Here is a 108,681-nt window from a genome sequence, read left to right on the forward strand (position 1 = left end):
TTCCACCCATTTCCCAGTTTCTGAACTAAATATAAAGAAATTATGGGTGGATCAAGACTTTTGCACAACACTTGTATTTTCAACAAATTAAATGTTGTATAAAATAATGATGTGAAAAATAAAGTTCCAGAGCTCTTGTTGAAGTTATTACTCAATTTTGTAACAAATTTCAAGTATTCCATTTCACTTTAAGACAAATAGGTGAACGAGTTCATGCAGCTCTGTAGGACTCATCCTCTGTGAACCATGAATATCTATTTAAGTCAATCAATCTATTAAAGAGTTGCTGAGATTTCACATTCTGAATGAACAGAAACTCAAAGGTTCTTGCAGGTTAAGTGATCAGCTACAGCAGCATCTCAACTCCTGGAAGTACCTTGTAAAATGAAAGGCAATAAAGAAGACCAATGAATCTCTGGACACAGGTGTAGTAAAAATGATTCTTTAATATGGAACAAAATCAGAGCTCAGCTCCAAGGCTCCATCCACCCAACACACTTTATAACACTGATGGGTGGAGGAGAACGAGAAAATCAACCAGTAAGATCACAGTCCGCTCGGCCAAAAAACAGGAGAGGCTAAAAAAACATGGAACGCAAAACCAAAGTGCTACTGGGCTTGACCTCGAGACGCCCTGGCTTCCTTCCCTCCTGACCCAGGATGTGACCACGTGCACACGCCTTTCTGCTGCCTCCCAGGGCTCTCCCACCTTCTCCTCTACTCCACCCTCAGGAGGTCAGAGGCTCCTCACAAACACAGACGACCCATTGACCTCTAAAAACTGGGTGAGGTCAGCATTGAGGTGGATTAGGAGGAGCAAAGGGGCGTGTGAAGGTCGTTTACGCTGAGTGTGCTGCAAGCTGTGGGTGTGTAGTTCTCAGAGGGACGTGAAGCAAGGCGTCTTGGTTATTATCATGGCTCGCCGTGGAAACGTCTGTGGTTCAGTCCTCCTGCTGTTTTACTCCGAGTATATGTGGAATCTAATCAGCTTTAAATTGTTGTTCACTACAGATTCAGATGGAATGTTTTGAAGTTTCTGAGAAAATGAGACGAGGGCAGGAGAGAGAGGACGTCTGCGGAGGCCGCCCAGTAAGAACCCATTACTATACTAACACAGGGACATCAACAGAAGTACTACACAGATATGTACAGAGCAACCAAGCAACACATTGGAATACTGAGTAATAAATCTGGTGTGGGAAAGGGTTGGTAATAATAGTCCACTACGAATGCACATATCCCACTACTTTTTCGTGCAGTTGGTCCAATCTTTAAGGCTATTCTCCTGCTCTTGCTACAAACGGGCAGCAGTGAAGCCACCAAAACATAGATTTAAGTCTGTGCTTGACTTTGAATATGGCTGCTTTGTGATTCTGCATGCTGAGCTGACAGCTACCCATCTCCTCACACTTTGCATCAGGAGGGTAAAGAAAAAGAAGTATGATTGGGGGTAAGAGATTTGGGGGGAGTTATAAGCATGCCCTCTTTTTTGTGCTAAATCATTCTCTGGTCCACAGAGCTCTGTAGAAAAACAAGGTGTTCTTCAGAAATGTGGAAGGTGATGAATGAGAGATGCTAATGGTCAAAGGATCACAGATAGATCGGGAAGCACGGATTACTGTGAAATTAGACTCCGGTGGTGTGCACATTACCAGCTGAATGGGAGAGCAAATGAACAATTGAGCAGCGAGAATGGAAATCTATACTTGGCAGACGACTGAAACGTGCGGTGGGAAAAAAACAACAAGAGTGGACATGAGGAGGAGACACACATTGGTGGAGGGGGTGGGGGTGGAAGAGACGGGGCAGCTGCCAGCTTCAGAAAACACAGTCATCCTGCACCTTAATGCACACTGCATCACATGACAAACTACATCAGAGAGAGGAGGGAGGAGGGAGGCACTGCACAGAGAGCACTAGCACTACCATGGACGGACACACACCTAACATACACGCACACACATACACACTACTGCACAGGGTCCCAGTCTGCGTTCCACCGCACTCTCCTGGCTGCCAGAACCTCGCTGTGTCTTTGTCAAGAAAAGAAATGAAACAGCAAAATAACCGATTAACAAACAAACGGAAAGAAGAACACACACTTTGGATCCGACTGGCTAGAATAAAAAAATAAACCAGAAACGAAACTTAGAATATAAAAAGAGCCAGTGGCACTGGGTTTTACAGAAAGCATTTTTCTCAATAACTGGCTTTTGAACAGCTCTACGCTTTTTCTTTTAGTCTACCAAGTATATACTATTAACCTTACCAGGCAGCTAAAATCTATACAGTACTGTCATTTTTCATATATTTATAGATATTTATACACTTTACAAAGTTGGCAAAAATACATAAATAAATACATTAAATTAGATTGTACACATCACAACTGTGTGTTTTAAGTTAGAGCACTCTTTGTTGAAGAGTTGGGCCACGGCGAGTCGAGAAAAGGAGGTGAAGAAACAGGAGTGTTACCCTCGACATCCCTCAACGCAAAGAAGTCACCATCACACTTTGTCAGTAACATTTCGGAGTATGGCATTAGATCGGTTAAGTGTATTGCTTATTACCTACCTGATTAAAAATGTCCACATTATGGCAGGAGTTAGAGGCTGCTCTAACTGCATCAAGTCTATTTACAACCAGCGAGGAAAGTAAGAGACGCGCGCTCTGACGGATCTGGGTTTAGGGGAATTTTATTTTTAGTGTGTCTGTGGACTTTCTGACCCTGTGGGACTCCCTCTACAGGATGGTGTTACAAATGAAGGCAAGACTGTATCCACTGTCCTTCCTGCAGAAGGCTGCTGGGAGTATCTGCTGTACCATATCATGTCTGTTGGCAGAGACGGTCCTAAAAGTGAAACTGATAAGCTCCATCTCAGCACTGTCGACAGGCCCAGCCAGATACATAAGGCAATGACATATGAAAAATAGGGAAGTGGGTGTACTGACACCTGCAGTGAAAATAACTGGACTAGAGCCCTGTGCAGTTATTTATGTATATATTTGATAAAGCAGTGGGCTGAATATGTCTGTCAAGAAGGCACAGGGCACATTTTGGACATTTGGAAACAAGTCTGTCCTATTTTTAAAAAAAATTTTTTTAATGATTAAAAATAATTATTGCCATATGGCAAACATTTATAGCCTATATAGGTTATTTCTTATTTCTTCCTCAAGACTGTGAATTCTTTAAAAAAAAAAAAAAAAAGAAAGAAAGAAAGAAAAGGAAAAGCACAAGATGGGCCTATAATGTGGCAAGTTCATGTCAGTCACTTGTGCTTAACCATGAGTCTAACCCTCGAATAAGAGGCTGACTCACCAGCATGAAAATTGTCTTTACGGGGTCAGATGGATGGTTTATGTCCTTCTACTAGGAATACACTCTGTCCTCATACATGCCCATCCCCATGCATGGCCTCCAACAGAGAAAATAATGACTGCAAATTCAATGAAGACGGCATCATCGGTGTCAGAACAGGGCCAATCCTGCCTAACACAATGGCATTACAGTAAATCCCCAAGCCTGTGAGCAGACAGGGTGAGATGCGATGCCAAGCAAACCAGGACAGAGTGGCTCCACGGGGAGGCATGCAGCTCGCTTGAAAAGCAGGGCGCTGCTGGTTTTGGTGTTTGCAACACAAACGCAACCAAAGCTTTATGGCATGAGAAACACAGGCTACGATTAGCGCCACATATCGCACAATTTCCTGGAGGTGTGGGGGGAGGGTAAAGGGTATGTGGCAGTGTTGCTACGGCGGATCCGGGATGTGTTGGGTATCACTCCTTCCCTTTGTTTCTCTTGCCCTGACCACACGACACCTCCAACAAAAATACAGCAGACATCAAAAGCCCTTGTTCAAGAAGGGCAGGTATAATCAGCTTCAGTATCGTCAACATCACCACTGTTATTCATGAATATCATTGTTTTCGTCATCATTTCGAGTGACAAATGAAAACTCAGCGTACAACAAATGTTAATTTTTCACCAACAATATTTACATGAAGTTTTTCAAAAACAGAAAGCTTTTTCTTCTCACGGTTTCGGAAAGAAATAAACCCCAACACAAGAACACCAAGCACACACATACATACACACTGACCAACAGTCAAATGTGAACAGAAAGAAATAAAAGATATTATTACTCATTATTGTTTTTCATATCCATTTGTTACTATTCAAATAATGCTTACTTAAACCCTGATTGGGAGAAGTCACATTGGTTCTCACCAGATGCTTAAAACAATCGAAAGGGCGAGTTAGGGGAGGTGAGGTCTGTCTGTACAGGGCGACGCACACAGAAAATGACTGGACAAATGACAAAGGTGACCTGGAGGGGTTCAGGGCTTACTGAGCTGTCAGAACATGAGTCAGAAAAATAAAACGTCAACCGCAGATTCCCTAGAATGAGATTATGACGACGACTGCCTGATTTTAATCCGTGCATACACATTTAAAGTCCTCTAAGACGTAAAATAACTCTACCCTTAATCTAATATCGTAAAAACTACTGCAAAGCAGGCACCTTTCCAATAGAGTGACTCAATGATGCTCATCTGAAGAAAGCCATATCCATCAAGGAAAACTGCTTAAGAATAAGAAATGGTGCAGGAGAGTATGACAAGGACAAACAATATCATCAGGCTCAGAAGAATATCTTACTAATCCTTTGGCAAACAGATGTGACCCTTTCAGCCAATAAAGTTATTTAGAAAGTAAACAGAGGAGGGAAGGCTGCTGGTGACAATGATAAATTTGGGGATGCACAACCAAGAATAAACATCTCAAAGATAGGAGTCCAGGAATGACTCATATGCTTCACAACGCCAAGCTGATAACAGAACTCGTGGCAGTGTTCTAGTTTCCGCATCAGCAAGTGCGAGAGGGTCTGAGAGAGTCATTAAATGGGGGACGTGAGGCTAAATGTGGGTGTCCACAGGCCTGCCAAAGTTTGTTGTGAACGAATGGATGTGACTGAGCCGTGCAGCAACCTCTGGACCTGAATGAGTCTATGATTGGTACAAAAATGCTTTTGGTTGCTAAAGCTAACTTTCCCCTTCATAACTACTGCACTGGGGGTCTTTTTTTTAAAAAAACTCACCTATTTGGAGTTTATTAAGGCTTAAGATGATGGGCATGGCTGTTGTGGTTAACAGGTGTCCCTGCAGCTGGGAGCTCATCTCAACTAATTTGAGTCTCTGAACTCCACCTCAGGAGCATTTCTGTGGAATTATCAGAGAAATAATATGGCTTGTTGTTCAAGGTGTTTCCGTTTCGGTTTTGGTCAGTGAGTGTATGCATCCTGCTAACCAGGCATGATAGCCTCAGCTCAGATCTTTGCATTTCATGCTGTCTTCCACGTACGATCACTTCTGTCTACAAAAACCAACATGGCCCAAAATGCTAATGTTCCTGTAGCAAAATGTGGACTCCACAACAATTAGGTGAGGACACAGTAGATAGATATATAAAGTCTAGGATGGGCACAGGCACCAAACTAAAAGGGAACCACGAAGAGATGGAAACCAGTCATCCATGATGTCCTCAGTTGTTCATGTCTATGTTTGCGAGCAAGTATAATCCTGACTCTACAGCCAAATTTAGAATCTGCAGTAGTCAGCACCATGAGGATCCCTAATGAGGATCCCGGTCTGTTCTCTAAAACCTAAAAGATATGGTGCAAAGTCTTAAGCCACCAGTCATTTCTTTATATTGTGTTCAAAAAATCTATCTAGAGATTCAATCTACTGAAACATGCAAACATACAGAAATATAATATATAAGGCAAAAACAGGTATTACAGTTATGACCACCTTTATTCTTCAACACAGTCTGGATCCTACTAAGCAAGCTTTCCTATAATTTCTTTAAGTACTCTTCAGGAATAGTTCTCCAGGCTTCTTGAAGGACATTCAAAGCTCTTCTTTGGATGTTGGCTGCCTTTTGTTTGAATCTCTGTCAAGATGATCCCACCCTGCTTCAAAAACGTTGAGCTCCATAACCAAAAATGACCCATTGTGTGTTTTTGTATCCAGCTTTGCTATTATTGCATTGACAGTGTGTTTGGGATCATTGTCATGGTGAAAGACGAAGCCGTTGCCAATCAGATCTTTTCCAGATGGTGGATCAAAATCTTACAGTATTTTTCTGTGTTCATAATTCCATCAGTTTTGAAAAGATCCCCAACACCACTGGCTGGAATGCAGCCCCAAACCATGACAGAGCCTCCACTGTGTTTTACAGAATATTTGTAGAGACTCACTCTTGTACCTCTCTCCTGACCACTTCTGATGATAACCTTTCAAATTTGAATTCAGCAATCCATAAGACCTTTTGTCACTGATTTTCAGTCCAGTTCTTTTGTTATTTTTCATTCTTCAGCAGTTTTTTCAGTTTTCCTTCCTTCAGATTGGTTTCGTCGTCAGACTATTTCTGATGAGGCTTCAGTGAGCAGTAGATGGAGATACAGATCCTGCTGCAGATAGTTTTTTAGGCCTGCCACTTCTTGTGGCACCTTGACACTTTGTAAGAACACACAGCACACCATTCTGAGATACTAAGTTTATGTCTTATAGCTCTTTGGGAATCACCTTGTTGATACAAGAATGATATTTTATTCCTGTCAAACTGTGTCCTCTTTCCCACTTTTAAATTCAACTAAAGAAATTGTAAATTGATGTGTTTTTGCAAGTAACAAACTGCCTAAAGATGCAATTAAAAATTGATTCTTTGCTAAGTTGTCTGTGTAGACACAACACTGATTCATCCTTTGAGTTAGGTGCCTTGTTATGTTTGAATGACTCATAGGTCAGTGATGAGTGAATTAACAAATAAACAAACAAAAAAAACATTCCTTTCAAAAGGGTTATGAACTGGACTGAAAATGGTTGAAAATGTAGTCAATGTCAAGAGAAAATCATAGTAAGACCTTCAGAAAGCCTGGAGAACTATTACTCAAGACCACTTTATGAAAACCTGCAAGCTGACAGTAAGCAAAATATAAAGAAATGAGGGGCGGCTCAAGACTTTTCCTACGTACTCTACCTTGACAATAAAGGCTGGCATCAGCATGCCAGCATAATGATGTGATACAGGCATGGCAAAATTTAAATTTACTGCTTACTCTTAAGTGAGCCACTGAATATCTGTTAAATGGGAGTTTAGTAATGAGTAATGAGCAGTTTAGTTATCATGCCAGAATTTACCAATTAATATTAAATAAGCATAATCACAGCTGGTGTTCGGTTTTGTAGGTATTCGGGCATAAACCAAAGCACTAAAAAGGTTTTGACTGAATCATAATACCACAGAAAAAAGAGAAGAACCTAAAAAGGTTCCAGTTCATCCTGAGGGCAACATGAACGCCTGCACAAAAATCCAAGAACATCTTTCCAACAGTTAATGAGACTTTAACTAAAACGGAGAGAAAGAAAAACATCAGAGGGAAAGAAAAATTTACTAACTACAAAAATCCCCTCGAAGAGTCTTTATTCTCTGGGAAACTTGGAGTCAGCGATGGTTGTGTCAGTTATCTTGAATTGAAGCTTTGTAATCAAACACTAATTATCTACACCTGCACCTACCCGCCAGCTCCGCCAGGGAATGAAGAGATGATGAAAGACGAAGCCGAGCCTGAACACAAGGAGAGCGAGAACAGAGAGAGAAGTTGGTCCAAAAAAAAGAAAGGAAAGAATCTCGACTGGGAGCATCTGCACCGCTGCCATGCTGCATTCATGAGCTTAGGATTGTTGAAGGTCATTGCCGACGGTGTTGGTGCCAACAAAAAGCAATAAGTTTAGAGATGTGAGACAGGTGGCAATATAATAAAACTAGGATTTGGAAATTGCTTTCTCCTTTATACTGTTTGGCTCTGAGCGCAGCATCCATTTTAATAGTGCTGCTGTTTGACTGCTGGCAAAGACAACATAATATTCAGGACTCCTGGTTATTTTAATGGAGTGAGCAACTTCCTGGATAGTTGGGATACTGCTGTGCACACCCAATATTACAGTCACACCTGGATTTTGTTTTCCTTGTCACATGTAGAAACAATGGTTAACTTTATGGACTTTTTCTTTTTCTGACTACCAGCATATGTACTCTGTTTTAACCGAAACAAATGAAGATAATTGATGTCTAATTCTTTGCATATTTAACATTTGCAAGTATCAAGCTCTTGGTTTAAACAGAATGCTCTGCTTGGGAGCTGAGACCCTCTTCAGCAGCTAAACAAATACGCTTAACGGTGTTTTATCAGCTCGGTACGTTGTGACTTGTTCCAACTTTATGAGAATGGCTTGTAAACATGATTTTGAACTGATGACAGGCTCTTGAAGCTGTTTTTAATGTTTTTCCTCTTACTAACTTAAAACCTCACTCAAATTAACTCACTGTGAGACATAACACATTGTGAGTTTCTCATTTATGCAGAACTCATCTAACACATCAAAATGAAAGATTTTGTACTGAAACATTTCTTTCTTTTAACAGCTTTGCGATATGATGAAAGCTCACTTTGTTACCACTTAAAAGCAAAAGCAGAGATTTAAATGGGGAAAATTGTTGTTTTGCGGTTCTTTTAATTTTCGCCGATGTACCAGTGTGGTCTGTGGGAGTACAAACAAACGAGAAAGTAACGCCAAAATGACTAAACTGCATGTTGAGCTTTTCACGTCTCCGGTTCGCTCACTAAAACGTGCTCAAAGAAAGTATTAAAGTGTCTCTGGCTAATTATCTGCTGGCCCACCAATTGAGGAAAAGAGAAAATGTCACACGCTGAATTTCCATGTAAGAAATAATCTGTATTCAAAAGCTGTAAGTTTTAAAAGCTTGACCCTGTATCCTTTCAGCTTCCAGTCCTACCTGTCAGGATCAGAGGCATTACACGGTGCCTCATGTTTCTATAAATAAAGCCGTATCCCCAGGTTTACAGGGTCACTGATGACTAAGCTTTGTAAGCCCCTGTAGCATAGCAATTTATCACTTTTCGAGCAACGAGGAATCTTGGCAAAAGGAAATAGCAGAGGTACTGTGTTGACTCATCGCCTGCACGTGTGCTTTTCACAGCTTTAGCAGCGAACACCCACTGATTTCCATTTTTTCGCCGACGAGCTCTATCCCTGTCCATCACAAACATGGTAACTAATGAGAGTCTGCCACGTTTTCTTTTATTCTTAGCAAGTGATACCTCTGCAAATCGTGAGTCCCCCAGGTCCAAGGAGGCAGATATTTCTCCTTTCTGACCACCTAATGGGAGTGTAATGTGCTGTGACACTGCAGGCAGTGGCTGTCAAAACAGTGGGCCCTGTTCCACGGCTGGCCAATTGTTCTGAAGGTTGCTGGACTGGATCAGCGCATCGCGGCAGCCTGGCTCACACAAACCACACTACCCAGAACACACTGAGCACATGCCCAAGACCAGCTTAGAGAGCTACTGGACAAGGAGCAACGCACGCTTACACAACTGCAAATTCATACTGTCTGTCAAGTGTTGAACTGGTTGGCATAACTGAAAATAAACACCGAAATGCAAGATACTGTCAAATTGTTGCATGATGCGAGGAAATAAAATCCACTGCAGGGGCCACAGCTTTTTTTGATGAGGCCGAGTTAGTTCAAAACTACTCACGCTGCATTACGAAAATGGTTACGTTTCAGCGAAGAAACAAACTGATTATATTTACTTGGTAAGTCTGTTTAACTTGAGAGTTTCCTGAAATGAGGATTTTCATTTAGAAAATTAAGCCGCTGGAAGAAAAGAAAGGAACAGGTGACGTGATTCGCTTGTCAAGACTTCATGAATGCAAAAAAAAACCCCCACACAGGCAGGCTGTAGTAAAGAGCACACTAAGAAAGCAGATTTTTTTTTAAGTAGCTCTTAATAGTTGACAGCTTTTCCAGTTGCTGCTGCTTTATGACAGTTTTATCTACGTTACAGAAATATCGAGCTGTGTTGAATGTGCCGGGCAAAGAGGGCAACGGTACACTCTATGGTACTCTCTAGCACTCAGTGAAGAGATAATGTCTAATCTGCTTCTACGGTATCTCACGGTGGCAGATCAGGCCATTGTCTAATATCACACCTATTGTCTGTGATACACGCTTGCTCATTTTTCCTTTGAAGTGCAACAAAAACCCAAAGAATGTTTTATTGTTTTATTACTTTTCTTCCAGTGTGGAAACTGGAAAAATGCACATCGAAATGACTGTTTTAGATGCCTAACAATTGTTCAGCATTTTGAGGCGAGGAATACAGGACAGACTGTTGTTTAGAGCTCTGATCACGCTCTTGTTGTTGATCGACGCTTTGTGAAATAGCACTGCTGTGCTGGCCGGCTTCCACGTGACAAGAAGACAAGCCTGATATCTCCATCCCGGCCTGACATTTCAGACACCAGCAGTCTGCCACCAGGAGTGTGGTAGCTGACACACACACATGCACGTGTGCATGCACGTACATCGAGAAAAAAGAATAAAAAGAGGAGGATGAGAGCCCTGCATCCTCTATGACCTACATCTTCAAGCCCTGAAATCACAGAGAAGACGTCACCTCTCCCCAACTTCTGCTCGCCCTTTCAGACACTCCTCCCTTAATTTTTCACCATCACTATAATCATCATCATCATTATTATTGTTATTACATTTCCAAAAAGTGCAGATAGAACTTCCCCGTGCCCTCGTTCAGAAGGCAGGGCAGTAGAAGATGGGGAAACAATGGCAGTAAGAAGAGCAAGAAGAGCGCAACATGAGAAAGAGAAAAGAGAAGATTTCTACAGAACGGCTCCTGTGAAAACAAACGCACACCAACAGGCACACATCACCGCAGCACAGCGCACAGTCAAAACGGACGGAGATCGTCACCCCCGTCAGCGTAAAACATGAGCACGGGGCAGCACAAAGAATTCATAGCATCATTAAACAGACGGAAGTGTGCACATGCAAACCCACGTGCACGTGCGTAAACTGCACAAACGTGGCCTCTTGCCTCTGCTCTCATCTTAACGTTGGAAGAAGATTTTAAACTCGTTTCCTCAGTTGGTGATGCTGTGAAAAATGACATCATAGTATCTTGAGGGGGAGGAAGGATCTGTTTGCTTGTTTGTGTTTTCATCTTCTTTTTTCTCTCTCTCCGTGTCGGGGCTTTTTTGTCTGGAAAACATCAGGAGCGCTCCGTTTCACAAGTTCATCGTGTCCCTGCTTTCCCAGCTTCGGAAAGTTCAGTTTATTTTTTAAATTTTTAATCTCTATTTTTGTCGGAGCTACAGCACAGCACCCACAGCACACAGACGACGAGGAGGAAGAGGGGGAGGGACGTCCAGAAAGGGGGAGTGGGGGAGGAATTCGCTAACATTGTGCCAGGGGAAGAGAAATTGGGAACAATAAAGGGGGAAAAGAAGAGAGAAAAAAGGGACATAGGGAAGAAAAAAGAGGAGAGAAGAGACAGCGGTATCAACAATTCCATCTTGAGCTCAGCTGGTTTCATTACACACCATATATTGATTGCTTTCAACAACTTCAGCTGAACATTAAACCACTTTTGAGTAAAAAGGAGGAAGGACTGAAAAGTAGGGGGAATATAGTACTCTTGAGACAGATGACAAGGACGAGGCGGCAAATGAAGAGACGGAAGAGATGGGAAACAGCAGGCGACCTATGAGTAATATACTGTATACTAGTCGTGTGTATAGGGGAGTTCTGCCAATCTATACACCTAATATATTCATATGTATATGTACATACAGTACATACTGTATAGTATTGTATACCTGGAATATTCATACAACAGGATTATATGAGATTAGATCATTACTGACGATTCTCTGTGATCCCACGGGACTGGCACCTTATATGGGTCAGGGGCTGCAGTGCAGTTCAAAACTAAGGGATCGGCAAAGGAATTGATTATCAGACCTCCACAGGCAAAGTGCATAAGGACGGACAGACGGACATACAGACAGTCAGAAACAGGGGAACCATTGGCAAAGGGGTGAGACACGGAAACTGAGATGGGGCTGTATGAGAGGAGGGAACACAAGAGACGGGTCGGGGAGAAAAAATTTGAGATCCTTGAAAGAAAAGAGAAAAGGACTTTAAAGGTTTAAGAGAGCAGATGGCTAATTGTACCCGTGTTTCGCAGCCTGGCAGCAAGTCAGTCTTGTGCATAAGGACAGGAGTGGGAGGAGGGGAGAGATAGAGAGGAGAGAGAGAGAAGGAGGAGGAGGAGGGAGGGATAGGAGACGGGAAGGGGCCATGAAGGAAGCTGGGTAGTGCGATCAGGCCTTGAGAGCGTGCCACTGGGCGACATTAGTGCGCGGCCGAGCGAGCATGTCTTTCCAGTGCTTCACTTCCGCTGGTCCACTCTTCCACGATAGGTAGATCTGAGAGAGGGGAAGAAAAAAGGCAGAGGCTTGATGAGGGAATAAATGTTAAAGTAATGGCTTTTTGTCATTCTCACGTGCATTTTGGGTTCAAGTTTCTCATGGCTTCACTCAGTCATGACAACACCTTTGCAAAGAGAGCCGTTCTGTGCATGCAACGTCTGACATGCACCACATGCGAGGAGAGCCTGGAAAGCTGCAATGAGTTGGAAACTAATGAAATGAAGAAAGAACAGTGTCTCAGCTTTCACACAGGCTGCATAACTGATGAAGGTAAAATGCATTTTGCTGTTGCCTAAATTAGCAAATTTTCCTTTTTTTTTGCCTGGAACCTGTTACTTTCTCAGCTCCGCCATGAAATTAGTCTGGCACATAAATCCACATCAAAATGGCACGTAGTTTTCAGTCTGTGTGCTAAACTAAACTAAACCATCTGGTGGCTATATTTTCAAAGGACAGACATGAGAGTGGTAACAGTCTTCTCATCTGTTTACCCAGAGAGTGAATTATTAGCTAACAAACCCAGCTCTTCCGTTAAGAGGAAAACGGCCAGCAGGGTGACACGATCCTCACCAGATAATCAAAGCCTGAAGCTCATTATGCTCCTGGATGATTTCTCCTTATTGATTGTTTTGCTCGCTGCTGGTGAATAATGTATGAGTGTATAATTCATTAATTAATTACTGTATTATCTTCCTTGGTGTGCTCTCTGTCATTGCCGTGGTCACAGAGTAAACTGCAATGACAAGCTGACCTACCTCGGTAGCGACTGCTTGTTCCCTGAAAGTACTTTTAATCAGTTGCAGTTTCAGACTTTGTAACAAGGAGGCTTGCACGTCCTGAACAGACGGCACCTGTGAAACCTTACCTTGCCAATAACATCGTTGCGGCTGAGTCTGTCCTTATCCATGACGGTGATGATGATGGTAGTCTCCCTCAGCACATGGGCGGGCACGTCAAAGGGGAAGGACTCATTGAAGACGGGGTTGAGACAGCGCTTCATCACCACCGTCTTCTTCTTCTCTACACGCTTGTCCTTGTGCATCAGCCACACCTTCACATAGGGATCTGCAGCGTGGAAGCAGAGTGCGGTGGTTTACATGAGCGAGACGATGAAGATGCACATGGTGATTTTTTTTTCTTATTCTTTTTTTTTAGGGTCAGGTTTGCAATTACCCTCCTAATTGTTAAAAGTCAGAAAAGGCAGCAGGGAAGCAGATACCTCGTTTGAGCTCAAGGTCAACTTATCCCCCGAGCGAGGAAACATACAAATGAGGAAGTATTTATGGAAATAGGGCCTGGGATCTGTACTACTAGTTCTGGAGCATTGTGAGATTCTGTCATACTACCAGCCACCAGTCCTACTACTGCGGGAAGCTGTAATTGTACTAGAAATATGCCACAGAGAGCATTTCACAGCGAGACAGGACACTTTAAAAACTAGCAGCAACCAGACTGAGCTGACACAGATTTGGCTAGGAGGTTGAAGATCCTCATAGATATACAGAAAGAGAGGACAGGAAAGAGGGAGGTCAATGGAGAGACGCTTGAAGTAATGTCACCTTGCTGCTGTAGCTATCGACGGTGGCCAGCAACCGTCCTGTTAGCAGACGAGTCATTGAGTGTTTGAACACAGAGACAGAGCCTTGTGTGAAGCACAGAGCTTCCAAAGTCAGGAAGGACTTCCAGCTGCTGAGAAATGCTTAGAGAAAGAGAGCCTAAACAAACAAAGGGGAGTGTATACCTGAGGTGCCCCCGATATCCATGGCTTTGAGATTGCGTGCTTTGATGATGTTCACAGTGATGGTGTTGGCGGTGGGATTATAGCAGAGAGACACCAGCAGGTCTCCTCGTCTCCCCTGAGGAACACACACACACACACACACACGCAAACAAACACAGCGGAGTATGAATCACCCAGCCTAATATCAGATTTCATCAGGGAATATCAAACTCCAGGCTACTCACTAGCTTGTTGTGTAATCTTATATCACTGCCCTTTCTGCTCTAACCTCCTTGTGCCAAACACAGACCATCCAGCACCCAGGCAGGCATGGGCGAGCACGTGGCTCACCCGCCAAAAATAAAAATATGTCAATCCAGCTCACATGCTGAAAACTGTCAACAAATTTGTCACACGTGTTTTAATAAAACCGCACGTCGCGGCTCGACCCCGCGGTCACCCCTCCCTTCCTTACACTGCCATCACTGCAGGGCTTCAGCTCCTTCCAGAAGGTCTTTAACTGGCCCAGTTCCACCTTATTAAGGGGGACTGACACCTCTCCAATGGGGTCATTCCTGCTGAAACGGTCATAGTCCAACACCTGAAGGTAGAGAGTGCGCTCTCTCACCTTCTCATAAGGGAAGCCTAAAACAGAGACAGAAACAGAAAACACTGAAGGGTGAGGGCTAAACCACAGAGAGGGAAGAAGGCCAGTGTAATCTGCAGCAGTGCAAAGAGGGATGGTTTTGGCTGAGAAGTAATATTAGGCTCCAGTAAAAAAACAGCCAACTCATTCATTTTTCCTAGAGCACAGGCCATTGTTCTGATTTTGTAAAAGGTTCTGAACATTACTTTTGGCTGTTTTACCATTTCACAAGCAATTCAAATCATACAGGAATGAGACACTTCACTGCCATCTGCGCGACTGCTACGAAACCTCTGCAGTGTTCAAGAGCATTCGTTATTATTCGACTCAGAATGATTTCCGCAGTTTCTTAAACTGGAGCTTTTATCAATGCAAAAAAATGTTGTTGCAGTTTCACACGTTATGTGTTTTCACACATCTCCCACAATGCTCTTTTTGTGTTGAGAGACAGCTCTTTGTAACAGCTCGGTAATCGCACTGCGCAATCTGAATCCTTTGCCGTGACTATTTAAAAAAGACACATATTCTTGAAGCAATAGTTTTACATTTTAAAATGGAGCTTTTGAATTTATCTCTTCGTGCCTGTTTTCAGTCTTTATGCAAAGCGAAGCAGCTCCTGGCTGCGTGAGTATTAAGTGGTCTCAATCTTCTAGCATTATTCTCAGCAAGAAAGCAAATGACCAAATCTCCCTAAATGTTCAGTTATTGATTTAAATTGGTTTACAGCTATCCAAAGCCCTAATTATAGAATTCATCCCCCGCAAATGTCATGGTCCCAGGTTGTTGTGATGTTTTTGAGCATTGGTTTGTTGTGTTGATTAGGTTTAATTTCTGTTTGGATTTTATCTTTTCCTCCCAAAGTTCATAGCAACCTCAATGTTTCGCCATCTTGCCTTGCAAATCTTTCTATGTTTTAGTGCCTTTGTCCCCCTTTTTACATCTCATTTAGCTTTTTGCATCTTTTGAATATTTCCTGTTTTAATTTGAAAGCTAGTTATACTTTACCATTTTTCCAGCTGTGGTCAGTCCCCAGTCGTGTCCTATTGAGGAGTCAATCCCAGTGTGTATACAGACTCGTACTTCATGTTCCAACTTGTTTGCTCTGGTTTGTTTTATCCATTTTTTGGGGGTGTTATTCTCAAGGGGACAGATTAAATGAACAAGAACCTAAGAACTAGACATATAAATGACTAGACTAGGAAGAGCAATGAAAACTGAATCATAAATAAAACTAAATCAAAGAATATTAATTAAACCAAAAACACATAAACACTGGGTCACAGACCCAGGACCATGACGGTTATATTTGATTAGCTTTTGTTTGTTATCTGACTCAGCTTCTTACAAATGTGCAACATGATTTTACATAAACACGCAATTAAAAGTGTTACTACTTTTGGTTATTGTACATGACAGATTTATAGTTTTTTCTGTTGTTTCAGGCTATCAAACTGAAAGCAATGATGTCCCAATCAAACCACAGATGGCAGCATATTTGGAAAAGGTGATGGAAAATATTTAGTGAGAACATTCCAGTATGTAAACACAGACCCTCAAACAGGAAGGTTTCGTTCCAGTGGGGGTTGAGGTTCTTCCTCTTGACCTTGGTCTCCAGCTTGTGCTTTTTGTCAGGCAGTAGGTAGATTTTAACAAAGGGGTCGGAGGTGCCAGAGAAGTCCTTGGCCGGGAGGTCCTGGCCCCTGAGAACTTTGACCGTGAGGGTCGTGTTCTGGAAACTGTAGCCTATGCTGAACTGGATCCGACCCAGCTTTTCACTGATGGGCCCTTCATCATCCTCCGAACCTGGGGACAGCTGCAGGGCAACAAAAGCAGACAAATAATTATAATGCTCAGATATTCAGCAGCAGCAGCAGCAGCCACTCACATGAAACTCTCAATCCAAGGGCACAGATCTGGTGTCACACACACACAGACCTTGACAGAGAGAAGCTGTGAGGGGAGGAGATTTTAGGGCTGCGTTTCTATCACGGTGTGCTAAAGCAGCTGCTCAAAGGCAGGGATTGTTCTGACATTAAGAAGACTGAGAGAGCTTAATTTCCTTACTAATGTTCTTAAGAGGCAGGAGGTGCTCAGATTGGAGATAGGGGAGCTTTAGACCACCCATTCTCTCTCACAGCCACTCTGACTGCTTTATCATTGCTGTGCACTAAAAGGCCACTATCTGATGGAAGCAACGGCCGGAGAGAGGGGAGCAGAGAGCGGGAGACAAACAGAAAGAGGAGGAAAGAGGGAGCATTGTGTGAGAGGCTTGGAGAGAACAGGCAGGAAAGCAAAGCTCAAGGTTGGCATTCTGCACTTGCAGCTGTCTTTACAATCATTTCTTTTCTCCCTGCAGCTCCACCTTCTGCCTCTGTCCTTTATTTTTTCCTCTCCCGTTCCCACTCGCTTTCTAACAATAACATAAATTGGAACAAAGAATTCTGAGAACTCTGAGTGGCGATAAACAACCACCAGTTTATTAAAGCCACTATGTGCAGCCGTTACCTCTAACAAAAAGTAAAGCTGTGTTATGCAGGCAAAGTCTCACTGAGCATTATTTGAAACTGTTGATTTTGCTCCCCGAGGCCAGGGCTACAATTTCAAAGTGACAAAGACTCGCTCAGCAATATGTCAATATGGCATTATGGACTATCAAGCAGAGAAAGTGTGAAATTCTCCAAGTCTAATTTATCAAACAGCGTGAGTCACCTTGCATGCCTGTTTCGTTTGATTGTCACTGTAGGAACTGCCTGTATGTTGTTCTATTACAGCTCCCTTACTGCCAGCTTTAGATTAACCTGTGTATGGATTTACCATAGCACTGCAACACGTGCCCTACCTGGTGACTGAGAATTACCTTCTGGGTATGTGGCCAAAAGTACTTGGACACCCTAATATTAAAGAATTTGGATTTTTCATTTCAAAACAACAGACACCATGAAGACTCCTTTAATCTTCAAGGACATCTTTATTAACGATGTCAGACACTCACTTGAACCGATAAGGTAGAACTCATATCAGCTTTCTGATTCATCATTAAAACTCTTGCAGGTGACAGCTCTAATGAGGCTCTTCAATACAAAACAAGAATTGGGATGCCAAGATCAGGTTGCTCATAATGTGGCTGAACCAAACTTGTAACATAACTGCTCTCTTTACTTTGGATAAGTGGATGGATTTGGTTTCAGAGCATGTTTTTACTCCTTACTTTGCACAATATCAGTCAGAATATAATATAACCATCTCAGCAACACAATTCTGACTGCGAGCGCAGCAGCCTCATCCATATGCTGTTCATATCTTCGGTTTGCATCAGACAGCCAATTGAAAAAGCTTAAAGGGAGGTTGGCCTTAAAGGGGGAGGAGCTGAAACCGCTTCTTTTAGGCATTAGATAATATGAGGATCTGTGCTAAGTCTAATATAAGATAAATATGGATTGAATGGATTGGACAGTGAACTGATCAAAGATATTTTACAGAATAAAATTATGAAAGTAGAACAGGGGATAATGCATCCCTTTCTCAAATGGTGCTTGCAGATTACAACTTTTATAGAAAGCCTGTAACATGAACTGAAAACTGTCTACTACCAGTCCTTAAAGCAAAGCAAAAACCAAAGGATCCACCTTTAAAATTCCATCCAATCTAGGTCTTTACTTAAAAGCCCCAAACTAACAGCGAAAAACCTACTTATTAGTGTATGGACTGATATAGCTTACTTTTACACCAGTATTGTTTTTCTGACACTGTTAAATGGGCTACTTTTTTGCACTGCCCAACATAGTTTTTCTATAGTATGATTTTCAGGCACTCAGTCCCATATAAATTGAGCTTGTACAATAATTATTATTAATAATAATATTGCCAGCTGTTTCAGCTTCTATGGGAGTTCTTTACATCTTCAGTAGAAACCAGCTAACTTGCCCTGGTGGAAAAAATAATCTACTTCCTTTCACTGAAAATTAGCAGCCTAAACAGTAAAAGTCAGGTTATAGACCAATCATATCATAGACAGCAAGATGGATTTGAAGTGGGACATTGTCTTACCATCACCATGTCTCCAGTGAGAGAGTTGGCCAGGTCGGTTACAGAGGAGTGGCCATCAGCATCAGGAGGTTGGCCCTTGGGGCTGTTGGCTGGCTTGTTGCCTCTGCAAAGAAAAGCTCAGGTTGAAAGCAAGAAAAGACAGCGAGGACATGTGAAGCTAATTCATCTACAGAAAGAGAGAATGTCTGAGCACCCAGGGAGTCCAACCTCCACCTGTTTAACGCTTGAAACCTGCCTATCTGGAACAATCGATGGTGGTCCAAGTTAACTTTGGATAGATGTCACTTCAAGCTGCTTTTTCTGTAGCTTTCATGAGCAAAGCCAAGTAAAATGTGCCAAAGATTCCACAGATTAATGGCGGGCGCTAGAACTGAGGACAGTTGATGCGGCAAGTGGTGTTTGAGGAAAACTGGAGTCTGAGATGACTATATATAGAGAGCTCCACCCTGGCAAACATCCACATCTTTACAAGAAAGTTACCTCCACTAAAAAAAAACCCAAAACAAAGACATTTTCAGACAAAACATAAAACAGAATCACTAAATTTATTGACACAATCCGATTAATCATCCTGGTAGAAATTATGCTCAGTCTTTTGACAACTAACAAATGACAACTTTAACAGGACACACATGTATAATGACATATATAGCAACATGACGTTACTTTAAAAACAGTAGACAGACATATATAGCAACATGAAGATGACCAGATGTTTAACAGGACAGACATTACACGGCTTTGTAAAGTATTTTGCGTGTTTAAATTTCCCTCAGTTGCACCAACATCACAAGTTTTATAAAAACAAAGGTGAGTGCAGAAATCTGCCATGGAACAGCTGGTTCTTAGGTACAGATGTTAATAGATGTGAAGTTTAGTTCCTTGTCATGAGTATTGTTTAAAAAACAACATGTGGGATAAACATTCTGGGAGAAAAATCACTATGTTCATACATCGAGAAAACAAGAATCACAAAGTGGACAAAAAAAAGGAAATTAGCAGAAGAAGACAAAAAAAATTAAAGAGAATAAATATTTTAAGATTAAAGGAAGTGTGAACAGATATCACAAGAAAAGAGAGTCAGATGCAAAAGTCCTGCATAACATGACGCATTGGACAAACAGCACTGGATAAATGACTAGTCAAGGCACATGGAGAGGCTGAACACTGAAACACCAACAGACAAACAAACAGTGAATCGAGAAGGAGAACAAGAACAGAAACACTGAGAAAGAGAAAAGCAATGAGCAGACACAGAGAGGACACACACACTAACACTGGATGGAAATCATAAGGACTGCAGATAAGACAGAAGGTTCAAAAGGGAACGTGAGAAATAGAAAAAGCAAGCTGAAAATTATTTATCTGTATTAGAAGAGATAGCAAGTATTAATAGTATGAACAGTAAGAGAAAAAAATAACAAACACCAGCACATTAAAGAGAAATAGAGAGCTGCAAGAAAAGATAGGGAATGAAGGAAGGAAAGCCTGGAAACACAAGAGAGGCTTAGTTTGGTCAGTCTGATAAGTATCAAAGAATAAGAGACAAAAAAAGAAGGCTATGCACACGTAATATCTTTAACAGGAGACAAAGGGGCATACATGCTAAAAAAGAGGAGAGAGAACACAGAGAGTAAAAGAAAAAGACAATAAATACAATTGATCTTCAGGAAAAAGAGAGCAAGAAGCACTATTCTCTGCATGGAGAGCTCAAAATAATCGATAGAAGAACCAAAAAATATAGAGAGAGGGGAAATAAGGAGTCGATATACCACACGAAATGATAATACCACCAAAAACACAAAAAGGAACAAGTAGTAGGAAAAGCACATTTAGAGTGTTACAAAAGAGGGTGTTGATAGAAATTAAGTTGAGAACTACAAATGATAAAAGTTGATTTTAAGACGAACCTGAATTTTCAACCATTTAGCAACACTCTAAAAGTGTGGACCAGGGACACAGGGGCCAAAGCACAAACTGGCATTGGCTACATGTGCATATATGTTATATGCAAGTAGTTGTCACTCGGAGAGTGAAGGCAATGCCTTGAACAGGCAGTAGACAAGGAGCCCATAGAAAGTCTGTCTGTCCGGCCAGCATTCTCTGTCGAGCTTTTCACCAAGTTTGTTTCGAGGGATGTTTTTTGGTTTGTTTGTTTTTCTGGACCCACTAAGCTTCGAATTTGGATGACAATTGATGTTGAATGCAATAATGTGTACATTTTTGCAGAACACACGGACAAAACTAGAGGAAAATATACTGACAAATAGACAGACAGAAAAGGCGAGCAAACAAGACAAGCAAACAATCACTTCAACCAGCAAAGGAACCGGAGTGAGACGGGGGGGAAGGAGGGATGTTAACCATTTCAGGAAGGGAAGGGGATGCTTATGAATTGCTGTTAGTTGTATTAGTCGCCAAGGGAGGTATTTGCATTTCCATATTGCCTGATTATTATTGCTTTTATTGTTATTATTCTGCACTGGCTCTAAACTGCAGGCAATGAGTTTGAGAGAATCAAAAAGCTGCGCAAAACACTACACCTAAAACATGAGCATCTACTCAAGAAGTCTAAAGCAAAGGGAGACTCTTAGGGCTTGAAGTAAAGCAAGGCACCTCCCTCCTCCTCCACCTCCCAACTATCGATGGGGGAGTGAACGTCTTCAATTATTCATTCTCCTTCATGCTTCATTCAGGGGTTCAGTGCATTCTCAGGTAAGAGCTACTGCTGTCAGGGGAATGGCCGCTCTATAAGGCTTGCTCTACAGCACCTGAGGTGGTCCTCTGCTCCCTGCAACCAGGCTGCTTTAAAGAAACGTCTGGGCCTGCGGATCAGTTAGCGCTTCCAGATCGTACATCTCATTGTGTATTGAAAGTGATTGGTTTCAGTTTATTCAATTTCTAGCAAGGCAATATTAAATGTGGCAGATGGCATTACTACAACTGATACATTTTGGTGCCAATGCTTTTTCCCTCTGACCCCATGGGGGTTGATGTGGTTGACATGATTTAAGCCTGCAGTTGTCTACAGTATCCAGTGGGGGGCAGAGTAGACTCAGATCAGATTCTCCCACAGCTAAGACACAGAAAGTGGGCTGTTGGCATAGCAACGACTCTAGAAACACAGACCATACATATGAGGGTTTGGGATGTGTGTGACAAGAGGATGTTAGGAGTGGCCGCAAGGGAAGGGTGTGTTTAGAGGAGTGCAACAAACAGGCAAACACACTGAGAACAAAGAAGTTAAGGTATAGGATATATGACAGGTACAGGTGAGAGCCTCGCAGACACACACATTCACATACAGACGTATGGAGGCAGGCGGGGCCACTTTGGGTTTCACCGTCCTGTGATACTATCCTGTTTTGTTACCTGACCGAGGGCCAGCAGCTCGTAGAGGGGGGAAGGGGGAGAAAGACACTCCACTTCTAGGCTGGAGAGAGACGCGAAAAAGAGAGCCCAGCCCAGCCCCTCTTTTTTTAAAAAAAAAACACATTCAGACTCCCCACCCCTCTGCAAACATGTCACACTCAAGCAAACACGCTCACCTGAAACCATGAAGTGATGTATTTCAATGTATATGCTCAATTTCATAGCCGCCATCTGTCATTCTTTACAGGTAGGGCATACTTTCCAGGCTCAGTCACAGTCAAAACCACAACAGTGCATTGCTTACATAACTCATTATCCACATGAAACACAGGTACATTCACACTAGACTCAGCCACTCGTCCCCTATGTGAAAAAGAAAATGTTGTAAAAACTATATGCCGCATACTATCATTTACTCATGAAAGTGGCTGCTTTCTCATTTTTCCTGCACAGCATACTGTTTGTTTATAACTGTGTTGCATAAAAAAATGCAAAAGGGTGTGGAGGACCAGAACTGCCAAAATAAAAAATTATATAGATATTTTAAAAAAAATCCAGTAAATGCACTAAAATATATAACATATAATTAGAATTCATATAAATATATTTATTTTCATTTTCATAAAATATTTTATTAACATTTCTGTTGGTGCTGGTCAACCACTAGGGACAGATTTGGCACACTTTGAGCCTCCATATTTGCATGCTGAAGCATGGCATAGAGAAAGAAATCAAGAAATGAAAATACTGAAATAAAAAAGTTTGAATTAATAATGAATAAAGTAATGAATTAAAAATAATAAATTAAATTAAATGAATAAGTAAAATGAAAGAGAAATAACTATTAATAGATGAATAAATATACAGAAGGAAATTTAAAAAAATAATATTTAATTTATTCTGCATTTTATAAATTAGTTTTTCTTTTAAGCAGCTTTGGTCTTCCATAAACTGGAACTCTTTCATCAGTAAATCATGGTATGAGACATTTATTTCTCATAAGACATAAAATACACGTGAAACTAAAACATTTAGTGTAAGTTTGTTCTGTTGTTTCTATTCCATATGGGCCCTGCTTCTTCCCTCAAGCTACAACCAAAAAGTCTCATAAATATGGATGCTTTCACTGACGACTAATTACTTCCTGCATGTTGAAACTAGAAATTAGCCTAAAATAGCATCATTTACTGAAATCCCATTTCAGGAATGAGCAACAAGTGAGGTGCTAAATACTAAATACTGCCTTCTGCTTCTTTCACTGAATTCCAAATGGAAATAGAAAAAAAAACCCCAAAGGCACTCAGTCACTGCCAAATGTTTATTTTTATTAAGTAAGTACTGTTTTATATATATTTTATTTTGACTTTTTAACATGCTACTTCCCCGAGCTTCAGTTTCTCTCTTTTTAATGTTCAATAAAGTGCTGAAGGTACTAAAAAACTGGCAAGCATGATTACTTTCAAATCGAAAGATGAGCCTAGTCTCTACCTAACCTATAACAGTCCACGGTTCCCTTTATGGCATCCCAAAACTCTCAGCAATTTTAGTATTCATGCCTCAGAGCTTAATTAAAACAACTAATCTATCAATCCAGGGAATATCAGCAACACAAAATAATAAAACCGCTTTAACGGTCCATTATAACTTCAAACACGAATCTACCAAATGTTTAAAATTTCGATTAGCTTCGCAGATTGGCTTCTGAGGTGGAGGCTGCCGCATATGTGCCACCTGTTCTGAGGCAGAACACAAGAGTCCCAGGTTAATGCTCCTAATAGCTCGTCTCCCCAAACGCCATCCATCTATCTGGATGAATGAGATGAGCATGTGTAGCAGCCTGTACCTGCTGGCGAGAGTGCTGCCTTCAGCCCTGCCTTCAGTACAATAAGTACTCCCTCCTGCTACTCTCATTGAAGGAAGATGGATTTTCACTTTGAATTTTCTCTCATCCTCCCTTGACCTGTGGATGGATGGATGGATGGATAGATGAAAGCACTCCTCCTCATCTCTTTGTGACCGAGTTTTTTTGTGTGTGTGGTTTTTTTGGGGGTTTCTTTGGGAGGGTTTTGCCTTAATGCGATCGACTCCCCCCCCCCCCAGCATGTAACTGAATGCATCTCTACATTCCCCCTGTAATGCATGAATGAGCACAGTGGCCGCAGGGAGCCAAAGCTTCGGGGACAGTCTTAGCCAGAGCCCCCGAAGACTGTGCTGATTAGTCGGGTCTGCAAAGCCCTTGTCACAGGAGGAGCACTGTGTCAGACTAGCAGAGCGCAGCATAATCAATTTACATGTTGATGTACAAACACACGTGCAAATTATATCATCTTGAATTATAGTAATATCTCCTTTTTTTTTCTAAGAAAACGAGGCCTGAAATAACGACCATTAAAATGATAAACTGTGACCTCAGGATGCCCTGTCGTTACATTAGCCTAAACACACACAATCCTCCACCACATAAAGATTTAACTCCTCCCACTCTGGCTAATGTGGTTAGAGGACAAACACACACTCACAGCGTCAAACAAACGCACACTTATATTGATTTGGGTAAATGGTCTTAACCGCCATCCACTGCGTTTGTCTTTTATGTCAATTTAAGCAACGTAATAAGCTCATAAATTATGAAGTTATATGTACATATATATATAGCCCACTTGGCAATTAACAGAGACTCAGAATCTCACTGAGTGCATCGTGTCTTTAAGGCAGAGAAATACACATCTATATCTATTAATATCAGAGAGATGTTTTCAGGGAAAAAAAGACAACTCCACTGGCTTACACAAAATGATGTAACATGCATGGATGAATAATTGAAGGACCACAGGCAAGTGGATTGAATGTTAATGTGGCACACGCGTAAAGCCCGCCCCCTTTATCCTGAGCCTCCATCCTCATTGGGCTGTGCAGTTGCTGCTCAGAGAGAGATCTAGATTCGAGACTCTCTGGGATTGTGCCTTCTCTTTATAGCAACACTGGAGGAGAACCTACAGTATATGTTCACTGAGTCGCAAATGAATTGTGAGTGCAGACCAATGAGGCATAAACAAGCCACTCTAACATCCTAATTAAGCCTTCTTAGAAGTCCAACCTATGGATGGCTGGACCGCAAACATCTCAGCATGTGCGACCTCCTCTCGCCCCAAAATTAAAGCAACACTCAATCTTAAAACCTGTAGTTGCTCTCTCTGATAGTCTATCGTGTAACCTTTACTTCCTCTTTCCCCGCCTTGTTCTGTAACCTTGGTTTGAAAGTCCACATGACTAACACCAGCTGTGGTGCAGTTCAGTCTGCTCCTGCCACACTTCATAAACAAATGGCCACGGAGAGCACTTTCATCCAGCCATCGCACACACAAGGTCAGTGAGGAAGCATTAAGAATCTCACACACTTCAACACCTTCTCATGGCCAGTGGGATGTTTGGATTGCCTTCAAGCAGCAATGGACCGTTAACATACTGCTGATGGCTTAAAGAAAAGCCTCAGTAATGTTTGTGTCTTAAGTACTTTAGATACATTTTACCATTAATAAGATTGCTTGGCTAATTGCATTGCAGGACCAGGAGCACTGCTGTTTAAAGTGGTGAACAAAGCACTTGGATCTTTTAATTAATTAAATATAGTATGGGAGCAATTTAAAAAACTTCACCATAAAAGGAAGTAGCACTTAAATCAAACTTTTGAAATACACCACAAATGTGTTAACCTTTCACATTATTATTTGATAGTGAAGCACAAACATTTTCATTCGGTTGTAGCTGGCTAATTTGAAATATTTTGTGTAAGGTTTCTAAACCTTAGTTTTAAAGACTGGGTCACTTAAAAGAAAAATGGTAAAATTAAAGGCTTGTGATTAAATACATCAATTATACCCATTTCCAACCCCCTATTTTTATTCATTTACGGCAGTGGGATAGCTTTATTCTACAGTTTATTGATTGATTCACATGATTCATAGCCTATTCACAGTGAGAAAAATGCACATTTGACTGCCTTTCACATCCCATTCAAGTCAATTTTCTTCTAATTGGATGTCCCTTGCAAACAGAAGGTTTGAACAGTGGGACGTGGGGCTTCCTTTAGTCACAGCCAGATCTGTGTGCCTCATATAAGTGTATTAGGGATATCTACTCTTACTGAGATAATACAAAACTAAGAACACCAAATTTAGAATCTGAAGCCTGAGCCTTTGGCTCAAAGTGACCACTTGTACATACACCTTCCATTACTGGCATCCATTATTTTACAAAAAAGTTAAATTTCAAATGAATCTCTGCAATCCTGTGAAAAACTAAGTACACCATTCCTGCTTCCACAGGAATGAATAGGGTTCTGTAAATAGCAGACAGGTGCTGCTAATTAAAGCACTTGATTAATTGATCATCAGCAACTGTGAGGAGTACTATGAAAGCAGAAGTTTTAACTGTTGCCTGGTCTGGAGCATTCAGGTGTGTGTTAACACACAGTCTTCCAAGGAGTGAACGCCCCAGATAAAATTCAACCCAAGGTCAGACGGTGCAGTTCTCAGAGAAAAACAAGAGACCTAAGATCTACATCTCAGACTCTGCAGGCCTCAGCTAGCATGTTAAATGTTCAATTTCATGACAAGACAAAACAAGTGTGGCTTGTTCGGAAGGGTTGCCAGAAGAAATCCTTTTTAGTCGTATTCTTAGCCATAACGGTGGAAATCAAGCACCTCATATCAGATGTGAAGCAAGGTGGTGGAGGGGTAATAATTTGGGATTTTTTTTTTTTTTTTTGCAACCACAGGGCCTGGGCACCTTTCAGTCACTGAGTCCACCATGAGCTCCTCTGTACACCAAAGTATTCTAGAGTCACACGTGAGCACGTGAGGCCATCTGTCTGACAGCTAAAACTTAGCTAAACAATGATCCCAAGCATAGCAGTTAATCTACAACAGAATGAAAAGAAAAGAATCAAGGTTCAATGAAAGACCTCAACCTGACTGAGAGGCTCAGATGGGACTTTAAGAGAACTGTGCATACATGAATGCCCAAAAACCTCAATGAAGGGATGTAACGTTGTACAGAGTGGGCCAAAGTTCTTCCACAATGCCATTAAAGACTGATAGTCATACAGAAAACCATTGCTTCAATATTGCTTTTTAAGTTGGCGCTACAAATTACTGAATCATTGGGTGTACTTAGTTTTCCAGAAGACTGCATAGAATCTTTTATTGTCATTCCAATACATGAGGCAGGCGAAAAGGGAACAAAACGTAATGAGGTCCCAGTTAAACAGCATTAGAACAAGCAAAACAACTAAATCAGTATTACAATTAAATAAATTAAACCTCTTAATAAAAAAGACATTGTTTGTTTGTTTGTTTGTTTAAATAAATTGAGCTAAATTTTATATCTAAAAATATTTATTCATTTTCCCCATTTTAATTTCAAACAGTTATTCAAATAAAACTTTATAGTTTTATAGAAAAACTTTATAGATGTATTGCAATTTTGATGGAAGTAGTAACAACTCACATGCGTCTGTGGCCAAGCAGGCCTTAAAAAAAAAGAAAACCTTTTATAGGGCCGTGTATCTACTGTACGTTAAAAGCAGCATAAAATAAGATTACTCAAACAAACAAGAGTCTACAAAATTAAAGCTCTAGCTGGTTCGATCCCAGAAGGAGACACAAATCCCTGTGGGGTTGTGTCAGGAAGGGCATCCGGCGTAAAAATCTGCCAAATCAGACATGCGGCGCTACCCGCTGTGGTGACCCCTTGAGAACAAGGGAGCAGTCGAAAGTAGCTCTCTACTCGGGTACATTTATTTACAGTAGTTGCTCTGAAAAACTGACTGGTTCATTAATGTAGGGCATGAAATATCAGTTGTGCAGACGGCAGCTCTTCTCTGTTCGTGGGGAGCACAAAGAATTCCCTTTGATGTTAACACTGACTCCGTTACCATTTGACGGATATATAAAATATTCACATTAACTTCAGAGGCTCGATGTTTGGCTGAAGCCATTTGCCAGTGACATGTTTTTCAGATCTTAGGTAAATAAATTCATGCGGGGTAGCATGAGTAATGCAGGTGAAGATGAATGATGGGCACGAGCACATGTTTAAATGCACAGACTGTGATGAAACACCGAGTGTGAAGGGTAAGAGAGACGAATGAAAGCGTGCCTTTGTCTTTGGCTTGAGAACCCCTTTCAGAGTGAGCAATATGCCAGGAGTGTAATTGATTCAATCACGTTTACTGTGAAGTCAGCACTAACACCACCAGGAACTATACACTGCCAGCAAGCTTACAACTTGCACTTCTAATAGACTGTTGAGGTATGTTGGGGGGTTTTCAAGCTTCTAAATTTAGCAGCCAATTAGAGTGTGGCTAAATCACTCATTAAAATTTGCAATTTGCAATTTTACACGAAATAAACAAAACCATGAGAGTCTCAAGTGGAATTAGATGACATATCAGCAGAAGGCTCACTAAAAGGTCAACACTTTTAAAGCTTCAATTACAGTGAAAATGGTTTATTTGCTTCCAGTTCTCCAGTGTTCACGGGCTTTAAGTTACCAGTCATTCTTATTTGAGTGAAAGAAATTAAATCCAGGAAACAGCACAATGCAGTCTGCTAATAAAGGCGGATCCTGTTGACCACACGCTGGCCCGAGCGACAAACGCGCTGTTTGGGCTCTTAGTGGATTTCACAACTCATTTAAAGAGGTGTGAACACAAAAAGCTGAAAAGGCAAGACGCAATGCACACAACAAATTACAGAGGAAGTCATTCTCCTCTGCGGCTCGCTGCGTTTCAGGCTATAATTGTGAACAATGCGGAGACTTTTGATATTAGTAAAAAAGAAGCAACATTTCTTCTCAAAGGATACTTTGATGGTTGTTTGTAACTCTGTGGTCGCAGAAAGCTCAGGGCCAAAAAACAAAACCAGTAGACAAAGCAGCTGGTGGCTATAGTAGCTCTAAAAGCAAACTTATGATAAATAAAGGAACTTATTAGTTAAGGGAGGCCTATTTCTATGACCCTGAAGACACAAGAGGTCCTTCAAATGTCAGCAGCTGCATGGTGCACATGTGCATGTCTGCACTGCGGCTGTGCAGCCCAGATAAGAAAACAGTTACCATCTGTGTTGTAATGGAGCTCTAGTTTTAAATCACGTGTCAAATTGATGAAACACTTGTGAATGAGGAATAATTGGTGTGACGAGTACATCAGAATTTGTCCGCCGTCCTCTGCCGTTTTTTTTAAAGGTGTGTGTCATATTATGCATCTGCACACTGTCGCCCATTTGTCACAGAATCAAAGTGAGGTTAAAACTGCCTAATTGGACTGCAGAGGAAATCGAGTGTGTCGCGTCTGCCTAAAGCTGGACCAAATCAAGGATTTCTCTGTGACACTGTTGTGAACAATCGAAAACGGCCGTCCAACGACTGAAAACGCTCTGCTTGTTTCACACTGTACTCATTTGTTAGCCTTAAATTGTTTCACAAAAGTAGGTCCAATTCCTAAACAGAATGCAAACCCAATTATTTCAAGAGACTGGGGGACGGTGAGCAAGGCTGGTGGATCCTTATAGATGAGTGGAAATATTTTGGCTTCTAGTGTCTAAGTTGGCTGGCAAAGAAAGCGGTTATTTTTAGCAGCATGTTTATGTAAGTGACTAACATGTTGTGGAATAATGAGGAGGCTCTCTGGGCCCTCGGTGGAGCTGCAGAGACGAGACTCTCAGAGCGGCAGAGGGTGATTGAAGGCAGCTAATGAGCAGGAGGGAAGAAAGAACACGGGGCAGAAATGACTTGGATAGTGAAGGCATAAAAATACAAAGGAAATAAGACAATTACCAATGGGAGGTCTCTGAAAGGCAGGAGTGAGAAGACAAGCAAACAGAGATGAAAATGGTGCTGAAAAATGTCATTGCAATAAGGCAGATAATTATCGTGGTCAGGGGAAAAAGGAAAGAAAAAGTACACTGGCATGAGAAAGCACTGTTTGATTTGACTGGCTGAAATTTTACCGCTAAAAGCCAAAGATTAAAAAAGAAAAAGAGTAGAGTACCAGTGAGCATCTCACTGCTGTGATTTATGAGCTCATTACTGCTTTCCAGCTAACACCCAAATTGTTTTATCTCCTCACTCATCAAAGCATTACGGCGAAATTTTCTACATTTGGTTGCGTAGTTAGCGCTCATTTTTATTTCTGTAGCAGTATGTTGAGCTCTGGTGCTATTTCAGGCGCAGGTCTATGACACAATAGACTTCAACGCAGTGACTCACCAAAAACACTGACAAACAAAACTACCCTCCTCTACCTAGATTCTGAAATCACCTCTCATTTTTCTTCAATAGCATATCCTTCACATCCTTTCATTTGCAGCCAATTTTCTCTCTCACACACAAGCACACACACACACAGAACAAGCGCTCTAGTACATTGTCTGGTACCTCTTCTCAGGGGGCGGTTCCTGATTGGCTGGTGGCGGTGGTGCTGCCTGCGCTGTTTCCTGCAGGTCAGGGATATTGGCAAAGTCATCTTGCTCTGCCACACCAATGGCCAAAGCCAGGACCACCAGCTTTCCTTCACTGGCTCCCCATAAAAAAATAAAATAAAATAAAATAGATAGAAACAGAGGTAGAGAGACAGAGAGGCAAGGAAAAAGAGAACAGATGCAAAAGGTTCGAGCATAAAGAAAGGCGAGGTGCAGGGAGAGAGAGGAAAAAGGAGAGGTCATTTTAGGTGACAGCGAGGGCTGAAAATTCAGAGGCAGAGAAAACAACAACAGATCATACGAGAGCAAACAGCAGAAGCGGCGACGGAGAAAATGGTCATAAAAGAGGAACTCTGCAACTCCACATAAAACCCCACAAAGTAAGCGCACAGTCCAGGGAAGGATATTAAGAGGACACCTTAAAGTGAAAGGCCAAACTGATAAAAATCGAATGATTTCAACGGGAGCGGGTACAGGCCGTCGGACAGCAAATACATCAGGAAACTCTGGGTAATGATTGTTAATGGATGTGATATTCAGGAGTTTGCACGTCAGCTTCCACGCATGTATAAGGTGTCTACAGGTGCGCGCACACACACGTCACACAGGCAAAAAACACTACACCCCCAACACACACACTGTCATTTATCTAGTGATTTCACCTGCCTTCTGCTTTTCCTCCACATTCACCTTTCCCACTGAACATGCGAGGCGTCTTTCTCCAGAGTTAAGATTTAATTAAGCCTCATTAAGAAGATCTGGACTAATTGTTTCTATTTGAGCGATACAGTATCTTGAGGTGCACGGTGTGTGTCGTTTTCTGGGTCACGGCTCTCTCACTGCTGCACTCTTCTCATTTCATCATCTCTACTGTGCTACAGATTCTCACCAAATCCCCCCCACCCTTTTTCGCCCTTTTTTTTTTACCCCACCCCCCTCACCCACCATATTCCCCCTCACCCCTATGCACTTAATTCTCTGACTCCTCATCACTGCCTCCTTCCTGTCATCCACACCCACGGTTCTATAGCTTAAGCCTCTCGCTGTGTTACAATATCTCGGCAAAGAAATATATGGGGCTGCCAAGCCGCAGAGAGATATCACCCTAAACTTCACAATTTCATCTTTCTCGCATACCGTCGAAGGCTTTTACTGCAGGACTGTAAAGTCTGTTTAATAATCTCCCTTTTATACACCAGTAGTTTAAAAACTTTTATGTCTAGTAACCCTTTTCAGATTAACATGAGTTCCTGACACCATCTGTCACACGTGTATTCATTTTTCCAGCAACTGTATTCATAGTCCTTTTCATTGCAGTGATTTCAATTCATATATTCATTACTGCTGGCTAAATGTATCAATTCCTTTTTTTTATATTTCTATTTCTATAATAACTATTATTTTGTCTGCTTCAACCTCTCTGCCTTTTTTCTTGCTAGTTTTATATACACTCAGCTTAAACATTTTGCATTCTGGTGTTACAGCTCACTCAATATGAATATATTGAATATATTTGAATCAGTTATTCTAGATTATTCTATTCAGATCCACTGAGGTACCTCGTTATCTGGTGATACTCGCCTCTGATTGTTTTTGTAATTCACGATACACCGTGGTAGCTCAAAGTGTGCCCACATCAGCCAGTGCCTTTGCTATATCTGTCATACTAGCAGATCTAACCTAGAGAACATTATTTAAGTTGCTTTACTTTGCTTACGTTTGCTGCAGAAGTCCAAGCCACTTTGCATCCCACCTCCTCCTAAATCCTCCTTTTTATACTTTGCCTGACTTAATGTCATGCTTGCTCAGTTCTGTATGGGGGTCTTGCTGCTAGTCTCGTACAAGTGGAAGGGCGGGGGCATCCTAGATGGAATTTATCCTCCCAAATAAACACTCACTGACCACCTCATTAGGTACATCTGTTAAACGTCTCATAAACACAAATGTCTAATCAGCCAATCACGTGGCAGCAACCCCATCAGGCGTTTAGATATCATAGAGACCTCCTACTGAAAGCTCAAACCAAGCATCAGAATGGGGAAGAAGGTGACTTTTAATATTTCATAATTGTTGGAGCCAGATGGGCTGGAAACTGCCAATCTACTGGGTTTTCCTACACAACCATCTCTAATGTTTATAGAGAATGATCTGAAAAACAGAAAAATCCAGTTAGTGTCTTAAAATGCCTTGTTGATGTCATGCGTAAAGGAGAATGGCCAGGCTGCTTTGAGCTGATTGGAAATCAAGCACAACTCAAATAACCAATTGTTTTATCTAAGGCATGCAGAGGGCCCATAAAGCAGATGACCTCACAGCAGCAGAAGACCTCACCAGGCGCCACTCCTGTCAGCTAAAAACAGGAAACTCAGGCTGCAATATTCAGCTGGTAGGATCAGAATTTAAACAACATTCAGCATGGATCCATTCTGCCTTGTATCACTAACTCAGGCTGCTGGTGGTGTAAAAGTGTGGGGCATATTTTCTTGGCACACTTTGGGCCCCTTAGTACCAACCAGAGGTGTGGACTCGAGTCACATGACTTGGACTCGAGTCAGACTCGAGTCATTAATTTTATGACTTTAGACTTGACTTGAAAAAATGTTCTAAGACTTGTGACTTGACTTGGACTTTTACACCAATGACTTGGGACTTGAATTGGACTTGAACCGGTTTACTTGAAAAGACTTGATATTTTACCCCAAATATAAAATTTAACATGCATATTATATAGAGATTGAAAATGTGACGTCATTCAGGGGTAGAACCGCAAAGGATTCTGGGAACTCGTGGCAAGCGGTACTAGCGCACGCAGGCTTTCAATTAAAATCAGTTATACAGCGATAAAAAGAAACACAAAAATGTCAAGAAGCTGTTGTATTATTAACTGCAAATAGCCGGTCGCATGACAGCCACGGGAAGCCGACGGGTAAAGAGATCGGTTGTTATCGGATTACGTCATTGAGGAGAAATTGTTCGAGCCATGTTTCCAAAGTAACAAAGACGCGACGGATGGCCTGGATTGCAGCCATTCAAAGATCAAATATAACGTCCCAGAACACTCCAGCTCACAGGTTAGTCTGCTCCAAGCATTTCCACAAAGGTCAGTCTGCTGTTGTAGTTAATGCGTCATTTTTCTTAACATAATTGGTGATATAGGTTACAAGCAAGTCTGGCGCTGAACAGAAATTGTCGCGCTATGCTCCTTTATTTATTGTGCATAAATAGTGAATTGTCCTGACACAATATTGCGTTTCGCTTCTGTTATTATGGTACATTGACAAAAACATATACTTTTATTCACAGGATAAAACAGGTTTTTTGTATCACTAATTGCCCAGTACGATTACAGCATACAGTATTATTGTCACTGCTACATTTCTGTGATGCTACCAGAAATTATTTCCACTGCTAATTAATTACCATTGAGCTCAAAGGTCCTATCCCAGTAAACACCAGTATGTGGGCCCCACATGGGCTATGGGGGTTCCAAGTGGGGATGGGCTTACAATGGGCATCCAATCTGGGACCCACCTGGGTTAGCCAAGTAGGACCCACCTGAGCCAGCCCAGATGGGCTATGTTCTATGGGCACCATATGGGTAACATATGGGAAGTTGCATGAACAGGCAACTGAGTTTAACAATCTTAGTTAAGTATAATTATTAGTCATGTGTAAGTATAAACATGAATTAAGATGAAATAACTGATAATAAATTATGCCAGAGGCAGCATATGTATATTTAATTAATAACAAAATATACATATAAAATATATTAATATAAGTGAAACACAAAGAACAGATGTGACTTAAAATTGTAAGACGCTTAATGAAATAAAATAAATGATTTTACATTTGAGTGGGGAAAAAAAATTCACTCCATGTAGGAGTGCTTTTCGAAATCTCGCGTTATTTCATGAAATATCACGAGGTTTTCTCAAACCCGTCCCCCCCATTCTGGAACATTCTTCATTTCGCGCCCTTGGACAAAGCTGACAGTTAAGCTGGCAATTTTTGGATTAAGTGCATCACTGAGCTACGGACTTATTTTCTGCACTAAGGGTAAGAACTTTTTGACTTAATTTGAATCCCTAAGTATAAATGAAATGTTTACAAAGTTATGATGCTGCAAAGTAATGTATGGCACAAGTGCTGGCGAACTTTTTCCTAGCACTCATGCAAGGCTAAGCTAGTTTAAATTTTTATGTAATGTTGGATTTAGCCAATTTTCACAGTTTGAAAGCATTGTCTGGTGTCCTGTATACTGCTTAACTAGCACCAAAATTAATGACTGCGTGTACTTAACATCAAGTTGTACTTAAACATTATCTTGGTGTTTCTCTATGATTAGTATTAATAAAGGACTGTATTAGACCAATTTAACGAAGTTCTAGTTTTTTAGGAGGAATATGGGAGGGTATTTTCACTATCAGAGCAACCAAAATTGCTTTGGTGTTGTCTTTATTAGCTTCATTCCACACAGCTAAGTGAGGAGGCTAGGCCATGGCCATGAGCAACTAGTCCCCAGCTTTTGCCCCTGTGTCAGGAGCATGCACAGCAGTCAGAGAGGCAGATCAGTGAGCACTCTATTTCTGTAGAAGACATAATCATCATTTTTCTTGCCATTGTTCTCATTTTTCCAGAAAAAGCAAAAAAGAAAATATAGGTGTTCTTGATTTGTTTGGGGGTTTTTTTATACACACTTTAGTATGCAACTTTATATGTGTAGTTGTTTTAGTGAGAACTTCATCAGAAATAGTGTACTGACTCTAGAATCTGCCTCTTACTGTTGTGCAAGCTCTGTACATGAGGGAAACTGATTATTTAAGCAGAACTGATCGGTCTTGTTAGGGCCACAGTGCCAACTCCTTTTACTATGATTGCTGTGGCCCTCCTTTTTTCCTTTTTGTAATGTATATTTGGCTAGAATCTACACATTTATTTATTTATAAAAAAGAAAAGCAATTGCTCTTTGGATGTGGTCCTAAAGATCTGTGATCTTTAAGTGTTTGTCTGATGCCTTATTTGTGCATGCGCACTGTTATTTTAATTTGTTTTATTATGGCTTAAATTTGTTTGAATTTTGTGCATGCTCCTTTATCAGCCTTCCTGCATGGACAGCTTGTGTGGTTATTGGCCAGGAGGGTTTGCAATTATCTCAAAACTTGAGATGTTTGTTGTTTTGATTATGACTATGACTACTTATAAATTGCATAGTCACACTATTACATTAATATGTTATTAATATCTGTATATTGGTTTGATTTTGCTGTTGGACAGTGGAGTGAATAGTAGCAAGGGTTATGTGTGGTTTATTTCTTTCTTTATTTTTACAGACTTTGACATAAGAAGCAGTGTATATTTCAAAATTCATTTCTATTTAAAATTTGATGCATGCCAGAAATATACTAGTAGGAATCTTGTTTTTGAGTTTGTAACAATTAGAATTGTTACTTTATAAAGTGATGTCAGGGTCTTTTATTGTAATACAACAGCTTTTAAGGCTGGTGTAAGCATCACAGCAGATGTCTTTATGCCAAAGTAACTGAGGATAAAACACTAAAAAAAAAGGAGATTTTCCTGGAGTGGCTTTTTAAATCAGATAGCCTTAGAAATATTCTGCAGTTGAACAAAAACTGAAGAAAACCATGAATCAATATATGAACATTACCTGATGCTGCTGAAGTAAAGCAGAGCAAAGTTACAGAGTTTTTTTTTTTTTTAGAGGTTTTATTAGAGAACAAGCTGATTTTTTTGCAATTTGGTATAATTTAGCACAAAAAAACAATTTGGTATAATTTAGCACAAATTTAGCACAAAAAAACAAAAAAACAACTGACAACAGCGCTAAGCACAACCGTACACTGATGTACGGTTGCAATTTCCTAATGTTGTAAACCTCAACATCTGGCAATAAACCCATTCTGATTCTGATTCTGATGTATAATAAGCAAGGGAATAATGTGGAAAACATATTTCAGATGGGGAAACTTTTTGTGAAGTACACTATGAGAGAGCTGTGCAAGAAGTGTGATGTTTGTTTGTTTTTTGGTTTTTTTGGGGGGGGGTTTCAATCGTGGTGGAAACAAGACAGGAAGAGGGAATTAATGACAGTATTTATCAAATGTGAAGCGTAGTTTGGATCTTCTTTTGCTGCTGGTTCAGTTAATTTTGAATTTGATTGGAGAGTGATGAAACCTGGAGCTTCAGAATCTGTGAGCTGTCTTTCAGAAAGCAATGGAGCAATCTCAGAGGACAAAGAGCTCAGAGGAAAATAGCTCAGAAAGTTGTTGAACATTTTAGTCTCGTTTCACAGTAAAATGAGTCAGAGCATCATCAGGACTTAATATTGTACTCTGATTCTTTTGAGAATAAAACACTTGAGGAAGAGCACTATGATTGCAATGAACATGCTAAAGATTATGTTTTCATGAAATTTCTGTTGACTAAAGGACTGATGAAACTTTGTGCTATGGCCAACAAAGAGCACCAGGTTGGGGTGTCACTTTGAACGAGCTGGGTGTGGGATATGGGGGTAATGCGCAAGCTTATTTATCTTTGGTTAAAAGGTCCCCGAAAATGCAGACAGTCTATGCAAATTCTAACTGATTTCAGCATTCATGGTTTCTGTCAGGCAATATTTGCCTTAAAGTTTTGCAAGGAAACCAAGGTCTCTCATTGAAATTAGCACGTGGAAAGCAACTGAATTGAGACAAGTTTTGCTTTACACAAGCCCAGTTCTACTGAATAATATACCAAGCCAAATGTATAGATACTTTATACTGTTATCTGTATCTACAAGAATTCTTCTAAGTCCTGATTTGTATATTGATAACTGACTGTGATTATGCAGAGGATGTTTTGAAGCAGTTTGTGAAAGATTTTGCTTTGATTTATGGTCTTGACTTTGTTGGTTATAATATACATTCTTTAATACACCTAGCTCAAGATGTACGGAAGTTTGGCCCTTTAGACAGCATTTCCTGCTTCCCATTAGAAAACTTCCTTGGTGGAATTTATTTGGATTCTGGAAGCTGATTGGGAAAAGGGAAGCGGAAAAGGAGGTAATTATGTTAAAAACACCTTAAAAGCAAAAATTTATTATTGAGATTATAAGAAAAAAAAACCCCAAACTGACAGTTTCTTTAGCAGACCCTTGCTGCTCATCAGGTTCAGATATGATTTCAAAATAGCGCTTTATAACTTGTTGACTTTTAAAAATCTGTTTTAGACTTTTTTTTGATGCCATTATATACATTAATGTTTTTAGTTTGTAGGACTAACCAGTACCCTAAATTATGTGTTTGGATTATTATTTATTTGTGTGTGTGTGTATTTGTTGTGTTTTGTTTGTTTGTTTGTTTTAAGGCCAGTGATCCCGTCGAGCTCTGATGAGGATTGGGACAACACTGCGGAACAGCCAGAGACCTCACCACCATCAGCAATGGAGAATAGACATTCAAGTGAAACTCACTTCCTGAACATCACTCATCCATTTGTTCAGCCGCTACAACCCTCAACTCCTTCACCTGTGGTTTCTCAACCAGTTCCAAGAGCTTCTATCCCCAAGCCATCCGTGCCCTAAACACACACACCCGCCCGCTCACATCATCTATAATTGACTGAGACAGGACTCTCTTCCAGACACTCTAAACCAAGGCACAATGTACATTTCAATTCCTTTAACTTTAAATATGTTTATATTGTCTATCCTGTAAAATAGTCAGATGTCTATTCATATTAATGTACAGAATTCACCTGCTTGCTGCTACTACTGCACATTCACCCAGTGTATATACTATATGTATGTGTGTGTATATATATATATATATATATATATATATATATATATATATATATATATATATATATATATATATATATATATATATATATATATATATATATATGTTCTTCCTCTACACCCCCCCCCCCCCAATTTTTGCACATGTCGAGGAGCGTGTCAGGCTACATTTCACTGTGTGTTATACTTGTATAACTATGCATGTGACAAATAAAGAACCTTGAACCTTGAAGACAACTTCTACAAGCCACCAATACGAGCATGTTTGTACGTGTTCTAACCCTCCTGGAAGACATTAAGGACACTCAGAGGGTCCACAGTCGAATGCTACAGTCTCTCCTTACACAACGTGATGGACCAGTTGCTGCAGTATTACCCGAGGGTGCTGTATTTCCCATCCGGACAGTAGCAGATGTGGCAGCACTGGAGCAAAAACTGGCAGACCCTGTCTTCCTAAAAGAAGTGGTAAATAATAATGATGTAATAACAATATTCAATGATTAATGCCTCAATCAGTCTGTGTTTCATGCTAGCAGTTATGATCAAGGAAAGTTGCTGTTTGTTCGAACATGGTCAGTGCAATGAAGGAGTGGGAGGAGAGCTGAACAAAAGTTGCTATTTTTGTTAATAAAATAACTTCTCCAAACATTACCTAGTTATAAGTTGTGCCATGCCAAACCCAAAACTTAAGAAATTACTTTTGGTGAATCATTTAGCTCTTTGCATTCACATCAGACAGTGTTTGACTTTGACACCTAACTCTTTCTCAGTCAATTAGCATCAATATTATAGAGCCTAATTACTGTGTAGCTGTGCTTGCTTTCTTTTAGGTGTGACTGATGGTACTACTGTCAGTAAAATTATTGTCCTTGCGTGTCCTAAGGTTGCTGTTGTGGCAGAGATCGGAGGGAGCACTGTTGATGAAGCCACAAGAAGAATGATGGCCTTCATTATGGACAATGCTCTTTCCAGGCAATATAACTTTGTTGGGAGCCATGGAAAGCGGGAATTTCGAGGGCTTAAAGTTTTTGAAGTGCTATATGGTAAGTTCATTAGTTGTAAGATATTTTGTTGATGTTTGAATAACGGATGCTCACTACAGCAGTCATTCAGAATCAACTTTTCTCTCCACCATTGTGAGCGGCTAGCTTCGCAATAACAGAAGTTTGACTTGATTGACGCGGGAATGTTCCCAGTTAGCCTAGCGGTCAGCAAGGAGGCTTCAGCGCTGCATAATGGGATCTGTAGTTTGTATATTATTAGCGCCTCATATCGCCGGGCCATGCATAACAATAATAGTACATCTACAGGGAGTGCAGAATTATTAGGCAAGTTGTATTTTTGAGGAATAATTTTATTATTGAACAACAACCATGTTCTCAATGAACCCAAAAAACTCGTTAAGATAAGATAAGATAAGATAAGATAAGATAGAACTATTAATCCCTCGGGTGGGTTCCTCTGGGAAATTCGATTTCCAAAAAAGCACAGCACCGACAGAAGTTACAGAGTTACAGAATATTATATATATATATATATATATATATACACACACACACATATATATAATACAGAGACAATATAAATAAAATATACGAAGGGGATAAATAGGAATAAAAAATAAAAATACAAGTTAATATCAAAGCTGAATGTTTTTGGAAGTAGTTTTTAGTTTGTTTTTAGTTTTAGCTATTTTAGGGGGATATCTGTGTGTGCAGGTGACTATTACTGTGCATAATTATTAGGCAACTTAACAAAAAACAAATATATACCCATTTCAATTATTTATTTTTACCAGTGAAACCAATATAACATCTCCACATTCACAAATATACATTTCTGACATTCAAAAACAAAACAAAAACAAATCAGCGACCAATATAGCCACCTTTCTTTGCAAGGACACTCAAAAGCCTGCCATCCATGGATTCTGTCAGTGTTTGGATCTGTTCACCATCAACATTGCGTGCAGCAGCAACCACAGCCTCCCAGACACTGTTCAGAGAGGTGTACTGTTTTCCCTCCTTGTAAATCTCACATTTGATGATGGACCACAGGTTCTCAATGGGGTTCAGATCAGGTGAACAAGGAGGCCATGTCATTAGTTTTTCTTCTTTTATACCCTTTCTTGCCAGCCATGCTGTGGAGTACTTGGACGCGTGTGATGGAGCATTGTCCTGCATGAAAATCATGTTTTTCTTGAAGGATGCAGACTTCTTCCTGTACCACTGCTTGAAGAAGGTGTCTTCCAGAAACTGGCAGTAGGACTGGGAGTTGAGCTTGACTCCATCCTCAACCCGAAAGGGCCCCACAAGCTCATCTTTGATGATACCAGCCCAAACCAGTACTCCACTTCCACCTTGCTGGCGTCTGAGTCGGACTGGAGCTCTCTGCCCTTTACCAATCCAGCCACGGGCCCATCCATCTGGCCCATCAAGACTCACTCTCATTTCATCAGTCCATAAAACCTTAGAAAAACCAGTCTTGAGATATTTCTTGGCCCAGTCTTGACGTTTCAGCTTGTGTGTCTTGTTCAGTGGTGGTCGTCTTTCGTCTATTTTGAATGAAATGCTTGATTGTTCGATGATCACGCTTCAGAAGCTTTGCAATTTTGAGACTGCTGCATCCCTCTGCAAGATATCTCACTATTTTTGACTTTTCTGAGCCTGTCAAGTCCTTCTTTTGACCCATTTTGCCAAAGGAAAGGATATAAATGTATGCCGGGCCGGATGTGGCCCGCAGGCCTTGACTTTGACACGTGGTTCAGATAGACTGTACAAATTGTGGAGATGAAACCATCAGCTCATGTTGTTCTGGAGGTTGGTGGCTGCTGGCAGGAATGACCACGTTTCTTTCTGGCTTGTAGCATACTTGAAGAAGTCTCTCACTAAACGGTTTTTTGGTTGCTCACAGAATGTGAATAAGCTCCAGGAACTCCAGAGCCAGCCTCTATTTTTTCCAGTGTAATTAGTAACACACTGATTTATCTGATGGCCCTATTTTTGATTTACATGAAAATCATTGGCGCCCGCCTGGCACACACCTCAAGAAGTGGAATCTGTTTTCTCCTTGGTAGATGTAGCCCTTGTTACATTTTACTATTTTGTTTTGTGTTCATTATGAGGTGCTGTACCATGCAAAAAACTGGTTAACAACTTGCCTGTTCTAAGCTCTGTGCCGATCACTGAGACAGCCCACAACACCAGTTATCATTGTAACTATGTAGACGTCTTTTAAACATTTGTCTTAAATTCAGATGCTTTAAGGTAAAATATTTCACATTAATTTAATTTTTGAGTGGCTACTTGGTAAATCATTTTGTAAATAGCTTTTCTGTTTCCATGAATACTCATGGTCTTCAAAGAGTTCAATGTAGGAGGTCAAACAACTTGAACAGCACAACCTCCAAAACAACTTCAGTACTATCGCAAATCTGATTTTGTTTGTGAAAATGCACTAATTTTTTATTTTATTTTATTTCTTTCAGGACCAATGGATTGGTGAATGAGTGAGAAGCTGTGGTTTGCTGCATTTGTTTTTCCTTTAAACTGTATAACATTTATTTGTTATTGTTTTGTGTATACTGTGGACATTTTTGTCAACATGTTCTCCAAACAAAAAATGTATTATATAAAAAAGCATACCGTTTTAAAATTTCATAGTAATCAGTATTAATAAAAAAGATAAACTGGCTTTGTTGTACAGGTGATTTAAATTATAGCTTACTTTCATTATCCAAAATTCCATCTGGGCAAACACACTTGGGGCCACCATGGAAACTGAGGACAAAAATAGCTAGGTCTCAGGTTGGTAACCCAAGTGGGCCCCAAGTATCAGACCTGCTTCTATCCATCTGGGCCCCATACTCATTTGTTGTCTGGGGCTGATTTGGGACCCATCATTAACCCATCTGGGAAAACACATTTGGGGCCATCATGGAAACTGAGGACAAAAGTAGCTGGGTGCCAGGTGGGTAACCCAAGTGGGCCCCAACCATCAGACCCGCTTCTACCCATCTGGGCCCCATACTCATTTGTTGGCTGGGCCTGATTTGGGGCCCATCCGGGTCCCATCATTAATCCATCTGGGCAAACACATTTGGGGCCACCATGGAAACTGAGGACAAAATTAGCTGGGTCTCAGGTGGGTAACCCAAGTGGGCCCCAAATATCAGATCTGCTTCTACCCATCTGGGCCCCACATATTTTTTTTGACTGGGCCTGATTTGGGGCTTATCTGGGACCCAGCATAAACCCATCTAGGAAAACACATTTGGGGCCACCATGGAAACTGAGGACAAAATTAGCTGGACCCCAGTTGGGTTTCCCAAGTGGGCCCCAAATATTAGCCCTGCTGCTCCCTATTTGGGCCCCACATATGTGTGTTGACTGGGATTAATAAACGGTTAACGAATGTGTATTTATGATGACGATTTGTGAGACTGGTAAACTTATGATACGTACGATGGTCTTTCGTTCTACACGGTGCATTTCAAGGTCCTGTACCCATCCGTCGGTAAACTGTACCTGGGCTTGTTGCAGTGACCTGAAGTTACTAAACTTCATGAGTGTATGCACTCACTCCAAGAACCGTATGCTTATAAATATGCATATAAATATGCTACGATGAGATAGCTGCCTTCATCTAACTAGCAAATGTTTTCCAGGCTACGTTGGTGATGCAGTTTTTTTTTTTAAATGATATTTTTAAAAAAAATATCATTTATTTATGTATGATATTTTTGTCATGCGATTTTAAAGCCGGTCCTACAACCGCATCCAAGAATAACATGCAGCTTATCTCAGAACTGTCAGTGAAAATTATTCTTGGAGCTAGGTTTAATTGAGCTGCATTTTAAAGAGGTGCAATTTCACAATTTGTGTATATTTTCTAAGTTCACTATTTTGTCATGTGTTGAGAAAAACACAGATTTAAAAATTACATGGTCTAATATTTACATTTAGCATATAACTGCAACATGCTTTTTTTCGTTTTTTTTAACGACTCGAAAGGACTTGAAATTCAAAATTTCAGACTTGTGACTTGACTCGGACTTTTACACCAGTGACTTGAGACTCGACTCTGACTTGCCTGACATTACTTGAGACTTGACTTGAGACTTGAGGATAAAGACTTGAGACTTACTTGAGACTTGCAAAACAATGACTTGGTCCCACCTCTGGTACCAACTGAGTATTGTTTAACCACCCCAGGCTGCCTGACTAGTGTTGCTGATCATGTCCATCCCATTATTCTGAGGCTGTTTCCAGCAAGTTGTAGCAAAGCTCAGAACATCTCAAACTGGTTTTTTGAACATGACAATGAGTTCACTGTACTCCACAGTCACCAGATCTCAATCCAGTAGAGTATGTTTGGCATGCAGTGAAACTAGAGATTCACATCATGGATGAGCAGCCGACAAATCTGCATTCACCAAAATCTCTGAGGAATGTTTCTAGCATCTTGTTGAAACTATTCCAAGTGGAATTAAGACAGCTCTGGAGTCAAAACGAGGTCCAACCCAGTACTACCAACGTATACCTAATAAGGTGGCTCTGGATGTATTTTTCCAATAAAAATGTTCAGTATTTTAAAAGTTATTTTATAATCACAATTAAAAAAAATGTTATTTCAATAATGACCAATCCAATCCAAGGTGTCTCTAATAAAGTGGCTAGCGAGTGTACAGTCTTCTTTTGTCTATAGTGGTTCTGATATAAATATTGCAGTCCAGGCATACAAAGCTAAGAGTCCCTGTCATAATATTTCAAACTATCAGCAGAATTAACCTGTACTCCTCATTGAGAACCACTGAATAACATAACATGGTCTATGCAGTAATACTGTAGATACTGTAGGTATGATGTTTATTGGATCTCTCTACTCTCATCACTTTTAAGTACTGTATGGGCAATATTGTTAAAGCACTTTGCTTGAGCCATTGAGCACTGGGAAGGAGAGAGACCATTTAGAAAAGACATTACAGACACTGGGATAAACGATCGATTTAAAGCCACAAAAAAGCCATGTGGTCAAACGGCTCCAAAAGTCAACTATCTGTGTCAATGACATCAACGCATTCCTTCAGCAATGATTCATCAGGACAAGGATTCTGGCCAAGATTGAAATTAACCGGTTTGAACAATGGGTCACGTCTATTACCAGACCGCTCTGTCATCAACCATAGGAGGTGTTCCTGTTGCAGCAAAGTAGATACAACGACAATGACCTCAATCTCACATTAGCAACGATGAGTCCTATAGCTGACTATTACGAGCAATATTCTCAGTGACCTTGGTGCCTGCATGTGCTACGTTGCTGGTGCTCCGTTAGCTAGTGTTATACTGAAACACCAGAGAGGCTTTATAACATGTTTTTTTTTTTTTAAAGAAGAAAGAAACAGATGATGAAAGGCTAGTGTAAAACTGATTCAGTCGACATTAAACACATGTTACTTTGGCAGTGTCCTTGCTCATCCCTTCATCCCTCACCCCCACCCCCCCACCCCCAAGTACCAATATGTTGTAGAGGAAATGGGCCCGGTGACATAAGATCAATGCTTCAGGGTTAACACAAATCTACACACAGCTCCTTAACCCCTGTTCTTATAGTGTTGCAGTGACATGTGGGCTGTGTGATGTACACACGGTCCCGCACACGTGAGCAGGCTGGCAGCACAACCAGCAGTTATACAGAGATGATGAAAGAAAAAGAAGGTGCCATTTTAGCTGCAAACACTCATGAAACATGGATTAGGCCCACTGGTGTGTCTCCAAAACCAGATATTTAACAGCTATCCAAAGGGTGGCTCAGAAATAGCATGATCTAATTGGGTGAGAAGGAGTGAATGTAAAATATATTGTGACTTTTTTAATGAGACCAAATTCTGAATGTTCTGAACCAGCACCAGCAGCGCTGTCCTGTAACCACAATTGCAGCAGACAGGCTGAATGCCATCCAAACAGATGTTACTGTTTAGCAGAGCATGCAGCGTAAACATTTAACAATTTTGCCACAGAATGGGAGCGAAATGGCCTCCAATATGTCATACCTCCTTGCTATTTTTTCTTGCACATGGCATTCAGTCTAAATTTAGAATAATAGTTTTCTAACAAACTGCACAATAAAAAGCTTTTAATTTGTTACAACCGAGGGGTGAAATATTGTGCCTACATGATCAGAAGACTCATTATTCTAGGATTTTCAGGAGCCATATCGAGTTACTATATGTACCCAATAAATAATATGTACTATGTATTTTTAGTATAAGTGGGTGGATGACTTGGTAAAGACATACACTGATCCGTGTCCTGCAGAGCCACATAGTATACATAACAGCAAATAAAGAGAAAAGGTGCTATTTACATTCATAACTGTACCCCTTATTAGCATGATCAAGAGAGTTTTCATCCAAGCCAATTTCTTGTCTCCTCATCTGCATTAAGCTTCATTAGCATGATCAGCTCTAACATTGTCTGAATTGCCTTTGTAAATGTACATATAGAAAGAGAGACTATCTCCTTGTCAGCAGTCAGATTTACCACAAGTAGCAGTGAAAGCAATGATTAAACTCGACTCTGAAACTCACAGTTTCACACACACTTATACATACGCTTATATAGACGCGCACTGTACAAATTTTGACAGACAGAAGTAATATCCTTCCCTGGATATCAGATGCAGACTGAAAGAAAAAACCTGAAGGGAAAAGGCAGAGAACAATATTTCATAAAGGTAAAAGCAGATTAAGTTATTACTTATTTACTGATGTATTAGAAGCAATTTTATTCAATGGCACTAAGTCAAGCAGTAAAGAACACAAATGCACACAATAACTCTGAAAGACCTAGCGTATACTGTAATACACTTAGACAGAGGCCTGAGCAGAGTGACGCTAGTTTAAAGCATGAATGAAGAGTTATAGAGACTCACAGGAAGGACTTGACATCCAGCCCACGATTCCGGATCTGGTCCATCATGTAATCCCAGCTGCCCGGGTTGGCACGCGAGCGCCCTCCTGCTCCACCTCCCCTATAGCGAGACGCACCTGCCGCTGCTGCACCGCCCCGTGCACCCCGGGGACCACCTCGTGTACCTGCATCCCCACCCTCACCACTGTTGCCACCTCCCTCTCCTCTCCCAGCACCCCCGCCTCCCCCAGGCTGTCCAGGTGCAGTGTGTAATTGTCCCAAGCTCTGGGATGTGGTGGGGGGATGGCAGAGACCAGGGCCTGACGGGTGGATGAGAGGCTGCTGAAGGCTCTGCTGGCGCAGCAGCGTCCGAGGCCGGGCCGGCCCGGAGGGTAAGTGCTCCAAAGTGGAAGCATAGGATAAGACTGGATCCCCAAAGCTGGGAGGGCAGAGGAGCAGGGAGGAAAGAGAGCGTGAAGAAGGCCACGGCCGGCACAGAATAGGATGATGACGACGGGCAGAGGAGTCAGAGGTAGAAGAGGAATGAGAAGATTTAGAAGAGGAGCCATGGCAGGAGGTGAGTTGGTCAGGAGTGGTGATGTCAGGTGATGAGATGAAGAAGAAAAGCAAAGAATCATCAGGGATGAGACAAGGTGGCACAGGGCAGTAGGGAGGCACAGCAGGAGAAGTCAGGTTGACATCAGGGTAAATACAGGAAAGTTCATCCAAACAGGAAGTTGATGATGGACGGATGGAGGACGAGGAAGGCGGAAGAGTGGTATTAGAGGACAAAGAGGAAGAGGGAGGAGTGTTGGGAGGTGGAGACAGGAGGAGGAGGAGAGAGAAAGAGAGCAACGTGAGGCAGCAGCAGTAACAGCAGTAGCAGAAATAGCAGTAGAAGGTGCAGCCTGAGTGATCGCTGTGTGCTGTGTACTGCTCATGGGGCTGCGCCGGGCAGCAGTGTGTAGACTGTGAGGTAGTCTTGTGCGTCTGAGTCAGACGTGTGTGCACCCTGTACGTCCGCGAGGTTTGAGCGTGCTGTTTGCATGAGGGTGTGTTTCGTGGTGCCAGCGGTCGGATGTGCACTGTCCGCACGGGCGTGGAACGGCTCTGTGCCACGTGACCGCGTCGAGACGGATGGGTCGTGGCTTTGCAGCTTCCTGGCCTCGTCAGCGAGGGTTTTTTGGTCTGATGAGAGATCACCATTTCCTCTACTCGTCAGTCAACTTTTTCCCATCCCTGACAGACTCTCCTCCTTTCTCTCTAAGTCTTTTTCGTCTTTTAAATATGCGGCGCACCTCTAGAGACATCCGAACAGCCAACCAAGTTCTACAGCACGACTCCCTCCCTCTGCCAGCCTCTCATTTTTCACTCCTCCCCTTAATAAATGCTGTTTTATTGGCTCACTGCCTTTCCTAAAATGTCACAAACAACATAAAGATGTGTCACACATCATATATGATCGTATTTGCATGAGTATGTTATACATACTTCGTTGCTACTGTATATTTTGTCGGTTCTATTGTCACAAACATGTCATCATCTTTTTTTTTCTAGTTTCTTCTACTCCCTAAATATATCCTCCTCTTTCTCAGATCGCTGTGTAACCCAGACTACCAGAATTAGGTCATGAGAGAGCTATTCACATCAGTTAGGGGCAGTTTACTCCGCATTGCATTACTTCACCTAACACAGTTTTGCATAAAGCTTTTAGCACGACACACATCACATTTAACAGTCACGAATAAAAGGATAAAAAGGTCAGTGAAAGGTGTTGCAAGAGTTCAATGTTTTGAGGGCGGAACAAGGGAAAAAATAAAAGAGAGAATATGTAGAGTGGCTTTAGCTGGTAAGAGGAAAAAGGGAGAGGGAGATGGCAACGAAAAGAGAAGAGGGTGACGATGGAGGAGAAAATGGGGTGCGAGACACAAACACAAGAGACATAGACACTTACAGCGGCCTGAAAATAGAATCCAATTATAGACAGGGGCAAAATGAAAGATGAGAAGAGGAGAGAAGGAGGGAACGAGGAGTGAGGAAGTGATGAGCGTAAATGTGTTGTGGAGGAAGAAGTCCCACACATGGAGTGCCAAAGGGAGGTGCAAAAATCACAAAGTACCGAAAGTTAGCTGCGTCTTTTGCAGCACACTGAATATAGACCCCCAGTGATGTCATGCGTCATGGCTGGTGGGTACAGACAGTCAGTGACCAACACACAGTTCGTCTTTCAGCCTAAATTTTAATTAAAGGGAGGTGAGGGTGGGGGGGCTGCCAGCGTGTGGTGCATTATTTCAGTTAGTGTGCGAAAATGAGACTATTTCTGTGCACAAAGCTGTACTGTGCAGCCGTTCTGCATGTGTCAGCTGGAGGCCTGAGTCAGTGTGATACAGCTCGAGGAACTATTGTTATCTTCTCATGATGAGGTTTACATTCCCTAGCACTCACACCTTGCGCTGTGCCCACACGCTTACATCACGCTGTCATCGAAGCTGCACCTTCCTCCCCTGCTGAACTTGACCTCGCTCTCCCTGTTTCTATTTTGAATGGATTCATTCAAGGCGCGAACTTGTAAGAATAAATGTCGTGCCGTGGAAAGGTGTTTATTCTGCTGCACGGCGACTGAAATGTTTGCTTTTTCGGCTCGGGTTCCGAACTCACTTGCTGGGTTTCAGTCCTCCAGACTGCATGTGGCCCTGGACGGTCTGCCACCTCCCGGCCTTCACTCCCTCTGTCACCATGCTCTTCACGCTGTCACTGCGATAAGGACCCCCCCCAGTATCCCCATGGCCAGTTGCCGCCCCCTTCTGACCCCCTGATACTGCCCCACTAAGAGAAAGAGACAGGGTGCAAAGGGATCCCATGGCAGACAGAGGGTATAGAGGGAGGAGAATAACGACAGGCAGAGGAGAAAAAGACCAAAGAGTGTGAGAGAGAGACACAGACACACATACACAGACACACAAACACACACACACACACACACACACACACACACACACGCACGCACGCACACAGGGAAATAGATTGAGCAACCACAGGGCTGAGGTGGTGAGACAGATCAGTAGACTGTGTGAAGGGGCAGGCCTATTTTCCAGGCCAAGTGAGAGGCAGGTGGATAAAAAAGGTTTGGAACCTATTGAGGAGAAAAGCAGGGAATGGGGCAAGGAGAACAGAATGAAGGAGGAGGAGGAGGACGAGGGGGAGGAGGAGAGGAATTTACTGGGAGCCTGTGGAGGATGGAAAACCAGCAAAAAGTCCCAGCTTTGGGCCTGGAGGACCAAAACTCTAACTGGCAGCAACAGTGTGCAGACACTAGTCATTGAGTTGAGATGTGCTACTTTTTATGGCATTATATTCACTGCAGCAGCTTAGAGGATGAGTTCTGTTTGTGTGTTTCATCCGAAGCTGTTAAGTGCATCTGGTCCTGATCTCAATGTCTCATATTTCATTTAGAGTATGTAACATTACTCAGAAATTAGTGAAATTCTTGAAACTCCACAGTCGAAATTACCGGGAGGGCAATCAGATGACAATGGCTACAGATACAGTGATTAATCAGTGTGTTCATATTAAGGCATGTCATGCCTACAGTGAAAGCATTGACGATCAAAAATAAAGAACATTAGTGCCCTCTGGTGACATGACTACATTTCATTAATATGCAAGGTCCTCCTGCTCTTAAAGACAAAATATATGAGGTAATGAAAACACAGTGAGTCCACGTGGGTACAGGAGGTGCGAAACTTGCACCGTGCCCGTTTAAAGGTCACCTTTCACATGAAACTCTGACCAATTGACCTGACAGCGCTGGTGGATAAGTCATCAATCACAACAACAACATAGATGACACTGCTGGAGCAACGGTCAACACAGGAGACATGAGCCTCATTTATCGAACTGAGCACAAGGGGGATGCCTTTACTTTTCATTAACAGGAGGAAAACATCAATAAGTGGCGCTATGAATCAGAGTATTCACAGATGTATAAAGCTTTTAGACATCAATCCTGTTTCTGACTGAACTACAGTGAAAGCTTAAGAGATTTAAAAAAGAAGTAAAGCCGCATATTATTTAGCCGTTTTTTAAAGCCACCAGATAGATAAAATATTGAGTCTAATTAAAGTCACTCCCTAAGCTTGACTTCATAAATTTGAAAGATATCAACAGACTACAGCCACTTTTCTAAGATATTATGGTGGCTGCTGACTGCTCCTGACAAAAAATGTATAGTTTTATTTTTTTTAAATGATAGAATTGAACTTCAAATCCAATAAATCCTTAAACACTGAGAGCGATCCTGCTGGATAGGAAACCTGTTTGATAAATGAAGCTCAGCGTCATTACAGAGACTGAAAGCTGCTGATCTCAAGAGAGTTTCAAACAGGAAATGATTTCCCAGCTGTCTGTTGGCTTTAGAGGCATATTATTGGTTGATGTCACAAGGTCAACCCATCTCTCCTTGGGAGAAATAAGTTCATAATTTATTCAGCTTCTAATTGAGTGTTTGCTTTTGATTTTAAACTGGCTCACACGTTATTGAAAACAGCCTATTTAACCATTACTGAAGTCAAAAGTTCATCTGTTTATGTTCCGTGAAAGCAAGTCCAGCTGAAAAGACGTCTATAAGGGCAATCAAGAAAAACCTTTAAAAGATAGTTTGGGTTGAATTGAATTTGCGCTATACACTGTAAGTAAAATTGAAATGAACTGAAGGTGAACTTCTAAAGAAACAAAGATGAGGGTCTATCGTGTGGCAATTTGAGATCAGCAGCCATCATCTTAAGGCATTTTTCAGACGCAAATGCATATAGCCACTGTGTTCATAAACACATTGCTGCCTCCTTTCTCCAGGCATTTTTTTAACACGCACTCCTCAATGGCTAGGTCTGGTAAAGATGACCAGTTATTAAACACTTTATCAGACATATGCCTGGTAGCAGGGTGTCTAAACTGTGAGCTCTCTCAGTGCCCACAGGGGCATGGCCTTGCCAATGCTTTATTGGAATCAAGTGCCTAGTGGATGGAAAAATAAATAAATAAAAAAGAGCTTTCATTGCAGTAAGGAAAAGCAGTGTTACCATGAATTCCAAAAAGATAAACAACAGATGCAGTTCAAGTATTTCAGTGTTAGTAGCAGCACATGTTAGATTTTATACTGATGGGATTCAGAAAGAAGCCACAGATGGATGTAAACGGCAGGCGAACACTGGCACAAAACTGCAACCTGGTGTAACGGTCAACCCTCCACCGCCACGGCAACAACAACAGCAACCAGCAATTTTTAGCGAACACAAGGAAAAGGAGACGGAGATTACAGAGAAGGTGATTAAAGTATACACATCTCTTTTCTTTTTTTTTTGCTAAGGGGAACTACGAGGGTTGTCCGTCTCCATGGTTACACTCCATGGGAGAGAGGTTAGAGGTCAGGAGTTAGTGTTTAGCGGCAGGGCTGTAGGGAGTAGGGGGGCATCTGAACATGCGCCTCTGTGTTCATTTAAAGGTGACAAGATGTGAGGAGAAGCAGCAGAAATTAGCCTGCAGGGTTTACGCCGCTGTGCTGCAGTCGGAGTCGAACAGCCATTGCGGGATGCTGAAATGTGCATGTATGGCATTTCCCTCACTCACATTTCCCAGGCAGATTATGAGTAATCATTACTAACCCTTTGTGCCCTCGGGTGTGCTAGCATTGGATGGATTACTATAGATGGTGGAAATTAGATTAAACAAGAACAACAACAAAAAAAACAGGTCTTAAAATGTGCAGCCTGTATTTTATGCAACACTGTGACATTTATGGATTATGGCTTTTTTTTAAAAAGGCCTTTGGCTAAACAGCCCCAGTTATTCATAAGAAAATGTGGGCCTAAGGAACAGAGACATAATGGAGATTACAAAAGTAGGTGAATTTAATAAGCTGTCATGCGTGATAACAGCCACATCGAGAAGTTCAATTTGATGATTGACTAGCAGTGGCGACTAGACAACTAGGAAACAGGGACAGTGGAAGGGTAAGGAAAGGAAAGGAAAGGAAAGGAAAGGAAACTGGAGTGGCACTGCCCCTGCCTCATTACAGCCCTGCTCAGGGGAAAGTCTCTTACCAGCTTTGGACCAAGACTCACTTGAGCGTGAGGCGCGGATCTCCATATGGGGCATAGGGAGAAATGTTTAGTACGAACTCCTTGGGCGGATAGGAGCTCCACCTCTGCTGCACTGTGCTGCTGTCATTGTTATTCCAAAAGTCTCTGTCTAGATCACTGTGGCCAGAGAGAGAGACAGGTCAGAGCAACACAACTATGGACAGCCTCGGCACCAACCAACCATTCCCAACAGCCGCTCCTCGTTTTGGAGACGATGCAAGGTCGGTTTGAAGAAGAGGGTTGTTCTTAGAGCTGCGTCAAATGGGAGTTTGAAACAAAACAAGTCCAGATTCATTTCTATCTTTCTATATGAAGTAAACAAGCCACCATAGTGGTGTGACTGAAAAGTAAATAAATAAATTTAAAAAAAACAGCAGCCTGGAGGAAAAAGGCATTCACTGAAAGCTTTTCATAGCAATGTACTGTAGCAAAGACACAGAGACAGAAAAAAAGGAGATAGAGCAAGAGAAGAATTATACTCTGATGAATACATACAGCATGTGATTACATTCTGTTCATTAAGCATGGTACCACTGATGAGAGACATTTGAGTAAACATTAAGAAGTCTGGCCCCCGTCCTTCGCGTGAGCAGTGAGAAAGCGTGAACACATGAGACAGAAGGCAGAGAGGTAAACTGCAGACAGTCATAGAAGGGGAGAAAAAGGTGAGCAGAATCACTGATGTCATACAAATCACACAGCAGTGGTCAGAGCTGCAGCGCGGGGACAGAGCGGGAGAGAAAGGCGATACACAAAGAGAAGGAGTTCAAAGCTGAAATGATCAACAGAGCACAGCGATGCTGCTGGAGCCAGTGAGAGAGAAAATGCAAGAAATTAAGAGTTTAAAACAACCCAAGTCAGAATACATTCACAGAAGCTCGTCTTTAGTGCTCAAAACCGTTCAAACGGAAAATAAAAACACGGCGCACACACGGAAAAATAAGCTGGAGCGAAATCAGGCTACAGGAGAAAAGAAGTGATGAGCAGGTTAACAGAGGCATTTTGTGGAATAAAGTGGAATACTCTGAATTATGATTCTGACATTTTCTGGTACTGACCTATGGCCTTGTTTTATCAAGAACAGAAAATACCTTAATACTAGTTTGAGCCCTGCAAGAAATGTTAGAAAAAACACATCCTCCTGAGCATTTCACTGTGAATGCTCGAGTCCCCGCTTGTTTTACTTGACCCTGAACCGTCTTAAGCGATGCAGATGTGCGGCACTTAAAGGAGACCTGTCTTACATCCAATAAGATAAGTGCAGGAGCAGACTCGTCCAGCCAAAAGCTTCACAGGTAAGATAATGCAGATTTAATCTTTACTGATTAAATCACTAACCTTTCATTTAATGCCTCCTGAACATGCTCTTGTAGAGATTGCCCTCTTCAGGATAGAACAACGTGGGCTCTCTTTCTTTTTTTGTGTAGTGTACATCGAGGGACTTGAAGCTGAACCAAATGGACTTCATTATCACCAGATTTTTCTACCCATACCAGTTACCAGGCACTTACTTGATGGCTTTCTTCTCCCCTCGCCCACGTGCCGAGTCTGGAGTGTCTGCTGTTTCCACTCCTGGCTTATTCCTCTTCCCCTTGAGCCAAGAGCAGGGGGATGACAGAAAAATAATAAAAACCAAAGGTTAGCTTAGATTTCTCCTTTTGAAGCCGTGTTTTTTTCAGTCCTAAAATGAAATGTAAATGCCTCTCCTGTTATCTCAGGAACACTGTGTCATCAGTCCTTTACCTCACGGTCTCCTGATTACACTAATCAAAGTCAAATCATATCTGCAGTGAAGAGCCATTTCTGACTATGACTATGAGACTGGAGTGTCTGTTGTTTCCACTCCTGGCTTATGCGTCTCCCCCTTGAGCCAAGCGGAGGGAGGGGATGACAGAAAGCAGAGAAACAAAAGGTTAGCTTAGATTTGTCCTTTGAAGCTGTGGTTTTGCTGTACTAATTTCAAGTGCGAATGCGTCTCCTGTTATCTCAGGAACACCGTGCCATTGGTCCTTTACTTCTTGGTCTACTGATTACACTAATCAAAGTCAAATCAAATCTGCAGTGAAGAACCATTCCTGACTATGACTATCATTCGCACCACCCTAAAAATTTACATAGCAATTGCCTGTTGAAGGTAATCTGCTGGGTGTTGCAGAGAAGCCTCTTGAAAGTCCTGCAAAAGCCTTATTTCAAATAGCTAGCACATTACCTGCAGTAACCAAAAAGTAAGGTCGGCTGTGGGCATTCTTCTGGAAAAGCTCATTTCAATTAAAGGTGCTTAACACATATGTCATACTGAAGGTAAGCTCTATTGACACTTTGCTGGAAGTGGAATAAGGGGGGAGATCAGTCTGAAAAGTCCCTATCCCACAAAATACAGTGAATGCAACTCTGAAAGTGATGCTCTGATACACATTGAGGATAGGATGGATAGGATTCTCCTATCTCCTTGTTGCATTTCGCTCTAGTAGCCATGAAAAGCCAGAATCTGGTAGCCCAGCTAATTACAAAGCAGCAACACGGTGCATTTAGGCAAGTAAAGTCGACGTCCTGCTGAAGATCACACTAAGCATTAGAATGAGGAAGAAAGGTGATTGAAGTGACTTCGAATGTGACATAGTTCTTGGTTTCAGATGGGCTGGTCTGAGCATTTATCTACTGAGATTTTCCCAGACAGCCATCTCCAGGGTTTACAGATAATCTCCCAAAACAGAGAAAATAGTCAGTGAGCAGCAGATCTCTGGGTGAAAATTGTTATGTGAGGGATGTGAGCAGGCAGGAATGGTGGACCCAAAGTGCAGAAGCTCAGAGGCAAAAGGTGAACTCAAAAAGGTAACAAAACTGAGACTCCAAATAAACTCAGGCAAGCAGACAGAACACACAGCATCGTAAACAGTAGATCACGACACAGAGAAACACAGGGCTTAAATACACAGAGGGAGCAATCAGGGAATGGGTAACAGGAGGGAAACACAGCTGGGGCAAATCAGGCCTAACGAGACAAAGGAAGCAAAACCAGACGCATTTACATGACACAGACTTTCAAAGTAAAACAGGAAACATAACACAGAGACGCGAAATTACAGACAGACTCACAGGCAGGCACTACAACAGAGGGAACAGAGACGTGGGACCAGGGCAGACACAGACACTGACTGGACACGGGGATATAGCAGACAGGCGAGACAGCAAGGATTACACAGAGACATAAACCATAAGACAGAACTCTAACAAAGAAACCAAAGAATAGAAATGATAAATAATATAATAAACTCAAAAACACTGGGTGAACGACCCAGGCATCCTAACAAAAATGTCTTGTTGACATCAGAGGTCAGAGGAGAATGGCCAAACTGCTTCGAGCTGATAGGAAGGCAACCATAGCTCAAATAATCACTTGTTACAAAGGTTTGCAGAAGAGCATCTCTGAAATGATAGCACATTGAACCTTGAAGCAGGTTGGCTACAGCAGCAGTAGACCACACTGGGCACCAACAACTACAAAAACACTAGAAGATCGGAAAATTGTTGTCTGGTCTTGCGAGTTTCCATTTGTGCTGCAACAGTTCAGATGGCAGGGTTAGCACGGATCAGTCCAGCCTTGTAACAACATTTCAAGCTGGTGGTGGTCTGTTGGTTTGGAAGAGATTTTCTTGGCAAAACTTTGGATCCATTAGTACAAACTGAGCATCTTTTGAATGCCGTAACCTACCTGAGTAATGCTACTGACCATGTCCATCCCTTTATGACCACAGTGGGCCCATCTCCTGAAGACGGCACACTATGCCAAAGAGCTCAGATCTTCTCAAACTGGTTTCTTGAACGTGACGGTGTGTACACTGTACTCAAATCAATCCATAGTCACCAGATCACAATCCAATCAGTAAAGGAAGATTATCATCATGGGTATGCATTCCCCAAATCTATGTGATGTTATCATGTCAACATAGGAATGTTTCCAGCACCTGTTAACTCTATGCCATGAAGAAATAAGGCATTTCTGAAAGCAAAAGGGGGTCCTGTACCCAGTACTACCATGGTAGATCAAATCTAGATCTAAAAGTGGTTGGTGAGTGTATTTTTCCACGTCATTTTGAAATCACATTTGCTTTAATAACAAAACTAATCATAATTTTGATCTTAATAACATGTAGAGAAAACACAAAGGAAAAATCAACCACATATTCTGACTGCCTCTGGACTGACTCACTTCTACATGATCGATGCTCAGACAAAGCGAATCTATATGGAAATGCAAATGTGTCAGAATCTATATACTGAATCCCAGCAGGCAAACTGACACTGTGGCTTTGGATCCTGTTGAACTAGTTTCAAAGCCAGTGTTGACATTAACACTGCTGAGAAAAAATGATAAAGCCCACACAGCTCTACTGATAATATCCATTGCACACAGTGAAACAAAGCCACTCGCCTATTGTATAATCAGCGCTAACCTAAATTGGAAAGGTCCCCAAATAAATAAAGACTGATCTGACAGGATGACTCGCTGAACAGCTGCATACAAGAGGTGTATGTAGCTGTTATTATAGACACAGAGCTGCACTGAGCACATGTCCTCAGCCTATTCATGAACTTTTAAAGCACATTTTTGATATGACATGCTGGCCAGAGACCTAAAACCAGCGATTATGATTTCTTACACCATTCCCTATACAAATACTTGCACATAGGCAAACACAGTATTCTTGAACAATCATTTCTGGGAAGGCAGAACTGTCTGTATTTCTGTGAAGCGAGGACAAACTATCAAAGGAAACTCATGCATCATTCAACGCTATCGTGAAATTTTCAGGAAGGTGGGAAGACACAGATGATGAGTGAGAGTCCAGTACAGAAAGAGGGCTGAGGGCTGAAAATAGAAATCAAATTTGAAAAAAAAAAAGAAAAGAAACAGAAGATGCTACCAGAAAGGAGAGAAAACAAAGGCGGTGCAGAACAGCGTGAGAGACAAAGAGATGGGAGGAGGGGGGACAGGTGCAAATAGTGAACTGAGTGAAGCAATGAGTGACAGATAGTCCCGAGCGGGTTGGATGTGAAAACAAGGAAAGAGTCGAACACTCTGCAGTGGGCACTGAGTGACAAACACACATCTGTCTTTCCGTGCACGTGCACACACACACGCACAGCTTCAAATCCATCTCCTCTTCACTCTTCCTTCGGCTCATTCACAAGAATGGATGGCAAACACTCTGCTTCTGCCTTCATGGGAGGTGTGGAGGCTACAAAAATAGTGATGAATACAACGGCACAGACATGAGACGAGAAATAATGAAGAAAATGAAGTCAATATTTCAAATGGCGGCTGAAAAAAAAAGTGTTTTTTGTCTTCTTCTTTAATGGCAGGGAGTTTACAACGATCATAGTATTGGGTGGCGTCTGGCTCTGTGCCATTACTTCATAATAGTTCCAACTCTTATGATGAAGCAATTATAAAAGATACCCAAATTGCACTGAGGCTCCACTTAGAGAAAAAAAAAATCCACTAATACGTTTTAACAATCAAACTGCAGCAGAGCAGGTTACAAATTAAATTATTGGAATATAGAAGGGCTGTAGAGCAGGACGTAGTGGAACTAAGAACCCAAGGCTCTCCAAAAAAAAGAGTAATTAGGCAATTAGCAAACATTTTCAAATATTACATAATCAGCATTGAAAGCAAAATAATACTTTTGGTTGAATAAATAGGCAATGTCTTGTTCTTTATCAGCTCTGGCTTCTCTCAGCTGTCTCAATTAGTTTTAGTAATGTGTTCATAAACTTTACTGATGGAAACGTCATTTTGCAATATATATCATTTAAATGCCTGCAAAAGAGTTCAAGAGTGACAGCGGGCCCTAAATCCTGAGTTTTTTGGATGCATTGTGCTTTTAAGTTTTATTGTGCCACTTTATGTTGCTGCAGATTATGCAAGCGCCTGGCAGTTTGTCCCCTCAATTGTGCAAATAAAATATAATTTTGTTGAAGCCATGTTTGGAGGTCTTTTTTATCAAGGACTAAAGCAAGCCACTCTAAGGATAAGAAGACAGCGAGTTCTTTAAATCAGGCCAAAATAATGTGTTTAAATTTGAGTGAGTGGAAAAAATGAATTGAGTCAGGTCAGGTGACATTAGCAAAATACTGCATCTCAATACTGAATGCCTCAGTTTGTTTTTCATTCCTGATGAAGAGCTGCCCTTTTTATAACCTTCATGTGGATGATTCATTTCTGTTGCATTAAATATTGCAAAATTGGAATTTAAAAGCTTTACAACAGGTTTAATAGAATCACTGCCATTGGCTCCCTTTTCTGATGCTGTTATTCATTTGTCGATCGTAAGTATTTGCTGTGGTTTCCTCTCTGGGTGGGGTTAGCAAGGATAAGCAAGCTTATTAAAATTTCAAAAATGTTCCAAGTAACTCTTATCTATAGCCCTAAGGCTTTCAAGCTTTTTAGTTTTTGAGCTGTCTCTTATTAAATTTGGGGAAATTTATTAAGGAAAACCAGCAAATATGTCAACTATTGGCTAACCATTCATTCTAGACATGTAGTCTTTCATGCTTCATCATGTCTTGAAAACTCGCTGGATGCCCTTTTTTGGAGAAGAAGAAGTTTTTATATGATACAATATTCAGGGTTCAATGTAGTGATATGGCCATGTAAACATTAGACAATTTAAGCTTTTTTATTGTTGCTTTTTTTACTGGTGTAATTTTACTATGCCATCTGAAACAGGTCATTTGTAAATGAGATATTGAGTCTAAATCAGAATACCCGTATAAATAATGGTTAAATAAATATGGGTTTGCAGCTTTAACCAATTCAACTCTTCTGTGAAGGCTTTCCACAAGGTTTAGGAGAGTGTTTATGTGAATTTTCACCTCTCTTCCAGAAGCTAATTTGTGGGATCAGACGCTGATGTTGGATAACCCTGGCTTGCAGTCTGCTGTAATTCATCCCAAAGGTGTTCTGGCAGGTTGAGGTCAGGACTCTGTGCAGGCCAGTCAAGTTCTTCCACTCCAGACTTGCAAAAAAGGTTTGATTTTGCCTTGTGCATGGGTGTGCACTTATGTTGAAACAGGAAGAGACCATCTCCAAACTGTTCCCACAAAGTTGGGAGCGTGAAATGTCTTGGTATGCTGAAGCATTAAGAGTTCCTTTCACTGGAACTAAGGGGCTGAGCCCAACTCCTGAAAAACAACCACAACACTATAATCCCCGCTCCACCAAACTTTGGCACAATGCAGTCAGACAAGTACCGTTGCCCTGGAAACCACCAAAATCAGATTACTCCATCTGACTGCCAGACGGAGAAGTGTGATTCGTCACTCCAGAAAACACATCTCCACTGCTTGCCAGTGAGTCCAGTGGTAACGTCCTTTACACCACTGCATCCGATGCTGTGCATTTCGCTTAGTGATGTAAGACTTAGATGCAGCTGCTTGGCCATGGAAAACCCATTCCATGAAGAATACACAGTCTACACACTGTCCTTCAGCTAATCTAATAGCCACGTGAACTTTGGAGGTCTGTAGCGATTGACTCTGCAGAAAGTTGGCGACCTCTATGCACCTCTGCATCTGCTGACCCCACTTTGTGATTTTAGAGTGACCTATTCTTTCACAAATGTTTGTAGAAGCAGTCTAACGCCTAGGTTCTTGATTTCATAGACCTGTATCCATGGAAGGGATTGGCACACCTGAATTCAATAATTTGATTGGCTGAGTGAATACTTTTGGCAATATAGTGTAACTTGCCAGCTGTCTCCAGAGAGACAGTGTCTGAGCTACATGACCAACAAACTAATTCAGCCCACACACACACAAACATAGACACATGTATTTACTTTTGTCATTGATATAATCTGATCAATACTTCTTGTTTTGTAAGAGAGCGTTGACTTGATGTTGACTCTACCGTACTCCTTTTAATTAGCCACCTTACCCAAAACTGAGTTTTCTCATCTAATTTGTAAGACTTGCTGTTTCTTGTTGTTCAGTAAGCTACGTCTTCTTTTGTCTTATTTTTGTCTAAAACAGAGCGAATTAAGACTGTACAGGCTATTCTGAATTATTAACTACTACTTATTAACTTGCCGATTCTCTTTGTTTTCTGTATTTGCTCCATCAGATAAGTGAGCGCAGACGAGTGAACAAAGGCTTGATGCTGGACTGCCCAGGGTAAAGCTGAGGGTTTTCTTGAAGGAACACATGAGAGGAGACTGAGTGAAACTACCACTTTCTCTGTCTCTGCTGGCAGTGCACTGCCTTCCAACACCCAGCTGTGTTTGTTTGCTGTGAATTAGCAGGCAGCAAGAGTCTACATGCTCGCTCAATATTACCCACATCACACCATAATTAGAGAGGAGTGCACTATTAAAATGGTCGTCTGCTGCTAAATCATCAAGTGATCACTGAGTTTTTAGCATTTGTCAAAACATTTTTATATACGTATGTGTACCTGTAGTATTTTCTGACATGAAGAAGTATGTAATGGCGGAAAGATAAGGCACAGAAAGAACCGACACCGCTTTCCGTCATTGAACGTGACAGGTCAAGAATCCAAACGTTTACATACTGTGCAGTTACTGTAATTTTCCCGATGATTGTGACAATTCTCCTTTTGAAATTTAGCAATTATCAATTTTCACATCTCCCCCCTCCTCTGATGAATGTAATTACTATCATCCCATTAACGACTGTGAACTCCTGACATCCACTTAATGCAAGCAAAGTGCCGAATGTTGTTGATACAAGCCCAACAGGGACTGAATCAGGCTGCGACTGTGGTCAGGTCCAATCTCAACCTCACTCACAACTATGTCATGGATCAAACAGCACAGGGCTCACAGGAGCAGGCGGAGAGTTTCTGAATGCCAAACAGCCACTGCTGCCCAAACAGATGTTAGCTGCATCACCTCTGATATCTCAAAATCTCTCCCAACACCTACAACACAAGCCCCCGCTGACAGTCCTCAGCTTCTCAACGCACGAGCTCATCACTGCATTATCGTCTGTACTTCCTTTAGTTGTCAGGATGGAAGAGCACAGAATAATTACTTGACTAAAAAAAGCAAATATTAAAAAAATATTAATTGATGCCAGCGAGTTTATAAACAGCCATGAGCAAACAGGAAGCCTAAGGAGAAGCATTCAATTTGTAATACTTCCAGGGGGCTTAAATAACAGAGAGCTAAGCAAGAAGGAGGCTTCAGGATGACTGCACATGAGGACTTTTTAAATAAAAACCCACTGCACTGGTTGCCAGCTCTAAAACACCGAAAGCAACACTCGCCCAAAATGTCTTGTCTATTAACCTATGAATCATAAGCGAAAGTGGCATGGGCCCACTCGCAACTGACACGTGAAGCTTCAGGCAAACATTTGTTTTTATGAAAGCTGACACTGTCAAAGAGTACACTCAGAAATATCAAAAATTAGAGTTTTAGACATAGACTGGCCCGTGGTGGCTTTAGATAAAATGAGCATCAAATGATCGAATGCTGAGAGCTTTTTTCCTAATGACAGTATCATGTGAATAAAAAAAACAAAAGCCTGTGTGATTTTGTATCATACCATATATTGCAGGTATTTAAAATAACAGGGTTTAGTTGGAAGTTACTGTGATAAAGCAAATTATACTGTATGTGCACTCTACTCATGCTTTCAGGCAATACGTCGCTGCCACGGAAAATAACAGAGATAAAGAGCTCCAGCTAAGTGTGGATGCGGAAACCTTTTCTAGTGCAATTTATGTTAGAAGAACAGATTATATAGCTGCCAAGCCTTCATTATTGTTAGCCCCATATACAAAATAGGCATTTTGAAGACGATAAGATTAACGTGGGAAAATGATTTTGAACAAGATTAGCAGTTTTTGTGCTTCGTCAAAGTGCGCTGTTTTACCAATAACAAGTTTCTCATCAATGCAAATGACCGCCATTCATCTCAGTCACACTTAATTATTTTGTACATCAACCGTCTGCGTTTAATGTGCTTTCACACCAGTGGGCGGCTGACATTTTTCTCAAAATAAGTGGTCCAAAGATTACAAAGGCCTTAATTAACATCTTAATGCCACTCTGTATAACCCCCCGCCACAGCACACACACGCACAAAAGCACACGCTCTGATGTAAACAGTGTAAGATGCACAGATAAGAAAAAAACATAAGTACGCAAATTGGTATCTTCAATGAGATGGTCATCCTGTGCCTGAGGCACAGTTTTTTAGGTTTGTCAATTTAGACTTGTTGTTTATATGAGCCTGGGAAGTTTTTTTTAGCCTTCATAAATTAATGGCACAGAATTATAATACCTATTTCCCTCTTGCCAAATACCCTCATGTCAGACCTGGTTTCCTGGCACCTCTCAGGTGGAGCAGTAGGCTGGTTTTTCTAGTTTTCTGGAGCTTGTGCACATGTTTCTCATCAGCTCATCAAAGATGCAGTATTAAAGACCGGCTCAAGCGGAATTGTTGCCTCTTCGTTGGTGGTAATCAGGGTTTGTAGTGGTTTCTCACGGTTCCGTTCTCCATGAAATTCCTAACCTTGCTTTCTGTTCTGTTTCTCTGGTGAGTTGCCTGGTTCGAAGACAGCTGGAAACACGTCTCTGAATTTCCTTGCCCTGTGGAAAGTTTCTGGACCACTCCTTCAAACTCGGTTCACCTGCGCTCTCATGCTGGTTTCCTCCTGCTGAGGGAAAAATGCTTTCCAGTTTCTAATCTGCCTGCCCATTTTCCACCCCATACTCTCCCCTCCAAGCTCCAAGCTTTAAGGAGGCAACTTTCCTGTCCAAATATACTGTTCAGTTGTTTCTTGTCCCTGAATCCTGGATTTGGCTCCATATTTATTGGCATTATGACAAAACATAATGGAGGGTTTAATGTAATGACTGAGATCTTGAATTTGGTTGAAGATGTAGGCTTACCAGACACGATTAGGTACTCATTTGTTTTCCTTCAGAACTATCTTAATTCTTCATTGCATAGATTAAACAAGGGGCTGGAAACAGTCCTCAAAGGTGCTTTACTGGTTTGAGATCTGGTGACTGCAGGCCATTAGAGTACTGCTATGTTCAGGAAACTAGCTTGAGATTATCTGAGCCTTGTGACATGGTGTGTTATTTTAAAAAGATGGGTACACGGTCTTGGCATGGTCAGCAACAGTACTCAGGTAGTTTCCACTCAGGGACCCAGAGTGAGCCATGAAAATATATTGCACACCATTAGACAATGACCAGCCTGCACAGTTTCTATAAGGCAGGATGGATCCATGCTTTCATGCTGTTTTTGCCTAATTCTGACCCTACCATCTGAATGTTAAAGGACCAATTAAGACTCATCATATCAGGACATTTTTCTTTTCAATATTCAATATTTTATTTTGTTTTTTTGCACCTGTATGAATTGTAGTCATTGGTGCCCAGTGTGGTCTGCTGTGGCTGTAGCCAATCTGCTTCATGACTTGACGTGCTATGATTTCAGAGATGCTCTTCTGCAAACCTTTATAACAAGAGAGTTGAGTTCCTGTTAGCTTCCTTTCAGCTTGGAGCAGTCAGGCCATTTTCCTCTGACCTCTGTCATCGACAAGGTATTTTTGCCCAGAGATCTGCCGCTCACTGAACATTTTCTCTGTAGAGATGTTGGTGTGGGAAAATCCCAGCAGGTCAGCATTTTCTGAAATACTCAGACCAGCCCATCTTGACCTTGTCTAAATGTATAAATGCACTGAGTTGCTGCCATGCCACTGGCATTAACAAGGATGTGAACAGGTAAACCTAAAAAAGGGGAGGTGAGTGTATTCCTCTTAGCCTTCTTTTCACAAATCAAATATTAGCTTAAAAGCCTGATTGTAATGTAAAATTACCCCATTTTTTAATTAAATCAAAGCCAGGTCCAATTAAAATAAATCAGTGATATTGGCTGCCTTCTTCTTTATTCTTGCTATTGTTAGAAAGCATGACATTTGCAAGAAGAAGAAAAAAGCTTTCTGTTTTATAGATGATAACATATCCAACATAGTGCTAGAAATAAGCTCCTGAAAACAAATGCAAATAAAAACTATAAAAAAAACAACTATAATAACTGTGGTGTGAGGACAGTTGCCCACGCAGGGTCATAAGGCCTAAAGATCGGCCCCCTATCCCAGCCCCCTGCTCCTCTGTGGCTGCTGCACAGCACTATCACAGGATGGAAATAAGATCCATTTACAGCAGTGCTCTGGAGAGGACCTAAGGGACTTTCCAAGGTAGTGGCAGCAGAACTACCTCCATCCACAGCAGAAAACTGGGAGTCATTCACTGCTCCATTTACTTTAAAGTGGAATATCAAATATAATGTGATGTTCCACTGAAGCAAACAATAGAAAGCCTGTGTTGTACCTCTGTTGCATTTCAGCACAGATCATTTCCTCCCTATATGTTGTAATGGCATCAAGAAGTAATCTAGATACAGTCACCTTGCTGGCGATACAAATGATATTATGTAGTGAGACATGTGGTGTGTGGAGCCTGTTGCAGTGCCAAATTCTGCCATCTGTGGACCAGTAAGTTTAACAGCAGCGTGATGGTGAGCTCAAATAAATAGGAGTTGGAGCCAACAATAAATGTGAAATAGGTGACCCGTGTTCCTCGGTTGTACAAGCACAGAATGAACCTGAAACCAATTAACTTTAGAGGCATGTGAATATAAAAAAATTAAAAAAAGAATCAGTCAGCCAAAGTGCCACCAGCCCATACCGCTCGGTCTGTCTAAAGAGTGGTTGCCTCCCTTTAATCAATCACATTTCATACCACATAATCACGATGACATGCCCCCTGTCAGAGGTCAGTCTTTTTGATCTGGTTCTTCCCATCGAGTGGACTGGTGCTGACGCTGTATCAGCACTCTTTAGAAATGCTGAGATGGTCATATTTAGGAGGTTAATTAGTACCCTACTACAGTGTTTATCAGCCTATTTCATCTAATGTACTCATACAGGCTGTCAGATGGACTCAACAACCCTTTCATCAACAGCACCTCATTAGAATTCATGTTAAAGTGGATGTGGATTACTTTCAGCTGTTTGCTTTTAGCGACAATATTGATCGGATTTTAAGCGAACTGTCTTAGCCATTTAACTATAAATACAACTAATACTCCATTAACAAGTGATCATAATATTTAGCAAACTATCTGAATGGTTTATCCATTAGTTTTAGCTCACAGTTTCATTGTTTTAGCTGTACTGTTAGCTAATGCCTTAACTAATAGCCACAGTTTAAGCTAGCTATGGTCATTCCTAAATCATTTATCTGTTCCTTTATGTTTTCTTTATTGTGATCCTTTTTGTTAGCTTATACCCATTCTTCTCAAAGCTGTTTAGTTCCACTCAATTGTTGAGTTAAATGTATTTTTGTGGCAAACACATGATAATGTTTCTATGAATCTCATAACCCATTTGGAAATCACTATAATGCTGCTTTTTACAGGGACTCCTTAGACTGAGAAAGGGCCTTGTCATTTTGCAAAAGTCTTTAAGTTGGTCCCATTGGATACATAGTTTCTTTCTAAACCTTTTACAGAGTACTTTCTATTGCATAATTGTTTGAGTTTTTAAAAAGCTGTATTATTCACAGGACAACAAAGAGTCAGTTCAAAGTCCATTCACTGCAAATATATGAATGTCTTATTTTTTATTGTTCAGTTAGAAACCATCTTATGATCCTGTCATCCTCTTCTGATAAACTTCTAGAAGAATCGATGAATAGCTGTTTAAAAAGTTAGATAAAATTAATTCTAATCCAGATACAGTGATTCAACTACTTACACACTAATTAATGATTAGCAGTTAATACAAAACACTGTAAAATCATTATTAATAATCCCGTTTTGGTTAGTGCTAAGAAAACTCAAAATAATGAGGCAAAATGAGTTTTCAAAACTTGTTTCCAAGAGTTTTGGCAACTCAAATTTGTTGTTAAGCTAATTACTATATTCCTGTGAGGTGAACAGTAAAATTATAGCTTCAGCAGCATATATTTCTACCATCAAAACAAGTTAGAAATGTTTGTTGAATTTAAAAAAAGTTCCAGTTCCAGTTAGTAATGTAAAATTTGCATTTACAACTTTCATTTCCTCTGTTATTTCCCACAGTAAATCAATCCACATATATACCTTGGCACAGATTTCAATGCCAGATGCAATCCTCCCATTTATCCAGGCTTATGACCAGCAAGGGCTGAATACTAGTGCGTGTACTGGAAAAGTTGGATTTGTGTTTCCTGTCACTTCTAAATCAGGGAACTTATGCTTGATTCGCTATCTTGCTAACCTCACAGGAATATTGTAATTAGACAATTAATGATAATAATAAGTAATTAACAAGAAAATTCAACTTGCTAGAAGTAAAGTCAACAATAACAGTCAAGTAGCGCTAGCTGTTAATAACAAGACTACTACTTGCAATGCTGTATTTGAATTGTCAGTCCACAATTAATCCGTCCACATAAATTGTTGCGTTCGAAATTTCTCAACTGCACAAAATATTTGCACAGACTTTCTTAATAGCTGCACACATTGTACTTTTTTGATGATGCTCTGAAATGTCTTTTTTTTGTAGCAAACCCACACTGTTTATTTAAGGCTCTCTGATTACTGAAGGATAATGGGGTGGCAACAAATGTGACTGGAAGCTACAGTGTGTGTGTGTGTGTGTGTGTGTGTGTGTGTGTGTGTGTGTGTGTGTGTGTGTGTGTGTGTGTAAACTCACCAGCTTGCGCTGACACCAACCACAGACGCCACAAAGAGCCACCAGCCAAACAGCACACACTGTCACTGCAAGGGAGACCAGGAACACACTGAGGGACACTGAGCCTGTGCACAAACACACACACATACAGGAGGGTGGAAAGAGATTTTTTTTTAAATGTGAGTGATGGTTTTTGGTACACACACAGATATTTTCTTCAACATGTGTAAAATAGAAACATGGAGGACATTGTACATCATGTTGTCAAAGGGTGCAACCCAAAAGAAAGCAGGGATTTCTCTCACCACGTTTAATTGAATAGCCGAGCAGAGCTCCCTTTTTTTCTTTTTTTTTTTTTACATTCTCATAAAAACCTAAGAAATACAATCTCATCACCAGCCCTTTCATGCCGGAGCGTTTCAATACCTTTCCAATAAGGAGTGGAGCCAGGCATCACTCAGATGCACACACATCACTGTCACTGTGTCACAGCTTGTTAAGTGACAGTCTGAAAGTGGAGGGAGGAGGGGGAGAGAGGAGAAGGAGAGGAGAGGCTGACAATACAAGAGAGCTCATGATTTATGGGTATCGGTAGATGCCCAGCGAGAGAGGTGGCTCTGGAAGAGAGTCATAAAAAAACATCATCTATTGCTGCTCACATGTGTCTCAGTGTGTGGCTGAGTCAGAATAGATTCACACATCAGCACTCTTGAGTTTTCAATTCCACATTCTCTCACATTTAAAACAACTGGATGGGCTTCACTTTGCAGCACGAGGACAGACGGCCTCACTGAGCTTTTCTTATCTGCGCTGCAGGAAAGATGGCTATGTATTCAAATTCAGGATTTCTTTCTAACTGATTCTAAAACATACAGCGATAAATGGATGTCAGGATACATTTTCACACCCACAAGTGATAAACAATGACAAACAGGCAGGCTTTGGCTTTCAGTTACTGGGTTTGCCTTCCTCCCAGCTGCTGTCTTCTTTCCTTCCTTTGCTTGTCATAACTGCCCTTTCCATTAAGGATACACCAATATACCAGCCAGACGTGGGGCCGGTACTGGCCGTAGGCCTACAGGCAAATGCGATGGCATTAAGTAATGGCAGTGGTGTTGCATTAATTTTTGTGCCGGCCTAACGATTAAAGACAGTGGGATGAAGATGTCATGGTAGCTTTTCGTTGATTTAGGCGATTAAAATCTTAGGCATTGTATTAGAGTTTGACGTTTTGGATTAAAGTTATCCTCTGATTTCACTATACTCTGATTTCATTACTATTCTAGCAATTTTCAGCCTTGTTTCTTGCTTGATTAGTTTTATCGTTGCACTGTGATATCTGGTCCCTGTTTGTGTCACGCTCTGAGTTGGAGATTGTTATTCATCCCTCTATCTCGTCACGTCTGGATTATTGTAATTCGTTGTTTACTCATCTTAACAAAACGTCCTTGGAGCATCTGCGGGTTGCCTTCTAGGTACTCGCATGACACAGCGCTGCTAATTCAGCTGCAGAGACTCTCCATCAACTCCAGACTTTTTTTTTCTTTTAGAGTTTTGCGTGGACAAGCACAAGAACTTTACATCCATGCATCGCCAGGAGGTCTCTGAGGTCATGTGATCAGGCTCAAAACTAGACAGAGATTTTGCAACACTGGAAAGCTCTCTCACTGAGACCTTTGGACGTGGCGATGGCTTTTCAAAGGCAATTTAAACTTGCCTTTCTGCATGGTGGTATAGCAGGTAGTTTTTTTGTAGTGTAGTGCTTTACACATTTGCCTAACAAGCAAAAAAAAAATCACAGCTTCAATCCTGGGAGACGACACGCTTTTCTGGAACGCACCGGCCCAGGAGTGAGTTCCGAGGTATCTGGAATGTGGCAATAGTCCCGTCTTCTCTTTGTCTGCTGTTAAAGTGTCTGTTATGCCTTCCTCTGTGAACTTGTGCACCTTTGGCTTCAATAAAAGGTTTTTTATTGTTATTTACATCCCACGTCCTGCATTTGGGTCCATCCTTCAGCACTCCACACATCAACTCCTTTCACAGAAGAGTTAAACGACTTCAAAACAGTCGAATTACTTCTTTATAACAAAGATGTCTTTGTGACCCTGACATAAAAGAGCCAAAACAAAGAGCCAAAAAGTATTTTAAACCTTGGCATCAGCCCATAATTTACCATCACTGCATCCTTACTTTTCATCTCCCTTCTCTGTCACATCTTTTGCCTTATTGTCCACCTTGCCATCTCCTCGGGGAACTGACGTGACTAGAAAGGAGTAATAGTGGCAGGTGATATTTCATAGGGAAAGTCTGAATGGGATCTCCATTTTATTCGCGCTTTCCCTCAACCTGAACCGCTGTTTTCAAGTCACTGAGACACCCGAGGCCACTTCAGAAAAGAGAGAGCAAACTCAACCACACAAGCATTGCCACACACGGAGTCTTTGTGGGACAAAGGATGGTTATTTTGTCTTATAACATTTTATTTTGGGGTGCAAAAGAATCATTTAGTTTGCGCATTAGAAAAAAAAAACCTTGAACCCTGGATGGGGAAATATAGGCAACACAGACTGTGCATCCCTTATAAAAATAAATAAATAAATAACAAGTAATGTCGTCCTTTTATTTTTCCTTTATCAATGTTCCTGCTGACTGTCCTCATTTCAGCTAAGCAAACAACCTAAAATGAGGAATAGTGTTGCCAGGTCCTTCTTTTTACCTGCCAATAGCTGGTTTGTGTTAGCCACCTTAGACTCTCAACAGGAGCCAGTAAATTATATCATTTATTACAGTTTAAATGCTTGTTTACCGGTGTGTCTGTCGATCCACTTTTAAATATGTCCCTGCACCATTGTGACCAGCTAATGATTTGTGTACTCTGTGGAGCTTTCCTAGAAACAAGATTTGGCTTACATTCAGTGCTTTCTAAACAAAATGTCGGCATCCTTGACTTTTAACACAATGAACCTATTTCACACAGCGCCACATTTAATTTCATTATGTAGCAATAATAATGTTTTTTGCATTTCTTGTCAAGTTCTTACCACTCTTAGATCAGCTGTAAACTGAGAAAACAATAAACGCACAAAAAGCCTCAACCACGCAACTCCTTCAGCAGCTCTGTGTCGTGAGCTGCTTGCAGATGTTTCTGTGGATTTTCAGACTATAGCGACAGAAAGAATACGTGTCTTAACCGGCGCCAGCGGGAACTGAACTTTGCTCTGTGTGGCTGATGGAAACCTGCTTTTACACCTGTATCGCCTGCAAGATAAGAATCCTAAACATCTCAAACATTAGACACTACCTGAGTTTATCTCCTGATTACAGAGACTGACCCAGACTGGAAAAAAAGGCACAATCCAGCTCGACTGAACATGCACTGATTGTACAGATACAGTAGATATAATCAGCATAATAGTCTTTATCCATCCATCTGTCTTTATCAACAGACGGGCTACTAATGGTAAAGAAGAGCAAACATGCCCCTCTGAGCATGAGAGGGTCAGTGAAACGCACCCATATCCTGAATGATGATTATCTCTATTCATAGCGGTTTGAAAATAGATGCCATGTACTCTGCTACTGTATATTCACAGAGAAGTCAATAAAGCAGAGTCCATTAGATGCTATGACATCAGCGAAGGGAGTGATAGATCTTAAATAAGGAGAGCTGAACTAGTGTCCAGCTACGGCTTGTGGTAGCTGCAGAGCTAAGTGGCTCTCTGATGGCTATTTTGAACTGTGGAAGAGGTTGGAGACTCAGGTGGATCTGTGAAAGCCAGCAGCTGATGTAGGGTCCTGTATTCTCTCTGAAGGTCGGAGGGTGTGTGCTTTATGAGCTGTGTCAGTCATGAGAGCTAAGGGAGTAAAAAGCTTCCAACTAAAACGCAGTCCAAAGAGGCCATGCTACTGCTCTCAGTAATGGACAGCTGACTTCTGCTTTCCACTTCATGGGATATGTGCTCCTTTTTTGGGAAACACTATAGACAGCTATAGCATGCAGGCTGAGGGATGACGAGAAGGAAATGCACTGCTTCTGCAGTATTATGAAGATATGCAAATCTTCAGCGCCACGGCTGTGGAGGAAAAAGAAGCATCATTAGAGTAAGAGAAGCCCGAACAACACGCAGCTATCACAGCACTCAGGAAATTCAATTTATCTTTCCCCGTGAACACTACAAAACTTTTAGCCTGAAATCCTCGAGCAGGTGATACATTAGCGAGGTGGAAGATAAAACTTGTATGCCGGAGCTGAAATAAGGTTTCCACTTGAAGTTAAACGAGGGCAGCAAACATAAAATGCAATCTTTACCATATGTAACCAAGTAACGAAAGAAAGGACCCTTTTTAAATGAAGGCTGGTGGAAAATGGCACCACTCAGTAAAAACTGACAAGTGAGCTAAACGAGCCATTGAACCCTTTGATCAGAAGCTTTTAGAAGTCAGAGCACTCTTGAACTTGAAAGTCGCTTGTTTGCTTGAGATTTCAGTGGCGATCGCTTTTTATATGTACATAAAAGAGAAAATAAATGGCACTACATACTGGTGTGAGTGGTGACGGTGATGTTGTAAATGAGCCTGCAATAAAAAACCCTTTCAGGACAACAAAGCGCTTCGTGTAGGAGGTTAAATGTGGACGGCTAACGAGAACTTGCAGGAAATATCAAAGCGCAGTCTCTTTTGCATAGAGTGTATGGCTAGCAGCATTGAGGGATAAAATGCACGTAGGAGATCTGGTGCACATGAAGTGAGGTAAGCCAGGCAGAAAGGGACCAATCCTCGGGGGGGGGGAGAGAAGAAATTGCTCATTGGACAGGCGGAACTGGAGCAGCATCCAGTCAGCAAAGCTGCCATACCTCATCTTTATGTACTGACTGAGGTGGAGAGGCCAGTGCCTTAGAAGCTCTAGGTGAAAAGCTCATAGCCTAATTGCCACTTCAATGTCCCTGCTTCTTGTACTTGAGCCTGGGCTCTGCCCTCTTTATATCCACTGAGCTGCGGGGTAATCCTTAGATGTCACTCAGATGTCTTCACAGTCTGTCCCCTCTGAGGCAGAATCTGTGCGTAACAGCAGAAATGGTATTTACCTCCAGGTATATTGTAATACTGAGCATTTCAATTTGCTTCTATCTACCTTCTGGCTCAATTCGGAGCTCAGATAATTTCCAATGTTTGCAGCTGGCGTCTCAAGACAAAAGGCTAGATGTCAGTAAACAGCGCATGCATACGAAGGCACACAAAATAAATATTTCGCCTTTTGCTCAGTTGCACAAAATAATTTGAGTGGGAAGAGTCTAAAAAACATTCAGCAGACGAGATGTGGATATAATGAAAAATGATTGCAGTTCCAGGTAAATAATGCAGTTGATGAGGTGACATTTAACACAGTGAGCACAGAGCTGGATGCTGGAAATGCTGCAGAGTGCTCAAAGAATGACCTGCTGTTTTGGCATGTTTCATCACATTATTGTAAAGCCAGGCAGTCTGGCGAGGCTCAATAGGTATTTGCTCGCGAAAGAACGCCACTTCAAATAGGACGGACGGAAGATTATTGACAGTTCTATCCTTCTTGCAGACAACAATGTGAGCCGGTTGGTGGGTGCATATTGGTATTTGATTCAAAAAACAAAGCAGCTCTTCTGGAAATGTCAAATATCTCCTAATCGTTCCTTTTTTGGAAAAATCCTTTCTGAATTAATTTTCTGCCCCAAAGTCGTGTCATTTTATATCAACAGCACTTGGTTTAAAAGAAGTGTTTTCAGGGTTTTGGTACCTGGACCCTGGACTCTTGCTTCTCAGGTGTCAATGCTTTCCATCCCTTTATGTTAGCATGCGGTGATGATAACTGTGCAAAACCATACCAGACAGCATAATGTAAATCCCAATTCACAGTGAAACCTGGAGCCCCATGTGCTGCAATCACTGGGATGTGTAAAGTAACCAGTGAAGTTGTGACAGGTGGCGAGCACCTGTGGTTAGAGTGTCTCTTGCATCCGCTGTAGGCTACAGGGACTTGTGCCGGTTTTCTGTCCATATATGCTCTCAGTGGCTCAGCTGCAACACTGTTGTGCCATGACAGAGCCTGTTTCACAGCAAGAGGACAGCCGCCTACGTCTGTCTTAGATGAAGGGTAAGCACAGTGACAATCTGAGCTGGAGTTTGACCAACAAAGCATCACGTGGCACATGCCTGGTGTCACCTATAATGCCACCATCACCCTATTAGCACCTCTGACAGTGAACGGATGAATCAACCATAAAATCCAACAAAATCTGGGCAGTAGGGGTGTAAAATGAGCTGCAGCTATGATAGAATGTTTAAATATTTATAAGGGAATGAAATAAAGTTCTCAGTCTGCCATATAGCTGTTATATAAAATATCATTTAAAGTTAGACTGTGGAGTTTACTTGTCAACAAACTTATATTTACATCAACTGTTACCAATACACATAATACGTGTATCCCTGAGGCAAAGATCTGGACATCTCATATCATGGATAATCTTAATTTTAGTATATGATCTGCTTTTATGAGAAATCATGTTCTTAGCATCTGGGTTTTTCCAAGGGTAGCTGGATAGGCAGAGACCACCCTCATTAACTTCTGATGCACACCCGGTCATTTTGTTCTATAAGCAGGCCTGAAATGTGGCAGAAGCCACTCCTTATATAAAAGAACTTCAAAGCTTGCTCCTAGACTTGCAAAGGGTAAAGAGTTAATATTTTTGAAACCAGCCTCAAATGCCCATTAAAAGAACTGCAGCTTTTGGCCCTTGGCAATGGCAGTTTTATTTATATAGCACATTTCATTGCATGGCCCTTTTTTCATTTTTCAGCCTCGTGGTTGCCGACCGGTGCATCGCTGCATTTTTTTGACACATTACCAACATCTATAGATTAATCCAACAGTGTGACACCTGCGTAGTAATGTGTATTATGTCAAAAGAGCACTCACATGTGTGTCCCCATGAGGATGCCCAAGACAAATAGCTCTAAAGCTCCACTAGAATCCCCAAATCTTATGAGGTAGTGTTAAATACAACAGAAGGAATCTGTATGTATGTATTTATCCTTTGGCAAAATAATACAATAACTCAATAATACAAATGGTTTTCTTATCTACTGTATGCTACTAGTAAATACTCACAAGTGTCGGTGATAAATAAGCAGCAGCCTGCTCATGGACAGATGCTCACAGAATAGACTGACAGCTTAACTTCTGTGTGGTAAATATGCCTGTAATAAACTGTCAGAATAACAGCTGAATCTTTCTGTATATATAATTCGTTACACTTTTGGCTGCACATTGTTCTTTGGATTATCATTTTGTTAAAGCCCACACTACCCTGTAGGAAACAGTGTGCTATCAATAAATTATATATTTGTATTTTAACTCCACACACTGATTTATAACATTTCTTCTTTCTCCTTGTTGTTGTGATCTCACCGAGGGGTTAATGAATATTATCTACTTCTAATTTTGATTGGACGAGTGATAAAGTTGACATTCAGCTTACATCCATTTCTTCTGTCTTTGATAAGGACTTTATCCTGTCTGCACGGTCTGATCTATCACGTAATCTATCAGTGTGTCTGCTATAATTTCTCCCCCAGCTCAGCCTCAGAAAGACTGAATTAACTGGTCAGATTGAAATGAATGGTTTTCATATGTAAGTCTCAAAGACGCTCTCTTTGAGAAGGCAGACTTGTGTTTGTAAGTGTGCGTCTGCCTCGCATCAAACGCACATTAATAATGGATTACAGTTGTTTGTTGAAGGATGCCTGAAAAAACAAAAACACTACTTAAAAGGAGGTTAACTCATCTGCCTGCTTGGACTGCAATTTATCATTTAATCATTTCTTTAATTATTTCATTTTCTCATTAATTTACCTCTTTACCTGATGCTCCTCAGGTCAGATTAACCATCACGCCTTCCTCAGACTTGACCACTCTCCTCTCTTTTAAATACTCTTCACACTTTTCCCCTCCTGGGTGTCATTTTGGGATAAATGACTGTTACGTACGGACAGACGCCTGGTCAAACCAAATGAGCTTCTCTTGGCTCCTAAGCTTGAGGATGTTATGGCTCCTTCACACCGTTACAAGCAACCTATTATTCACCAGTCCCACTGGTGCCCTTGAACGTATTGATTTAAGTCCTCGTGGTGGCTGTTGATACTCTGGAGGTGGACTAGTGTCCATCCCTGTAATGAGTGTCTGAGCTTTAAACTAAGTCAACCATGACTACCATTATTCTAGGTTGAAGGGCATTAAATTGCCTCTATATACCCTATGCTATTTGTTCTAAGAAGGGTCAGGGCTCACAATAAACAGTTTATTGAATTGTTTGATACACTTTTCCCCTGGTGTCTCCATTTTTTCCCACATTTTCCTTATTACTCAGGCTGCGAACTTGTTAAAGGAGACCTATTATGTCCATTTCCAGCTGTAGAAGAATCTCATTGTTGGAGTTTTACACGATTGCCAGGTTTTATTTATCCTATATGAGCCCTCCTGCTCAGCCTATCCTGTTCTTTTAGCTCCTCTCAGTTTAAGGCCACCCTCCCTTTAAGTAAACTATCCTTTTCTTTTTTTGGCCCGCCAAAACAAAAGGTTTGAACGGCATGTGGCTGGTTCTCATAGTTAGAGCTGTATGTCTAAGATTACCACATTAGTCTATGTTATTATGTATGACATAAGTTCATTTATCATAAACAAATTATATCTGGGAATCCACTGACTATTGTCTCCCTGGCCTGGGGAGCCGATAGCTATCAGCTAGGTTTTAGCTGATAGGAGAAGCACCCAGTTTGGTTTTCTCCTGCCATAGTCCATCTGCTTCAAGGTTCAATGTGTTGTGTATACACTGGTTGTTAGTTGGCTTACTGTTGCCTTCCTACCAGCTTGAAGCAGTTTGGCCTTTCTGAACTGCTGCTCACTCGATAGTTTCTCTTCTTAGGACCATTCTCTGTAAAACCTAGAAATGGTTGTGGGGGAAAAATCCCAGAAGATCAGAAGTTTCTGAAATAATCAGACCAGTCCATTTGCCATCAAAAACCATGCCACACTCAAAGTCACTTGAATCACCTTTCTTGCCCATTCTGATGCTCAGTTTGATCTTCAGCAGGTTATCTTGATGTTTACATGTCTAAAATGACATTAATTTGCATTAATAAGCCATTGAACAGGTATACTTAATAGAGTAGCTGGTGACTATCTGGTTATAGAGGTTCAAGGCAAAGATTCAAAATCCTTATTAGTCAATGATCCACAGAGGTCACTAAAATAGAAAATTCTTCTTGTCCTTGTGTTTACTTTCTCATATGCACCACTGAGAAGCTTTTCATTTAAATGAATCTTGTAATCTCGTGTCCAGTTCCCCTTAATGTATTCACCCTGTGATCCCACTGAATATTTAGCTCTTGCAGTTGGTTAATGTTATGTTTACATCACAGCAGTAAACACTGGTTAATCCATTCCTTATATTTTTATCAGGGCCTTCTTTGGCTGTGGTGAGGCTTAAAAGAGCCACCATCCTTCAAAGTCTTCCAATGCTGTGTGCATTACTACAGATATGTTTATATAACGTGGAGAAATGCAAAGCGTGACGGAGCTGCTGTGCCTGGTTACTGCATGGTTGTACACAGTCGCTGCCACCGGTACAGCCCTTTTAATTTTTTCCCTCACATTTTCTTTTATTTTTTTCCAATAGTCATCGTCATCAAAGCTCAAAATGGTTATAGTCTTTAGCGCCAAACATTTTTCCTGGCTCCTCTGACTTCCTACGCCTACTCGACGTTCACTTTTTACCACCTTCTTCTCTGTGTGCCTCTCCTGTAACTTCTAATTTATAGCTGCATCGCTTTTCACCATCTGTGTTGAAAGTTGTTTTTTAGCCGAAGCCCTCCTAAAAATGCGCACATGTGCTCAAAGCTGCACGCACCAACACGCACACATATTCTTCCACTTGACACAGCTTAAGCACAATGACATGAGTGGGAACGCATGCACTTTAGGGATGTGAAGAAACCAAGAAAAGTGGAGAGAGAACAGTGCAGGAAAAAGCAGAGTGGGAGTGAGGGAAGAGAGATTCAACTGTAATGCTATTGAGAAGCAATTTGTGAAGCTTGTGCATATGCATGCAGGCCTACAGTCCCCATCTGCCCACATCATCAGCTCACTGCTGGTGACATCAACCAAGACAAAGAGGTTTCGGATGCTCCAGATGTATTATGCGGGTGGTATTATAAAATCTAATCCAAGTCAAAGTCAATTGTATTTGCCTAAGGATACCAAGTTGCATGCATTCGTGGCATGTGTTTGTATGCGTGCACGCGTGCGTGTGTGTATGCGCTATTTTTTAATCGATGTCTAACTTCCTGCACTACACTTACATGAAAAAATATTAGCCTAAATATTCTCTGTCTTTCAAAAGTGGGAAAACAATTATTGAGGGTGTAATTAAAGTATTGGCAGGACAAGTGCAACTTTAATTGAATGACAGCTAAATGACAGCTAAATGACAGTGAAGCGGCCTAGACTCCGCGTATCCGTTATGGTTTATATAAAATCTCATCAAACTACACAATGAGCTCGGCTTAAGGCATTCACACGACTATTCTCGTCCCAGACGGTCACACATCTACAGAGCAAAGTTCATATGAAAATGCCAGACAGACTCCATTTGTCATAAATGAATTAATTTTGATTCATGGCTACCTGGAGGGCGCTACCTTTGCCTTCTTCATTCAATTAAAGGCTGCTTGTAAAACGCACTTTATTACCTGTCTGGACAGATTTGGCAGTAAAATCCCAGAACCTTCCTTAGCTTCTAGCTAGAGGTTAAAGTATTGACTCGGCCACAACCCAGCCAAAGTCATCTCCCTTTAGACTCCATAAAAAAGCCACTAAAACGCGAACCTTAAGTGACCCGATGCCAGCCTTGCGTGTGTGTCTTTCTGTACGTCCACCTTAAATGTAGGTCTTTCTGCAAGTGGCGTTCCCTTTCCACTGAGTCAAAACCTCACGCTGATAACCTCAGCTGGTGCGATGAGTGATCACCCTGCCTCTCCTGTGACCGCAATGTTCTCGGCGGCTGGTGTCAGGAGCGCTGACAACAGGAGGATGTGCAAGTGTGCGACAGCTAAGTGAGACGGAGTGAAAGGTTCGTTTAGAGGAAAAATAAATGGGTCCGGTGTCTTTGTATGTGCAACAGGCAGCCAAGCTGTAATTTACACTGTCATAGGAGCACAAAGGGAGAACAGGCCAACACCACTATAGGGTGCATTATATTTGTTCAGTGACTTCTGCTCTCATCTGATGGAACGGAGAATTCCCAGGTGACCTTTCTCGTCAGAGGCCTGTGCATTAATGGTTAAGCTCCACTACGGCCCGACTGATCCTGTTCTCTACACTGTTGCGAAATGTGCGGAGGCCCGAGGGACAGCACTGCATTGGCTTTGTGTCAGGAGAAGATTTAAATACCCCTCTGCATTTAGATTCCAGCTGGAGTGACACCACAGAAAATAACCCTCATTAGCATCAGGCAATGTCAAAGGAAGGACAAATTAAAGTAATGAAATGTATCCTCTCTTAACGGCGACTCTTTAATGTATCTTCTTCCTCTGACTCAAAGCGGCTTTCTTCCAAAAAAAAAAGAAAAAAGAACACATTTGATAATTAATTATTTAAATGAGTGAAGTTTCACTTTTTTGGAGACAGACAGCTCTATATAAACATAATTTCATTTTCATAAGCACGGGGTCATCGAGGAAGGGCCTTCAGCGCTGCTGTCTGTTGCTTGACTGCTCATTGATGTGTTTGCTTGTAAAACTGTCAACAATTTACAGCTGGGTAGTACCCAGCAGACTGAGACTTATTGACGATGCCACGCAGCTGCTCGATGCGGCAGGCTACAGTCGAGCTCATGGGAAATATAGTTTTCCACAGCTTACCGGTCCTTGTGGCCTTCGCTTCTGCGGGGAGTGCTCTGTGATTTTTCCTTCCACATTAAGTCAATTATACAACACCTGAGGACACTTCAAGCCCAGCTCCACGTTGTAACAGCTTGTCTTAATTCTTCCTCACTAGCATATTAATACAAGCTGCTGTGACAATGCTTTACACTCACAAGGAGGGCCTGCTCCTGCAGTCAATACCACCTCTGTGTTACAGCTTGGGAGTGGCCGTATTACTCGCAGTACTGTGCGTGTCACTATTTGTCCATCCATCCATCCATCCATTCGCTTCCGCTTATCCTTTTCAGGGTCGCGGGGGGCACTGGAGCCTATCCCAGCTGTCATAGGGCGAAAGGCGGGGTACACCCTGGACAGGTCGCCAGTCTGTCGCAGGGCTAACACACAGGGACAGACAACCATTCACACTCACATTCACTCGCACATTCACACCTAGTGGCAATTTGGATTATCCAATTAACCTATCCCCACAAGCTGCATGTCTTTGGACGGTGGGAGGAAGCCGGAGTACCCGGAGAGAACCCACGCAAACACGGGGAGAACATGCAAACTCCACACAGAAAGACCCCGGCCTGATGGTGAAATTGAACTCAGGACCTTCTTGCTGTGAGGCAACAGTGCTAACCACTGTGCCACCGTGCTGCCCGTCACTATTTGTCATGTCAGCCAATACTGCAAAGTTTTCCATCTGGCTGGCAGGGGCAGCGGTGAACTAATGGCAGGCTTGGCTGTCATTAAGCAGAGCGATACACACCCAGAGCTCTCATATCTACTTGACATTATCACCCTAACATCATGACAAGGATGCCATTTGGCTAACTATTGCTGGCATAACTGAGGAAGAAAATAATAGAGGGAGTGTGAGTTCAGGCTGGAGAGGAATTAAGAGAGAGAGAAAGAGAAGAGATTTAAGTTATTACTGGAAATCACAGTAGACGTCTCTTCTGGCAGGGTAATAATGAGCAACACGGTATTTCCACCCGAAATATATAATTAAATGTGGAAAGCGGCAGTGCGCTGCTTTCCATCACTGTCTCAATTTACTTGAAACCCTCTTGAGAGCGCACAATGCTGAGCTGACCACATGTAAACTGAGTTGTCACAAACAATCTAACCGGCACTGCGACGGTTATTTATTGTAATTGGAATGAAAAGCTAAAGCTCTGAACTAACCTGATCTAAGGATGATTAATTAAGTCGCTTCAAGGAGCTACAGTTCTCGTCATGCATAATGGGTCAGATGAAAAAAGAAAAGTTTAAAAAGAAACAAAAAAACAAGCGATGCTATCAAGGCAGACTCTCAGCCTCCATGAGGTCTGTTAGATCACTAAAAGGACAAACGGGACAGTTGTGTGATCTGTATGCAACGTGACCTTTAAGCCAATCGGGGGGGGGGGGCAGATTCCCGAAAGCCCCCAAAACAGTGGTTGCCGTTACATCAGATCTGGTTGCTTTGAACAGATTTTTCTGTATCATTACTGTTTCTAAAAAAAGATCTCACTCCGCTGTGCTCCTTGGAATAGGAGCGGGTTCAGTCAGAGGACAGGTTTAACAGTGCTTGTGTCATGGTTTTAAATAAGGTAGTTTTTGCTCAGTTGAAATACACGCTGGATGGGCACACTGGATGAATTACAATGAAATTTAGAGCAAATATTCATGGTCCCCCCCGAGGAGGAGTGTAGGGACGCGCCAGCACTACTTTTTGTCTGATAAAATGAAAGTACACTAAAAAAAATATTCATGCCCAAACTGAATTTTAAGTAATTTAATTATATGTAAACTTTCCATATAATTTTGTTGCATGAAATCAATGCAAATTTAATAGAATCTGGTCAAATGAAATTAGTTGGTATGCTGGTATGCATTCAGTTCATACCAAGCGTATTTTCCTAATTTTTTTCCCCATGTACTTATAAATCAGTACTGAACACGTCACCAGTTTTCTAAGCAGATATTTTTCTATCGACGTGAAATTCTCACTAGATGTCGGAAACAACCCATCAAATCCATACATGCAAAGAAATCAAACCATAGATTATTACACATAGAATGTTTAATAATGAGAAATGGCACAGGGAAAAAAGTATTGAACACACTTGCTGAAGTTTATTTGACACTTTGTAGAAAAGCTTTTGTTGGAGATGACAGCTTCAAGACGCCTCCTGTAAGGAGAAACTTGTCGGATGCATTGCTCTGAGCTTCAGTTACTTCCATAGATTTTTTACTGGATTCAGGTCAGATGATTGGCTGGGTCATTCTTGCAGTTTTATTTGCTTTCTATGAAACCAACTGAGAGTTTCTCTGGCTGCGTTTGAGATCATCGTCTTGCTGAAACATCCACCTTCATCTCATCTTCATCATCCTGGAAGACAGCAGCAGGTTTTTATCAAGAATGTCCATCCATCTTCATCCGCTTTGTCCGGGGCCGGGTCGCGGGGGCAGCAGCCTAAGCAAAGAGGCCCAGACCTCCCTCTCCCCAGCCACCTCCTCCAGCTTATCAGAATCAGAATCAGAATCAGAATACTTTATTGATCCCTGGGGGAAATTATTTTTTGTTACAGTGCTCCATTTTAAACCAACATTAAGACAAGACAGACAATACGCTAACTAAGAATAGTACAATATATACATATATATACATACATACATACATAAGTCACTCATAAATAAATAGTTGGAAAAGAAACATGTGTAGTTGTAGCAGCAAACAGTGTGTTAAGTGGATGCGTTGTACAGGGAGATGGCCACAGGCAGGAATGATTTCCTGTGTCGTTCAGTGGTGCTTTTCGGTAATCTCAGTCTCTCACTGAACGAGCTCCTGTGACTGACCAGCATGTCATGGAGTGGGTGGGAGGTGTTATCCAACATTGTCTTTATCTTGGACAGCATCCGCCTCTCCGACACCACCTTGAGGGAGTCCAGCTCCATCCCCACAACATTGCTGGCCTTACGGATCAGTTTATTAAGTCTGTTGGCATCTGCGACCCTCAGCCTGCTCCCCCAGCATGCAACAGCATAGAGGATCGCACTGGCCACCACAGACTCATAGAAAATCCTCAGCATTTTCTGGCAGATGTTGAAGGACCTCAGTCGCCTCAAAAAATAGAGACGACTCTGGCCCTTCCTGTAAAGTGCTGTGGTGTTTTTAGCCCAGTCCAGTTTATTGTCAATGTGTACTCCAAGGTATTTATAGTCCTCCACAATGTCAACACTGACCCCCTGGATTGAAACAGGGGTCAAGTGTTTCCTGGTCTTCCTGAAGTCCACGATCAGTTCCTTGGTCTTTGCCACGTTGAGCTGCAGATGATTCTGCTCACACCACGTGACAAAGGAGTCGACCACAGCCCGGTACTCTGTCTCATCATCCCTGCTGATGCATCCAACCACCGCAGAGTCATCAGAAAACTTCTGAAGATGGCAGGTCTCTGTGCAGTGGCTGAAGTCTGTGGTGTAGAGGGTGAAGAGGAAGGGGGAGAGGACAGTCCCCTGTGGTGCCCCTGTGTTGCTAATCACCTTGTCAGACACACACTGTGGGAGACGTACATATTGTGGTCTTCCTGTCAGGTAATCAACAATCCAGGACACCAGAGAAGCATCCACCTGCATCGCTGCTAACTTATCACCCAGGAGGGTCGGCCTGATGGTGTTGAAAGCACTGAAAAAGTCAAAAAACATGACCCTCACAGTGCTCGCCGGCTGGTCCAGATGGGTGTAGACACGATTGAGCAGGTAGATGATGGTGTCCTCTGTTCCGAGACGAGGCTGATAAGCGAACTGAAGGGGATCCAGATGTGGTCTTACTATGGGTCGCAGCTGGTCCAGGATGAGCCTTTCCAGGGTCTTCATGATGTGGGAGGTCAGTGCCACGGGCCTGTAATCCTGGGGGCCACTGGGACGAGGCGTCTTTGGTACAGGGACGAGGCATGATGTCTTCCACATCACCGGGACCCTCTGCAGACTCAGACTCAGCATAAACAGTTTATGAAAGACTCCACACAGCTGGGGGGCACAGGCCTTGAGGACAAGGGGACTCACTCCGTCTGGTCCAGCAGACTTGCCTGAGTGAAGTCTCCTCATTTGCATCTCAACCTGGTATTGAGTGAAGGTGATGGGTGGGGGAGGGATGTCAGGAATCTCACAGGAGGCAACATGTGAAGAGAGAGGCTGGCACAGTGGTGTGGCTCTGGATTCCAGGCTGACTGCAGGTGAGGTTGTGGGGGTGGGAGCAGACACTGTGGTGTCGAATCTATTGAAAAACAGATTCAACTCGTCGGCTCTATTCTCACCTCCCTCAGCTCCCCTGCTGTTGGTTGGCCTGAATCCAGTGATGGTCTTCATGCCCCTCCACACCTCTCTCATGCTGTTCTGCTGGAGTTTCCACTCCAGCTTCCTCCTGTAATTGTCCTTAGCCTCTCTGATCTTGTCCTTTAGTAACACCTGGACCTTCCTCACCTCCTCTTTGTTGCCCCCTCTGAAAGCCCTCTTCTTGTTGTTGAGGAGGGCTTGATGTCCTTAGTCACCCACGGCTTGTTATTTGGGTAACAATGAACAGTCTGAGCTGGAACAATGGAGTCGGTGCAGAAAGTTATGTAGTCTGTGATACACTCAGTAAGCCCATTGATGTCCTCGGCGTGAGGCTCACAGAGTGTTTCCCAGTCGGTCACCTCGAAACAGCCCTGTAGTTCCGCTATTGCCTCCTCTGACCACCTCCTAACAGTCCTGGTGGTCACAGGTTTCCTCCTCACAATTGGCACATAGCGGGGGGGGGGTGAGGTGAATCAGGTTATGATCTGACCTACCAAGTGGGGGGAGGGAGGAGGAGCTGTATGCATCCTTGACGTTAGCATACAGTAAGTCTAAAGTTTTCTCTCCCCTGGTGGGACAGTCCACATATTGTTTGAATGTTGGTAGTGTATTGTCCAGTGATACATGGTTGAAGTCACCCGAGATCACAATAAAGGCACTCGGGTGCTGAGTCTGTAGCCGAGCTATGGCAGAGTGGATAGTGTCACATGCAGCTGTGGGGTTAGCAGAGGGGGGAACATAAACAGCCACCAAGATGACGTGAGAGAATTCCCTGGGTAAATAATACGGCCTGAGTCCAACAGCACACAGTTCAGTGTCCGGGCAACAAATCCTTTCTTTGATTGTTATGTTGGCAGGGTTACACCACCGGTTGTTAACTAAAACAGCAAGCCCACCTCCTTTACGCTTACCGCTAGCGATGCTGTCCCTGTCCGCCCGAACAGTGTGGAAGCCTTCCACGGAAGCATTCTCATCGGGAATGACCTGGTGCAGCCATGATTCGGTGAAACACATCAGGCTACACTCTCGGTATTCCCTCTGACTCCGTACCAGTGCTGAGAGCTCGTCGATTTTACTTGCCAACGATCGCACATTTCCCATCACGATAGACGGCAGACACGGTTTAAACCTCCTCCTCGCTTCGAGCCTCCGCTGTCTCACCGTCACCTTTTTTCTTCTCTTCTGTCCTTGACCTCTGCATCCCCGATGTGTTTTCCTCCAAATTTCAGCTGGTACTTCTGCGGGCACTTCTGCGGGCCTGGCCAGCGAGCCGGCCGGCATCAGGGCGATCAGCTGATCTCTGGAGTAAACAGTCCGTGCGTGTAGGAGATGTGCCGCGGTCCCGTTCCATGATAAAAGTAACAGTTCCACGGCCACCAGAAGAACAAAAACTCTCTCAATCCACATGATTGAGTAAGAGATAGACAACGGAGGAAAATACAAGTCAGAAAAAAAAAAGAATACGTAAGAAAAAAGAGCTAAACTAAGAGAAAAGCGGGAGCGACTGTAACAGGCTGCACGCTGGTTGGCGCATGCGCACTAATCCGGGGGAATACTAAGGCGTTCCCAGGCCAGCCGAGAGATATAATCTCTCCAGCGTGTCCTGGGTCTTCCCCGGGGCCTCCTCCCGGTGGGACATGCCTGGAACACCTCACCCAGGAGGCGCCCAGGGGGCATCCTTGTCAGATGCCCGAACCACCTCAGCTGGCTCCTTTCGATGTGGAGCAGCAGCTCCCGGATGGCCGAACTTCTCACCCTATCTGAAAGGGAGAGGCCAGCCACCCTTCGGAGGAAGCTCATTTCTGCCGCTTGTATCCGCGATCTCGTTCTTTCGGTCACTACCCACAGCTCGTGGCCATAGGTGAGGGTAGGGACGTAGATCGACCGGTAAATTGAGAGCTTCGCTTTTACACTCAGCTCCCTCTTCACCACGACGGACCGGTGCAGCGTCCGCATTACTGCAGCTGCAGCCCCAATCCGTCTGTCGATCTCCGGCTCCCTTCTCCCATCACTCGCGAACAAGACCCCGAGATACTTGAACTCCTCCACTTGGGGCAGGAACTCATCAAGAATGTCTCGCTACATTTTCTTGTTCATCCTTCCTTCAATTATATGAAGCGTGCTCGCTTGATATTATTGAACTTGATTCAAAATGTTTTTCCTTCAGCGATGGAGTCTTTGGTGGTGAGCGTGCAGACAGGTCATGGCAATTGAGTGGGACTGAACCAGCTGATATTACTTTGCACTAAGTGGCAGGATTGCTTTCTAATCACTGATAGATTTCAGCTGGTGTCATGACTTTCGGTGCCTTTTTGCCTTTCTTCATGTGTTCAATACTTTTTCCCTGTGTCATTTCTCATTATTCTCTTATTATTGAGCGAACACACAAACTCCCTGAGCGGTCCCTTGGACCACTGTGAGCAACAGCAGACGTGTGCACTGTGGTCACGCCAGCATCGAATCCATCCAAGTTACACGGTTTATTAAAATAATGAAATTACAGCATTTATGTACTTTTAATTAACTGCTTTAGCCCACTTACAATGAAAATTTAAAAAAAATAATCTTGTTCATGACCTGTGTAGCATGTTAACACTATTGGAAGTAAAAAAAAAATAACGTGAACTCCAATTTTGAAAACACAATTTTATTTTTTTTATTTTTTTTATAAAGCTCTGACTTCTATTATGAGTATGAGTCTGTGGTCTGGGAGACTGTCCTGTCTGCAAAATACAGTATATAATGACCAATGTTGGGCAATTAATTATATAGTTACTTCTTCAAAAAAGTAACTGAGTTTTGCAAACAACAAAGTTTCTTGCAGCTGTTTACCCAAAATGCAGCCAAGGCATTTTTTAAATAAACATTTCAAACTATTTACAGAACAATCAGCTGTTCTGCATCAAATCTGATGCCACACAAATCATTTGTGCCACTCCAACAAATAATTTCTGTCCACTATGAGATAAAGGAGAACAACAGCCTGATACCTGCAGGCCTGACAACAGGAGATGTATCACTCCTGTAACACCTGTAACATTCAGCAGTCACCTCATTGTTCTGACGCACACAACAAAACTATTGACTACACTACACACTAACTACACAAGATTTGCGCTAAACGCCACAAATCTCTCACATCTCAAACCACCGCCGTCACTCCTAAAACGTCCCTCTTCCTAAACAACTAAATGCCATGTTGCCATATCATTTTTTGATTGGTGGACATGGTACATTTTTCCACCAATAGGAAGGAGTGGGGTTTTTTTGGTTTTGTCTTTGCTCACAGGTGGAAAGGGCTTTCGAGCGTTTTTCTTATAAAACGCCGTTTTTACTGTTTCTTCCTGTTGTAAATATAAACAACGATATAGATAATATTCAGGAAGAAAACCAAACATTGCATATATTTTTATCATAACTCTGGTTTTACGTGGCCTATCAACACAATTTAAAAACTGGTATAAAGTCCACACTTTTTCAGTCAATTGTTCCGTCTGTCCTGCTCACGTCTCCAATGGTTGTACACGTTGTCATTAACGTGGCTTCACTCCACATCAGCCACACCGCTTTGCTAGCTAAAACACCGGTGTCGGCGCATAAGGACGCTGTCATAGCCTGTGGACGACGTTGATTAGCTGCGTATATACGAATGTGAATCGCATTATTGGCTGGACTATGGGATAAGGTGGCATTGTTGTAATCCCATACGGGAGCAGCCAGTACTTACTGACTAACACGGCAAAACAGAATTGTTAAAGTTTTAATTTTAATTTCAATTCAGGTTAGTTTAGTTTATTACTGGTTAGTTTGTCCAGTTGAGGTAATTTTAGATTATTGCATCTTTAAATATTTAATCTTTAGATCTTTAAATTAATATTATCATTATGATATTCATAAACAAATTTAAATTGCCCCATTAAAATTTTCACAATACCTCTCTTATTCGTTAGATTTGTACATTTTATATTAACCTTTTTATACTATATTTGGATTCTACATTCTGTTTTCTTTAAATGTGTTACTTTCTTGTCGATTTTTACCTTACTGAGGTATTTTGTTTTGTTACATTGTCTGCATGTAACATCTTCATGCTGTGGGAAGCAGCTACAGCAATCCATCATTATCATCAAAAGAGAGAAAACAGAAGGTGGGTATTTCCATCTGCTGGTGGCATTTTAAATTAGAGCTGAGTGTAACTGAGCCTTTGCAACATTTGCCTCATTTTTTGTTTTACCGGTCACATGTTTGCTTTTGGATATTTAAATAATGTTTAATAAGAATTTCAAAATGACAAGAGAAGCTCAACACACATCTGCAGTCTTCTCTGACCACTCCTCACACAATAAAATTCAAAGTAAATGTTTAGCATGTATGTTTAAAAAGATACTCTGGTTAATGTGTTTTTGTTTCCGATATCACGGCTGGTGGGGCAGAGAGTTGCTGAGTCGAGAGTCTGGCTAGAAAGGTGGAATTTCAATATGCCGGTCATCTTTTTTTGGCATCATAGCTGCCTCTGTGATCACCCATGAGTTTGTAGCTGTCACCGTGAAATCACTACATGAAAAATACATAAAAATATTTGACTCCTCCAGCACAACAAGGCCCTACAACTCGTTTAGCCTTTTAGTCATTACAGAGATTTTACTCTGTGATAGTGCAGGTAGCAGTGAGATGAAATTTGGGCACATTAACATTGGCTGGAATAGAAAAGTTCATGATGTCAGAGTTTTAGTTAACTCCTAAACACAACGCTGATGCTTCATAGCCCATAACCCACCACAGAAACATAACATCTGCAGATTTAGATCATATTTGCAGATTTTGTGAAATCCACCATGAGGATGTCATGCTAGATGACAATCTTCATCAAGAGGAAAATGAAGACAATATAGAAAATCTTTACAGATATAGGCAGTGCAGACACAAGTGTGTTTAACACCTGAAGTACCCACAGCCAAGGTCAAAAGTAAGAAGGAAATTTAATAACTCAGTTGGGTAAATTAAACTGATATTTCTGCTGTGCTTTTATTTTTCATCAGTGAGTTATGTTGGTGGTCATCAAGGTTTTTATGGCAGCATGTAAACTTATCCAAATGAACCACACAAACAGAGCAACCGCACAAGAGCTTGTTTTAATTTACCTAAACCTGCAAAGTGTGCAAATGCACTTTGAAGAAACCAGCAGTGGGACTAAAAGGCCTGCCTGAAGTCAAAGCGTGAAGGTATGATGGAAAAAGTAGAATAAATATTGAATCAAGCACTTGAAAGCTTTGTGGGTATTTTGAAAATCAGTGACTATTCATAAGTTAATGAAAGGGCACTAGTTATCTAATGGAAGTGTTTAAAGTGGCAAGCACAATACCTTCTCAAAACACTAAACGATGCACGGAAGAAATGTGAGGCTCAGCAAAGAGTATGATGTGTGTGTGGGGGTATGTGTCCATGCTTATTTGTGCGATTGCCAGAACGTGGCTGAGCTGTGCCTGTGGATGCAGGGTGATTCACCAGGCTGTTCTGGAGGACTCCTGTGTGGGCTCACCATCATTGAAATAGGATCTAAGACGAGGAAGAATAACGAAGGCAAACAAGGGAACACAACATACAAAGCAAAGATCTGGGCTTCCCTTAAGGACCACTGTATCCCCCCCCCCACCCCCACCCCATTCTGCAACAACTTACAGCAAGTGCCCCTTCCACAGTGCTTCTCACGGTGATGTGTGGTTGAACGATGGAGTGGTCATAAAGCAGATTATGTAACAATATGTAAAGGTTTGGGAAGGGGGGAGGAGTTCCAAGGTGTCACTCCTCCGTGCATCTGGGCTGGAGAGATTGTGCAAACCTCTGCTCAAAAAGCAGCACCCAAAATAGGATTAGACCAGAGCAAGTAATAAAAAAAAAATCTGAAACGTAGACAACTGCCAGCATGCCCTACCTCCAGGCTGTGCTAGTTGGGGCCTGGCAGGCTGGAAGCTGGGGAAGGGGAGGGGGGAGAGGAGACTGTGCGTATGGCTGTGGCTGTGCTGCCCTGATGGCTGGAGGAAGACAGTGAGGGAGCATAGGCATGCAGGCCTACAGATGCTCAGGGCTTTTTATTAGCCTGCTTCCCACTGCAAAGCCAAAAAGGGCCAGGCAGGGCTTACTTATTCCTCCTATTCCTAATGTCATCCCTAAAACATTCTTGAATCTCTCAGCACTTCATTACCCGTGTGCTGATTGCCAAATGGGTTACAGTTTACAATAGTTATCGTCATTCTTCCTCCTGTTCTTCTTCCCTGCCCACGTCAGGTTTGCCAGCTGATAAAGATTCAAAATTCTTCTCGGCCTTATAGCTGTGGCTGGTGGCCCGTGATTCTTGCAGAGAACAGCCATTCATGGAAACAAACACGCATCCAGAATGTGCCTAGAATAAACTGCAAATTACACTTGGCCTGACCACATTGCTTCCTGGCACACATTTAATGTATGTTTATAATGTTGAAAGGATAAAAAAAACACATTTGTTTTCCTCAGCCACAGATCTACTGTAGAGACAGGAAATGCTGTTTGGTTCCCTCGTGAATGGTCTTCAAAACACAGCCCGCCCTGCTTGCCACAAACAAACAACTTGTGGTACTGTATGCATGTCGTACAGGATGACCCCACAGCCTTCACATGCAGTCAGAGAGGCGCTTGCTTTCACAGTACACTGAATATGCAGTCACATGCATCACTGACCACTGCTGAAGGTTGTTTGAGCTATTTGATCGCAGGAGATCCTGAAAGCTGTTTGGGTGCAGGAACACCTGTATTAGGAGGCTTCATTTTGGATCAAAATGTAAACAGAGCTTTAGAATAGAATTAGAATAGAATAGAATTCAACTTTATTGTCATTGCACATGCACAGGTACAGGGCAACGAAATGCAGTTTGCATCCATCCAGAAGTGCTTTAGTGATATAGATATATTACAATATATATTAGCAATAATATAGATATGTAAGTATATTACAGAAATGGGTCTATTATGGTATGTTATAATGTACACGGTATGAAGTATGTTGTGAATATTCTATAACTATAAGTATGTACAGGCTGTAGTGAGTACAAGCTATGTACAGGCTATGAACAGGATATAAATATGAAAAACTATACAGAATATGAAATAAATAACTTTACAGAAATCTGAGATATACAGCTATACAGAAATGGGAACTATGCAAGTTGTAAACAGTTGTAGGATTAAAAATTATCGAATGTACAGAATGATTATTTACACAGAGCTATACAGTAGTGCAGTTAAGATAAGTGAGGGTGTAGGGTGCTAGGGTGTAGGGTGCTACTACTACTACTTTAGTAGTAGTAGTAGCATTGGCTCAGTCATAACAAGCACAAACACAGAGGCTGTTTTACAGCTGTGCACTCCCATTAGAGCTGAATTTGAAGAGAGTATATTTTACTACTCACTTAAGAAAGATAGAGAGATAGAGAGAGAGATATCTAAATACAAAAAACTTTTTAATCTATCCAATACAAAATCACCATCTGTGATTCATTTTTACCAGTGGACAGTCTCCTTGCTCTCATTTTGAACATTCAGGTTTTTCCAGCTTGTCCCAGTCCTTCCTACAAGCCGGCGCATGTGATAGGCCTTGACATTATTCAGTTTGTCCTTCTTCTGAACAGATCCAATGCTAGCTGCAGGGCCACTCAAACCAGAGCCTGCAGTCAACAAACTCGTGCTGCTATGCTGAGCTCGCCAGGGATGCAGAGCTAACAGCGTGTACTGTCACCAGCTGTAAGTCCAAGATGGCAGAGTCCATCAGCAGAGTAAGAGACTCATGAAAAAGGGAGGTCCTTATATTTCTCTCTTATTTCTTTATTTTTTTTCACAAAGTACAACCTTCAGTATAACTTAATCATTTGTTTAACAAACATTTTGACATTGAATAACTGTTGGCAGTCATTTTGTCAGTTGGTGGAAAAATAGTTGAAAATTAATGCTGAACCGACAGATGTTACCACGACATCAGGTAAAGTGGACATGAAACACATGTATAAAGGATAATTTACACTATGGATTCCTGCTCTCAAACACTGAGATAGATTTAACTCTGTCTGTGAAGCTGAATTTAAGAAATAAGTGCATAAAGTTCAAGTTTTTAGAACATGTTTAGCGCCATCTTGTGCCAGTACAGAACGTGACGTCATCTAGTTGGCTGGTTGGCTGCGGCTAATAGACTTAGTAACTTTAAGTTAGCAAACTAGTGACAGAAATGGTAACTCAGTGGGAAACAAGGGTAGTAAAACTAGAGGAAAAGCAGAGAAACCGATTAGGATACTTGTATTAGTCACACATGCAGACCTCTGTTTCTAAATCAGACTGCAAAGCTGCATGCATGCTCCAGCTTCATCCTCCAAAAGAATACCTTAGACCACGGACACACTATAGGTAAATGGATGCATGCACTGCATGTTCCTTCTCCATCACTGCACACAGTAATAGCTTCAGGTCAGCACTATATGACCCGAGTAGAAACCATTCATACATATTCAGACAGGTTACTCTGAAACTACATTGCCACATGATTGAGGTTCCACTTTAAAAACAGGACGTATGTCATTGCTGGAATATTACCACATACGTCATCAAACTGAAATGAGATGATATTATCAGACAGTCAAAATTAAGCTCCATTTATTGAGCTATATATTTAAAATTAAACTCCATTTACAGTGGAGAATCCAACTTTGCATAAGATTTTAAGGTCAGGGAAGAATCTTCGACCTTAATTCCAACCTCTTCTTCCCCATCCTGCTTTCCATTAATTCCTCTTTTCCTCACTGCTCTACCTAAACCTTACAGACTCCAAATACCTGGGTTTGTGATCTCTTGGTAGATAGCGCGCCAGCAGGAGGCATTTTATGGTCCACATCCAGGTTGTCAAATCTGTCTGGAGCACATTACACAAAGTGCTGCTGCAAACAGTGGGTAATAAACAGTGGGAAAAAGAGCACGACATGCCGCATTTAGAAGCAGAAGAAGAGGAAAATGGAGCAGTCTAAAGGACACGGGATGCATTTTCACTGAACTTCCCGAAGCAATTCTCTGCTCACACTAGACACTGTAACATCCCCTCCTCTCCCAACCATCATTTGCTCCTCTGCCGGCCCAAATCTCTGTCCGTCCTGCAAGTTTTCAACATTTCAAAGGAAGTAGTAACACTGACCAGCAGTATATGAGATGCAGATATAACACAGAATTAAATATTTAATACCAACAGGCTATTACATTATATTAATATTTCAGAAGAGTTAAGGAGAGGGGCCTGGGGCTGGGGGGGGGCTCTGAGATCTGGATTGAAACAGAGGTGTCAAAAATATCTCTGCACAGAATGATAATATTTTACTGCTACTGAACCAAGGCCCTTTATTTTTACACATAATAATCAACATGTAACATAGTTCAAGGCACAAGACAATATACAGCAAAGATACATCACGTATTCCCCGACATGAGAGACCTATAGATCTATACGTTCTGCCCTATGACCTGGTGTAATTCATGTTTCATGCTTCCTTGGTGTGTTTCATATTAGTGGACGTTGCATGCATGATGAGGTTTGTCAGGCGCTTTAAGGAGGAGGAAAATTGTCAGAGGAAGCTGGGAGCCACACGCCTGTCAATCCTCGGCGACATCTGATGTGCAGTCATTGTGTGTTTTCCTCAGAGTCAGAGCCTGCTCAGTGGAGGATCTCAATTTGCGGTGATCACCAAATATTAAGTGTCATTTTTTAAGCAACGCTCCGCCAAAAAACAAAAAAAAAAGGATCCTAATTACGAACGCTCTTGACGTCTGGCGTCTGTTTCTTACAGCTGTTCCCATGCGTGCATTATACCTCCTCTAGTTACACGCTTAAGCCGCCTTCTTTCCCATTTCTGCTTTTACTCATTTCTCCCACTTTGTCCTTACCTCCTCCTTCTGTTGCTCTCTAATTAAGCAGTGTTTTGTAGAGGGCAGTGAACTCAGAGACAAGGGAGGAACAGATATACCCCAGGGAAAGATGGTGCGAGAGGCAGATACTGTGACGTCCTATGCATTATCCCACTGATAGCTTATTTACCAAGTGAAGATCTCAATCATGTCATTAAGAGTGTGCCGACTGTCACTGATGAGCAAGCAATTCACCGTCCTTATCAAGAGGAAAATTACATATAAGATAACATATTTTAGCACAATCACTCTTGTGTACAGTAGCAGCTGACAAACATTACCACCCAGGAAGGACTATCACCACAGGGAGGACGCGCTGTAAGAGTCAGCATACTGGATGATACCATGACAATTATCATTTAGTGGTTTTAGGCATTCAGGCATCTTGTTTTGATTATGCAATCAACATGCTTATTTTGCTTGTGAGTGAGCTGAGCTGAATCACAGTGAGCTCTCTGTTTGACCCGCCTGTTTGTTTTTCCGGGCTGTGCAGCGGGATCCTGCTTGTGCCCAAATATCCTGAACGCATGGAACACACCACGGGACTGGAAAGTCAAGATTTCGCTGTTTACTTGTGCAAATGCGTGTCTGAGGGCATCTGAGCGCGTGCCAACTCTGTGGGCAAATAGACTCTGAGAGTAAGTGACCAAATATTGAAATATCACCCAATGTCAAGACTGTTGGAGTGTATAATTATTCGCCTTTTATGACTCATTAAGGGTATCAGCAGCCCCTCCCAAGTCTGAGAGCCATAATCAGCATAAGAAGGGTCTCAGGGCGGTTGGCATTAATCAATGACTGTTGTGGACATGAAATATGATCTGTGGATGTAGAGAAGTGCTGCTGTTCTTTAGCGTGAGAGCAAAGAGCAAGAAAAGAAACAAAGAGAAAGAGACACGTGTTTACCAGAGGCACAAAAGGCACATTTCATCTTTGTAGCCCGGACCAATCAGAAATGTACTGCTTGGACGACTCGGCCCAATCTGGCGTGTCTCAGCTCTACCGAGTCCGAGGCTGAGCTCTCTCAGCTCACTCCCGTGCATGCACAATTGCTTGCATCCAATTCATTGTGCTCTTCCAGCTGTACCAGTTCATGGCGTCACTAAAGCAAACAGGACGATAATCTTGTGACCTCAAAAAGAAAAAAAAGTTAACTTGGCAAAGGAGCGGGTGATGAAAATAGTAAACCAGATCATTTTTAGAGACAGAGTAGGCGAGGAGGAGATGGTGGCATCAGTAATTTCATCTTTTTGTACTTATAGCAGGTACAAATAACTTGAACCCAAGCCCCTTGATTATATAGAATCTGCCCTCACACGCCTACACGTATACACACACACACACACACACACACACACATTTTCCCATTTCCCTAATCAGCCATGTGAATCCATATTTGGGTTTAGAGATGTGGGACTGTGTGTTTCTTTTGTCTATGTCAGGTTTTCCCACATCATCTGTCCCTCCTGCCCAGGCTCATTACTCTCTGTTCTGCCTGCTCCTCTTCCTCCTCCTCTCACCAATATGCGCATCCCTTTCCCTACAAGACACTCAGAATGGCGAGATAAATCTAAAGCAGATGTGAAATATAATAATAGTGTAAACACGTTTGCTGAAATTGTCTTTTTGCAAAACAATACCTATATATATATATTTGTTTTTAATAGAAAATGAGTGAACTTACAAGGATAGAGAAGAGAGCAAAGCAAAAACATACTGACAGCTGTTGATCCAAGTCTGTCTATGAGTTGCAGTAAAAACAGAAGTGTGAAAACAACCCACACAAGGACAATGAGTCTGCTGAATCCTATTCATGACCTGGCCCAGTCCTGCAGAACAAAAGCTCTCCCAACTTCATAATTTACAGTTTATGTGTGCTTTCCAACGTCCTGATGTGGCCGCAACCTGCTAATGGAAGAGAGTACACACTGAGAGTGCTCACTGCCATCCTGTGCATTTTTAACCTCACATAGTCAAAAGCTACCTCCCTGGTTTGTGCACAGAGGGAGACAGACCAGGACATCTGAGCCAGCATTTACTGAAGCTACAGTTATGGAACAGTGAAAGGACTTAATCCATGGAGCACGCTTACCTATACAGCTAGATAAGGTGAATGAAGGAAAATATCCCTTGCCCGGCTGGTCACCACTGAAGGAACGGGAGATGAGACGGAGGAACGAGGGAGAAATACTCGGCCAGCCAAGCTGAGGAGATGGCAGTCATACAGCCCAATCTGTCAGTCTGACTACCTTGCCAGATACAGGGTGGCTCACACAAAATTACACACTTTTTGCTAAATACCAAGAGACAGTGAGGCTATACACACACACATACACACACATAGAAATTGTGGCTCCAGCACACACACCAAGTTGTGGAACATGCTGTACTGAAGCAAACAGCATGATGCAACTGCAATTTAAACGCCCGTTCTTTAACAAAATACGCACACAATTCCTGGTTCACCTTCTCTTCCTGTTAGCACACAGTGTCATCTCTTGCATTAAGTTAGCTCGATGGCAACTTGCGGTGACTTTGGTGTAGGAGCTGTATTTTGCTCCACTGACATGTACGGCTGCCCTGTCTCCCTTTGACGAAGCATCTGACATTTTAAGAGAAGCGCTTTAGTGAAGAAGAAAAACACCACCCTGCTATCTGTACAGTAAGTATGAAGCTACAGCTAGTAGCCTGTTTGCTTAGTTTTGCATACACTCTGGAACTCTAATTTATTTAAAGGTTACAAAATCTCACCATGGTAAAAGAAAAAGATCCTTCATACTAAATAAATAGTAATATAAATTTTTAGACTGATAAGTAAAAGAGGGATGTTTGTACTTTGGCAGGTTAGCTTTTTTCTCAGTGTTTTCATCCTTTTGATCAGCCTAGGCTAGCAGGGTGAATTAAGGTATATCCTATTAAAAGATGCACAATTTCTGTCTCTTCATGTGTCTGTTCAGAGTTCTCCAGCACGACCATGAGATCAGGAACCAAACTTGGCACACAAGTACTATTAAACTAACTCTACACTGGAAGAGATTCACATGATGCTACATGATGCTACCCAGCAACCACCTACCAATCCTTTAGACACCTACAAGGTTCATGTAGCATAATTAACTGTATAACTGTACTTAAGGCAATGGGATTTCAAGCCATGTCAATTAGTCCAGCATATAAAACCAACTTTTTTCCTGCCTGTGATCTTATGCATTTTAGTCGAGTGCATCATGATGACGTGCATAGGGAAAACCATGATGCATGTAAATATGCAGTTATATTGGATTTTAAGTTATAAAATCCTCTTTTACTTTATGAGTGCATGTTCGATTGAACAAAATCTTGCACACCAGTTTCTCATTCTACATTTAATAGGGTGTACAGTAGGCATGACCTGATAAACTCATGTAGGTGTTGTTCCTACATTATAATAACACTCTGACTTCAGTGTCATTTGACTAAACAGACCTTGTCTGGGCATTCATTTTGCATTAGCCAAGAAGTTAGCTAACGCTATTAAAAACTATCACGTGCAAAACAACATGAGTAACCTGATCATATAAATTAGTAAAGACACTTCCACACAAGAGATTTATGTAAACAATGGCATTTTGTTACTTTTTCCTCCATATTCCAAAGATATGACATCACAGCAACTTCATTGGTCAGTTGTAATGTTGGTCCTGGACCAACATTATTATGATGATGCAGGACACCAACACGCGGATATCAGATACACCGTAGTAGTAGTAGTACTTTTTTTTTAATGGACAGGTGTCAGGTGTGAAAACCTTGATGATAGACGTAAATACATTTTACCATATATAAGCATGCTATGAGTCTCATATTTGTCTGAGGTTTATTTATATAAACAACCTCTACCACCACTACTTTTACTCTGCTCAGTGTGGTTGTACATCAGTTTGCTAAGAGCACATACAGACAAAACACTACAGCATGGGCGTGTAGTAGTACTCACCATATATAAGCATGGTTGTACCCTAATGGTTAATAATACTGCATAATAATCTACAATGAGCTGGCCCTTTGTCACACCTACATTAACATTACCCTTATCCACACACCACAGAAAAATACTATGAGGAAAAAAGCAGAGCAGTCTGAAAAGCATAAATGAATATGTGCTACTTTTTCTGTGCAAATCATTCTGGGTATTTTATTTCTCAGTTCCAGCATGAATAGAAAGTAATGTATTCTGGTGTGAGAGCACAGAATTGCAGTTAACTGTGCTCACATAGAACTGGTATAATTTAAATAGACAGATATTAAAGCATGCTCTTTTTTCTATTGTAACCAATATGTAAAAAAAACATCTTAAAAAAATTCCTTGATGCTTAGACCCAGCCGGAGGGATGCTCAAGCACAATGTATTTGCAGCACACTGACAGAAACCCTGTAGTCAACCGTCCCATTTAACTCTCAGTTACAAAGGGAGTACAGTAATCGTTTTTCCCAAAATGTCAAACTATTGCTTTTATGACTTTTTGCAGTTTTCTTTTAGAGGACACCTTTGTGGATGAGTGGATCCAGCTGGGGGCTTTTGTTGCGTGTCATACCCCCTGTCTCTCTCCCTTAGTTTCCTGTCTATAGTCATCAGCTACCCAATATATTAAAAAAAATACAAAAGTTCAGGGTCATTTATGCTAGCTCACACTGCAGATCAGTTCTGCAGGGTCTGTTTAAGATGAGCAAAATTACAGTTGGTAGCTGGAAAAATGCTTTGAACCCATTATAACAGAAGCTATTACTCTTCATCTGTGTAAAATCGTGGTGTGGAAAGACTAATTATGCTCTGGAATGGTAATGATGTCTGTCAACAGGATAATTCGCAAAGAATTCACTCTGAGCCTTAAAGTGAATGCGATTGTGCGACCACTGGAGGTTTAATGCAAGGATTAGTGGTGGTGATTTAAGACTGGCAGCGAGGGAAAAGGGCACGTTTTCTAAAAAAGTAAAATACTACAGAGCACGACTACATTACTGATGAGGCCATATAAAACAATAAGAGTAAGAGCTTGGAGTGACCTCAAGGGGCTTAGGCAAACTCTTGACCTGCTGTAAACATAGCCATCATATATTATCAACACTCCAGACACTGTTCCTCTGGAGAGATAATCTCATAGAGCGCCCGAGCCACCTCAGATCTTTCATATCAGCGCCATGGTGCTCTGAAACACTATGGCAACTGCTCGCACACGTAATCTCTCCTGGGTGTGAGATGCAAACAGAGCTAATAAGTTTGAAGAGACAGCAGTGATCACATTTCCAAACGACTCTTTGCATCCTGCTCGGATAACCGAATAAAGGATATTCTCAGCAAACCACAATCCCACTTTCAAAACACTTGATCCTAAGATGACAAGCGCCAGGCTATCCATTATGCAATACTCTCCTTTTCTCCATCGCTAATCAAAAGTGGAGCAACTTCCCTGGATGGGATTAACAGTCGCTCAGCCTTGCCTCTTTGCTTTTAGGACAGGGAAAAAGGTGGTAGGATGCACTTAACCAAATGCATCATGGCACCTACTGACAGTGGGAGCTGCAATGAGACTGTGGAGGTCATTGTGGTGGCCGTGGTTGGGGAGGGGGGATAAGGAGAATAAGCAAAAGAGATTGCGAAGAGAACACGAACCGGCACGGCGGCACTGGGTGGTTACGCAACAGCATACACAGAAACGTTCGCTACACACACGCAGTAACCACAAACATGACAAATGTCCCACCGCTGCCTCTAAATTTGAGTCAGCCATGTTAAAAGTTAGACATTAAACCGCTCCAGTCAGTTATGAAGTCACATTGCTCTTTTCAAGTTTGCCTTTTTTTCTCCTCTGCTTCCTTTTCTCCCCTTCCCCTATCCCAGACTAAAGCTGTCAACTACCCTTCATTCTTTACTATGCATGCCTCCCATCCCCGCTCTTCTTCCTTTTTGCACACACGTACATAGACATATACACACAAGGCCTCCTCTCCTCTGCGTGACCTTGACTGGCTAGCACTCCAGGGCTTGTTCTTTGCCTCTCCCTCTCCCTCTGTCTCTCTTGTTCCCTCCATCTTTCAACGCTCGTCTCCACTCCATCGTCTGCCTCCCTAGCTCTTGCTTTCTATCACTCTCCTGCCGGCCGGCTGATGCTAACCGGTGCCCCCCCCCCCTTTTTTCTTCTTCTTTTTTTTTCTCCTCCTCGCGAAGGCACAGAGGAGAAAGGGACAGAAGATGGCAGAGAATGGAGAAGTGAAAGACCTCCCCCTCCTCCGCAATCTAGTCAGCTGGGAGAGTCCACCATAAAAATAACTCCAGCACTAAGAAGCTCTATCAACAAGTCTGCTATATAGGGCCTGACTGATTTGTTATATTAACAGAAAAACTGGACTTCCTGCATGGATAATTTGTAATAGCTGCTCAATTACATTGCAGTTACCCCTATTTAGCATCTATTGCAGCCATATAAATATTTTAAAATGGTTTAAAACACACTTAATGCAGTTTTATATCAGATTTATCAATGCTTTGATAACAACTCTATTTTTTCTATATAAGAAGGCAGTTGATACATTGACCTAAGAAGTGAAAGATCCCCGGTTTGATCCCCAGAGGAGACACAGATCCTTTTGGGGTTGTGTCAGGAAGGGCATCCGGTGTCAAAACATGTGGAGCTACCCGCTGTGGCAACCCCTTGTGTATAAGAGAGCAGCCAATAGTTGTAGTGGCAATAATATGAAACATGTCTGTAAAGAGGAAGTCTTTGTTAAATGCTCAATCGGGAGGGTGCTTTGGATAGTGGGAGAAGCGAGGGGGGTAAACGAGACAATAAATATTTAAATGTAATGCGTCTTTACATTACATAAGGCTGATTCCATGTTATGTATGAGTGATGCTCCCAGAAAGGGTGCAGGTGGAGCAAAAAATAAATCTATTCTCCACAAATGCGGTTTTTATTTCTCAGTAGCGCAAATTGCTCGATTCAAAGTGTGATTAGACTTTGCTCTAATCAGCTGATACGGCTTCCTGTTCCACCGGGGAGGATGACGAGGCCTCTCAGTGGAACAGTGAAGCAGCAGGTCCAAATCCATGTTTCGTTGCAGGTGTTCCTACAAAAGCATCTAATTGCCTGAAACCGAGCCTGTTCTTCGTACTCCAGTCATCCTTGAGTTTTTGTTTTTTTCCCCCCAATGGCTCAGCTCATAACACCCATCTGTATCATAAATTGGAGCAGTTAACTCTTTGACTATCCATTCAAAGCTGAAATAAACATGAGCTCAGCTGACAGAGCAATCCATTAAATGTCAAACAGGCTGATTAAGCACTCTGTACAATAACACTGTTCCCGTGCCAATTTATGTACCTTACACATATCTAAAAGGTCTCTGCCACGATTGTGCTCAGCAATCTGATGCATGCAGACTGAAGCTCATGTGTTTAACTCCAGATTTGCTATAATATATGACATTTTCATCTAATCTACATCTGAAATGAATGCAGCAAGCTGACAGGACTTCAGAACAGCTCCCAGCTGCTTTATGTTTTAAACAATATTAGAAGGGAAAACAGAGGGCTTCGTGAATAAATATCTTGAGCAACCTTTCTCCAAAGTTTGATCACACAAATGCAGACTTGTTGAATGCACCTGCTAAGCCAGACATCTTTTTCTCCCAGGATCCAGTTCTTTCTTTTTTCTTTTTTTTTTTCAATTCATCTTGCTCTAAGAGGCATGGTCATTACAAGACTGCCACAGCAATCCCCCAAAAATAATTTCCCGTTCAACATTAGTAAAACAGCCATGAAGTCGAGGGACATCATCAATTTCTACAGGGCAATAATAACAAAGAGGTTAGGAACTCGCAGTCTTCCGCTGACACCTACACTTCACACCGTGTTAAAGACACCCCACAAACCTCCTCCGTTTTTTCCATTTCATTTCCCTCGCACTTAAAATCCTTTGATGCACGCTAAGAAAGGTGAGACACCCGGGGCACAATGAGGGTCTTTTCATTCAGCGGTAAGTGATTACAGTAAATCACTCTAACCACAACTTTGGTTCATATATAAGAGCATATTTCAGCATGTTGCCCGTGGTCTGAAAGGTGGTGGCAAACCATAAATAGAAATGGGTTAAAGGTTAAAATAAAATCTATACTAGCAATTGCTAATAATTTTATCTCTAATCATATAGAATCTCTCTGAGGTCATGCTAAGGCACAGCAATGCTTTTATCTAAATGTGGTGACTGTTTGATTTTAACGTGTTTGCCATTTGAGTCAGGCTCATTCGAATGCTAACATCTGCAAAATAACGCTAAAAAAAGCTGAAGCACATGGGAATATTATTAGTACTAAAGAAAAATATGGTATAAACCGATCATTATTATGCCAAAACGTGGCCCCCAAAAAATTCTCAAAAATGTGAAACGTGAAAGAAAGTGATTGGATTTGTTTAACTTTTGTGAAGACATCTCACCTTTCATCCGAGAGGCTTCTTCAGGTTCCTGTCCCAGGTATTTAAACTCTCCACCATCTGGTTTCAGAACTGAAGAAGCTTCTTTGATGATAGGTGAGACGTCTTCACGAAACTTAAAGAAGTCCAGTCGCTTTCTTTCCGATCTCCTTAAACCATGCTCAAACGTGATTCGTCAATAGCGTTCTGTTTCCAGACTACAAGTGGACTGCAAACAGAAACCAGGAAGCTTCCTGCACCAAAAACGTCTCTCACTTACATATGCTACATTTTCATAAGCAGAATCTGTTTGTGAAGAGTCATAAGCCAGTGTACTATAGACATATTAAATTGCAACTTGACAATGGTGCTTCATTCAAAAATAATGGGATCATCAAAATTATAACATTTATTTTCTGGAGCTCGTCCAATCCGGTAATTGATGAGATAATTCACAGTCATGATATTACTCCTCTAAAATGATGCCATTTGCTTGCTGCATAACCTTTATTACAGGCTGCATATTCTATGAAGAAGCCAAAAAATATATATACTCTACTTGAAGAGCTATCTTAGTGCAGCTCCTGCATGCCAAGTTTAAGTCATTTAGATTGGTAGCCCTGCCCGAATGTTTGGACGCCAGCCCAAAACCAAGGCCAGCATCAACCTAAATCAATAGTGAACCTGACGTTATTACTATACATCATATTCAAGTAGTATGGGGTGCCAGACAGAGTCTGGGACCACACATCAAATATATTTAGGGCAATTTGTCCCAGATGGACAAACTCTGTTTCCAGAAAGTATGCATCACAGAAAGCAGAGAGAATAAAATGTCAGTGTACAGCTTTATACGTTATAGTTCTAAAATTGTGTTTGCCGTAAACTGGATTGTTTTAATCACGCATCCGACAAATTGGGACCCTGCCCCAAGAAGACATATTAGGGATTCACCTCTTACTGTCAGCGACGCAGGGTGAGTGCACAATACAAGAAGTCAGTCAACCACAGGTTCTCTCTCTCGGAGCGTATCCTCAGTGCAATCTATCAATAGATGTCTCAGTATCGGTCCAACAAATCTATTATCGATAGATGAAGCTGGAAAGCTCTTCTCCTGCTTTTCAACAAGCTGAAAAATGCACTTTTTCAACTGGAAACAAAACCTCCAGTCTCTGACTACTGTTGTTCCTCCCGCTGAAGAGGGAGTCGAATTGTAGCACAGACATTTCACAAGTAGAGGCAGTCTTCTGGTTATGCATGGGGTGATGATGCTGCATGCCTCACAGATTTTTCACACTCGCTGGTGATCGTTAAAGAGAAAAAAAAGCCACACAATACACACAGTGAGGCCCCATACAGACCCAATCCATTGATGAACAATGGCAGTGTCACTAGATAATTCCAGTGACTAATTACCTAAGTATAGAAAATCAGTTACAACAATTATCTTTAATTAGGATACAGCAGGCTTTGGTTTAAAACAATCATTGTTCAAAAGGAACCTAAAGATTGTATTTTAGATATAAGGATGAAAGTTAAAAGAAAGCGCTATAGCCATCTTTTTAAACAAAAAGCAGCTGTGAAGCTGTTTTCAACTTCTCAGATATGAAGATTATCTGTTTTTCTCTCAAAGCAGGCTGAACATCTTTGAGATTGGGACTGCTGGATATCGTAAAAGGAATCTGAAACTTTAATTTTTAGAGAATAAACTATGAATCAGTAGCTCGTGAAAACCTGAACTCTCAGAGCACCCAGCAACTCAGAAATCCAAAAAACTGATTACTGTTATTTAAGAACTATTAGTGCCACTGTGCATGACTTTCCAATTGGCTTTCCATCCATCTGCTTATCCAATTCAGGCCTATCCCAGCTGTCACTGGGAAAGATGCAGGGTACACCGTGGACAGGTTGCCAGTCTGTCGCAGGGCTAACAGGCTACTATTCATGCTCACATTTACACCAATGGCCAATTTAGAATCACCAGTTAACCTAACCTAATCACCAATTAACCTTCTTCCCACAAAGCTGAAGTACTCGGAGGGAACCCACACAGACACAGTGAGAGCGTGCAAACTCCACGCAGAAAGGCCCCAGCCAGGTGATGGATTTAAACTCAGGATCATTTTACTGTGAGGCGTGCTAACCACCACAGCACTACCCACTGTTTTCCAATTATTCTGTGTTTAAATAGCAAATACTTCCATCAGTACTGATCATCCTGTCTTCAAAAGTACATTTGTCATATTGCCGAAACCATGACACACGAGTCTCTGTGTATTTTTATGTGCCAATATGGCAAAGTAGGGTGGTAGAGACTGTGCCGAAACAGCCACATGATCTGGCAGGTGTTTATACTAGCTGACTAAAATGAAGGCCTAGTTCAAAACGGGTGTGGTTTGGCATGTGAGTGCTGAATATCGAGTAGTAATGAGAATTAAGTACAAATGAGTTGGAACATCAGCATGCTGCCTACTATCAAACACTCCTGGAGCTCACACTGCAGCATTTTTCTGATCAGTAAATGCTCTTAATAGTTGCTGAATGTTTTCCAATGGGCATAAATGAGGAACCGTTTAGCTGCCTGACTGAAGAGACAATAACAGGGTGCCACATTATCAATCTTCAGTCTTTTCTTTCTTCAGTGATTGACTTTTGTTCTCAAGTTATAGTGATCACAGCCCACTTTCAGTCCTATTTCGGGTGTTTATTTGACGGTAGCCCACAGTTTGTGTGATTGTCAGGTTCACATATGATCAACCTGTTTGTTTTCACCCCCCACACTTTAATCCTCTGAGGCCATAATCAATATGTCCCCGGCAGACCTTTCTCCCTCTCCCTGCCACTCCACCTTGAGACGCGGTGTGAATTTAAAGGCCACATCAGTGCAGCGAGGGGAAACACCGACTCGTTTCAATCAATTAAAAGCGTCAATCACAAGTTCTTCACTCAGAAGAGTAGCTCCGTCACGTCGGGAGCCCGTACTCATAACTTTACTTCCTCAGTTGCAGTCCATTAATTCCTGAAAACATTCTTTTGTCTAACGCCGGGTTACAGCAGCGTTCACTTTGCAAAGCTCGCCTTGAACCTGTCTCTGACACGTGTGGCCCCCAAACTACAGATTTTTTTGATGTTCGGATTTCCCTTTGCAGAAATGCGTAGGCAGAGGCACAGCGGTGCTTTAAGCACAAATTCTAATGTGCTCACAATGACAGTGCTAGCATGCTGATGTTGAGCTGATAATGTTCACCATCTTAGCGTTTAGTGTGCACCAAACATTACCACAGCGGAGACTGATTGTGTTATTAAAATGATGGATTTTGACAATAAACCAAAGTATTAGAACTCACGGTGCCAAGATAGTTATGTTCTGGAAAAAAAATATCAGGAAATCAACAGATTTGGGAACATGAATATCTGTACCAGCAGTTCTTGAGACATTTCATTTTGTAATAATCCTAATTTGTAATAATATTTTGTATTAATCTGGCATCCAAACACTAAAGCCACAGTATAGCCACAATTAAAAAACAACAACAACAACAACCCCAAAATAAACAAAGTGGAAATTCAGATGTAAACTAACCACCTTTAGCTGTCAGCAGGGGCAATTCTAGGATCAAACCTTTTCCTTCCTTTCCTCCTTTTTACCTTTGCAAACCTAAATTCAACTGCAGTCTAATAAGACACTACTTATTGTACTGTCTAAGAATGACTCAGAATGAATAATCACAGTTCTTATACTGGTTTTGGGGTGGGCACTTCAGTTATAAAACCTGAGGCAAAGGCTCAATTATGTTGACCATAATTTTCCAGAGTTAAAGAACAATTTGTTGCAAAGCAGATAATAGCTTTTGTCAGTATCTTAACCACACAAAGCTAGTCCATTGTACTTTAAGCAATTTTAAAAAGTCTTAGTGCCACTTTATATATCTGGACATTAGTAATAGAGTTGCTTTTAGCTGTAACCTGTGCTGTGCTATGATGAAATTCAGATGTGCTTAGGCACCCCCCCAAAAAGGGTCCAAACTCACCAGTGGGTGCCAATAGGTTTGGCCACTAAAGTCATGTCCAGTCCAGTTTTGCATGCTTAAGCAGCTTCACACTCAACTGGGAACCCTCCACGCGAATGTCAGCAAGAATAATTAAAACAGTGAATTTTGTTGCATCAGTGTGAATTTTAAAGAGGTGAGATGACCCCCCCCCCCCCCCCAAAAAAAAAACGACATGTTTTTGTACCCTATTGGAACCCCTTGACTTTTTTGAGGGGGGGGGGGGGGGGGGGGGTACATTGCTTTACTGTGACTTATCATCAGTTCTCTTTATTCTGGAGACACATCACTTTAAAGGTGCTTCAGTCTTCTCAGGTTCCCCCAAAGTGTCTAGTGTTGAAGGTTTTTTCTGAGGCGTGGGCGTGTGTGTGTGTGTGTGTGTGTGTGTGTGTGTTGGTTTGGGGGGGGGGGTGCTGTGTAATCAAGCCCATATTTCTGCTGTTTCCGACACCGCATTTATTCGCTGATCTCACTTGCATCATTGTTTCTAAAGCCAGCATCTCTCTCCGTCCCCAGTGGTGCTGCCGATGCTGCTGCCACACATCTCCGTACAGTACATCGTGTTGTGGTCCTTGCATGTGTGCTGGGGATCACATTATCTCGCATTACAGGGAAATGAACAAAAAACGGGCCCTCCCACTCTGCTTCTTTTTTCTTCTTCTTCTCTTTTTCTTTTCTTTTTTTTTTTTTTTTGCTCTTTTTACACCACCACCCCTCTCAGCACGTCCCGCCACTCCCCCTAGCCCTGTCCTCGGTAAAAATAAAAAATAAAAAAAAGAAAAAAGCAGCAGGTGTTATTTCCGTATAACCTGAAGATTTAGGTGGTAATTAGCATTACCTCTCAGCCCGGGAGAGTTATATTTATGCTTGCTGGTGACGGCAGGGGACGCGAGTCGAGTGTGCTTCTGGGCACCCGACGAGAGAAGAAATCACGCCTCAAAAACACGTGGGAGAGATTACTCAAATATTCCTCCTTTGTACCCTCTTTAACCCTCTAGCGGCTGCACGGTTGTCTCTCCCCGTTAAGCAATAAGCTGCAGCCCATTAGTAATTTATTTTTTCTTGCAGGATGTCAGGCACACCATAAATACACATCTACATGCACACAGGTTTCACTGTAGCTAAGGGCTTTGACCTTGTGTTATGCTGCCCTTATTAAGTAGCTGTTGCAAATGTCCCGAAAGCTCCAACAACACAACGCAATGCACGCTGGCAAATCCATGCATATGACAAAGTAGATGTGCTTACAACAGGTTCACAATTGATGGTTCAAATGGTGCACTGGTAGAAATGCAGGAATGGGCTAAAGATTCTCCTAGGAGGCAATTAACTGCACAGATATTACATAATGACAGCCCACACTTCTCACCAGCATCCCCGGTCCATGCCAAAGGATGAGATGGGGCTTGTTCAGAAGAATTACGTTAACGAGGAGGTTGGGGATGGCGGGAGGGTACACCCCCCTCTCTCATTCCCTAACACCACCACCTTTTCGTGCCAGTCACCTCAAAAGGAAGCAGCGGGTCAGAAATGAAACACCTTGAAACTGTCACAGGACGCTCTCTCCCTCCGCACAGAGGGGCACAATTCTTGACGGGATCTTACCTTTGCTATTGTCCTCTTCCCTGTTCAGATACATGGCTGTTACTTCACTCCGAGGCAAACGCGATCGCAGGTATTTGTTTGCGTACTCCTCCGGCGCGTACCGTGAGCTCCGCTGATGTGATTTCGTAGTAGTAGCTGTTTATTGTTTTTGTTGCTCTCCTCAACAGCTTCTCCTCTCTCCTCCTAGTGGATAGGTAGGCTAACCAGTTTGAGACTCTCACTATCTCCCTCCCTCCCTCTCTTCCTCTCCCTGCCTCCTTCTCTCTCTCTCTCTCTCTCTCTCCCTCTCTAATAACCACTGTGCGCTGTGGCTCAGAGGACAAAATGGGGAAAGTGACTTTTGCAGCAGTGTTAAGAAGTCTGCCACGTGTGATTTTTTTTTATAATTTCGCTTGCTTTGCATATGTTTATCATATTTAAAAATGTGCCTGTGCGCGTAAAGGGGAGTGCAGTCACAGCCCACCGATGGAGACTTATTTAGGCAGGGCTTGTAACCGTGTTGCACAGGTTAATTTGGAAAACTCTTTGGTTTAAACAGCTTTTAACTGTGTAAAGGTACCAAATTACAAGCAAAATCCTGCGTTCATTTCAGTCTTTAGCTTCTCTTTTAATCAGAAGATTAATGCGTTAAAAATGTAAATGCCCAGTGATTCTTTTATTAGAATGGCCATAGGTTGTGCATGTAAAATGCAGGTGAAATGATTAACTGACAACTAAATCCTCATTTAAGCTATTTATCAAGCAAAACTGTCTCCTTCTCCAGTAGAGTTCAAGCTTTTGTTCGTTGATGCCAACATTAACTGATTTGATCCACTCAGGAAAAAGTTCATGCCCAAAATGCTGACTTTAAGTAATCTGATCACATGTTAATTTTCCATGTAATTTGTTTACATGAGTACATGTGACTCGAAAAAAAAAAGTTATAAGTAAATATTTAATCAACAGTGATGCTAATCATTACTAAATAACTATTTAAATATCCAAACAAATGTTGAATATTAAAAGTGCATTTCTTAAAAATGATATGATAATAGTGGAGTGGAATCACCAGTCTTTAATTAATTGTCTTTAATTAATAAAGACAAACCAATGGCAGCGCTCATGTACTCGGCACA

The 108,681-nt window shown here is 41.8% G+C and overlaps 1 protein-coding gene across 6 annotated transcripts; it reads right to left on the reverse strand.

The window, feature by feature from the left end:
- Positions 1-428: 428 nt before the first annotated feature.
- On the reverse strand, positions 429-107,797 carry syt7a (synaptotagmin VIIa). 6 transcript variants are annotated; one of them, XM_004553000.5, is made up of 13 exons: positions 107,567-107,797; positions 67,241-67,344; positions 54,006-54,085; positions 52,477-52,611; positions 49,016-49,183; positions 46,380-46,796; positions 30,603-30,740; positions 18,795-18,897; positions 16,299-16,560; positions 14,577-14,746; positions 14,123-14,237; positions 13,247-13,446; positions 429-12,378 (listed from the first exon to the last, which is right to left on the reverse strand). In XM_004553000.5, the coding sequence occupies exons 1-13, from the start codon at positions 107,598-107,600 to the stop codon at positions 12,274-12,276; spliced, it is 2,031 nt and encodes a 676-aa protein (XP_004553057.1). In that variant the 5' UTR covers positions 107,601-107,797; the 3' UTR covers positions 429-12,273. The 6 variants fall into 6 exon arrangements, 5 of the variants coding, with proteins under 5 accessions (XP_004553057.1, XP_004553058.1, XP_004553059.1 ...); XM_004553001.5 differs by lacking the exon at positions 52,477-52,611 and having other exon boundaries at positions 107,567-107,794; XM_004553002.5 differs by lacking the exons at positions 49,016-49,183; positions 52,477-52,611 and having other exon boundaries at positions 107,567-107,792.
- Between the last annotated feature and the right edge of the window lie 884 nt (positions 107,798-108,681).

Source organism: Maylandia zebra, linkage group LG7, assembly GCF_041146795.1.
Source record: "Maylandia zebra isolate NMK-2024a linkage group LG7, Mzebra_GT3a, whole genome shotgun sequence".
In the NCBI taxonomy this organism is placed as follows: Eukaryota; Metazoa; Chordata; class Actinopteri; order Cichliformes; family Cichlidae; genus Maylandia; species Maylandia zebra.

Excerpts from the sequence above, each read along its gene's own strand:
- syt7a (XM_076885835.1), bottom strand. The coding sequence starts at position 47,563 with ATGGTGATCTCTCATCAGACCAAAAAACCCTCGCTGACGAGGCCAGGA. Across the intron at positions 14,747-16,298 it reads CGAAACCTTCCTGTTTGAGG|GCTTCCCTTATGAGAAGGTG; the intron begins GTCTGTGTTTAC and ends TCTCTGTTTTAG. Across the intron at positions 12,379-13,246 it reads GCAACGATGTTATTGGCAAG|ATCTACCTATCGTGGAAGAG; the intron begins GTAAGGTTTCAC and ends CCCCTCTCTCAG.